The sequence below is a fragment of the Carassius gibelio genome, chromosome A16, assembly GCF_023724105.1.
Source record: "Carassius gibelio isolate Cgi1373 ecotype wild population from Czech Republic chromosome A16, carGib1.2-hapl.c, whole genome shotgun sequence".
NCBI lineage: Eukaryota > Metazoa > Chordata > Actinopteri > Cypriniformes > Cyprinidae > Carassius > Carassius gibelio.
In genome coordinates, this window is record NC_068386.1 from 18,646,757 (window position 1) to 18,757,096 (window position 110,340).

Consider the following 110,340-nt stretch of genomic DNA (forward strand, 5'->3'; position numbering starts at 1 on the left):
TGAATCAGTTTGCGTGTAAACACATCCCGTGAATGTGTGATTATGCGGTGATCACAGTGAGATCTCACCGTTGTCATAGTGTGATGCACACTCATTGTGAATTCAAAATGTTGAGCAGGTTGAGAGGAGGCAGTGCAAACATTGGTCACCTCACAGGGGGGACACTCTTTGTATCTTTGTGGATACTGCAGGAGTTATACTGGAGAAATAGTAAGCTTGTAAAAGAAACATACTATTATTTTAAACTTTACCGTCATGTTCCAGGTTTCTGAAGCAGTCCTGTACACTTGCATATATATATATATCTGTGAGTAAATGATAAGAGAAGTTCCCTTTCGAGGGAACTTCGAACTGCGTCCTCTAGGGGGGGCTTTGGGGAACACCTCGTCGTGACCCGTGTCTGAAGCATACAATGAAAAAACACCAACTTGTTGGCCGTCGACAGCCTCCGACGTCACTATCGGCGCGACTATAAATCAGCACCGGGAGAGCACGTCATTATCTTCTTCATCTTCAACTGACTGTTTTGTTTGAAGCGTGCATCTGAAAGAACCGGTGAGGGCGATCTTTCTCTGTTTATCATGGCGACAACTAGCAAGCGTTTAGACGATGTGTGCATCCGTGTCGGCGTTATTTGACACCCGATGACACACGCGATCTTTGCGTCATTTGTTTGGGTGAAGAGCACGCACGCGATGTCTTTGAGGAGGCAATCTGCGTGCACTATGAGCGTTTTTTCAATGGAAAAAGCTCCGCTCTCGTTCGTCTCTCTTCTAAAAAAAAAAAAAAAAAAAAAGGCAAGCCATCTGCTTCCCGCGGTTCAGGATCTGTCCACGCTGAGGCAGGAAAGAAAATGAGCTCGTGAGAATACATATGGATCTGTCTGAATGGTTTAAAGAGGGACTTTCCCTTTCGAGATCGTAAAAAAAAAAAAAAAGGGGCGGCGGACGAGAGAGAGCCTTGGGAGGATGATGTTATATCTTTAACACTTTCTCATACTGAGGTTAGTGCTCTGTTGGGTTTTTACCCAGGAAAAGCAGGAGATATTTGAGGATGGTGAAGAAGCTGAGGCTGAGCCTTCTCAATTCTCCTGCCCTGCGTATGTAGAGCTGTTGGAGGTTATCGAGCGAAAATTACCTTTTGACCATAACCCTCCAGCTCAGGTGAGCCTTTCATTTGTGCATGATCTCCATACAGAGATTAAAAAGAAATGAAAGATGCCGTTTTCTTTTTGCATCCATCGGTTTCGGCATTAAAGTAATCTGCCGACATCGAGGTGATGCGTGAAAGCGGCTAGGAGGGAATGCCCCTGTAGAAAGAGCTAAAAATTTTATAAATAATTTATAAATTTTTATATGTGAAAAATGTTTTCTTTCTGCAGGGGAAACCTCCTCTCTTATTCTCCCTCCTTGCCATCTAAGCCCCTTCAGAAAATCATCTCGCTTAAATGGCAAGGCATACGCAGTAGCAGGTCAGGCTGAGGCTTTATTACACACAATGCTGGTGCTTCAAGCATATCAGACTGATCTGCTAAGAGACCTGGATAGAGGCTGGGGCCTTTTTCCGATCTGGTAGCTGAGCTGCGCCACACCATGGATCTCTCTCCATGCTACCAAGCAGGCCGCCTCCGCCATGGGGCAGGACTATGGCGGCCATGGTGGCAGCGGAGAGACATCTGTGGATGAACAGACATCGGGAGGAAAGAAAATGCTTTCTGCCCGATGCTCAGGTTTCGCCTTCTGAACTTTTTGGTATTTCCGTTGAGGCGGCGATTTGAAAAGTTCAGGGAGACGAAGGCGCGCTCTGCTGCTTTCAGATCCTTCGTCCCACGAAGGTCCAGGTCTGAGCCCAAACAACATAGGGGTCCTGGCCTGTCTCGATCTGAGGATCAAAGATGGGCACAGAAGGCTAGTGTCGCAACTCACGCTCCTCCCCCACCTGCGGGCAGGGGTTAGAGGAATCGTGGGTCACGAGGAGGCAGCGTTCTCGTCCAAATCAGAATGATACCGAGGTATCTACTAAAAGAAAAGACAAACGCGTATATGCGTTAATCGACTTCGAAAGGTTAACTTCTGCTTTTATACTCCCCTTCCTAATTCCCCTGTAACCATCAGCTCTCCACCTGATCGAGGTTAGGTGGAAACCTCTCGCATAACAGTCTCCTATGCTGGACCTATAATATTTTTTTTATGGTTCTATGTCCATAGCAACCAACCTGAAACTGATGGTCCAGGTTAAAAGGAGGTACCCCTTGAGCGGGGCTCCGGCGTAGGAGGGTGAGTGAGTACATGTAACCCTCTCTGTATATACTTATGTGTATTTAATTGCTGGTGGTTACGTGTCTACTAATAAACTCTGTCTGAGTTTCCTTTGCAGTGCTCAGTTACAGTGTTTACTAAACATTCGTCAGCAGCAGCCATTCGGCTGAGATCACAGGTTTCTGAGGGAGCCTCCTTGATCATCAGGCCTGGCACAGCACTGCAGGGAATTTCATGGATGTCTGGCCAGGTCACCCCGAGGGGTCTCCTGGCCGCTTAGGGGTGCTGTCGTATCTACCGGGAAGTGGAGGTGGCAGTTACAGAAGTCTTCTTGTATATGCTGCCTCAGGTGATGCTCCCCTCACCCGAGGTTTGTAAAATTGAGCTTGCCTCTCCCGTGAGATTCAGCTCCTCTACGATGCTTAGGAACCTTTAAGTACACACGCTAAGCTTTGTGTACTTTCTCAAAACCACATGGTGGTCAGTGTGTATGTGAACACACTTTCTAAAAATCCACAAGTGGTAAGTTTGCATGCAAGACTCTGCAAACTTTCTGAAATCTTGTACGATGAGGGGTAACGCTTCGTTCCCTTTCTTGAGATGATTAGACCTTGGTTCCTTGGGCTCCATTCAGCCAGTGTGTATTTGTTTATACACCTCAAGCATCGCTTTTCTCAACATGAGGGGCTATTGATTCTCGTGGTAATTTAGCAGCGCTCCCCTTTTTCCAAAAAATGGGTCACCTATGAGTGCGCTACTCTGAGCTCGGAGTTCTCCTCTCGTACGAGACGGAGTTCTCTGTTTTTTTCCCAGAGCGCTCCAGTATTGTTTCCATACATCGAGTTGATGACTCTCAATCATACTGTTTTAAGATGCAACATTCCATCTATGAGCTGCTCTATCAGAGTGCCACGAGAGCCCCTCCTTAGAACAGTATTTGAAAATCCATGCTATGGTAAGTGTGCACGTGTAGTCTTTGCACATTTTCTGAAATCCACACTGTGGTAAGTTTGCACGCTAGTATTCTGCATTCTTTCTAAAATCCTATATGGTGAGGGCTTCGCGCGGTTGCTTCGTGCCCTTTCTTGAGTTGGTAAAAGCCCCGTTCATCTTGGGCGCCACTCCACCTATGTATCCTCGGATACCTATCTAAACAGGGTGTTGCTACTAGGGATCTGTTGAGACAGCTCTTTCAGCAAGCTTATGCGTAAGCTAGCGGTAGCCCCTGTGTGACAGGCAGGACTTGGTACAAATGCTAGGTTCTTAGCCGTATCCCTTTAAAGGAATCTTTCCTGATTCCAAGCCTTCAGCTCTACCCAGGGCCGAGGCCCTAACAATTAAGTTGGGTATGTAGCTTAGGCCTTTTTGGCCATAAGGGGTACTGTCACAGACAGCCGTCTAAACGTCCCAGGGGCAACTCCCATAGTAATGGTAGAGTTGGTACTTAGTGCTCGCCATGATTCTGGCCTGCATTCCCCTCAGCATGGCGGCGTGGGTATACTGTTCCCCAAAGCCCCCCCTAGAGGACGCAGTTCGAAGTTCCCTCGAAAGGGAACGGTCTCAGGTTACGTATGTAACCATAGTTCCCTGAGTAGGGAACGAGACACTGCGTCCTCTAGCTCTCTGCCATGCTTCGGACGCAAGCTTCAGACGAAGAAGATAATGACGTGCTCTCCCGGTGCTGATTTATAGTCGCGCCGATAGTGACGTCGGAGGCTGTCGACGGCCAACAAGTTGGTGTTTTTTCATTGTATGCTTCAGACACGGGTCACGACGAGGTGTTCCCCAAAGCCCCCCCTAGAGGACGCAGTGTCTCGTTCCCTACTCCGGGAACTATGGTTACATACGTAACCTGAGACCGTTTTTTAGTTTCAGGGTGGAGCTTCTTGTCAAAGTGCCAAATGTGATGCAGACACTTGAAACTTATTCCAGACAGAGAACCTGTGTTGAGTAAATTATGAGAGAGCACATACTGATACTTTATTATTTGTGATTAATTAGATTGATTCATTAATTAGATTAATTAATGGACAAAGATTACTAATTTATTAATTGACTGTCTTAATTGTTTTGCAACATTCATAATGCATTTAACATCAGATGTTATAATTGAAACCTTTTTTATTTTTTGGGGGAGATTTGTAAGATTTAACAAATAAAATAAAAAAGTCATGGCCACCAAAATATTAACTGAAGCCAGAAACATGCCTCATGAATTTTATAACTGAAGCGGAATTGTGTGCCATGATGTGTGAAAACAAACCTCATTGCTTCTCATACATCAAGGGCACACATTTGAGCTTCAGTTTTACATGAAACTGTTAATAAAAAGAGTTTGTAATCAGTTTAAATTATTCATCAATAAAGCACAAATCCTCCCAGATGATACTTGAGTACATTAATCAAGTAAAACGAGTCCGGTGCTTCACACCCCTGGTGCAGTTTGACCTCACATTGTGACAACAGTCTGAGTGTGCTGTGAGGTCACACCTTTAGCTCCCTGTGACCTCACATTCACACTGAGATCACTGTCAGATCAAACTGTTGACTGGGACTGTCCCTAAGATTTTATGTAGAGATTTTTCTTTTTTCTTAACAGTTGACTTTTATAGTAGTTGACGAGCCATTTCCTGCTGTCACATGCAACACAAGTACATTTTTCTTCACAGTTTGATTCTTCCGAGCAGTACTGTAAATATATATATATATACAGTATTGTTCAAAATAATAGCAGTACAATGTGACTAACCAGAATAATCAAGGTTTTTTGTATATTTTTTATTGCTACGTGGCAAACAAGTTACCAGTAGGTTCAGTAGATTGTCAGAAAACAAACAAGACCCAGCATTCATGATATGCACGCTCTTAAGGCTGTGCAATTGGGCAATTAGTTGAAAGGGGTGTGTTCAAAAAAATAGCAGTGTCTACCTTTGACTGTACAAACTCAAAACTATTTTGTACAAACATTTTTTTTTTTCTGGGATTTAGCAATCCTGTGAATCACTAAACTAATATTTAGTTGTATGACCACAGTTTTTTAAAACTGCTTGACATCTGTGTGGCATGGAGTCAACCAACTTGTGGCACCTCTCAGCTGTTATTCCACTCCATGATTCTTTAACAACATTCCACAATTCATTCACATTTCTTGGTTTTGCTTCAGAAACAGCATTTTTGATATCACCCCACAAGTTCTCAATTGGATTAAGGTCTGGAGATTGGGCTGGCCACTTCATAACATTAATTTTGTTGGTTTGGAACCAAGACTTTGTCCGTTTACTAGTGTGTTTTGGGTCATTGTCTTGTTGAAACAACCATTTCAAGGGCATGTCCTCTTCAGCATAGGGCAACATGACCTCTTCAAGTATTTTAACATATGCAAACTGATCCATGATCCCTGGTATGCCATAAATAGGCCCAACACCATAGTAGGAGAAACATGCCCATATCATGATGCTTGCACCTCCATGCTTCACTGTCTTCACTGTGTACTGTGGCTTGAATTCAGAGTTTGGGGGTCGTCTCACAAACTGCCTGTGGCCCTTGGACCCAAAAAGAACAATTTTACTCTCATCAGTCCACAAAATGTTCCTCCATTTCTCTTTAGGCCAGTTGATGTGTTCTTTGGCAAATTGTAACCTCTTCTGCACATGCCTTTTTTTTAACAGAGGGACTTTGCGGGGGATTCTTGAAAATAGATTAGCTTCACACAGACGTCTTCTAACTGTCACAGTACTTACAGGTAACTCCAGACTGTCTTTGATCATCCTGGAGGTGATCATTGGCTGAGCCTTTGCCATTCTGGTTATTCTTCTATCCATTTTGATGGTTGTCTTCCGTTTTCTTCCACGTCTCTCTGGTTTTGCTCTCCATTTTAAGGCATTGGAGATCATTTTAGCTGAACAGCCTATCATTTTTTGCACCTCTTTATAGGTTTTCCCCTCTCTAATCAACTTTTTAATCAAAGTACGCTGTTCTTCTGAACAATGTCTTGAACGACCCATTTTCCTCAGCTTTCAAATGCATGTTCAACAAGTATTGGCTTCATCCTTAAATAGGGGCCACCTGATTCACACCTGTTTCTTCACAAAATTGATGATCTCAGTGATTGAATGCCACACTGCTATTTTTTTGAACACACCCCTTTCAACTAATTCAACTAATTGCCCAATTGCACAGCCTTAAGAGCGTGCATATCATGAATGCTGGGTCTCATTTGTTTTCTGAGAATCTACTGAACCTACTGGTAACTTGTTTGCCACGTAGCAATAAAAAAATATACAAAAAACCTTGATTATTCTGGTTAGTCACATTGTACTGCTATTATTTTGAACAATACTGTATATATATATATATATATATATATATATATATATATATATACAGTATATATATATAGTATATGTGGGGCTAATCCTATAACCCAATTAAGAGAATTCAGTTAAATAAAAAATACATCTAGGGATCTGAAGATTAAAAGTTTGATATATGACTGTAGCAATAGCCAGTATGCCTGATCAACAAGATATACAGTCTTGTTCAAAATAATAGCAGTACAATGTGACTAACCAGAATAATCAAGGTTTTTCGTATATTTTTTTATTGCTACGTGGCAAACAAGTTACCAGTAGGTTCAGTAGATTCTCAGAAAACAAATGAGACCCAGCATTCATGATATGCACGCTCTTAAGGCTGTGCAATTGGGCAATTAGTTGAATTAGTTGAAAGGGGTGTGTTCAAAAAAATAGCAGTGTGGCATTCAATCACTGAGGTCATCAATTTTGTGAAGAAACAGGTTTGAATCAGGTGGCCCCTATTTAAGGATGAAGCCAACACTTGTTGAACATGCATTTGAAAGCTGAGGAAAATGGGTCGTTCAAGACATTGTTCAGAAGAACAGCGTACTTTGATTAAAAAGTTGATTAGAGAGGGGAAAACCTATAAAGAGGTGCAAAAAATGATAGGCTGTTCAGCTAAAATGATCTCCAATGCCTTAAAATGGAGAGCAAAACCAGAGAGACGTGGAAGAAAACGGAAGACAACCATCAAAATGGATAGAAGAATAACCAGAATGGCAAAGGCTCAGCCAATGATCACCTCCAGGATGATCAAAGACAGTCTGGAGTTACCTGTAAGTACTGTGACAGTTAGAAGACGTCTGTGTGAAGCTAATCTATTTTCAAGAATCCCCCGCAAAGTCCCTCTGTTAAAAAAAAGGCATGTGCAGAAGAGGTTACAATTTGCCAAAGAACACATCAACTGGCCTAAAGAGAAATGGAGGAACATTTTGTGGACTGATGAGAGTAAAATTGTTCTTTTTGGGTCCAAGGGCCACAGGCAGTTTGTGAGACGACCCCCAAACTCTGAATTCAAGCCACAGTAAACAGTGAAGACCGTGAAGCATGGAGGTGCAAGCATCATGATATGGGCATGTTTCTCCTACTATGGTGTTGGGCCTATTTATCGCATACCAGGGATCATGGATCAGTTTGCATATGTTAAAATACTTGAAGAGGTCATGTTGCCCTATGCTGAAGAGGACATGCCCTTGAAATGGTTGTTTCAACAAGACAATGACCCAAAACACACTAGTAAACGGGCAAAGTCTTGGTTCCAAACCAACAAAATTAATGTTATGGAGTGGCCAGCCCAATCTCCAGACCTTAATCCAATTGAGAACTTGTGGGGTGATATCAAAAATGCTGTTTCTGAAGCAAAACCAAGAAATGTGAATGAATTGTGGAATGTTGTTAAAGAATCATGAGAGGTGCCACAAGTTGGTTGACTCCATGCCACACAGATGTCAAGCAGTTTTAAAAAACTGTGGTCATACAACTAAATATTAGTTTAGTGATTCACAGGATTGCTAAATCCCAGAAAAAAAAAATGTTTGTACAAAATAGTTTTGAGTTTGTACAGTCAAAGGTAGACACTGCTATTTTTTTGAACACACCCCTTTCAACTAATTGCCCAATTGCACAGCCTTAAGAGCGTGCATATCATGAATGCTGGGTCTCGTTTGTTTTCTGACAATCTACTGAACCTACTGGTAACTTGTTTGCCACGTAGCAATAAAAAATATACTAAAAACCTTGATTATTCTGGTTAGTCACATTGTACTGCTATTATTTTGAACAAGACTGTATATTTTAAAAAGTGCTGATCTTGTTGCTAAATAAATTAAATTCAAATATGTTACGTTTGTGTATTTTTCAGCTGCATTCTCTTTGTGGAGAAGAAGATATGATCCCACTGCACAGTAGATATTTTCCTCCCACCAGAAAGAGTTATTTATTTGTTTGTTTGTGACAGACATTCATCGACTTTAATTCAGATTCTTGTGTCGTTCTTCAACCATGACTTTTACATAACCGGTTATTGACATTATCTCTTCTCTCCAGACTGCACCTCCCTGCCGTGAGCCACACCAGATACTCTGAGACCCTCTTTTACTTAGAAATAGATAAATAAATATGAAATATGGTACAGTAATATGTAGTTAATGGAAGAAAGTTTGGATTTGCCTCCTTACAAGGTTGTTTTAACAGCCCGATACAATGTATTTTAGATTAAACGATATGAAATTCAAATTCAATTATTTTCTTATGATACAACTTAAGTATAAAATTGAACTCTCTCAGTGACTTTGTAAACAACTTGCACATGCTCTCTCAAGAGATAAACCTTTGACTGACAACACGTGCAGCGAATGAAAAATTCGTCGTCTGGAAGCGAGCCAATGAACTGTGAGGGGGCGGGGCTAAGCAGAAACGTCGGCGTACTCTACGCTCTGCAGTAGAATGTCTTCAGTCACAAGCGACGAAGGAGACGGAGGTAAGCGAGAGATCTTCACAAGATTTATGTTGTTTACAATGTGTTAGTGCACTTCTGAATCAGATGTTCAGATAACTGTTATATTAAGAGGAAAAAAAGGATTACAATGGTTTATTCTATCGCTACCTTGCTGTATCATCATGGGACACAGGACCTCCAGTGTCTCATTCTGCCCAGTACACAGTGTATACTGCCTACTATTATTTAAAGAATATTGTGTGAAACAGTATACAATAAGTGACAAATGTTTCAGAGTAGTGTGCTAAAGTGTTGTCACATGACAAAACATTAATTCAGCACAGCTGCTAAGGTTGTTGCCTCACAAATAAATGATACAATAAATACTTTTTGCAAAGGCTTGTTAATTAAGTATTTATACTACTAAACAATGCTATATTGCCCAATTGAATTAATTTCATTATTAATAAAACTCTACATACTGGGCAATAATTGTGTAAATAGTACTTAGGTGGTATATATTTATATTTCAGTACTGTACTACATTATAAAACAGTATGCAATAACATATTGTGTTTAAATTATCATACTTAAAATATTATTAAATGAATGCAACCTTATTGGGACACAAACCTCCCTACGCCTATACTACTAACCACCTAATAACACTGTATTATTAATGTGACATTTTTTTTCTAATTAAAAAAATATATATTTCCTTTATTTTCATTGAAAATAAATGCCTTTTTGATCTGATATGTTATGGGAAAAGGTGTAGCCTAGAACAAGTTTGGTAAAGGGTGGTCTCGAACTCGGGTCAAGATCTTTCATCACATATGTTTTATCCGCTGCGCTACTGATATTCATAGACAGTAAAAGAAATGGACACAGCGACCCCATTGGAACTCAATTGAGACAAATGAAGCCCATTTTTAGCACTTCCGTTTCTGACGCGCAGACTCAAACGAAGCTTGACGACGTTAGCAACCTGTCTGACAGATGTAAATCTTCTAAGTGGCTGTGCGTGCAAACTGCCATCGTTAATCTTGCAGAGATGGCGAGCTTGAGCGGGGAGTTCTTTGGCTTGAGTGAGCAGGAGTAAGTATTATGATTAATTATTTTGTATAGTATTTTAAAATGTAACAGCAGTACGCCATATTAAGTTAATTGCCTGCGAGCTTCTCCTCCTGTCCATACGGTAATTTCTTTACTGTGCAACAGAGAGTCGAGTGGTTATGACGCAATCGTTAGCCTATTTTTACAAAAACGGTTTCTCCCGGGCAATAATGTAACATAGAAAGTAATGGAGCCCTTTATACATTGTCGTGTATCTTTAGAAATAAATAATGGACAAATGGAGTCTTTAAACGCCTCAGATGTAAAGTTATTCGCTGTCAAAGTGACGCCAAAATGAATGGGAGGTCAATGGGAATGCTAACGCAAGTGAAGTTCTGCTACAAGATGGCGGCACGCAGCCGACTTCAACTTCCGGTCGACTTTCTTGCCGCCTGCTGATATTACAGATGAATGGACATCTTTTGGAGTGCTGTTTCTCGCAGCCAGCCTAGTCTCTGCCAACAAATTATTTTTATATTATATTACTTCACTATTTTTATTATTCAGTATCTTTGAAATAAACTGTACTGTATAAAGCACTGTAGAGACAGAGGTGACGTCATTTGACCTGATCGGAATCGTGCTGTAGAGATTAAAGTACAATTTATGTCCTACTTACAATAATTGTTTTTCCGATACACAGCGATAGTTTGAAGTTTACAGTAACATGTTTGTATAAAAGTGTTTTATAATTACTATTCCTCATTTCAGTGTCTTCAAATGCATACATCAAATTTCAGCAAATGTAGAAGGTAATCCATGCATTCCATGCATACAATGTCAGGGTTGGCAAGGGAGGAACTCAAGTGCAGACAGGAATCGCGTTACACAGAGGATTTATTATATACAAAAAGGGGAAAAACAAAACCCACGAGTATGGAAGCATATGGGTAGCATTATTCAATTTGGGATGTAATATTGCAAAATGACAATGCAATATGTAAAATGGCAATGCATTTCTGTATTTACATTTACATTTTCCAATACATTTGTGCAACGTTTGGTGCAAAATTAAAATGAAAATTAAATTACATAATTTTCATTTGCCATTTACTACACCAGTTTTAATATGTAAAATGAATATTAATTTTAACACTTTATAAGTTGCAAAATGAAAATGAAAATGTATTACAGAAATGATTAGATATGTCTAACATGTTAAAGCAAAAACTGTGGCAAAATGATCATTTAAATGCTATTTTTCTTAATTGCATTAACACTCACAGTCAAGACACTTACGATTGCATTTTCATTCGGTGTCCCGCAATGAATGTAGCAAAACTCAATGTGCACATTGAAAATGCATTCCGAGCCGATCACGTGTCCCCGCCCTCGCGCCACGTCAATCACTGCGTGAACAAGGCGGGGCTTGCAGAAGGTCAGAGACTCAAATCTCAAGAAGAGGATTCAATCAAGTGAGACAACATGGACAAGACAGTTGGTCCGTGTATGTTTTGATCATTTCGGTTTATGGCTTCAATATTTCATTCGGACTTGTGGGCGGAGCTGAAACGCTGCTTTCATCTGATTGGTCGAATCGGATCGGTTTTCATCTGACAGCCTTCAGCTGAAATGTCTGAAACTACACTCACTGTTAATTAGCATAATATTTGAATCAGATGTAGCTGGGCACATAATTCGTGCTGCTGAGACCTGCAAATTATTTCTAGGTTGTAGTATTGTATGAATATTGTCCCACTGATAAAAACAGTGCAAATAGTTCTGTCCCTTTGGATAACAGTAAAGTGGAAATAAATATAGTTAAATTTATGAAATAAAATTAAATAGGATTTTTTGGGAAGGTAAGTCTGGCCAGTTATACAAGCAACACGAGTCGGACGAGTCTAAAGATATGAGCTGAATTGGGTGAAACATTTAAGTTCTAGTCTGTGTCAATTACTCTCATAATAAATAATAATAATAATGTTAACTGTATTTTTCGGTATAAGTTGCATCAGTCCAAAAATACGTCATGACGAGGAAAAAAACATATATAAGTCGCACTGGACTATATGTCACATTTATTCAAGACCAAGAGAAAACATTGCCGTCTACAGCCGCGAGAGGGCGCTCTGGGGTAGGCTACAGGAGCACTGAGCAGCATAGAGCTAATTTTACTATTTTTATTTAGAAATGTAACTATATTCATTTTTACAATTATTTATTAATGTCTCACACACACACACACACATACCTAGTGCCTTATGACTTAAAAGATGAGAGTGGTAAATGTTACAGACATGGAACTGTTCAGTCTATTATTGATTTTAATTTCCACTTCACTGTTATCCAAAGGGATAGAACTATTTGCACTGTTTTTATCAGTGGGACAATATTCATACAATACTACAACCTAGAAATAATTTGCAGGTCTCCGCAGCACGAATTATGTGCCCAGCTACATCTGATTCAAATATTATGCTAATTAACAGTGAGCGTAGTTTCAGACATTACAGTGCTTCACTCGCACTGACTCTTATTTTGCCTGAAAGAATGACAAGACCGAGCTGAAGGCTGTCAGATGAAAACCGATCCGATTCGACCAATCAGATGAAAGCAGCGTTTCAGCTCCGCCCACAAGTCCGAATGAAATATTGAAGCCATAAACCGAAATGATCAAAACATACACGGACCAACTGTCTTGTCCATGTTGTCTCACTTGATTGAATCCTCTTCTTGAGACTCTGACCTTCTGTAAGGCCCGCCTTGTTCACACAATGGTTGACGTGGCGCGAGGGCGGGGACACGTGATCGGCTCGGAATGCATTTTCAATGTGCACATTGAGTTTTGCTACATTCATTGCGGGACACCGAATGAAAATGCAATCGTAAGTGTCTTGACTGTGAGTGTTAATGCAATTAAGAAAAATAGCATTTAAATGATCATTTTGCCACAGTTTTTGCTTTAACATGTTAGACATATCTAATCATTTCTGTAATACATTTTCATTTTCATTTTGCAACTTATAAAGCGTTAAAATTAATATTCATTTTACATTTTAAAACTGGTGTAGTAAATGGCAAATGAAAATTATGTAATTTAATTTTCATTTTCATTTTGCACCAAATGTTGCACAAATGTATTGGAAAATGTAAATGTAAATACAGAAATGCATTGCCATTTTACATATTGCATTGTCATTTTGCATATTACATCCCAAATTGAATAATGCTACCCATATGCTTCCATACACGAGGGGGAAAACAACAGCTAGGGCGGAAACTAAACAACTTAACAGGACAGGATTGACATGATAACAAACTCTTAAACACTAACTACAAACAAACACTCACGGTTACACAAAGACTTCTCAAAGGGGGTTACAAGGATAAACTTCTCTCACAAGCTGACCAGTAGGAACACATATGAGGTACAATGAACCGACGAAAGACAGAGCACACTAGGAGATCTAAATAGGGGAACTAATTAAGACACGACAGGTGGCACAGATAGGACAATCACGACAAGACTAGGATAACAAGGGGGCGGGGCAAGGGAACGAGACAACACAAGCACATGGCACAAAGACAAGGCCATGTGCTTGTACACAAAACACGGGTCTGTCATGATCCTGCCTCTAGACTAGAGAAAAGTCAGGACATGATGGCAGAACCATGACAGAACCCCTCCCTTAAGGAGCGGCTTCCAGACGCTCCCTAAGGGAACATCAAACGCGGGACATGACTGACTGGGACAGAGACAAAAACCAACACCACATGACAAATAGTAATAACGGCAAACATGAAAACACAACTATAGGGTTAGGGTGGCATATAAAAAAAAAAACAAACAGGGAAGGGGAGGAGGCGGGACCACAAAGTTCATGGGGGACAGACCAGGGTGGGTGGGTGTTGCAGGAATCTTAGGACGACGGGACGAAGGCTGACGACGGGGGGTACGGGCCGGTCTGGGTGGTCTAGGGTGGGGAGTGGTCTCAGGACAACTGACAGAGGACTTGGCAGGAGAGGTCACAGGACACGGGGCAACATCTACAGGACGAGGGGCTACATCGACTGGACGAGGGGCTACATCGACTGGACGAGGGGCTACATCAGCTGGACACGGGGCGACAACAGCTGGACACGGGGCGACAACAGCTGGACACGGGGAGACAGCTGGACACTCGACAACATCAACGGGACACGGGGGAACTATATCAACGGGACACGGGGGGACAACAGGACACGAGGAGACATCTACGGGACACGGGGCAACATTCACGGGACACGGGGCAACATCACAGGGACACGGGACTACATCAACAGGACACATGACAACATCAGCTGGACACGGGGCAACGCTTACGGGACACGGGGCAACGCTAACGGGACACGGGGCAACAACAGGGGAGACTGAAACTGAATCAGGAACTGCGCTAACTACGGCGGGCTCAGGATTTCTGGGGACAGGGTCTGGGGACAGGACAGGACTGGTAGGGACTTGCAGGATCTGGACAAGACGAGACAAATAATCAGACAAGGCTTTAGCGGCAATAATAACCGGCATCTCCTTACGAGATGAGACAGACTGTATTAGAGTTTCTGCTGCAGAGTCGGCCGCGGCTCTCTCCTCCGCCCTCACGACTGCAGACTTGAAAACAGTTCTCTTATTCGCCGGTTCGGGTTCAAGGGTCACCGCTGCTGGCTCGGGCACGCCAGCGCTCACCGCTGCTGGCTCGGTCACGCTCACCGCTGCTGGCTCGGGCACGCTCTCCGCTGCTGGCTCGGGCACGCCAGCGCTCTCCGTACTGCAAATACAGTAATTATGTGTTATATTCGCGGTTGTAGCTAGAAGGGATTATTATTTTCTACCAATTAGATTGCGTTTTTATTAAAGTCTACACCTACCCCAACCCTAAACCTACCCTTACAGTAATGCAGATACATTAAATATCGTTGTTTAGCATGAGACAAAGGACGCAATATTGATGTGCGCGTGCGCAGTAAACCCGGGTAGGAAAATCTGACAGGGTAGGATAAAATGTCAGGACACCGGCCCAAAGCAATTGGCGCGCGTAAACTCGACAACAACAACAATAACGCCTGGTATGAGCGTAGTTTCAGACATTACAGTGCTTCACTCGCACTGACTCTTATTTTGCCTGAAAGAATGACAAGACCGAGCTGAAGGCTGTCAGATGAAAACCGATCCGATTCGACCAATCAGATGAAAGCAGCGTTTCAGCTCCGCCCACAAGTCCGAATGAAATATTGAAGCCATAAACCGAAATGATCAAAACATACACGGACCAACTGTCTTGTCCATGTTGTCTCACTTGATTGAATCCTCTTCTTGAGACTCTGACCTTCTGTAAGGCCCGCCTTGTTCACACAATGGTTGACGTGGCGCGAGGGCGGGGACACGTGATCGGCTCGGAATGCATTTTCAATGTGCACATTGAGTTTTGCTACATTCATTGCGGGACACCGAATGAAAATGCAATCGTAAGTGTCTTGACTGTGAGTGTTAATGCAATTAAGAAAAATAGCATTTAAATGATCATTTTGCCACAGTTTTTGCTTTAACATGTTAGACATATCTAATCATTTCTGTAATACATTTTCATTTTCATTTTGCAACTTATAAAGCGTTAAAATTAATATTCATTTTACATTTTAAAACTGGTGTAGTAAATGGCAAATGAAAATTATGTAATTTAATTTTCATTTTCATTTTGCACCAAATGTTGCACAAATGTATTGGAAAATGTAAATGTAAATACAGAAATGCATTGCCATTTTACATATTGCATTGTCATTTTGCATATTACATCCCAAATTGAATAATGCTACCCATATGCTTCCATACACGAGGGGGAAAACAACAGCTAGGGCGGAAACTAAACAACTTAACAGGACAGGATTGACATGATAACAAACTCTTAAACACTAACTACAAACAAACACTCACGGTTACACAAAGACTTCTCAAAGGGGGTTACAAGGATAAACTTCTCTCACAAGCTGACCAGTAGGAACACATATGAGGTACAATGAACCGACGAAAGACAGAGCACACTAGGAGATCTAAATAGGGGAACTAATTAAGACACGACAGGTGGCACAGATAGGACAATCACGACAAGACTAGGATAACAAGGGGGCGGGGCAAGGGAACGAGACAACACAAGCACATGGCACAAAGACAAGGCCATGTGCTTGTACACAAAACACGGGTCTGTCATGATCCTGCCTCTAGACTAGAGAAAAGTCAGGACATGATGGCAGAACCATGACAGAACCCCTCCCTTAAGGAGCGGCTTCCAGACGCTCCCTAAGGGAACATCAAACGCGGGACATGACTGACTGGGACAGAGACAAAAACCAACACCACATGACAAATAGTAATAACGGCAAACATGAAAACACAACTATAGGGTTAGGGTGGCATATAAAAAAAAAAACAAACAGGGAAGGGGAGGAGGCGGGACCACAAAGTTCATGGGGGACAGACCAGGGTGGGTGGGTGTTGCAGGAATCTTAGGACGACGGGACGAAGGCTGACGACGGGGGGTACGGGCCGGTCTGGGTGGTCTAGGGTGGGGAGTGGTCTCATGGCACAGATAGGACAATCACGACAAGACTAGGATAACAAGGGGGCGGGGCAAGGGAACGAGACAACACAAGCACATGGCACAAAGACAAGGCCATGTGCTTGTACACAAAACACGGGTCTGTCATGATCCTGCCTCTAGACTAGAGAAAAGTCAGGACATGATGGCAGAACCATGACAGAACCCCTCCCTTAAGGAGCGGCTTCCAGACGCTCCCTAAGGGAACATCAAACGCGGGACATGACTGACTGGGACAGAGACAAAAACCAACACCACATGACAAATAGTAATAACGGCAAACATGAAAACACAACTATAGGGTTAGGGTGGCATATAAAAAAAAAACAAACAGGGAAGGGGAGGAGGCGGGACCACAAAGTTCATGGGGGACAGACCAGGGTGGGTGGGTGTTGCAGGAATCTTAGGACGACGGGACGAAGGCTGACGACGGGGGGTACGGGCCGGTCTGGGTGGTCTAGGGTGGGGAGTGGTCTCAGGACAACTGACAGAGGACTTGGCAGGAGAGGTCACAGGACACGGGGCAACATCTACAGGACGAGGGGCTACATCGACTGGACGAGGGGCTACATCGACTGGACGAGGGGCTACATCAGCTGGACACGGGGCGACAACAGCTGGACACGGGGCGACAACAGCTGGACACGGGGAGACAGCTGGACACTCGACAACATCAACGGGACACGGGGGAACTATATCAACGGGACACGGGGGGACAACAGGACACGAGGAGACATCTACGGGACACGGGGCAACATTCACGGGACACGGGGCAACATCACAGGGACACGGGACTACATCAACAGGACACATGACAACATCAGCTGGACACGGGGCAACGCTTACGGGACACGGGGCAACGCTAACGGGACACGGGGCAACAACAGGGGAGACTGAAACTGAATCAGGAACTGCGCTAACTACGGCGGGCTCAGGATTTCTGGGGACAGGGTCTGGGGACAGGACAGGACTGGTAGGGACTTGCAGGATCTGGACAAGACGAGACAAATAATCAGACAAGGCTTTAGCGGCAATAATAACCGGCATCTCCTTACGAGATGAGACAGACTGTATTAGAGTTTCTGCTGCAGAGTCGGCCGCGGCTCTCTCCTCCGCCCTCACGACTGCAGACTTGAAAACAGTTCTCTTATTCGCCGGTTCGGGTTCAAGGGTCACCGCTGCTGGCTCGGGCACGCCAGCGCTCACCGCTGCTGGCTCGGTCACGCTCACCGCTGCTGGCTCGGGCACGCTCTCCGCTGCTGGCTCGGGCACGCCAGCGCTCTCCGTACTGCAAATACAGTAATTATGTGTTATATTCGCGGTTGTAGCTAGAAGGGATTATTATTTTCTACCAATTAGATTGCGTTTTTATTAAAGTCTACACCTACCCCAACCCTAAACCTACCCTTACAGTAATGCAGATACATTAAATATCGTTGTTTAGCATGAGACAAAGGACGCAATATTGATGTGCGCGTGCGCAGTAAACCCGGGTAGGAAAATCTGACAGGGTAGGATAAAATGTCAGGACACCGGCCCAAAGCAATTGGCGCGCGTAAACTCGACAACAACAACAATAACGCCTGGTATGAGTGTCACAAGACTTTAATTTGGATGGTATGGTATCATGAGCCACAATTAAAGCAATAGCACTGATGTTGACTAGATGTTGAGATGGAATTTTTTTTAAACAGGTTTTATTCCAAGATGGCAAGGAATAGTTTATGTAATATGCTGTTATAACATTATATTTTACAATATATTCCATGCTGTCTTAAAATGAATTTGTTACTCAATAATCTTAATTTATGCAGTTATTAATTAATCTTACTGCACAGATAATAATACCACATCTAAATGAAAATACACCATTACAAATTTAACTTCTGTATTCAAAATCTTCAGTTTGTAAGCATTAACTGTAATGTTACCAACATTTTTAAAAGTAAAAGCAAAACATATTTCTTAATATTAGCTACTACATGTGACATTTTACAGCTAAAATGTTGAAGTTTAGCCGTTTTAACTACTGTGATCATTAAAAATGTAGCAACCTGAATATCACTTGAATATCACTTCTTAACACCATCTCTAGCAAGTAACTCTCTTGTCTTGCATGTTCCATCCTTGGATCTGGATCTGCCTGTGGAACCAGCTCATCTTTCTGTCCCTCATCATCATCACTGATGGCATGTTGTTGTCTTGCTCACTTCTTCACTGCTGCTAATATTCAACTGCGAGGTGCTGCTGCTGGAAAATATTGCTATATATTTCAGTTAGTTTGGGAAATTTAACGGCTTCAGTATCTAAACTCTGCTTTTTTTCTCTCTCGCCTTCTCAGCCCCACCCTTTTCTTTCCGTTTTTTTTTTTTTTTTTTACCCCCGGCCGCGTTATGCATATTGTTTGTTTGTTTCTATGCTTATTCTATCTAACGTTAACGTAATTTCTTCCTACTCTTCCACTTCTTATTCTTACTTAGCGGCCACGACCAGTGCAGCTGGCCTACAACTTAAAGGTGTATTACTGCCACCTACAGTACTGGAGTGTAAAACAGATTAGCGATTGGGGGGGGGGGGGGGTGGACAGATGATGACTGCGTGCGTGGCTGGTGGAGTACAGGTGTCCTGACATTTTATCCTACCCTGTCAGATTTTCCTAACCGGGTTTACTACGCACGCGCACATCAATATCGCGTCCTTTGTCTCATGCTAAACAACGATATTTAATGTATCTGCATTACTGTAAGGGTAGGTTTAGGGTTGGGGTAGGTGTAGATTTTAATAAAAACGCAATTTAATTGGTAGAAACTAATATTTATTGTTGGTTTCCTGTAACTGTATCCCTTCTAGCTACAACCGTGAATATAACACATAATTACTGTATTTGTAGTACTGTAAGGGTATGATTAGGGTTGTGGTAGGTGTAGACATTAATAAATCATAACTTTACAGTAGAATTTTTCGTTGTACCCACTGTTTTAGTGGGAGGTAGGAAAATCTGACAGCGTAGGACAAATCGACAGAACACCGGCCGTTCTGTGATTCACCAGATCAAACAGATGGCCAGTCCGCCCCTGGTTGTTGTCTTCATCCCCGCAGCCGATGCAATCTGATGGGACTCGGGCAGAAACAACGTTCATGGTTGGCCTCAGTTGAACGAGCACAACTCGAAAGCCACAGAGCTTTTATTATGCCGCAGTCTACTGCTTCTGCTCCTTTCCGGTCGGGAGTATGTTGATAAAGCAGCGCTGTTTTATAATATACTAGAAACATTTGAAAGTTATTTCATAATGCTACTCTGTCCTGTCATCACCGGTCTATTGAAACACATAACGTATTAAAGCGTCTTTGGTGTTTCCATGTTTTCTACAAAACAAAACCGGAAATCGCGGGGTTATGACATCACTGGCAGGCTACACAAGGACATTATGGACATAGTCCGTGTCACTGATTAAAATTGCTTAATTCTCTGGATTTAAATATGCTTTGAAACATTTGGGATAATGTCGGGCACAAGTCAGCAAAATAATAACACTGTTCTAGTGTTTTTTGGATATTTTATTTAAAAAATCTTACATATTGTGCCTTTAATGTAAAATTTAGTTATTGTTAGATCATTAGACCCAGCATTAAATCCTTCAGTTCATTCAATTGTAACAGAGCTTAAATATATTTATTAAAGCCGTATGTTACACAGTAAAAAGTAGCAAATATATGTTTGTGTGCATAGGACCATTTCCGTTGCATTGTGCATTACTGAGCCACCGTATATATCTAAATATTTGTTTACACCTTATTTTAAGGTGTCCTTCCAGTGCAATAATACATTTAAGCACTGAGTAATATTAAATAGCACACACTATGGGTTAATTTTATGTAATTATGGATAATTTTCCTTTTATTACTGCAGTAAGTGCAATTAACATGAAACAAGTGTTAACAAATATTTATGTAAAATGGTATTCCAGGGTACTTCAGAAAAATCCCTTGGCATTATGATTCAATGACATTATGACACTTTATGGTAGTTTGTTTTTCCTAAGCCATACAACAGTGATCTGAGCTGGGTAACTGATAATATATAATCTGGATCACGTAATAAGATTCCAAAAATGAAGTATACTTATAATTAGATTGAATTATATTTTAAAATACTCATAATCAAATTACGATTACATTTTTGTTGATTATATATTATTTACACAATAGCAATAAATTATTCATTATTTATTAATTCTCGCTAATTCCTCTTCTTCATCTTTTAAAATGCGATTTTAAAATAAGTATTTTAATAATTATCACGTTCATCATTCTCTGATGTTGGTTAATGTTCACATGACATGCAGGTAAACAAAATATGATTTATTTTTAGTAAGCGTTTCATTTTGATTCATGCTCTTTTAAAATGACATTTTAATTGTACTTTTGTTATGATTAAATTAATCATTCGCGTTTCATTAAACTCTCAAACCCCGTAGCATTTCCTATATATATGATTTTATTTTCTTACTCTTTGAATTTTTATATCAATGTAATACAAGACTATGTAAATCAATGTGATAAAGTTAAGTCAAAACTAAAGTAAGCAAAAAGCATTACCTGATTATATTACCTAAAATGTGTAATGTCTGAATAACGTTACTAATGACAATTTTTGGAATCAGTAACAGACTATAATTTGAAAGTAATCTATCCAGCTCTGATAAAGATAGGAATACATTTCTTTCTAATGAAATTCACTTAAGACAGTTCTGTGCCTTTTCTTCCTGTCAGCATTAAAGATGTTTGCGAAAGCCACTAAGAACCTGGTCTCTGAGATCGACACTGAAGGTTCCCTGATTCCAGTGTCCCGTCTGAATGACTCCGACGGTCTGGCTCCTCTGGCCCTGGTCATCAAACGCAACGGCTACTGGTTTTGGCAAGGGTCCAAGTACCATCCATCAGACTTCGAACTAAACGATGTTCTTGTTGGAGATCCCATAGATCCAGGTACAGTGACTTTTCTGTCAGTCTGTACTGAAAAGCATATGGTCCATGAAAGCTTGAAATGATCAATAATCCATCACCTTTAAAGACATACTCCTGTGAAATATAAGGACACTTTAGCATAACTTTAAAAAGAGTATTAAGTATTAAATTGGAAGTAACAGACTTAAAAAGAACGTGCGTAAGTGTGAACAAAAAGTGTCACTTCCAGAAGTTATTTGTACTTAAATAGGAATATTAATGTGTATATTTATAAATATTAAATACAGTTAGCTGAACTTTAGAATGCTTTTATGACCCACTTAAGTAGGACTTAAGTAAATCTTTATTTTTGATTGCATATTTAGTTGTCTTTGAAATAGATTAACGGTAAACTAAAATATACTTAAATATAATTTCTATTGAGAATATGTCAAGTTTTTAAATATATTTGTTATTACACATTTATAATAATGAGGTTGCGGTTTTATTACAAAAGTACAATTCGTAAAATATCTCAACTTTAAATGTAATATTGAAAAAAAAAACACTAGAGTTGATAAAGAACATGCAATTTAATGTTAGTCAACACATAAAACAGCACTACAAAAGATATTAAAATCATGACTTAAAATCTACTTTAAAATAAAACTATAAAATAAAAATGTGATAGTATTACAAAGTGCACTTTAAAAGTGTAGTTAAAATTGCGGTAGGGAACTTTTGACGCTCTAGCGGTTGATAAACAGAACTGCTTGCGTCTTGAGGAAGAACATCGTAGCCGGAACTACTTCTCTCTGTTTATGTCTATGAAGAATCACAAAGGTACTGGGTTACTCCTCCGCGGTACCCCCGAAGCAATCTAAAATAGTCCGAATATAAACACTTATTATAGGTGCACCCTAGTGATTCAGGACAAGCTAAAAACACGGTTTGGAAAATGGATTCATGGTGTACTCGCTTATTATATAAATTTTTCTACATTTTGAACACAAATAAAGTTACGGACCGCAGCTCTGATTGGTTATTTTTTACCGGGAGCGGATGAATTTCTGCAAATGGCAATAGGACCACTGGGAGGAGCCAGAGGAGCTTGATTTTTTTCACAGATTATCTGTCTCATGTTCTACTGTCAGGACATAATGACAGGTTTAATAAATATGTAAAAAATTTATTTTTACAAAAGTTACCTACTGCAGCTTTAAGTGTGTTAAGAAACATGTTCTCTCGAAGTACAATTAAGTGTTGTTTTATTTCATAATATTATATTATCCACAGTTAAAAAAATACATATAAATAAACATACATACATACATACATATATACTTTTATGTTTTAATTACACTACAAGTGCACATTTCTTGTTCTCTAGGGACTGTAGTATCATGTTCTCTATGTTAAAAGTGTTCCCAAAATGCTTTGTGTGTGAAGCTCAGTGGTGTTTAACAAGGTGTTATGTGTTCAGAAAAGCTGAATATATGCATTATTTTTGTCAACAGTTGTGGTTGAAACAGACTTTTTGAACTATGATAGCGAAGTTGTGGATAACAAAAGTGGAAGTGCTTCTGCAGTACTTGGGGCGGGGACCGTTAATGTAGGAGGGAGCGGCTCCAGCACACTTAAGTCACCGTTTGGATACCTAAAGAAAGAGGAGGTGGATATCCAGAAGCTCTTACAGGATTCTAAATCTAGGTGAGGGTCTGACCACAAAGAGCTGCTGCCTTCACAAGCTTGGTCTGATAAGAGAATGTGGTTTAATCTCGCCTGTAGTGACAGATACGTACACTGGTGAATGAAAATAAGGAAGTGAAAGTACATGGTGTGTTGTTTGTGCTTAAAATTCTTGTTATATTTCTGTTTTTTGATGAAGTCCTCTTCATCGAAGTTCAAAAATAATGAACAAGTAGGAAAGAGTGTGGGTGCCCATTTCTGCAAAGAGATACAAAAAAGGTAATTGCGACTTTTTATCTCACAATTGACTTCTCTTCTCGCAGTTCCGAATGTTCATCGCAGAATTCTTACAAGTCTGAGAAATTCAGAATTACGAGATCTAAATTCAGAATTCTGTGAGTTTACATCTCACAATTCAGAATGTATATCCTGCAGTTCTGACTTCTTTTCTCTTAAGTGTAATATAACTAAAATAAAAAAAGCTAATTGCGACTTATTAGCTCAGACTTTTTCTCGGAATTGCAGGTTTTTCTCAGAATTGTGACTTCAAAACTTGCGAGAAAAAGTCTAAGATAAAACTTTTTTTTTTTTTTTGGCAGAAATGGGCTTCCATAATAGACTTGTGTATATATGTGGAAATAAAATTTAAAAAAAACACATTGAACAGAATTTGTAACAATGTAACAATGACTTACAAGTTTGCATTTCTATTGTTCTAAGAATTTTTTCTCTTTCGTTATCTATGTCCTCGTTTATCATCTATCTAAAACTCCTTCAGTGAATTTAATGGTCCTGCACTTTAAACGTTTTGCGATTTGACCCAAAAGCTAAAATTAATTGGCTTGTTTGTTTTTTTAAGTCAAAATGTCTAAATCATCCTGAAGACACCAACAGGAAAAAAAAACTGAAGATACATGGATCTCTTCAACCGTTTCTTTTTTTTTATTATTGGTCCAGGTGTATTGATGTAGATTAAACGTTATAGACTATAAAACCTTGAGACACCTGCCACATGTAGATGAATGGATTTTTACATTAACTTGAATCTGTGCTGTGGTTGCAGAGTTCTGGACCTGAAGCACTCTCTGATCCAGCAGACATGGGAGAAACAGGGCAAGGTGCTGACGCTAGTGAAGGAGCGAATCATCACCACTCAGCCCTGCACCATCTCTGAGGATCTCAAGAAAGATGGAACCTTCGCTGGGGTGTTTGGGTCCGATAAAACACTAAAGGTGGGGCTTTGGTGATCACACATTCTTCTTTTCCAATGACACAGTCTTGGGTGTATCATCATCAAGTAACCACATTCCAGAGGGACATGTCTGGTCCTGTCTTGTCTGGTCACCTCTCCTGCTAATTCAAACTGTCCTGTCCGTCTCTTGTTTCTCTGCAGGTGTCAGTCAATGATAAAGCAAAGCCTTTTGCACATATTGACACTAATGTGTCGATCATCATCCCCCCCAAAACCACCATTGCTTACAGCGTGATTGAACTAGAGGTTGCTCACACTGGACACTACGGTAAATCGGTTTTGCTAAATCTTACACTGGTGATTTTGTACCAATTACATTCCAGATCAGAGGTTCTCAACAGTTTTTGCTTGAGGAACCAGATTTACATCGAACAGCATGCAGAAACCCAACACAATACCAAAACGGTTTATCACACAGAAGTTTAGAAAAATGTCTTCAAACATTATAGGAATGGATTTTCTGGAGGGCCAAACAAGGTGTATGATTGTACTCTCATCCATTTTACCAGAACTTTGCCTGCTGCCAAATGTCAAGGGCGGTTTTCCAGTTGAAGGGCCAGTGAAGGTGAAGCAAGCAAGCACAGTTAGTGCAGCACCAGGGAAAACAACCAACAAACTACAGAAAGGTGACATCACAGTAGTTACTCTTAAACATTCTTTCATTGATAATTATTATTTATTTATTTTTTTACAATAAAATGCATTAGTCTTTGTCAGCATAATTATTCAAGCCACTGAAAAAAAGTTGATTTCCCGCAAAGTGCAAAAACGAATTAATCTGTGGCACATCGCAGCTAGCCCAACATGGCAACCCTGGCTCAGCCAATTTTTTATTATTTGTATATTGACCTAATGGAGTTTGAGATAGAACAGTTGGTTAATACTATAGAGTTCATTTTATTTTGATAAAAAAATTATTTATAAAAAAAAAAAAAATAAATGACTTTGTCTTTCTTTAGATCTGGAAGGCCTCCAGGGACAGTTTGCAGTTCTCTCTAAACTCCCACCCAGCACTCGCTCCTCATTATTCCAGCAGATCTCTCTGCTCCTGCAGGACAGCGCAGCCATCAGCGTGCTGAAGGACGCCGTGAGTGAGCCGGGGGGATCTTACATCAGATTGAAACTGTAGGAATGATTCTACAACAGTTTGACTTGTCCCTCTCTCAGCTAGAGGACCTGCGTGATGGGAAGCCGCCTGATCCCAGTGCATTGGAGAAGGTTCCTGCTCTGAAGGCCACGCTGGAGCTTGTACATAAGACTGATACAAAGCCCTCTGGAAAGAAGCTGGAACCCAGCGCTTTAACTGCCATCCATCTGCTCATCAGCTCATTAGATGGTGAGTTCAGTTCAAGTGAAGCATTTTGATAAAGGTCATAGATGGATTTGTATATTATTACTTGGTTATTTCTAAGCATTATTTTCAGTCACAAGGCCAAAGTCATTGTCATACACCTGCAGTCTAATTGACCCTTGTTCTCAAACAAGTATGTGTTCTTATAGAGATGAAGGTCTCTGCCCTGTTTGAGCTCAAATCCTGCTTCAGTTACACAACCCAGCAAGCTCTGCTTCATCTTGTAAGTATCTTCATATTAAGTAACAGTACTTAGTATTAATAACTTTTTTTTTTTCATCAAAACATTAATACCACATGTAATACATTTGGTCTGTTTAATAGGAGTATTCAGTCATGATGCCATTTTATAGACTTTCTTGCAGGGATAATTCAATATGAGGTCCCTCTGTGACTTCCTGTTTAGGGGTTTGATTTAGGAGTAAAAATGTGACCATGCTGGCAAAATGAGTCGGAATATACACACCGTCTAATATTGAGCTATAACCAAAAGAAGAGAAATGTGAGTTTTGGCTAAAATGAGTTCATTTAGCCCTCTTTTAGTCATCCGAATGCTTCAAGTAGTAAATTAAATATCTAAAACTATCTTGATTTGTACGTTTTCTGAGAGGAGTACCTTTTTCTCTTCTCACTTCTGGATGACTCTTGCTGCTTCTTACCACAAGTTGTATATCGTTGCGAAGCGCCACCTTAGCTAATCTTGAAGGACATTTCAACAAGACACACACAAGTTGTGTAGTGATAATGACAGTATACATTTTGTTGGTAAGCTTCATAAAAGTTAAGTTGCGTTAACCAAAGGCCTTAATTTACACATAAATCCAGAGCATCATTATAACAACAACTCAGAAAATTCCTACAGGATGTCATTCACCTGAGGAAGCTCTTCTGGCTTGTAGGACAACAAACTGAGCAGCTCTATACACGTAAGCAACAGAACTTCATTTCTTTGCCTATATAATTTCGTGTCCATTGTCCTGCAGGTGCAAAATATGACTTTAAATAAGAAGTCCTATCTGAAAGATCCTGCTCTGGCTGCATTAACCGATGAGAAAGTTTTCAAGAAGATAACATCCCTGTTTGCTTCCTGTAACGTGACACTGCTTAAGGAGAAGGATTCCCTTGTTACAAAAATCAGCAAACCGGAGGATCGCAGTCCCCTCATGCTGTGCATTGCAGTTCGAGGCTTGGCATCTCTAGCGCCCCCTGCCTGAGTGGAGTACAACAGCAAAGCCAAAATACCTGCTGTTAGTGGAGGACTAAAGCCTGTGGGTGGACAATCTACAAACAAAAAACTGGGACAAAATTTTTTATAAAACTAGATCCTTAAGTGGCCTTATTTTACGCATATTGTTAATTACGTATTTTACATAATAGTGAAAACAGTAATAATTTAGAAAATGTCTAAATAATTGTAATTAAAAAAAAATATATAGATATATATATAAGTACTTCTGTACTATCAAACCTAAAGTGGAATTATACTCTTGTGAAAATGCAAAATAAATTGTTTACATAATATTTTGTCCAGTTTTGTATTTTCCTGAACCCAGTTTCCTGCCATCTAAACTTCAAGGGTAACGATCATATGCACACCAGAAAATAAAAATAATCCAAAATTAAGATTAATTTATTAGACACATTTAATTTCAGAAAATACAACTCTCTGTATCGCAAAATATAGAATTTAAGTGAATATGCAAGCTGGATAAAAATCTGAGTTACAAAGCCTTGAAAAAGACATTGGAGCAAGTCACCAGAGACGGAGGCACATCACAACATACAGCTAGATGACAGGTTATGAATCTGTGAGGCCAGGCAGCTTGTGATCATGACATTATGATTCTGTGCCTGTGTAAAAGGCATTTAGCTAAAAACAGTGCTGATTCTGAATATTAGCACACAAGCAACACAACGACATAAGCTCATAATTCTGCAATGATCAAATTTAAATAATGATAATGGATGCACTTTATTTTATAGTACATACACTTAGTGTACTTGCATTAAGTACTGAGTAATATAAGGTAACTTTGACTTTGGATAAGATTAGGTTTAGGGGCAGTTCACACAGAACAAGCTCTTGCCTTTAAAAACTATAGGTGCCACACAAATACATCCAAATGCAGAAGTGCAGCGCTGATGAACGGAGGTTGATCTACCAAGGTTGAGCATTTTAAACTGGACCAAAACAAGACACTGAAAGGCAGTTAAGAGACAGATGCAACTCATTTAAAAGAATATAAAGAAATTTACTCGGTCCAAGTATAGGTCTCTGCAGGACAGTAATGGGTTACCAGTCTGGTGCGCAAGGCCAAAACAAGGGGTGTTTGGGGGGGGGGGGGGGGGAGATAGTAATTCACATCTGTTAAAGGTATAGTTTACCCAAAAGTTAACATTCATTTTCAGTCATTTACTCACCCTCAAGTTGTTCCAAACCTGAATTAATTTCTTTCTTCTGCTGAACTCAAAAGATGATATTTTGAAAAATGCAAGTCACCAAATTAGTCAATGGGGACCAACAACTGTTTGTTTACCCACATTCTTCACAATTTATTTTTATATTTAACAAAAGAAAGAAACTCGGTAACACTTTAGAATAAGGTTCCCTTAGTTAATGTTAGTTAACTACTTCCGTTAACATGAACTGAGCAAGAACAATCCTTCTACAGCATTTATAAGTCTTAGTTCATGTTAATTTCAACATTTACTAATGCATTATTTAAATCAAAAGTTGTGCTTGTTAACATTAGTTAATGCACTGTGAATTACCATGAACTAACAATGAATAACTGTATTTTCATTAACTAACATTAACGAAGATGAATAAATACAGTAATAAATGTATTATTCATTGTTTGTTCATGTTAATTAATACATTAACTAACATTAACTAATGGAACCTTATTCTAAAGTGTTACCAGAAACTCATACAGGTTCGGAACAACATGAGGGTGAGTAAATGACCATTTTTTTGGTGAACTACCCCTTTAAGCCTTTGCATCAAAACTGAAGTATGCTCTGGGCTTTTAGGTTAGGTTCAGGATTAGTATCAATTATTATAGTACATACAAAACAGGACTATAAAATAAAGTGCTACTGTGATATATGTGAAAGTCAAATTTGGTTTACTTCTAGCATTCCTTCAATTTAAATAAAATGAAATCAAATAGGATAACAGAATGACACTTAAGAAGATCTTATTGAGTCAGAAGCTGGATCAACTAAAGCTGCTTAAATCATTTGACATACTGTAGAGACTGATCTGGATGACGAGATGTGAGATGAATCCTGCACTGTAAACCTACGTTTGTTAACACTAAAATTACAGTAAGAGAACAGTCCCCTGCTTTAAATACTAGAATGCAGTTTAAAATTATTTGGAAAATAATTATTTTTAATGACAAGCCATTAAAAAATAAATCCTTTTTTTCCCCTCCTACTATTATGGAAGCCCGTTTCCGCCATTGAATAAAAAGATAAATCAAGGTTATTGTGACTTCTCACATCTCACAATTCAGACTTTTTCTCAATACTGACAATATTGCAATACTGACTTTATAACATTCAGTTGTGAGTAATGAAGTCATATCTAAAGATATGAAGTCGCAATTCAGAGTTTTCTTCTGCAAATTCATATCTCACATTTATGAGAAAAAAAAAAGAAGTCAGAATTTTGAGAGTAAAAAGTCACAATTACCTTGTTTTATTTATTTTTTTATTTAGTGGCGGAAATGGGCTTCCATTAAGTATTTATGTTTTAGTAAGTAGAAAATAAAAATGTTAAATAAATAAGTACACTTCCCTTATGTCTGTCGTGACTGGATGGCTAGTGTACATTTGCATAGTGACTGGTGGGTCCTTTCAGTGTGAACTTGTGTTCTGTGCCGCTGACCTATCATTGTGCCACCGATGATGATGATGAGGATGATGATGGGGCGTCTGGACCGCTGTATGTCTCAGTAAACCCAGCTGACAGGGACCCACTGTGGTTGTGTGGTCAGCTGCTCCACAGCTGCCTGCAGTTTCTCAAAGGCCTTGTCCAGATTGTCATTAACTATAGTCAGATCAAAGTAGTGATTGTATGCCCGCTTGATCCTGGCACTTTCGTCCACTGTTTTCTTTAGGTCCGTTTCCTTAAAAGACAAAAAGAAAGGTCATCACACTTAATAGTAGCTTCTAAAGCAGCATATCTCAGAGCCTAATGTTAACTCTCTAATGTTTGAAAAATTGAGAAACTTAATTTGATAGACAGAAATGAGGCTGACCGTCAGGAGCTTGGTTGTGATCCCAGCATCCACCACAGCTTTGTGCATGGCCCGTAGTGTCTCCAGCTCCGGGGCAGCGATGAAAACCACGAATGGCATGAACTCTGATGTCTTCAGTACCTTTAGAGCCTGCAGAGCACATTTATCAAATCAAGTTGTTTTGTTAGCGATGGGAGAAACTAAAGCTTTCTGAAGCTCTGAATCAACTAAACCAAAGGTTTCACTGTTCCGAAGCGCTCAATACATTATAACACTGATCCAAGATCATTTAAAAAACATTAGGTGATCATTAAGTTAATCTAGTTGCAAACCCTCTGAATTTTGAAATGTTTCACTGTAAAAATCATGTCTGGAATGCATTGATGACTACGGCATAGGGGTTTATTTGCGCATCTTCTCAGTTAACAACGGCTCTTTGTAGTAACAGCTGCTCTATGTGAAATCACGCACCTGAGGGAATTTACCGCTGATTAGAGAACCGGCTTTCACTGACGAGATGCGCATTAATTAATCGCACAATATTTTTTCCTCACCACTCGCTGGTGGTGTATACCACACTTCCCCATTAATTTAGTCTTCTTAAACCCCGCCCCTTTCTTACAATCAACTGCAAGCTCACATTCAGCTCTGGTTTTATCCGATCAACAAAACAATGGATGGAAACAAGTGCCTGTCCAAGATTTTTTCCTTTTCCAGTAATAGGTTTCAGTTGGATTTACATCACAATATGGAAGAAAAGATCTGGCGCTACTTCCATTATAATCTCAGGGATTCTTTAAGTTAATATGTTAGCTCAAAAGGGTTTCACTGACAAGTTTGGGAATCCCTGGAGTCATGATTATGTTAGTAACAGGTAGTTTAACAGATCCTCAACAACAATTAATACGTGAAGAACATGTTCTATTACAGATTTCAATATATAGTACTATTTCAAAACCTAACCTGCTTAAACTGCTTTTTTTTTTCTGTCATTCACAAAACCACGCACCTGTGGGTTGACGTCCAGTATGCAAGTACGTCCCGTGTGAATGACTTCATGGATGGAGTCGATTTTGGTTCCATACAGATTGCCGTCGTATTCTCCATGCTCAAGGTAGCGACTTGCCTTAATGTCTGTCTCCATCTGCTCCCGGGACGCAAAGCAGTACGACTGGCCGTCCTTTTCGTCATCGCGTGGACGCCGAGAAGTGACTGAGAAACCGACGAAATTCAGACTTTTTATTTGTAAAATGACAAATGCATTCATTAAAAATGTAATAATTATTAACTTTATAGACTCACAAGGTACAGTAGTTCCATATCGCAGCGGGTTCAACACAATCAGGCGGTTCTTGAGGCTTCGGCGGCCCACTCCTTGTGCACCAATCAGCACAAGAGTTTTTCTCTGGAATGGAGGCATCTTTGCTACTTCCTCATAGATCTGTAATTCATGGCGATCAAATTCTATTAGAAAGAGAGAAGTTTTGAAAGTTAATAAAAAAATAAATACTTGCACTACCATTTAAAAGTTTGGGGTCAGGATGTTTTTTTTTTTGTTTTTTTTAATGATAGATTTAAAAAAAATCTTTTTTTTTTTTTGAAAGAAGTCAATTATGTATGATGACCGAGAGAGTTCAACACATGCAAAAAAAAAAAAAAAAAGAATGACACCAAACTTTTGAAAGATTAAACATTAATAGCAAAGAACCCCTGTGAATCTAACCTGCATTTTTCGCTGTCAAGTACATCATTTTCTTTTTCTTCTTTTTTCCAGTTAATGTCCCGCAGAGGATTCCTAAAACAAACCCAGGGGTGGAACTTTATTGTTTACAGCATAAATGCAATAAGATGGAAATCTGATAGAACCTTAAAATAATTTAATCCGTAACTAGACTTTAAATAAATAAAAAAAAGAAACATTCCTTAAACCTCTGTACCTGATCCATCCAGGTCTCTCCTTACAAACGCCTTCCTCTTTTCCTCCAGAAACTGACTGGGGATCAAGCCAGTGCGGCCTCCGTTAACATTACATGCCTAAACAGCCACAACAGAAACTACATAGCTTCAACATATCAAACATTTCAGCAGTTAAAGACATCAGACCAAAACAAAGCTCTGACAAAAACTCTTCTGCTTCTCACTTGCCACCAGTTGGGGTCCTCCTTGTTCACTATGTGCAGAATGTCTCCTTTAGAGAAAGACAAACCCGCCTCTTTACAAGGGATCAGATTATCTGTGTCAGCAGTGTAGGTGAAATGTGGTTTCAGATACACCTAAAGGCAAAAGAAAGTACTGTTACTCACGTTTTTCAACATCCGATTCATTTTAAGCCGCTAATTATAGCCTAAAAATGTCATTATGTCACATGATGACAAATGATGATAAAGCATACATAAACCATCTAACAAAACCACTAAGACTAAAATGCTTACATTAAATTGATTAACATCTGCATTCAGTATTGCTAAGGGGCTATGTCCTATTTCACATTGACAATGTCTTGTCTATAGAAAACTGCAGCTTGGGAAATAAATGCATAGTAACAGACAGCCTATGTTAGTGTGTGTTGTGAATGGGCTTCATAGAGAAGGACAGCAGTGTGTTTTCATATGAAATATTTATGGATCCTGGTGGATCTTTATCAGGTGATGATTTCCCAACAGTAAACACACAGTGGTCAATCACTGCACATAACCAAGGCACAGAGTAAAGTTCAGGTCTAAAAAAGACAGAAATGTAGGTTTGGCACAAGGAATGGATCTCTGTAAACCCTCGCCCCCAGTGTTTGCTCTTTTGCAAGGTTATTAAAGAGTATTTATTCAAAGGAAAGTAGGTAGAGGACATACTTTCTTAGAAGCATGCTCTCGGGGAGTGGGAAATGGGAACAGGGTCGATGTGCAGCAGCACTGTTTGAGGACCTAAAAGTGCAACTATGTTGTATTGGTGTGGACCTGCGAAACCTGCTTAACTTGTGCAGTTTCCTTGTACCGTACATGTTCTACATTATAGTCCTATATGTCCTGGTTATGACTCGTTGTGGTACAAAACACTCAAATTAGAAAACATTGATTGAAACATTGAAAAAAAATATTTATTTCCTGGATTTCCAGAGTAGAAAGTAAGGGTGTGCATGCATTCAACTATTAATAGGAATACCATGCTCAGTTCAGCCCGATGGCATTCTGAGTCACCCAGAGGCCAGGTCTCTCCTTTTTCCTCCTCAAGGACTGTATGAACCCATACGCCATCAGGAGGTTAAACAGCACTAATAGCAGGACTATGAGACAAGAGTGTGTTCTACTCTCAGCGTCTGATTATTAGGAAAGATACTTTTGAAAAATATTTTATATAGTCATGTTCCATTATTTAGTGTCATGCAAGTAGCATTTAAGAGGAAATCAGATGCCCATTTTTCACAAGTTGGTAATGATACTTAGGGTCTTCATAAAATATCTGCAACTTACTTTGGGTAAAATTCCTCAGTTGTCTGTAAAACAAACAGCTCTGTTCACAGTGAACCATTTGGGTGCATGTCTCTTTAAATGTTAATGAGCTACTGCTCACCCCACCCCTCTCTTCATTTGTCTTTGACACAAGGTGTATATATCCGTATATGGCTCGGAGGTGGTCTTCTTTAAATAGCTGGCTATCTACATAGAAATCGGCTGCAAATTAAAACAGCTCGCTAAACTGGCTGCATGTAAACTTTTCAGCTTTTCTGAGCTGGCAGAAATGCCTACACGTAAATAAATGCAAAAAAGTGAAGATTTCATCTGATGTCCCCTTTAAAAGTTTCCTCTCTTTTACTGGACACATTTGATTGTGGAATAAATTAATCACGTCTGACTAAATAGATGACACTAGAGTATTTCCTCAGTGACACCGCTTACTGAAACCTGGTATCATACATCAAAAAGGACTGTAACAAATAAAAAGAGATTGAGTACATCTGACACTAAATCTGAAATTAAAAAACAAAATTTGGGGAGGTTAGATTGATTGATTTAATTGTTCACCTACAAAATAATTAAATGGATGTACATTTAATTTGTATTTATTTATTAAAAATAATCTAATAAAAATGACATCTAAATTCTGGCATTATCTTGGCGTGAATATTTTTGGTCTGTGAAATGTAATTTAATCTCAGTGGGTTTGCTGTGAATGGGTGGTGTGCTGACCTGTGCGGGTGGAGTCGTGTCCCTGTAGCTGGGCAGGATTTTGAGTGTGATGCTTCCGTTGCAGTCCTTTAGCATGTCCTGTAAAGCCAAGGGGTCTTTGCCCACCTCTCGGCCGTTCACCTCTTGGATGACATCACCTGCGTGCAGCATCCCCTGTCTGTCAATCATGCTGCCGTGCATGACACGCGCGATGACAAGGTCACCGTCCTCCACCCGGAACGTTACACCCTAAAAGAGACGACACCATGACCCTCAGAAGAAATCCCAGCACAAAGAGTCAGACATACTTTTTATTAACGGATGATATTTTACAACTTTTTCTTCTTTATAGGGCATATCAATATAATATTCAAATAATTAAATGTTATTTTCAGTGGCCTTTAATATATATGATAAAATCTCTTTACATAAAAAACTTAATATAACAAATAATACAATATCTCATTAAATAATTAACATTTAAATACAATTAAAATTATATTTGAAATTAATTTAATTAAACAATTAAATTTAATTAATGAATACTCTATTATATATTATTATTTGAATTATTTAAGGGATACTGTATTATATTATCTATTATATATTATGTATAAGCCACTGATATGTACATTATTTATTTATTGGATTATATAATTTAATTAAAAGTCACATAAAATAACATTATTTTTTAACTCATTTAATGCATTATATTATTAATTATATTAAAAGCCAGGGAAAATAACATTTATTTCTTTTCGTGACACTTTATATAAAATCATATATTAAAATAGCTCAATGTTATATTCAGTGCCTTTAAATATAATATAATGAAATATGCAATAAATGTCTTTTTTAACCAGCACCCTGGTGAATTTCTGACCTTGGCACACACACTGCAACTATAGATCTGCTCGAGTCTGGTTGGCCTTGTATATGGGGGTCTAATTTAACAATTAAGCCTAGATCTTGTTAATGCAGACTGACCCAATGACACTGCATGGATTTGAAACACAAGCTGCGAGTAGAGAGACTCTACCGAGCTAAAGATCTGTCCGACTGTGGGATCTAATCCTGTCAAACTGAGAACATCTGTCACTTACCAGAGGCTCTCCGTCCTTCTTCTGGATGCTGATCATGCGAACCGTGTCAGCCGGCATGAGGGACGAGCTGCTCATGCTGGTGGAGTTGGTGCTGGTGGGAGGAGCTTCATATGACTTCGAGGCCACCTTGTCGTGAGCTTCTAACAGGGACTGAAAATACCAAGATAATTAAATTCATGTTTAGAGAATAAACAACAAATTACCATATTAATCTTCCCTTTAAAAAAATAATTTGTCCAATTTCTCAAGTGTTTAGAGGCGATTCTGCTACTACGGAGACAGCAACCAGATTAATAAAGATTACACACACACACACACACAGGTTTAGTACCTGGAAGTGGGGTTCCTTCAGGATCTTACAGAGTTCTGCTGCACTTTCATCATGAGTGGTCAGACTGCTCATATCAGACAGGATCTCACTCACTAGCTCCACGTTATTACTCTGCACCGCCTCCAGCTTAACATCCTCCAGTCGCTCATGAGCCTGAGTGAGAGTGGGCGGAGACTAAATAACTGGAGTATCTTGCCAAGAAACGGATTAATGGATTACGTCTAGATTGATTACGTCTCGCGTTAAAAAATACACTGCCAGGTACACTTCAGATGGAAGAGAGTTCCAAATGTTAAGAAGAATCAGTTAATTGATTTAAACATTAAGAATAATAATTTAATCAAGTATCTCAGGGCTTGATATTTATTAAAACAAACAGACGTTTAACACATTATTATTATTATTAAACTTTCTCATTCTTGCTTTCTAAGATTTGTTATTTTTCCAAATATTATATTCTAATACATTTGATTGTTTTACCCTTTTGCCAATCAGACATTCAATCTTTAAATATAAAAATACATCATAATAAAACTGATAAAAACTGAAAAAAAAAAATTCCTGTGTATTTTTTGAGATCCACATATTCACTGTGTTATTTCCATTACACTGAAATTCTTTGCCTCAAATGTTTTTTTCCAATTTAGTATTCTTGTTCAGCAATCAGTCAGTGAAGTGTGTGTTTGAAACTTATAAATAAATAAAAATGTGAGAAGACGACTTGAGTATGGTTTCCAAACAAGCTGTAATGTATGTAAAAGTTTGCACTCAATGGTGTATTAGGTTACATACAATTCTATTCCGCTCTAAAATTTGCCTTAGGAAAAAATGTAAAAAATTTTTTACCTTTCCAGAATTAAAATTTATAATAATAAAAAAATAATAAATAAATAAAAGTAAAAAACAAATAATATAAATATAGAAAAAAAAAAAAAAAAAAAAAAAAAAAACATACATACATACATACATACATACATACATACATACATACATACATACATATATATACATATATATATATATACATATATACATATATACATACATATATACATACATATATACATACATATATATATATATATATATATAAAATGGACTGAAAAGCGTGTCAGCACAGGAATATTCAGGGGACACAGACTTCACAAACTGGATATTAATGAAGATCAAACTCTGTTAGTCATGCTTATAGTAAACTAACTCTTACTATAAAATCAACAGACAGAACAGTCACACGTACTACATGCGTCTCACACTAGCGCGTTAGCTCCTAATCAAACAAAGTGAAACTCAACCGGTATACCTCACAATCTGAACAATTTCACACAGTTATATTAAGAATAAGAAGAGGCCCTCTGTACATCACATTCTCATGACCTGTGACAAGACAAACAACCCTTGCACACATGTAAACGGGTTTATACTGATATCAGCTGGCAGATCGAGTTCTCTTATTAACTAATCATTTAAATGACTGTTTAAAATCTAACAAGTTTGAGTTTTGTGGCAGTTGATCATTTGATGTCTCCTAATAGATATCAAACTAAGTTAGTTAAGAAATGAAGTATTAGTTTATACCTTAGCGAGGGACTGAACTATGGGACTCTCCATAATGCCACGGAGGAAGATGAGGTCGATGTCTTTGGCTCCTGCTGAAGGCGGCAGCTCCTTGAGGTTGTCCAGCACCTGCTGCATGGCTGAGGGTCACACACACAATATTAACAGAAATAAAATAACCTAGACTGGAATTAAGCGGATTAAGATAAAGGAATTTATCAAATAAAGCATTCTGACTAAACCCAAACACCATCAGAAATTCACATGAACTGCATATCATCGGTCAACATGAATATATCTTTCAGAAATAGTTTCCACAGCTTCCTTCAGCTTGGCTGGTGTGGCAGGAAGTTGATTTGGGATCCTGTTTACAGTCAACACTACACCACCTCCTGCTTTCCAGTAACAGAGAATGACAAAAATACATGTGTATATTGCTGCATCAGAAAGCACTCAGACAATTATAAACAACTTGAGAGCTTCGAAAAGGGCATGTTCATCACGAAGTGGCGTAATTTGCATTGTGCAAACATTAACCATTTCCATGGTGAACAAACCCACACAGAGACCTCTCCCACAATAAGGCAACAAACTGCACGACACGGCAGAGAAATGGTGTCAGCGGATGCACGGAGCTGAGGGTCATACATGCAGGTCATTGAGCCTTTGAGACGAGTCATTTCATCAGAGCTTGAACCTCTCCATCTCCACACACTGAGCTGCATGGGTCCCTCTCTATAGAGGCAAGATGCATTAGACACCGGTAAAGTGTCCTTCAGCGGACTGAAGAGGTCTTCATTTCTGACCCATACTTGGAAGCAGCTGTTTTCAAAAAGGTCTAAAATCTGCAGACGTTAAGTGATCTTTATCAAATTCAAATAAAAGTCAACTGCAGTTACTATGTAGCAATTGCAACAATTGCAAAAGTTTTTTGCATTGCTATCCAGCTGCTAGATTGTTCTGGGTGGTTACTTACTGACCCAAGTGAAAATCCCAAATTTAGAACTTTTTATTCCTTAGCTTTTTATAATGAGGCTGAGTGGATTTATTTATTTATTTATACTTTGGCCTTTATTAGACCTTATATGATTGAGGCAAAGTAAAGCACTTTCATTTTAATTTACATTAAAAAAAAAAAAACTCTATTGATGTGCTGTATAAATCGGGGGGGTGGGGGGGGGTTATTTACCGTATTTTCCTGCCTATAAGTCGCACTTTTTTTCATAGTTTGGCTGGTCCTGCGACTTATAGTCAGGTGCGACTTATTTATCAAAATTAATTTGACATGAACCAAGAGAAATGAACCAACAGAAAACATTACCGTCTCCAGCCGCGAGAGGGCGCTCTATACTGTTCAGTGCTCCTGTAGTCTACACTGAAAACACAGAGCGCCCTCTCGCGACTGGAGACGGTAATGTTTTCTCTTGGTTCTTGGTTCTAAATAAATGCGACTTATAGTCCAGTGTGACTTATATGTGTTTTTTTTCCCACATCATGACGTATTTTTGGACTGGTGCGACTTGAGATCATGATTGTTTAACATGATCACTTAATGACTGTGGAAACATTGTCCATTTTTTAAGTTACAACAAAAACTTAAATAGTACATTTCCTTTAAATATAATACACTATTTCAATATATTTCAATACAATAAATAAATATTGTTTTCATTTCACTCTGCTCAGTATGACTCTGGTTTCTCCTTCAATGCAATTTGACCTTCTTTTTTGAAGCCGAAAGAAATAATTGTGAAGCCATGCCACTGTCCCATCTCAGTGGAAATCACAAATCTCACACACCCAAGTGATCTATGAGAATCTCATAAACCTGTGAGAGCAGAGCCAAACTCTGCAGGACACCAGCCCTAGAGGACCGAGTTTGGAGACCCCTGCTCGAAGGTGCTTACCTGTGCCAGACTTGGTATTGGCAACAGTCATTATTCCTATATCGCAGAGCAAGCTCACGGCTAAGACAAAATTAGTCTTCAAAAGCAATGAGAACCATGCACCTGAGGACAGGAAGAAGCAGGTCCACATCAGAATCTTTATTCACTCCGTTTCCATTTTCATTGAAAACACGATGAAAAAGTCACACGGTTATGATAAAAACAGAGTCATTTTTAACCATGCACTGTCAGCTAAGTGCATGAGATTCATCCATTTAAGTAGTCTTTGAAATCGTGTGTCACTGATAACTTTCAGAAGACCCTTACACTATGAATGAGGTGAATTCAAGAGAAAAGGACTTTACCCACAAACAAACCATCTTTACACACAACAGTGCATCTACATGATCAGAGACACACCATCAGAGATTTCTGTAAATTGCTGATTATAGCTTCAACATAAACACCTCAATCCTATGATATGTGCGTTTACACAGAGAAGCACGCACAAGAGGTTTTGTGCAGAAACAAGCAAAACTCTCAGCTGCACTTTAGCAATGGTAGCATCTTTGGATAATATAATAGCACCCGTTATCATTTAAGGAAATGTTTATTTCCATACACGTCAATCCAGCACAGAAAGGATAATATTCTGACAACAGAATATAACTCTGCACGCTATATTTAATGACTCACCTGTAAAAGTAATTTCAGTGCAGTTCACAGAACCTCTTCTCATCTGGAGCTCATGGAGACAGAAAAACCTGTGAGAGGACACATTTACAACATTATTAAAAACTGCAAAACCCCCCTTTCTGTGGGCCTACATGAAACATTGCACCAAAACTATATTAACTGAGATTGGCATCTGATTGAAATGAAAACGAATACTTTAATTTAGTTACCAATGGATTATTGTGGGGAAAATTAGCAGACAACTTAATGCAAGCAATAACAACAATATCTTTATTTAAAAAACAAAAGAGACGCTCACATAGAAATGACTGTGCAAAGTTCCTCTGAAAGTAATAAAACACTTCTGCATGATCACAGAGAATGGTGTGTCCATTTCACTTTTAACATGCGTTTAGGAAGAACACGTATTTTAGGGAAGTAAAATCAAACTGAGATACGCTACCGTTCAAAATTAAGGGGTCAGTGTATTAATAGAGCAAATTCAAATAATTCGGCAGGGGTGGATTTAATCGACAGTCAAAGTGACTCAAGAATGTTATTGTTACAAAAGATTTCCATTTCAAATAAATGCTGTAGGCTTTTCAACGGTTTTCAACATTGATGAATATTACTTGAGCACCAAATCATCGTATTTACATTTTTCTGATGGATCATGTGACACTGAAGACTGAAAAAAAATAGCTTTGCCATCACAGAAATAATTCACACAATAGTGATAATTGTTGTTTTTACTGTTATTTTAATCAAATGAAAGCAGTAAAATTATACATGCATTGTATTGACTTGAAATATTATATATATATATATATATATATATATATATATATATATATATATATATATATATATATATATATATATATATATATATATATATATATACACACACACACACACACACAAGTCTAATACAATGCATATCCATTTCAAGGCTCATGTCTGCTTAAGGAAGAAGAAAAACACTATGACTGTGGCAGCAGGTGAATACAACAGATTTAGAAGAAGCGTGGAATTTGATCTGATTCATAACGAGATCAAGACAGCAGCCTTCATCTCTCACTTCACAGGGGGTAATTATGTATGAAGCCACAAGAACAAAAAAAGACACCACAAAGTTGCATATTATGTTTCAATCACTCCATCTAACACCACTATTGATTGGGAAAAAGGCTAAAGTTTTTAGGAGTCTAATGTTGAAGCCCATCACTGTTGCACGACTCACAGTATACTGGTCAGTTAAAGCGAGCAGAGTAATGCTGCGGACTCGGTCTTGTGTGATTTGCTATGAGCCACTGTACATGATGTGCGGCCGCACAGTATGCTGCAGAGGAGTATGTTCACACTAATAGCTTGAGGCCAAAAGCCTGGGGAAAACATAACTAGGCCAAGGTGTTTCAAAGTGGAGCAGCATGTGAGAGAAGCTTACATTCAACACAAGATAAATATATAACATGAGATGTTTCTTCAAACTGTTACGTTTTAAACTAACTGCAAACAACACCACCATGCGTTAAACTTTTTTTCCTTAAAAATAAAATTACTGTAATATTCATAAATAAATATTACTGGGTGATTCACAATGAGTTACAAACACTGCATTACAGAGCTTATTTTATCATCTTATTGTTGTCTAAAATAATTTGCCACTAAATATTACATATAAAAATAAGGTGTATTTTTCAGAGCACTGTGCATTTAAAAGTTACAATTTATTACTGTATAACTTTAATAACAGTTTCACCGAAAGAAGAATTTTCTGATTACCAAAGCTGCTTTTGATGAAAATACAGTAATAACAGTAATACTGTGAAATATCATTGGTTTAAAACTAATTTTCTGTATTTAAATAAATTTTAAACTAATTTTCTTTTCTTTTTTTTTATGCTAAATTTTCAGCAGACATCTTTCCAGTTTTAAGTATCACATGATGCCTCAGAAATAATTCTAATATGCTGATTTGGTGCTTAAACATTTCTTCTTATCATCATTATTACAGCTTGTGCTGCTTAATATGTAGTGGAAACCAGGATACTTTAATACTTTATAACTTATTTTTATATTCTTTGGGAAAGTCTCCCGTCACTTGTTGTGATCAACTTAACACATCCTTGCTGAATACAATTATAAATGATCCCTAAAATAAAATAGCAACTAATGTCTCAGACCTCACCATTTTTTTATATAATCATCAATACTGCCTTTTGGTTTCTGATCTGCCTGACATGTGATGTTCAAAAACATAGCAAGATGGTTTCCTAGAAGGTGTCAAATAGATGTAATCATCATGAGTCAGACAACAAACAAATCCGAGCGGTGCATGATACAGTGATTTTCCCTTTTGATCTGCTACTACATAAACTATGGTAACTCAATAGGTTGAGAAACATCTTTGGCTGCTCGTACATGTTTGAGATTGAGATATATACGTAAATGGCCCCATTAAAATAGTCAGACGCACATGTAGATGATGTGCACTTGTATCCAGGTTTTCACGCTGGCAACACAAGCGCACGTGCGGCCCTTTCAACTTCACGGAAACGCCCGGCGCGCGAGATGCACGCACCACATTGCACGCGATGTGCTAATAGAGCTTTTACAAACCTATTCGTTACAAACCTATATGTGTTCGTTTTCGCAGTTCTTTCATTCATAGCTTGAACTGGCTGCAACAGTTATTTTTAATAGTAGTCGCGTTGCGCTAGCGATCAGCTGTTTATTATTAGACGGCTAACTGGATTTAGCTGGTTAGCGCTCCAATCAAAAGTGTCTCCAGTGTGACACAGTGTGTCCAGCCACGTGTAGAGCCCTGTTCACACAAACACCCGCATCTATAATGCCCGAAACAGTCACAGTCCTCGAGACTTACCTTACTGAAGCCCCTGGGTGGACCTGTGTCCCGGTGAGAAATTTAAAGCCCCATGAATATCCCAAGTAGACAGAACAAGACACTTATCCTCTCTACTGCTCTGTGTCAGTCAAAGCGTTCGGGTCCGCCCCTTTGGTTGACGCCCTTGTGGAATAACCAATCAGATACACGGTATGCGAAAGGACACGCCCACTGACCGTAGACTGTTCTGCGTGTGCGACTCGTTTGTGAAAAATGTGAGACGATTATTTTCTCCTCCACATTACTTCCGCATGGTGTTTATGACCACGCAACAGTGTTTTATATGAATGTTATGACATTAAGTAATTTAAATTTAATTTAAGATTTAGAATTCCCTTTATAAAGAATATATTAGGGAGCTAGGAGTTTGGACAATAACCGTTTAACAAAAATAAAACATAGCCATCATCGTCATGAAATATTATGTTTGCAATAACAGGAGCACACTAAGCTATTGTATGGTCATTATTATCAGTTATGGCACCGTAATAAGAGATAATTTTCAGGTACATCTTCAGTCCAGGTGGTGACTTCTATTTTAATTCTAATTCTATTTTTATTGTCCAGAAGAGGGCAGCATCAACACATTTAAAGCATTTATTTGCTATATAGCAAATAAATTATTTAAATATATTTATGTGTTGAGGATATATATATATATATATATATATATGATAAATATAATATATATTAAAAATATAATAATATGCACTGAACAAAATTATAAATATTCACTTTTGTTTTTGCCCCCATTTTTCATAAGCTGAGCACAAAGATCTAAGACTTTTTCTATGTACACAAAAAGTCATTTCTCTCAGATATTGTTCACAAATTTGGCTAAATCTGTGTTAGTGAGCACTTCTCCTTTGCTGAGATAATCCATCCACCTCATATCAAGATGCTGATTAGACAGCATGAATATTGCACATGTGTGCATTAGACTGGCCACAAAAGACCACTCTAAACTGTGCAGTTTTACTGTATTGGGGGGTCTGGAAATGTATGTCTGAAAAGTAGCTAAAACCTAAGAATATATTCATGAATAATAAATGTTTTCAGTCTTTTATGAGGTAAAAATGTGTCTGTGCTTAAATTAATGTACAACCACTAATTTTAAATTTCTTCAATGCATTTAATTGACAAACACTGTATAATTAATAATACAGAACATAATGTCCAAAGTGTATGAAAACAATATCAGAGCAAAGGTTTAAAGTTACAAACTGCCATTTCTCTGGTCACCGCTGGCATCCCTTGGTCATTACCAATTGGATATTTCCTTTAATCTGTGAAGACAAAATCATATAACATGAAAAAGAGGCAATTATATATATGAGAAATATTTTATAAACTTATTTATTTAATGGAAAACAATGAAGGCTTAGCACAAAAGATAACATCCAGTCTCCAGCTAAATAAAGTGTTGTAGTTTTAACCTGATCTTGTCAGGTTCAGTGTCTGCTTCATCATATGTTGACTCAGGAATGCTTTCTTGTGTCTCTCTCAACAGCTGACTCATGAACATGGGCTCAGGACTGCTTCTTTTCCCAAACCTGAGAGATGTTAGCACAATCAGAGCAACAAAAGCATCAGAGGAAATAAAAAGACTGCACAAAATTAACGTATTCCCAACATATTCCTTGAAATAAGAGAAAGTATTATTTTAATAATGAACACATGATTAGTGTAAAAAGAAAACGAAGACCTATTTATTTGTAAAGATAATTTCGAATTGTTTTCTAAATACTTTGGGACTAGCTGTTGTCCTGCTTGCTGTATTTCATTTATCAATTTACACAAAAAAATTTTCTCAATATTACCTTTGTCGTGTGATGAGCTTGATATAGTGTCGTAGTGCAGTATAGTATCTGGTCATGTCCTCTGCAGGGATGGCTGTGTCTGGTGTGTATGGATATGAATCTGTGACTGTCACCATCCACATCACAACAATGACCACGAACACCAGCTGATGAGAGGGCATCTAGAAAATAAATGAATGAATGAATAAATAAATGCTGCTAAAAATGTGAAGGCAGCCTAGTTTTGAACAATTACAATTACTTAGACCAGAGCTTGATGTTGTTTTTATAAGAATTAGGCTATTTATATTCATTAGATACAGATTTGTACAAAAATATTAGACAAAAAAAAAAAAGTATTAATTAAATATTTGTATTATTAATTACAACATTTGTACTTTTTAACATTTTTGCACCTTCATAAATATAAATATATAATTTATAATACATGTCAACTGGGTTACTCTTGATTTATAAACAATCTAAGCATGTGTTCGTTCACTGCCATTTTTAATGGTGTAGAATAAAATGTGACTAACTGGACTTGGCTGAAACCGTACAGCTAGCCCTTGCTAGTCTCTAGTTTTGAATAACTTGCATATTAAAACTGACGACCAACATAGGATTAAAACAAAACAGAAAGGTTGTTTTACTCACGTTGCTCTGATGACAGACTCTTTCTTGTGAGCAGCTCTCCTGGATCTCAGGTGTTCTGGTGGACAGAAGGCGATTGCTCGTCATTTATATAACACTCATCTGTAGAGGTGCAGTGCTTAAAACGACAAGAAGGCGTGTCTTCATTGTTACACAAGGTCTAAGAGACAACTTTACAAGGAAATAACTAATTCTCAAACGTCCTGAATGCAGCCAATAACTAGGCTATATTCAGACTTGTCGCATCATACTCACCTGATGCTGTAATCTCTGCAGAAGGTGTTAAAGTAAATGGTCACAAAAAAAATTAAAGCTCTGTCATCATTTACTCACCCTCATATTGTTCCAAACCTGTTATGCATTTCTTTCTTCTGAGGAACAGAACATGTTTTGAAGAATATATATAACCACAGGACATGTTTCATTTAATATAAATTTGAAACAACATGAGAGTTAATTAAAATTTTAATTTATTCCTTTAAGGGTCTAATTTTTTTTTTATTTAAAGCATTTTGGCAAAATGTGAAAATTGCAGGGGTCCGATAACTTGCTGACTTCACTGTATGTCACAATTCTATTTTAGGAAGAAAACTGTAAAAGCCTTTTATCATATGGTGCTATATTCTAGCAAATGACCTTGGGTCACACAGAAAAAGAACTGCAATGTCGAATGACTCTGTGGTCTGATTTCCAATAAATGAAAACCATACTTTGAACCTCTCAGCTTGATGAGCTTCTTCCTTAGTGGCTAAAATCATACCTTTCATCAATGCTGGGACTGCTGTGATTAAAAAAGAAAAAAAAAAGAAGAAGAAGAAAAAAAGAGAGGTGGCTAGTGCAGTATAAAAAAAAAAAAAAGGTAAAACCAGATGACCTATTCAAGGTCAATAATCACAGAGATTGCATCTGAAGAGTGAGGGCGCCCAAGATACTAAAGAAAAGGTGTTATTTTCTTGCTAATTTATTGATGACACCGAAAATGATTATACACTCCTATGATTTCTGTGAATATTCACTAGCATGCCAAACTGTTCGCCCTTTAAGCATTTTTCTCCACTCCATTTTTGAGTCACGTTTTGATAAAAAAAAAAAAAGTAAGCAATTTCAAAGTCAGGTCTTGTCAAGGACTCAGATTAAAGCTGACAGCCTTTCACGTCATGTAGATGTGGACTGGAGCAGGATAAAACATTGCAAATGGGAAAAACCAAGCATCTACAAACAGAAAATGCACCTCATCTTTTCTGACGTACATAATGTATTGACCAAGATTTTCACTTAATTATGCCTTTATAAACTTATTTTTATTTATTCCAGGAACATGAAACAAGGTTTGAGGAATGAACAAACACCTCTTTTTTTTCTTAGAAGAAAATGATAAATAAAAAGGGCAGAGAACGCAAACATGAACACAATTCACTTTTACACATCAACTGAGATGAAGTAGTCTTCCTTTAGGGCCTCAGGAGCAGACAGTCTTGTAGATGAAATCAGCAGCTTTGAGAGGAGCTTGTGCAATTTGGCATCCTGTCAGAGATAAATGTTTAAAACATTTGAGTAATAATTTTTAAATACTATTTATCCGCTCTTATATTCTACATACCAGACCCGAACCACAGAACTCTACATTTTGACGCTCACTCTCTAGAGATCCGCTGAAGTCTGGAACATGCAGCTGTGAATAAAACAAGACTCCTTTACTGACAGAATTTTTTTTGCAGTTTTTATTAATTACACATTTATATACTTCTACTATATTTTACAAACTAGAAATACGTATTCATTTTTGTTTTCATAAACTATAATTTTATTAAATATTAAAAAGACAACAGATAAGAACATAAATAATTAAGAGTTTATGCTCAACAAGGCTGCATTTATTTGATCCAAAACTATTAAAATAATTGTGAAATCTTATTATAATTTAAAATAAATGTTTTCTATTTGAATGAATTTTAAAATGTAATTTATTCCTGTGCTGGAAAAGCTGGATTTTTATTACTCCAGCTTTAATTACAAGTGAAGACATTTATAATGTTTCAAAATAGTTCCATTTCAAATATAGGCTGTTCTTTTGCCCTTTCTATTCAAGAATCTTGAAATAAATGTTTCACGGTATCCACAAAAATATTAAACAGCAAATCGACATATTACAATGATTTCTAAAGGGTCATGTGACACTGAAGACTGGAGAAATGGCTGCTAAATATTCAGCACAGGAAGAAAGTTATTTAAAAAATATGTTATACAAATGTTATAAAAAAAATGTTATAAAATACTTTTTTACTTTATTTTTGATTAAAAAAAAAATAAACTTCTTCAGAAAATGATTGTTCTAGACTTTTAAATGATCGTGTAAGCAAACAAGCAAATAAGTTCTACCCAGAGCATGAGGCCTCCAAAGGCATACATATCACTGGCTGGGGAAGGCAGCTGACCCTGCTTCAGTTCTGGAGCCACCAGACTGATGGAACCAGCCACCATCCCGCTGTCAGACACCCTCTGCTCCTATAAAAAACAAAATAATCAAAGTATTTAATGATCAAGACCAGGTCTGCTTCCATTTAGTTTATTTCCCCAAAATGTACATGAATCCAAACGTCACTGAATATGCTGGGGCTTTTTTTTTTTTACACTTACAGGTGTCTTTGTGAAATCATAATCTCCAACAATGCCTTTCTCTCGGCCGATGGCAAACACGTTGTTGGGATGAAGAGATGCATGAGTAAGAGATGCTGCATGAAGACCCTGCAGTCCCAAAGCTACGCCCTTCATCACCTTCCTAATTTCCTACATTGCAATAACAAAAAAACAAAAAAAAACAATTCCTTAAAAAAGGTTAGCAAATTGTTTCTACTGATGTAGAAACCACATGACAACTGCGGAAGTAGCTTGGCGACAAACTTCAACTAGAAAGAGACGCTGATTTCGCTTGGGTTTTACTCGACAGGTGAGTTGTTTTGATTCATATCTTTACAAAAAACGTATGCTTTTATAACGATCAACAAGATTAGTATTATGGGGCTTACACGCCCAACGGGGGCCATCGCGTCTCTAGACCTGCGTGAGGATGCGTCTGATCCATAGTCTGATCGCGTCTTTGCATTGATTTTGTATGTAATCTACTCGCACAAATCCTTGAACTCGCGTTAAATCCATGATTTATCTTTCCGTCTGATTGATGGCCGTCAGCGGTTAGGTAGAAGACAAACAATGGAACAAATCCCATCATTCCACGCTCCTTCTTAGCATTAATGGCATCAAACCACGCGATTGTTATTGTTTTGATAATGCGCCCTCTAGTGGCTGGTCCTACAACCTGTACCTTTAATCTGACAAACATTACCACTTGTCTACAGTGTTGACAAATGCATGTGGTTCGGATGCACTTACAGAAAAGGACAGTGGAGAGGATCTCTGAATGGCCCGGAGACTTCCATTAGAGTAGTGTGGTACCATGACGTATGCCAGTGGATCAGACTGGACAAAACAGAAGACACTTTACGCATGAGCTGAAACATGACGGAAATGTTAAGGTCCACTCTGCTTTATGAAGTCAGAATCTAGTATAGTAAAAGATGAAAGACAACTTTGCCGCAAAACAGCGCCAGGAGAGGAACGGTTGTGGCGGGACTCTGCTGCTGAGCTCTGTGATAGTGTGCGGCTTGTTCAAGCATCTTCGCCTCGGACTCTTCATCCACAGCATAGCACTGCAAACATCCCTCAACTCTTTTACAAACATTCAGCAATGGACAGCAACGATATCTAGATATTCAATATCTAACGGTATATCCTGGAAAACATGTATCACAGATTCCACACAATATTAAGCAGTTTTCAACATTAAAAATACAACTACTAATACTAATACTAATACTAATAATAATAATAATAATAATAAAAGCACTCCAAAAAAAAAAAAAAAAGTACTAAATTAACCTATACAATGCTTTCTGAAGAATCAAGTGACATTGAAGCCTGGAGTAATGGCTGCTGAGAATTCAGCTTTGCCTTCCAAGGAATACATTAAATTTTACCATACATTAAGATGTAGTTACATGCATTAAGAAATAGAGTTATTTTAGACAATATTAGAGCATAAAAAACATCCTACAAAAAACATTAAAAGATTTCACCAACCCTTAACATTTGAACGGTCATTTATATATTCAATTTCTTTCTTTGTGTGTGTGTGTTTGGTAACTTAATATATATTTTTAAATTTGGAATATAAAGTTTAATAATGAGTATGTGTGTTCCACACTTGGCTTGTAGTGTACATATATTCTCACTGTACTTTTACCAAAACAAGGCAAAGGAACATTTTTGGCTATAACCAACCTTCAGGACTATTTTCTGTCCCTGGAAATCTGTGCTTAGAAGAGGTCTCCTCCCACTCAGCTCTCTCATCGGGTCCGCGTCAAACATGTCTCTGTCCAAGCTCTTCATTAACAGTCCTGCAGACCTCTGGAAGCACACATTTGCAGAAAGAGATTAACTATCACTCTGTTCCAATGCTCACAGACCTTAAACATACATCTTCCATCCTCTGTAGTCAGAGAATATTCCCAAAAAGTTTACAGTACACTTAGGCTCATACTGTAAAATTCCAGTCATTTGTTACAGCACATAAAATCATGCTAAATGAATAAATACATTAATTTAAAACACTACACATTTCTTAAGGCTGTGGTATTGGTACTGACAAAACAAGAACTCACCATATAGCCATTGATATCTGCATCAGGATAGATCAACGGCAACTCAGGAAAGCCTCTTTTCATGAGGTCACACAGCATTATCTGTACATCAACACAAAAGGTAAAAAGTAATTTGACCTTCAACACAAAACTAATGCTCCATAATTTTTTTATTATATATTTTTATTTAACAATTCAGCATTTACATTTCTATCCCATTGGAAACCACTGTTCTAAGGTATAAACAGTATTATGTAGTTCTTTGGGTGGACTACAAATCTAATAAAACAAAAAAGTATGGCATCCTGCATGCATGAATAATGTATTGTATTGCCATTCTTTTAACCGTGTCTGCACTAGAACCTAAGCCCTGTATCTTAGAATATAAAAGATCTTTAAACGCATACATATTGCTTCTTTTCATGGCTGATTTCTTGAAAGAGAGCATTTCTGGTCTCAGCGATCTCCTCCTTCTTCTTAAGAATCTCTGGCAGGTCCAGTTCTTCTGCCTGCAGGAAACTCAAACTGATAAAGGCAACCAGCTCTCCCAAGTTAACCAATGAACAGACATGCATAAATAGTGCTGCATAAATAATCTAAATCAAACCAATAAATCTATATTTAGACCCCGGCTATCTGAGCTCCCAGCACTGTGTACATTTTGTGTTTTCAGAGCACATTAGTTGGAGATGTTCTCACCTCCTCCAGACAGCTGACCTCCACCAGTTTCCAGCGCAGCTGAGATCTCAGGCTCCTGATGCGCTTCTTCACCGCAAACAGCTCGTCTGCTTTAGGAGGGCCGATCTGGCACTGCTGTATTTCCTGCTTAAACTGCAGTTAAACATTATGACTGTTAAAGCTAACAAATAAAATTGATATTGAAAATTATCATGCACTGTATACATTAGTTTGAAAGCTTGGGGTAAGACTTTTTTTTTTTTCGGTATGCATGCATAAAATGGAAAAAAAAGTGACAGTACACCTATTTATGATGTTACAAAAGATTTCAAATAAAAACTTTCTAATGATCAAAATATAAGAGAAAAAGCATTACTTTTTCCATAAAAAATATTAAGCAGTATAACTGTTTTCAACATTAATAATAATAGAAAATATTAATTCAGTACCTATATCGACATATTCAAATAATTTCTGAAGGATCATGTGACAATAATAAGTTAAAACAAAATAAAACAAATTCAAAACAGTTATTTTAAATCATAATAGTATTCACAATACTTTTCATCAAATAAATAATTATATATATATATATATATATATATATATATATGTGTGTAAACTCTTATTGACCTGACCAAAACATTTGAACGGTAGGGTGTATATTTTTATGAATCTCGATAGAATCAGATTCTCAAAATTAATCCAAAGAAAGAATCTCTTACCTGTGTGTTGTGTTCGTACTTTTGCCTGATCGCATTTAACATACTTAGTTCTCTCTGGATGCCCTGCATGGCTTTATTGAAGGCACTAATCACCACTTTCCTCCCTTGATCATCTTGTTCCTATAACAGTGAGAAACATTTTCCATTCAGTAATTGTGAGCTTTGTTTTCAATATCAACATCTGATATTGCACAGAATAAAGTCCCTTGAGAAGACCTGGGTGTTTGTGCCCTTGCTCAAGAGAGAGAATGCACACTGAAATGCAGATATAGTGTAGTAGAAAAATGTGAAGATCAGGACAGAAACTCTTACAGAGGATTCAGTACTGAGTTCTTCACACAAGGCTTTGTCAGCATTCATCAGGATCTCTTCCACACCGTCAGCAACATCTTCTTCGGTCAATGATGTTTTCTCCATCAAATATGAAAACTGAAACAAAGGATTCATCTTATAAAACAGTAAATAAAGTTCCTTGATACTACAAACCATGTTTTATAAAGCTATAAAGGTAAACAATCACCTACCAGGTTTACATTAGCAAACGTACCTTGCTAAGCCTGGTTGCCCAGCTGCTAAGAGCAAGGAGAGCTTCATCTGTAGTTTTTCGCACATTTTTGATCTTCTGTTGTTTGTGCTCCTTCCACTCACAGAACTTCTCAAAAGAGCACTCTTCGGTCTGCTCCCCCAGCATAACGGAGCTAAACATTGCCGTCAATGAGGATGCAACCTCCTATATATGTGCAGAAGACACAAAGTACAGTAATGAAAAGCTGGCAATGTTCACATTTTATGCATTTTTTGTTTTGTTTCAATTTACGGCCTTTTCACACGTTTATTAAGTAGAAAACAAGCACCTCAAGAAATATATCGGATACTTTACAGAGGCCTAATCTGACTAAATTCAACCCTAAACTATCTCTGTGAGAAATTGGGAAAGTGGTGTAATTGTAACCAGTTTTTTTTTCTTTAAACTCAAATAAAATGTACAAATATTAGATAATGTAAACGTATCTTAAACTGAAATAAAATAGGTGAAAAAAAAAACTATTATAAATGACAAAATAGCATAAAATTACTAAAGCGAATTAAAAGGCTGAAAATATCAAATCAAACACTATAATATAATGCTAAATAAAATAATACTTGTTTGTCTATACTCATACCTTCAGCCTGTGCAAGCGTTCATTGATTGGCAGCTTGTCCACCTCCTGCAGGAAGTCATCTACAGCAGCTAAGAGCGCGCCTCGAGCCTCATTCCTAATGTTCACCAGTGACTCTACTTCCACCATCTGACAGAACACACACAAGCAGTCTGAGAAGCAATGCCACAGTCAACAGAAGAACAACTGTAATACAGTTGAGAGGCTCCTAACAAGAACAGTTCTCTCATACACTGGTTCATTCACATCCATTGATTGATCAGAAGAATGTACATTTTACTCACGGTCTGACAGCCTCTTAGATTCTCCAAGGTTTGATCATACGCGTTCCACGCAAGGTCCAGCCTCTCGGAGCTCAACGGCACTGAGATCCTGTAGTTCATGATGATGGTGATGGACTCTAATAGGTGATCTTCATCAGAGGAGCATGCACTACTCTCCCTGAGGTTCAAACCAATCATTTTAAGTCAGAAACATTGTCTAAATCAAGTCAGGAGTAGAGGCAAGTTTACATTAAGCCACTAAAACGGACAAAAAGAAGCATTTAAGAAGAGGAAAAATGATTTTGCCTTAGTTTCCTCAAAGAATCCACTTTCTTAGCCAGCTGGGATATTCTGTCTGCAATTGTTGTAGGATGATTATGTTCAGTCTCCTTTGTCTTCTCGTAACTCTCCTTCAGCATCTGCAAAGAACAACCCTTTATACACATATTGCATTGACAGATTGTAGCATTGTTCTGCATTCTGCAATGTGTGAGACTTCTGATGTGTTGTGCTCTATAGTATAACTAAATACATACTATTTGCACTACAAACAGTGCGTTTATAGTTACAATAATACGATAAGAAATTGCAATATCAAGCAGCATAAGCCGTTTTGTGCAGCAGAAAATAAATGGAAATGGATGACACTGGAAGCCAAGCACATACAAGATGGGTGCACGTTCATAAAATGAGGTGGATGCAACAAACTGAACAATAACGTGTGTGAAACAGCTCATGGGCACCTGGAGCTCTAATTTGGCCTCCTCTAGCTGCTGCCCCAGGAGAGATGCATACTGCTGGATGGCACTTCCTTCCTCTTTTAGCTTCTTGATCTGCATGTCCTTAGCATTTATCACCTCTCGCATCATCTGAGTACACATAAGAGCACAGCGGTCACAAATTGTCTCAGGCGGTAAATGGTAAATCATTTGAAACAATGAGAAAGAGCCACCTGTAGTTCAGACTCGGTTTCATTCGGCACCTGCTCAATGTCCTGAGAGCACACCTGCTGTGCATTTGCATCAGTTTTTGAGGACTGGATCTCAGTAAGAGGTTCCTGATCTACATTCAGTTTCTCCAAAGGTTGGAGAGCAACGCTGGTTTTCTGCTCCCTAAAGCATGTAGAAAAACATATAACTCAGAACATTTATGGAGAGATGTTCAGGATAATCATGTGGATGCTATACCCAACTGCTATGATTAAAGGGGGGGTGAAATGCTCGTTTTCACTCAATATCCTGTTAATCTTGTGTACCTATAGAGTAGTACTGCATCCTTCATAACTCCAAATAGTCTTTAGTTTTATTATATTCATAAGAGAAAGATAGTCTGTGCCGATTTTTCCCTGAAAAACACGACCGGCTGGAGGCGTGACGTGTGGGCGGAGCTAAAGAATCACGAGCGCCAGTAGGCTTTTGTGTTGAGAGCGTTTGGAAGCTGTGACATTACCGTGAGGGAAAAAACATCCAAAACAAACCATGGCTAACAGTCAGATTCAGCCGTTTATTTATGATCCAGAATCAGATCCCGAGGCTGAAACTGAACGAGAGCAGCAGCAGCAACGACTCGCTCCGAGCGGGTCTCGAACCCGGGTCTCCGATGGGAGGCGGACGCACTAACAAGAAGGCAGAGATATTTGAAGCAGTTTTACTCACCGCCTGCGGTTCCAACACACAATCGTGACCCTTTTTCGTTGGGACTGCATTATCCTTAAGAAATAAACGATGTGCAAATCCGTCGTCAAACTGGGCCTTGTTTGTAAAACAAGCATCTTCGAAATGCAGGGAACAAACAAAAACACTTGCACAACTCCGTTGATGCTCTTTAAAAATAAACTCCATCCACTGGTCCCTTAATGCGGTTTCTCTTTTGGTAATCTGTGCAGGGTTGTCTTGCCCTGGAAACCAAAAACGCACTCCTTTTGTGACATTTCGCGACGCTCTCGCTCTGATCAGTGAATGTCTGTTGTGCTCTCAGTGCTCTGCTATACAGGAGCGCGCGCTCTTCCGGCAGAAGTGCCTCAGGACCCATATAAGGAATTCCGCTCCATCTAACGTCACACAGAGCCATACTCAAAAAAAACTTTCCGAAACTTGTGACAAACCGGAAGGAGTATTTTTGGAACAGAAATACTCCTTCAAACGTACAACTTAATTTTTTAAACTTTGTCCGTGTTTAGAATCCAACTCTATAACAGTGTAAAAAAACTCAGTATGCATAAAATAGCATTTCACCCCCCCTTTCATCCTTAAAAGGACAGTCTACATTTAAAAATGAAAAGGATAGTTCCCCCAAACTTGAAAATTCTGGGTCTATGGGTTTGGAATGACATGAGGGTGAGTGATCAATTACAGCGTTGTCATTTTGGGGCAAACTATCCCTTCAAAATTATGTCATCATTTACTCACCCTCATGTTATTGAAAACCTGTGTGACATCCTTTCTTCTGTGGAAAACACATACACACAAAAATATATTCTAAAGAATGTTGGTAGCCAAATGGTTTCAGGTCCTATTGACTTCCATGGAATGTACAATAAATCCAACATTTTCAACATTCTTCAAAAGATCTTCTATTTTCTTCCAATAAAAATGAGTAAAAGATGATAGAATTTTCATATTTGGGTCGACTATCCCTATCAATGCTTCTAATATTGTCTGTGTGTCTCAAAACGTACTTAATCATTTGAGGCTTCTGATCTGAGAATATCGGACGCAGTTTGGGCATGCATCCCAATGAAGAGCCAAGTGTGTCCAACTCCCCCGGGGTGTTTCTGCTGGGCCACAGTCCTGGGCACTCCTGAAGGTTTACTGTGGGAAGGGAGTTCTCCCTGTTTCCTGGGAGACTGACTTTGGCGAACTTAAATTTCAATAGTTCCTCACCAATGTCAAGATTCCCCTGGAAGGCTTCCACCAGGATGGTTCCATCAAAGCAAACTGACTTTTTATGGACACGCAACTTTTTTCCATGAATCATATTGTGAAGGAAGGACTTCCCCTTGTGACAACACAGTTGTATAAGAGTCAAAGCAAAAGCAAGAACAAATCTCAGATGCATTTAAAATTACATACATAGGTAAACAGTCCAACCTTCAAAAACAGTTTTGTCAAATACCTGCAAAAAAAGTGGGGAATCCTGCTCGCTCGACACATGAAAGCCCCAGAACCTGTACTTTTTCGCAAGTCCTGTTGTCTGCAGTTCTTCTGGGAGTTCGACTAAATCAGACCGACTGACGATCTCTGTATTTCCATAGTCAATGTACAAAATACAGAACTGAGAAAAAAAAAAAAAAGAGACAAATCAAAATCTGATATTCGTGAGAACCACATCAGTATTTAAACAATAAAAAAACAGCCTCAAAGTAACTTTGTCTACTATAATAAAAAAAAATGACACATCAGGAAATGAAAACCACAGTCATGCATCATTCTACATACACTGTTTTATTCTTCTTCGGGCGGCTGCTATACTAAAATTACTCAAATAGTCCTATTCACTATTTTGAATACCACATGTTATCAGACGCTTTTGGTCTCTGAATAAATTGACATGGGTCACAGACACTAAACAGGGTTGCTGCATTTACATCCATTTCTATATAAAGTCTGGGGCCACTGTCATGTCCAGTAAAACAAATCATTTTGACCCACTTCTGATTTTAGCATGCAACAGTGGCACACGCTTTTTCAGCAGCTTAGGTTCTGGAAGTGTTTTCCCCCTTCCATTTAAAAAAAGCCAAACCATCTAGCTACGAGGTGAAGCACAACATTACAAACTTTGATTTGAATCAAACAAATAGACAAAGGTACAAGACTGTGAAGAAAATGATGGAGAAATATACAGTAAAATGGGATTTTTACTTCCAGAATCCGGAAGCTGCACAACTATTATGTCCCTTGTTGAGGCTGCTATCTGATTTCCCACCCTCACCTAACCGTACTAGGACATGAGGGAAGTACTAAATAATAAAACTGAGGTTTGGAATTTGGCACAATGGTGGACCCTTCTTGATTTTCTCATCTTTTTACACACCTTGTCTTCTGATTGCTGTTGCACAGTACACCTGTACCAGCACTTGTCCTCCGAATATCGTGCCCCATAGACCTACACAGAAAATGGAAAAGAGTCATCTAATCTTTTTGACTTTTCCTATTTGACCACGTATTACTCGCCTTGTGTGAACTCGGTCTTCCCATCAGTATAGGGGCAATGGGGCATTTTTCTGTCAGCATAACATTTATCTTCTCATTTATTTTGTCTGTCACATTCTGGTGAAACAAAAACAACCGAATTAAAAAAAAATTAAAAACTCTAAAAATATATGGTTCAAGTAATTTACATTTTCAATCCTTAAACTAATAATAGCAGCTAAATCAATGTAACGTTAATCAGACACCGAAGAGATATTGTCATGTCAAATTGACTTGGTAAACAGTAGCCTAAATATTTAGCTTACCTGAGCCCAAAACGTGATGGCATCAACAACATGAGTGACAACCACCAGTTCCACTGCATTAATAAAAAACAATAAGCAAAATTAATTAAACAAACATTAGCTCGCAGGTACGTCTTCGAAAACCACGAGAAAAGCGTCAACTTACTTTTTTCAGGCTGAATCACGGACTGCTCCATGAGATTTGCCTAAATCAACAACATGGCAGCCGATCGTTTTAGCTTTCCGCGAGGCTCTAATGATAGTAATGTTAGTTTTATTTTGAATATGATTTCGTCTTACCAATATTTAGAAACTTGCTACTGGAAATTTCCTTGCTAGTCCACAGATCGCTCAAAATCGCAGCCGGTTTGTTCTGTTAATGGCTTGCTTATAGCGAGAAATATAATGGGAAACTGTTCAGTTTTATGAATGAGGAAAGTTTATTCAGTTGCCTATCTCGGTTAATGTTAGTTTTTTGTCTCTCTAAGTGAATAAAGTAACCTACACGGGATATTTTGCTGATATTGCCAATGGCCGATATTTTAATTTTAACTACAAATGAAATGTATTTTAGCTAAATATAATCTAATAATTCAGACCTTTGATTAAAAAAATAAAGTAAAATTAAATAAAATCACATCTTCGTATTAGTGACGTCCGATTGCCAGCCGTTGCAAATGCAAACTCGACCTTATAACTCGGATCTTTTCAACGATTCACTTGAATCGATCTGAGCGAATCGATGACGAATCAATTTTGAGCAAGTTCACAATCAACAGCTGAGAACCAGGGGTGTAACGATTCACTCGTTTTCTCGATGCATCGATTAGAAATCCTGACGATGCATATGCATAAATCTTGAAACATGCCCTGCAATTTAATGTTCAAATCCATCCTAAATATGTGAGATTAGAATAAGTGTGTCCCAAAGCATAGTATGTTGAAAAGAGTACACTAAAAGTCCCCAGATGGTCCTCTATTTCAGATTTCTGGAAGATTTTTGAAGTGTGGATCAGTGCACACTCTAAAGGCAAAAATTGCCCACAATCCATTGCTAACGAGGTGAATCACAACATTACAAACTTTGATTTAAATCAAACAAAGGTACAAGACTGTGAATGAAAATGATGGAGAAATATACAGTAAAATGGGATTTTTACTTCCAGAATCCGGAAGCTGCACAACTATTACGTCCCTTGTTGAGGCTGCTATCTGATTTCCCACCCTCACCTAACTGTACTGGGGCATGAGGGAAGTAATAAATAATAAAACTGAGGTTTGGAATTTGGCACAATGGTGGACCCTTCTTGATTTTCTCATCTTTTTACACACCTTGTCTTCTGATTGCTGTTGCACAGTACACCTGTACCAGCACTTGTCCTCTGAATATCATGCCCCATAGACCTACACAGAAAATGGAAAAGAGTCATCTAATCTTTTTGACTTTTCCTATTTGACCACATATTAACGTTACTCGCCTTGTGTGTACTCGGTCTTCCCATCAGTATAGGGGCACTGGGTCATTTTTCTGTCAGAGGTTTAAGCTACTCATAATCAGCATTTAACCTGGTAAAAAAATATATTTATTTATTGTTAAATGCAAAAATTGCCCACAATCCATTGCGCTTTGGCGAAGGACATGTTAGAAAAATGGCAAATGTGCCAGAGAGGTATACAAAAAGGCGTTTGAGCTACTCATAATCAGCATTTAACCTGGTAAAAAAAAGTATTTATTTATTGTTATCCGTGTGATAGAGAATGGGAATCACACCGCATTGGATTCTGCTATTGTTTTAGGTCACACTCTGGGGCCTGTTCTTCGTACATCGCTAGCTGGATTTGATCGTAGTGCAGTTATAAAAACAATATTAAAAAAAACTTTTTCATTATTTGTCAGTGAAACTCAGTTTTTACAAGCTGAACTGTATGGGTTCATATATTCAGAGAAAAATGCTGCATGTTGATTCAGAACATATAATGTGAATATAATTATTTGCATCTCATATTAGCATCTCCATCTCATTTGCTTGGTGACTGTTAAAACAACATTTCCCACAAACCTTAGCGCAAAGCAGGAACATGAGGTGTATGTGTACAGTACATTCGAAGATGAGAACAGTGCTCCTGAAACGTTGGTCACCATTGAAGAAGAAATAGAAATTAATACATTTAGCAGACGCTTTTATCCAAAGGCAATCAATTTTTACCTATCATGTGTTCATGTAGAAGAACATTGTTTGGTCATATTCAAAATTGCAAAATGCATTGGCCATACTGCTTTACATTTTTCACCATCCAAAATGAATTAGCATGAGCCTGGGAACTGTAGTCTGTGTGGATGATCAGAAACAGTAGAGCATGCACCATTACATTTTCCTGCTTATGATAATGAAAGAGCATTTCTTTTGGAAGAAATAGGGATAGAGAATGTTACACTTAAAACTCTTTTGAATAATGGCTTGAATCATTATACAATTTTATATGACATACTTTTTAAAAAAGTAGTTTTGTTTAACAGGATTTAGAGGTTTTAGTTTTTTTGTTGCCCTTCCTATCCCTTCATTTGTTTCCAGACTCCGGCCCAGCAGGTGGCGGGAATGCACCAATCGATTGTTTGCCGACCGCCATAAAAAGAAGTAGAAGAAGAAGTTTGCGCCAATGTTGTTTCAAAGCTCGTCATGGCTGAGTCCAGTGCTTTGACGTGCGAAGAAAAGCAAGATGAAAACGTGCCTGTTTACGAGTTTGTGGATGTAAACTCTAAGGAGTTTCATATCGGCGCTTTTCGAGATTTGTGGCTGGATGTGTTGTCTCCGGAGGTGTATTCATACGCGGACACAGCTCCTGAGATAGAGGACGTGGAGTTCATCGAAGAGATGGGGATCGAGCCAAAGACCCTGGAGGAACTCAAAACCATCTGCAGGTATTACAGAGACATTAGTTTGGTTTTTGATTCATGTATTACTTATTTTATGACACATATTGCCTTTTCAGTGTTGATTCTCTGAGAAGTCCACACGAAGACACAGACAATGTACCATCAGATCTTCATTTATCCACTTTAAAGTAAGTCAAAGTCTCTCCTCCCAGCACTGAATACGATTAAAATATCTAATGACATGGATACAAATATCCTGCTTTTTCAGATTACGCAAGAGAAGACAAGACTATAAAGAAACTCTCACCCGAGACACTGCTGACAGACATGAAGTCTACGCCAATGAAATGGTTTGTTTATTTAAAAGTAATCCAAACACATCATCTAAATATGAAATTTACACTCTCAATCTTTTTTTTTTTATGCAGGAGATGATGTCTGTGGGTAAGAAGCCTGATAATCACAGTGACCTGATTCCTGAGGGAGAAATCATATTGACCTTTAATATTATGTATCCCGTTCTGTTTCAGCGGGTATGTCCTGCATGCAGTTTCATAAAGCAGTAGCCTCTGTAAGTTTTTCCACTGACTGAATGTTTGTTTTAATTGTGCCAGTTTAAGTTCGTGAGGGCGTATCAGACCCTGCATGTGTTGGGCTCTCAAAAGCTGAGCGATCTGAGAGATGCCATCTGCTGCGTCAGTGACCTGCAGGTGTTTGGAGAGTTCAGCAACACTCCCGATATGGTACCACAGTTCATCAGCAAGGTCAGAGACAAACACATACACAGGATGGCGTGAAAACACTCCATATAAATTGCATTCGAGCAGGGCTAAACTGACGTCGACATAGAATTCAAACATACTGCTGAAAAGTGTATTTGTTTTTTTTCTTAGGATCATTACAAGTCTGCTTTCTTCTTCTTCAATGGAACGTTCTTCAATGACACACGGTTCCCCGAATGCCAAGACATCAGCAAGTAAGACTTTAATATGTAGTTTAATACTAAATAAAATGCTAATGTTTAAAGGGGACATTGGATGCCTGTTTTCAACAAGTTGGTATGATTCTTTAGGGTCTTCATGAAATGTCTGCAACATACTTTGTGCAATTCCTCAGTGGTCGTGTATGGGATTCTTTTCCCGCCAAATGTATTGCAGTCACAGATCGAAAAATAATGCACATAAATAAAATATTTAAAAAAACGTGTAAAATAATAACGCACAAAACCGAAAAACAAATGCAATTTTTTAAAATAACAAACAGTGCAGTCATGGATTACACAAATCTGAAACATGTATTCAATATTTTCCAAATCCCAAACAAAATCAGGTTTCCTGCTCATATATTATTTTTTTGTGTGCTTGTGGTCTTTTCCCCTTTTCCACTTTCTGCGCTTGCGTTTCTAAAAGTTGCAGTTTGAATTTCATGTAAATCAGGGCAGGCTTCAGCGTCACCATTGGCCCAAAGTTCTAGTTTTTTGTGAAAAAATAAACAATGCAAAAATTGAAATCCAATTGTACTTTATGAAATTAAACTTCTATTTTCAATAAATGTATGCTGTAATAAACATGTAAACACTGCAAAATGCACTGCAAGGCTGAGGGATAGTTAGGGCCCATGAAATTATTTAGATGTTTTTCTAAATTAGTTTTATTTTTTCCACAAAAAAAAAAAAAATCAATTTTAATTTCTCTACTTTTTAATAGTTAAATCTAATGTCATTAATTAAAAAGCATGTCTAATTAATTTAAATCATGAAACTTGTACATTTTAACATCAATTTTTTAAAAGTTGAACAAAAATTACATCTAGGGCCCTAATTCTCACTATGTTATATATATTTTTGTCACCGAATTCTGTATTTTAGCATGTCTAATTATTTTAACGCATAGAACAATTAATAAAAAAAATTCATAAAAGTAACCTTATGAATTTTTTCCCTCAGAAATTCTGTTGTGTATTTACAAATTATTTGGTTATCAAATGAAGGCATAAAACATTAATTTAATTTATCTTTTAATGATAAAAAAATTAAGCAAACTTTACTATTAAAATGAAGACATGAAAGAAATGTGTGATTTTATTCCTTAAATAATCTTTGTTTAGTAGTAGTAGTAGTAGTAGTAGGCTATGAACATTTTACTGAAATAGTAATATTTCAGTAGAAACGGATTGCCGCAAATACCTTTACAGTTCTGTGTATGTGATGTGACTCTAGTTTTACTCAAATCAAACGGTCGAATGCTCATGAGATGACTTAGAGCAGTTCTGGAGATGTTCATCATGTGTTCACGTCCTCATTTAGACAGACGGCAGATGCTGAAATCACGAATTAAACTGAATTCTGTTTTTATGACTGGATAAAGTCATTTTCCCACTTATTATGTGTCCCTTGCCTGAGGTGAACATAGGATCTTGCATACCACTACTGGTGAAAAGGCCAGTGTAATGCAAATATATCTGAAATGTCTGGGCCATGATATTGTTGTGTTCTCGCGAGATCTCATGCCACCCCTACCTTCAAGTAATCCACTGCGTCTTCAGCTGCTCAGATATTGGGAGTAAATAGTGACTGCTGTTCATTCTTACATCCAATAACAAAACACCTGAACGTTTTACAGCTCACTCAGCGCGTGTTTACGCTGAATTGTCAGTGTCCGCCGTGGGAGGGGCCTGTGCAAACAGACTTGTTCAGAGAAAGTGCTTATGATTTGTGGGGATTTAAAAACAATTACTTAGTTGTATCATTCTATGGTTTGGTTGTGTACACACTGACAACACATTTAAGTTCAAACACTGTGGGGAAAAAAAGTGAATTTTGCATCTGATGTTAAAAAATGTTTTTTTAAAAAAAAGAAAACTTTTAAAATTTGGTAAATTCATCAAAAGGCGATTGTATGCCTTTTAGAATAATTCTAGGGTGTTATTGCCCAGTAAACAATGTTTTTGCTATCTTTTTTTGACAAAAAAAAAGTTAATTGAAGAGTTTGTTTTCAGAATTTTCAGACTGTGTATTTGCTAATATATCTAATTTGTTTATTTGCTTTAGGACAACACGGGAGTGGACCAGAACCAGAGACTTCCCAGAATTCAAGACTGCAAAGATGGAGGACACGTCTTTCTATGACCTGAAGATGAAAGTCGGGTTTCCATATTTATACACTCACCAGGGTGATTGTGAGCATGTTATTATCCTCACTGATGTCAGGTCAGCCCTTCCTCAGTTCATGCTCATTTTCCTAGACTTCATACACATTTCTTTTTAAAGCTTCTAGAAATGTTTCTAAAAGTGTACTTACAAAAAAATTGCAGGTTGGTGTTCCACAGTAATAAAAATGATGTTTGATTTGTTTCTGTCTTATATGGTGTTAGACTTGTCCATCAGGATGACTGTTTGGACATGAAGCTCTACCCACTCATCACTCATAAGCATCGAGTCGTGACTCGGAAGTGTTCTGTGTGTCATCTCTATATCAGCAGGTAAACCGTAAGCTTATAGAACGGTTCAGAACTGTCAATTTTTTGGTCAATAGGTTTTCAAAAAATCCTAAATTACTGTTTTCTTTTGAAATTTTTGTTTGGGTTTTTACAACAGCAGTTTTCAGTTTATTACTTATATTCCGTGGTTAACATTTTTTTTAAGAGACTTTCATGTTTTAATGCAAATTTCTAAACTTTTTTTTTTTTTTTCTGCTTTTTAAATAGTTTCTAGAAATTGGACAACTACCAGAAAGATGTGCGTTTGTGTGCTTGATAAATCTGTTGTAGTACTTATGTAACTTTTTTTTTAAAGCGCACAATGGTTTCAGAATTTAGTTTTAATATTAGTTTACAGATGAAAATTTTTCATCAAGATTTATCAATATCAGACCTTATTTTACTCTCTAACTTTAAAAACTGCTATTATAAAAACCCATTAGAAAGTTTGGAATTATTTTCTGGGTTTAAAATTATAAAAAAAACCAAGCAGTTCACTAATTTAGTACTATTGAAGAAATATTTTGAATATTGAAAGGAATTTGTTTTATCTTTGCATGGCAGATGGATAACAACCAGTGATGCTTTTGCCCCTACGGACCCCTGCCTGTTTTGTGACCAGTGCTTTCGGATGTTTCATTATGATGATAAAGGGAGAAAACTAGGAGATTTCCTGGCCTATGCCTACGTTGATCCAGGCACATTTAATTGATCTTAAGCTTTAGATGCACCACTATGATATAGTTTCTAAATGGTAAATAGTTTTGTTCATGGTTAAGAGTGTCAACAATTATGGTGTTGAAAGCTGTGTATCCAGGAATTAAATTATAAATTGGATGCTTAACCAAATTCTCATCACTAAAGTGAGTAAGATGTGTTGAGTTTAATTTTGCTGTAGCTCCGCTATTATTTAAGGGCCAATGAATGTACTTTTATTAGGGCACAAGCCCCTAGAAAGCCACTTGAATTTTTTTCAAGGTTTTCACACAGTTTGCAATCTGCAGCTGTCAGAGCTGGGTAGGGATTCACATGGAGGGGTCTGTCCATGGCACAGTTTTATAGAGCCATTTTCAAAGGACTCTGTAGCACACTCTGTTTTACCTACAGTCACCAAAATTCATACACCTATAGATCTCCACCCTGAACATCTTTCTTGTTGACAGACCCAACAGGTTCTTGGCTATTCAGGGTTTAGTGAAAACTGCATGCTGTGGAATTTAAGATACTCCTCCTAGCGTTTTCAGCACAATGTGTAGGTTAATCTAGAATTGTTTTGGAAAGTGAATTATGCATAGGAAAAACCTTAAAAGATATTGTTCTCAACTTGGATTTAAGCTATGCAAATAGATCTATGCAGTCACTATTTACTCCCGGCCAATCAAAACGCTGGAACTGAAAGGTACTTGAAAATACCTCCTCCTCAGGAAAGATTAAAAGGTTCTCTTCAACACAAAGAAGTGTGCTAAGATGTTGTGGATCTACTGTGTGCTAAGAAAAATGTGATAAGCCAAGATGTGCTAAGCTGCAAGGAAATTTGAGGAGTTTTATAACTGCCACAGCCCACAGCAACTATTGGTCCTCCATTTGTGAGATCCAAACTAGTAGGATATTCTCCCACAGCTTTAGAATTGTCTCGTAATCAGCGATCCTTTTCCTGCATGCTGGTTGTCTGGATCTTCTATACAGACTTCAGAACCTTCACCTTCAAGTCTCCTCTGTTTGTGTGTTTGCAGACCAAGGACATTTTCCATGCTCAGGACTTTATTGTTCACTAGTGCTTTGTGTTTAAGACTGAAATAGAGCGGACTCATTTCTTCCCACTTTAGCATTGTCCAGATCAACAAGTGGATGAAGTTGCAACCCAGACGCATTTAGTTGTCAATCAAGAATAAGGTTTACCTTATTATTCCCAGGGAACTACATTTTCCATAAGATAACGTCCATAGCAACATCCAACTCTGTCACTTGCACCTACCAATCTTTTGCACTTTATCCATTCTTTGTACCCATTTAGTAGTTGTTAGTTACTCTTGTCTTTTCTTTTGTTAATAAAAAACCCTTTTATTACAATTGTGTCTTCCTTGTGTTGATAATTTAGTAAGAAGATCTACAAGTTAACAATCTCTAAAATCCTTCGGATTGATCCGACTACAACTTCTTTTAATTTATGCAGTTCTTATTTATTCAACAATCTTACATGATTGTTCTTTACTGTCAAGGTAAAATTCCTTGCTGGTACCACATAAACTAGTGTAACCAAAACTAAATCTTAAAGGGGTAATTTAATGCTGCTAAAAAACATTCTTTTCCACATAATGTACATTATTGTTTCTTCTCTATGCCCTGCCTTCTGAAACTTGTCGATTTGTACAAAGCTCATGGATCTGAAAAGCGAGGTGTGCTCTGATTGGCCAGCTATCCAGTGCATTGTGGTTGGCCAAATACCTCAAGCATATGACGGAAATGTTATGCCCCTTAACATATTTTGATCCCCTGTCTGGTCAGAGAAAAGAGAAATAATTAAAACCCATTATAAATGTGATATAAACATGATTCATAGTTGTGTCCTCTTTTGGAAGCTTCACACACCTGGAGTGAGCGAGTGTATTGAATCGATTCGCTGTCTACCCAAAGATACACAGCCCCACTGAGAACTGAATTAGCCATGGGACACATACATGTGTCAGGCCTGTTTGATACAACTTTAATGCCATATAGCAATATGCACATGAATGGCTTCGAAAGAATGGATTTGCTGGATTGCGGATCATCAAGACTTATTGAGTCAATTCAATAATCCAATTGAAGTATTGCAAGAAAAATAATTGCACATAAAAAGAAAGAAAAATATCAAAATATATATGAAACAGGAAAAGCAATGATTTTGCAACACATATTTTACATGGCCAAAAAGTAGCTAGTATGGATAGTTATTTACTTGCAACACTGCTTTTATTTTGAGTCTTAATTTAATTGCTATTGAGCAGAATACTGTTCCTGAAGGCTCACTCTTAATTCTCTTTTGAGAGCATTCATAACTATGTATGTGTGTACTCCCAGATTTATCATCTTTCATTGTAGACGTCATGAAGCAGGAATTGTGATTTTCAGGTGCTGTCATTTACATCAGACCACAAGGAGGTGCAAGACCTCTACAAAAGCTCAATCATGTACTGTAATTCAACCGATCATTGTTATTTTTTGTGTCCATAAGTGAAGTATGACTGAGAATTGAGAATTTTTGTCAAAGCAAAGTTTTGAAATAATATAAAGTGTGCAGTAATGGTATAAAATTAAATACTTTTTCGCTGTGCCTGATCACACGTTAGCAAATATTGTATGTTCTTTTAACCAGGCGACCTTATTTGTACGGAACAAATTATGTTATTGATTTCTGTACAGTTTTAACCAACATTAATTGACATGCTGATAAATTTCATTTATGTAGTAAAACCCAATGTATTAAATGAGAAAAATTCCAAATAGAAGCATTTTTACTAGTGCTCTCAGACTTTATCTGAGGTGCGGAGCCAGGCAGAAGAACAGAGCGATTAGCTGAGAACGAGTGAGGGATGGCATTTTAACAGTTTCGATGGTAAGAACCAGAGTGTGAACAGCAGCTCTGATGTTCATTTATATAACCTCCGGCCTCCAAAGTATGCAAGCCTGGGTTTCGCCTGATCTTGGCGGCTGACATCGATGTGTGAAGACAGGGATTGAGGCATCAGCCCCATGGTCTACAAAGAGACACTTGTATCGCTGGCCTCTTCTGTTTGCTGTGTTGCAGTGTAAGACAGATTTTCAGTCACATCTGCAAGATTTGCAACGTGCTGACATAACATTCTGCTGTATGTGTATGACCATAAGTTACGCCATTAAAACTGACGATCAGCACCCTTGAGCAAGTCAATATGTTTTTTTTTTCTTGCTTCAAGAGTCTTTGTAAGCTCAAATAAACATTAGAAAAACTGATTTCATTTAGTTTTTATTATACACAAGAACTTGACCAGTGGCCCCAAAAGTATTTGGACCAATACAATTTCATGGCACTATGTAACTATTTTACTCTATTGTTGAATTGGTCACTAAGTCATTTGATTTTGCTCTGTCTCTTTCTTTTTTTTTTTAAGTTAAGTTCAGTTTAGTTAAGTTCAAGGGTGCACCTTGTTTTCTTACTAACCATGTACGAATTCAAATGCAATTATCACCTCAGAAAATACATACTATATGTTTTCTCATTAGACTGAGAAAGTCATATCTAAAGTGTATGACACATCAATCAAGATGATCAAAGTGCTCAGAGTTCATACAGGTGTCCTAGGATTACCACAGGTGCACTATGTGTATGAACATTAATAAGTTCCACTAAGGTTTGACAATGGAAGCCAGGAAATACTGTATAAGGTACAGTAAGTGTTGCAGTACAAGACAACAGTTCTGTTTGGTTGTATTGTGTTATGCCAAGCCCCATTGCGTTTATTGAATAAATTGCTTGTCACTGGCCATTTTGGTCACATCCTGCAGGAGTATTTGAAATTTTACTATTATTTTCATAAATTAACACCTCACAAACTTTTCAGATTTATTGGCTGACAGCTCTCCTGTCCCCATGTTGAGAGAAATCTGTTCTAAGTTCTAAAATAAATATGAATATGCATTAATTCATCTCACTCACTCACAAAAAAAAAAAAAAACTGATTTAGTATTCCTTTAAAATAATAATAATGCAACTCGGAATATGATGCAAACCTGCAATAATTAAATGTTAAACAACACAAATATCTTTTATGTATTTAATTCTATAATCCAATGTCTTTGCTTCTGAAACTTCGATGATCCAGTTTAACCATAGTAATAAGCAAAAATGACTGTAGACAAACATTTTTGTGTCTTTATCGCTAAAGTGTGTTAAAATGTGTTCTTCTGCATTCTACTGTACAGATGTTAATTTACTTTCCCTTCAGCCTGAGGTGTATTCATTTCACTTTTGGTGTGAAAAGGCTTTTATATTTGCCAAAAATATAGCTTTTTTATTTTAAAAACAAACAAGCAAGCCCTGTCCAGATTTAAAAAGTAGCACAAAAGTAACGTAACGCATTACTTTCCATAAAAAGTAAGTAACGTAATTAGTTACTTTTTTATGTCGTAACGCAATATTGTAATGCATTACTTTGAAAAGTAACTTTCCCCAACACTGCTTGTAAATACATCAAGCACAAACTCACGCGTTTAATAACATGTTCTACAACTTTTTTGTCAACTTTAATTATAAAAGAGACTCAGGATCAATTACAAACATACATTTTATACAGGTACATTCATGGGTTCACTGATCTCAGCTGAAGGAAGCCTTGTCTGCTGAAATCACAAGACTTGGTCAGCTCAATGCACTGATTTGAAACATTCAGAAAGTTTAGGAGCTTCTTAACTACGGTTTTGAGTTACTTCATATCACTATTTTGGCTTATTTTCTCAACAGTCGGCTTGATATTTTAATTGCAATGACAAGCATATATGTTGGGGTAGTTGCATATTCTTTGCTAGGCTCATAAAGAGGGGGTAAGAAAGGGGCGATGGGATGAGAAAGAGAGAAAAACACAGATGTGAATTTTGAATTTGGGTGTATGTCTATGTTTGTCTCAGAGAAAGGGAGCCTCTTATTCTCTCTCAGCAGGCGCTTGGCCTTAACTTCGGCCTAGTCTCGTCTGCACAGCAGGAGACTTTCCTGAGCTGACTGCCCAAGGGAGGGGCACCTGCCCCTGGTACAAACACTGCAGAAACACTGCAGCACACACAGAGGAAGAGGAAGGGAGTGTGAGGATGGAAAGACACTCAGGATTCCAGGAACATGTGTTGGATTTATGAAGCACACAGGTAACACAAAATGATGCAGTGAAATGAACAAAACCATTTCCCCCCATAAGTACCTCTGAAGTCTATCTTCAGCAGCTTTCTGCTGCCTTCTTCAAAATGAAAAGTTTCTCTCCGACACAGTTGCAGTGGTTATTGTTGGAAACCTCATCTACTAGCTCTTCGTGACTACCAATATAAACTGACAGCTTATGGATTTGCTGCCATTCCTCATCGCAATATTTTCCACTGTTTGGGTTTGCGGGATAGTAGCATATGTTTAAAGTTTATCACATGCTCAGTCATTCGGACCCTCTTGAGAGAGAACAACAGAGAGAGGGTCCGAGTTCAGGACCACAGACTGACTCCCCCAGCTGAACTTGAAAACTGTCATTAAACTATGTGGCTTAGAACGTTCCCCAAAAGACTTCTTCATGTTAAACACTATTAAACGTATCTCAGGAGTGCTGTCTATATTATAGAACAATTAAGGATGAGCATTAGGAGCGTACGTAAATTTAAAGGACTGATTCTTCTTGTGAATTAACATTTTTGATCACTTACTCACCTTTACTTAAGTCATTATGACTCCATATTATTTCCTTTCTTTGTTAAACGCAAATGTTATGTTTGGCAAAATGTTCAAGCCTCTCTTTTTCCTTACAGCTAGAGATTGATTTATACAGCCAAGCTCCAACAAGCAATACGATTATAAAAAGAGTTGTCCATATAACTAATGCGCTATATTCCAAACTATACAATAATTTGTGATGTAAAATGGACCCAAATTTAAGCCATTATCAACTGCTAATCTTCCCATTAAGTGAACACTGACATAGGCATATGGCTTCAATAGACTTTAAATATTGACTTAGTCATATGGACTATTTTTATAGCACTTTTTTGGAATTTGACTGTATATATCACATTTTACTTGTTTGGAAGACATACTGCTTAAAATGCACAATACATGAATGCAACAACATGGGAGTGAGTAAATATTAAACCATCCTTTAATATAAAATAGCTTTACTTGTTTTTCACAGGTCCAGTGTGGATGAGTGGGAAAAACTGAAGCTTGTATTGTCACGCTAGAGGACATCATTTTATGACTTACAACGGTCACACTTTGAGATAGCAACATGCACATACTACTCCTTCAACATGCTCTGATGTTCCTCAGGTAAATGGAAACACATGCCTAACGTAAATGAAAAGAGTAAGGAGGTGCACACATCAGGTCCTCATGGGGTCCCATGTTAGATGGCGTTCTTCCAAACTACATTATTGGATTTATTAGACTCAATGAAAAGATCATCAGTGTTGTGTTATATAATGCAGTGATCATGAGCCAAAATGTAAGAATTGAGTTCAAAGGCAGATTAGGTGTTTGAGTATTAATAGTTTATGTATCCAGATTATCTAAATCAAGGTGTATCACATACAGTATGTGCATTATTGATTAAATGTTCTTCATTATGTCTCATGTAAAAAAAAAAAAAAATACTTTCCATAACTTCCAAGTCCCAAATAGATCCCCAAGGAGCTCAGGACACCCCCATGACACATGCAAACACAGAGAGAGACGTTTACAGTCTTTTCTGCTCTCTGTCAAACAATATTTGTTCATTTGTTCAGCAGGCAACCACAAATACAGTGCTGCCATTCAACAATACACATGAATTTTACATGCTGCAAACACAAGGTTCCTTCTAGGTATTCTGTACTTATCTATGATGATGTCAATGAGTCAAAAACAGCATTACAAAAAAAATAATAACCTAGCATTAAAGTCAAAGCACACACACTTTGTGGGTCACTTTCAGAAAGTGCAAAAAGCTGATACAGACTCCAATGAAAACACAGTCATATCCAAGCACTGCAGTGCAATACACACACACCCCATGCAATACACACAAAAAACTGAAAGCTAGCAAAAGCAAAGTTCATGCCAATGCAGACACAAAAATAATTGTTTTTTCTGAATGAAAACTAATTTTCATTTTAATTCCTTTGCAGTCTCAATTCCAACCCCCAGACCCCCCCCCCCCCCCACCGTTCTTTTCTGTAATTTTCTCTTCATTTCTTATTAATTTATCTCACATTGTCCATTTCTGTTCCCTTCAATTCCCTCTTTCTTCACTGAAAAACTCGCTCATCTGCTTTAGTAATAAGGACAGTACTGCTTTACACTGTTGCGTTTCTGCAATAATCGCTTAGGCAGTGGGCTCTTCAGGTCAGAAAGTCTTCTAAAGCTTCCCAGATGACTCACTTACATCATAAACCATTCTGCTGGTGTACTTATATAGAATAATTGTTATGAATAAAATGTTATGATAAGCACCAGATTTCATATAAAGATTATTTCAGGAAAGCTCTCTTGTGCAAAGCAATGCATTATTTAACAGTAAAACAAAACAAATACAGATAGGCTGACAAATGTATATATATATATATATATATATATATATATATATATATATATATATATATATATATATATATATATAAGGATTAAAGGATCCAGGTTTGGTGCAGTTTTTTGAATACAGTATGATTTAACATTTGATTATATATATACATATATATATATATATATATATATATATATATATATATATATATATATATATATATATATATATATATATATATCCACAGAAATATTTATCTAGTTGACATTGTCCATTAACATGCACAACCTGGGGGAAGGAAGTAGTTTTAGTAGTAGTAATTCAATTAATTTATAACAAAAAAAAAAAAATCATATAGAAATAAAATAAGGACAAATTATTCATAAAAGGTGCCAATAAAACACAAAGTCAAGACTTTAACATTTAAAAAAATGTTTTAGTTGCATATAATGAATGGAGAACATATTGTCCTTGAAAATGAAAGATTGTGTGTCTTGGCTTCATGACAGAAGTGATTTATTTTCCTCAAAAGAGCAAACTCTGACACGTCCTTTAGCTTTGAGCCAAATCTATACTTTGTAATTTCTCCTTTGCACTTAGACTAATAAACCAATTTGGGAGTTAAATGCTTCTCACCTGTTGTTAGACTATCCTTGGGGGATTCATCCTGACAAAGCTTGTTTGTCCCTTTCAAGTTGCCCCATAAAACAGATATTTCACATCTTTTAGTCCCCTAATATTCAGCTGCAGTTCAACCAGAATGTTTGGGTCTCCATTACAAAGGTGATGAATCCTATATTTCAAAAGCACTTTCATAAATATTCATCACTTAGTATTTCATTTAGGATTGCAGGACCTTAATACACAATGCTTATCAGATTATCTAGAATTATATATGTAGTCCATGGAGAAGAAATACACACCACCAATGCCTTGGCTTACAGAGTATTACTATTTGCACAGCACATGTAAAAATCTATAATTGTTAAGCCCCGTAGCACCAAATTAGTAATCTGTTTAATAAAGATAACTATGCACAGTCTTATTGGTCATGGGCAGTACTGACTGGTGGGCAGCTGTTACTGTTATCGTTGTTCAGAGCTGCCCTTGTGGCAAAGTGATGCAGCTGCACTTATCTTCTTCTTACTGGTCCGCCTGCGCCTTCCTGTCAGCAGTGTGTAGAAGAAAGGATTCACACATGAGTTTCCATAAGTCAACCCTGTGAGGATGCGATTAATGGTCACCTGCGTGCCCACCGGCACCACGCGCAGAACCTCAGGTCGGTACAGTGGTAGAAGCTGCCAGATCCAGAATGGAAGGAAACAAGCCCAGAATGTCAGCACGATCCACAGTATGAGGAGCAGGACTTTGGGGCGAGGTGCACGGGGCGGGTAGGTGTTGCCCCCTCCGGCCCAAGCAGGTTGCGTTTGAGATACCCAGTAGAGTCTCCCTAAAGCTGCGTACAAAGCTCCGATGGCCAGTCCTGGGCCAAGGATGCTTGTGCAGAAGAGTACACTGAGGTAGGCTTTTGAGCTCTGTTCATCCCAGGCGGGAACGCACAACTTGCTTTCCTGGTTCTCTCCATCTTCTAGGTGCAAAGTGATCATCATGGGCAAACTGAGAGCCACGGCAAAACCCCAGGCCAAAGCGACTCTCAGGAGTCCAGAGGAAGGTGTGGACGAGGCTGCCAGTGGATCAGCCACAGCTCGATATCGATCCAGACTCATCGCAGTGAGGGTGAAGATGCTCGCGTGCATGGTGAGCAAGTCCAGGCTGAGGAGGAGCCGGCAGCCTAGTTCACCGAAGGCCCAGTCAGATGCCAGGCTGTCATACACAATGAAGGGGGCGGTAGAGAGGTACACCAGGTCCGCCAAAGCCAGACTCAGAACCTGCAGGTGAAGAGAGGAAGAGGAGGAGGACGAGGTGGGAGAGGAGGAGGGAGAGAAAGAAGGGGAAGAGGTGCCGAGGCAGGAGTAACAACAGGTAGGAACGCTACGCCGCCTTTTTGACATCCTACGACGGCGAATTAGAAGCCCTAGGGTGTACAGGTTGCCCAGAATGCCCAGCAGAGAAAGGAGGGATAGAAAAAAGCAGAAGAGAGCTGTGGAGGCTACACTTGGGGATGGGGAGAGAGAGGGAGAGGACGAGGGAAGGGAGAGGTTATTGAGAAAGGGAAAGGTGTATGAAGGTGAAGGGGAAGAGGAAAGGGAAGTAGAGCCAGAGGTGTCCATTTCTCGTGGATAGCAAGAGTCCCAAGATGTAGAGAGAACTTCAGCGTGTTTTAGAGCAACTACTGCGCCCAGGTTATCAGGAAATCCAGATTAGAAGGGAAGAGTTGTGAGTGGACCGCTATAACGGAGAGGTAAGAGAGAGAAACAAAAAAAGAGAAAAAGAAATTGTGATTTTAGAAACTTTTGTTAACATCTTCGTATTTATTTATTTATGTATTTCAGTATTTTTTTAATAAAGGTATCTTTGCCTAAACTATGTACTCATTTGCTGAATGGGTTTTAGAGGATGCAGGGAACATTTCAGGTCATATAATATTTCAGTAAGTAGGCTACAAAAGTTTTGTCAGAGTGCGCTAAGGCGCGTTCGCGTGAAGAGGTAACCACAGCAACAGTATGCTGCTCAAACGCTGTTCTGTATCTTAATGAAAATAATATCACTTTAAGAAATCAGCAATATAATAAGGCTACATTTAGTTTAAAATGTACAGCGACAGAGCTGAAACATTAAAAGGCGACTCTCTTAGAAATAATAGCCTACTATTGTTCCAGGTACATGTAGCCTATTTATAAAAAAAAAAAAAAAAAAAGAGTCGGAATAAAGGTTAATTCAACTAGGCTATTGGCTATCAGCAGAGATGGGGACTCGAGTTTGAGACTCGGACTCGAGTGCGACTTAAGTCGCACAAACAGTGACTTCAGACTCGACTTGAGACTCGTCCTCGAAAGACTTCAGACTCGACTCGGACTCGAGCTCCGGGACTCGTGAACAATGTTAATTTTTAGTAAACGTAAGATGAGCTCGCTGTTAGAGTTGTGACGTTCGCGAACGAACCGATTCTTTTGAACGGCTCATAAACATGAACGATGGGAGCCGAGTCACGGCTGGAGGGGAGCCGTTCTTTCTGTCGCTCTTTTTTCCTATGCGTGTTTCAGAGCGCGTGTTTCACACAGATGCACACAAATGAGCTCCTCCGCGAGACAGAACAGTTATAGGGGGAGGGGCGCACCCAGCGCAGGCCAACCCTTTATAGCGTGATGATATTAGTTATTAGTTGTGCACGCATCCTTCACGTGAGTACTCCAGTGGAAAAAAACCTGAGTGCCTCTGTCATTGGGTAGGAGCGGAGCCATGACGTTTTCCACAGATATTCATTGCAGCCCACTTTGTTATTGTTCATTGACTTGAAGGGGCTGATGTCCTATTTGCAAAGTTTACAGTAGAAATAGTATGTAGACATTTCCATTTTATTTATTCTAATTTTATCTACTTTAAATATTTTTGGTTCTCTATCAAAATGTTCTTGTGTGATAACAATGTTCTTATGTGGAAGTGTTTGTAGTAAAAGCTGTTTTGCACAGAAATTCATTGCAGCCGGCTTTGTTTTTGATGTTAATTTGTGAGTAGGTATTGTATGAATAACATAAGTCAGCGTAGCTTTGTTCATTCTTAAGCCAGACAAGAGGTGTGCAGCTATACAGCCAGGACAGACAGAAGGCCATTACTGAATCCATAAATGCAAAATACAGATATTAACTTAAAAGTAAAGCATTCTTGGTGTTTTTGTCATGTTGCAATAGCCTGTTTACACTGATTATATACCAAAATCAAAGTTGATATTGTATGCTAATAGATAGAGTTGTCATAATAACATATTACATTCTTTGAATTCCTTATATATAGCTATGCAGTGTTCTAAGCAGCTTGGATGGGTAGCTGTACGTGATGCAACATTTATTATAACCAGAGACTTAATATAATAAAGAGACTTGAGACTTGACTTGGACTCTAGCTCAGAGACTTGAGACTTGACTTGGACTCTAGCTCAGAGACTTGAGACTTGACTTGGACTCTAGCTCAGAGACTTGTGAGCATCTCTGGCTATCAGGACCTTTAACTTAATGATAATAATAATAATAGTCGATTATAATTAACATATAATTATTGGAAAACTATTATTAAAGCTATTGGTCTTGTCAAAAAGGTTGGTGCGGCACGAGCTGGATTAATGGCAGCAGCAGCGCGATGTAACCTGCGCTAAAATTTTCGAACCTATAAAATTCTTGCCTAACCTATACTGAAAAAAATAAATAAATAATAAAACAATGAGAAACCAATGACTGTGGCCTTTAATTGTCATGCCGTCTACAGTCCTAAAGCGGTAAGGCTTCTCTCTGAATCATATTTTTCATCATATGACGAGTGTGAAGATCAAAGGCCAGTCGGGCGGCGCGTGGACACTTACGGGAAAGAATGAGGCGGCACACGGTGACCCTGAGAGAGAGACAGGGTTACACTGCTGTTAGAAATGACGCACTGGCACAGCAGCACCCTTTTACTTTAAATAACACCTTTCTTAATACTGACACAGTGAGTGACAGATTTGCTAGAGTTAGACTCATTTATTTATTGATTCAATACAAATAAGTTAGACTAATCAGGCAATAAGGCGAATTAAAAAGCAAAACAATGATCTAACAATTGTTTATACAACTCTTTTTTTCCCAATTTTAGGAACTGAGTATGTTAACCTTGCCAACGAGCCAAGCATAGTCATTTTAGTTGATGTAATTTATTGTTTTCATAATATAAAAATGTCTAACATGGCATGTCTGTACCGTATTATGCAGCCTATGGGAATGATGCAGCACTATAGTGTGCTATAACACTATCAATTAGTAAAAATGAGCTGCAAGGGTGAAAACACTGTCATTCATGAGGTGACAGCAGAATGGTGTGCCTACTGTATAAAACATTTCAACGTGGGACAATTATTTTGATAAGAAAGTGTAATTTCATGTAAATAAATGTTAAATGACAAAGCAGAGACGCGTATAGCATAATCTCTATCATTAAGTCATCTTGTTTCATTTTATAAAGCCTACTTTATCCAAACTCTTAAAAAGAGTTGGATAAAGATGGTGAGTTTTTTTTTTTTTTTACTTTTTTTATTTTTTTTTTAAATTTCCATGTACAAAATAGGACAGATTGTAGGCCACTTGACACAAACGCACTTTTATGTTAGCATGTGTTATGTATTTCTCTATTCTATTTGTTCCCATGTTTTATGTACGCACAGTTCTTTATTTAATCTGTTCATTTACTGTTGTGAATTAAGTGAAAGTATAGCCTACTTGACATCATATGAATTCGTTGAAGATTTCAAAATTAATAGCAGACAAATATGGTGATATCAAATAAAAAAAAAAAACACTTCCCGGTCTTCCTTTGTATTCATTAATTTACGCATATTTAATAGAAAGCTTAATGGTTGTCTCACGTGAGAACGACATAAACAAAACAGCTGAGGTTGTATTTGTTATTCTGAAACAACTTTGATACAACATTATACGATTTAACACATGATCTGTGTTTTTTTCATTATTTGTATGATTATTCTACGAAATGCATTTGACATACATGCTACAGTAGCCTACATTCAATGTTTTATTAAATGTTTATAATCCGAAAATCGTCTTACCCTTAACTGAGTATTCAGAGATGGCATGTTCCATATGTCGATGATATCCACACTCAAAACCGCAGACTGTGACAAAATCAGAATATCCTAATTATGTCTTTACAAGGAATGAATCAAGAAGCCCAGCGAGATGTTGATGTTCCTCTGAGGACAGTCTTAGAGAAACTTTAGGATGGTGTAGAATATCTCTCAGTCACAGCCAGCCCACTCCTCTCCTCTCACTCTTATGGTTGTCTGAAGCAAATGAAGGGAGGGATGAAGAGAAGCTGTGCTGAAAGACTGGAGAAAGAAAGGGTGTCTTTAATAAAGACCCACACTGTTGAATGGCCTTGGAATGGAAACAATTGATCTTCATTGGCAGAGGACTGAATGTGATTTGATGTTTAGTCTCTAACCCTGACTGATATTTGTTGTTCTCTCTTGTGATTAGACCTTTCATCCCTGCCGAAAGCAATACAGTCAGTATACCAAAGAATAAACACTTGTAAAAGTCAGAGAACAATATTTATGTCCACCATCCATCAAAGTTATTTGGTTTTGGGAGCATCCAGGGAACATTTCAGGTCATATTTATTAGAGAACTGTAAGAATTACAACAACAAACATGAAAAGGTACATAAAAATGATTTCGGTTATACAGGTACTCAGAGGACAAATGAACATATCATTAAAGCCGTTATTTGAGGCTGAACTGAATCATACGTGAAAAATGTTGGATGAAATTTGGTTAAGCGTCACAATCCAAACCGCAGATGAGGCAGTGAAAACCATTTAATCATTTGAAATATGGTATCGCTCCCTAACGACCATACAGGAATACATAACCATTAATGGACAGAAAAGGTTTCAGTGGAAAGACATTTTCACCTCCTTAGTCATGTAAAAGTTTAAATGATGCATGGTATGGACATCCTGCCTGCATTTTGGATCAGACTAAAGTATGCTGACATTTAGAGTCACAGGAATGGATACTTAAAGGGAAAGTACACCGAAAACGATCATTTACACACCATCATGTCATTCCAAACCTGTATGGCTTACTTTCGTCAATGGAACACAAAAAGAGATGTTGTGAAAAATGTTCGTTTTTAGTCCATACAATGAAAGTCAGTGGGCCTCAATGTTTTTTCTCTACATTGACAAAAACTTTTTTTTTTTTTACAAAAATTCTGTCAGACATGAGTGTATATTCCATCATGGGGAGGATAATTTACATAAACCTTCCAGAATTATTACAAATGTTCAAAAAATTTGTGTACATTTTCTGAAATTGTCTGGAAATTTAATGAAATATGAATCACAATCTCACCAATCAATCAAGTTTGGAAGCATATGTAGTTTGCCCAGAACAATCGATACACTTCTTTGAACAAGGAGGAACACCACAACCCTAAAGCAGCAGCTGTATAAATACATTTATATGTGTACCGTACATTTATCTGTAGACATGTGTTACATGTAAACTGAAACTTCACAGTTGCTTGTCATGGATGAGCAATAGGAAGAGCAATTGTAAGAATTTGTGATGGTGGTGTGAGCCGAAGACAATAGAGTGTGTAAAAAACGAATGGTGAACTTTCAGTTGGCATGTAAAGCATTTCTACAAAAATAAATGTACTGTATAAATACAAATATGCATTTTCATTTTCTGCACTACTGTATTGACTTTTCCAATACATTTTTCCCTACTGTTGAAATATCTGAAGCTTTTGAAGTTTTGAGTTATTTTGCAGACATCACAGCACTTCAGTTCAAGCATCGTGTGAACCAATCATCTCTTCCTCTTTACTAGTCAAATCACAAAATAAACATGAATGAACATCACAAGGTATCTTGTTTCACTTGTGGAAAGACGTCAACACACTGTCCAGAATTAATCTACTCTCATGTTTGGTTTGTTTGTCAAACTAAATGGCAGATTCTGCGTCATGATTGGTCAGATTGCCTGTCAGTCAAACTCCTGCCAAGCGGTCAGTTGCACTTTCAGTTTAGAGAATGTTAAGACTGGAAAACTCTAATACGAACCTTTAAGGTACCCTTGGTACAAAAGTGTACCCTTTGAAAAGATACCGTAACAATGATAGCTTTTGTACCTTTTTTCTGAGAATGTACGGAAAAGCAATTCTGTAGAATATCTTCTTTATTCAACAGAAGACTGAAAATCATGCAGGTTCAGAATGACATGAGGGTGAATAAATGATGACAGAATATTCATTTTTTGTTTATAAATACTCATAAGACTCATAAGATGAAGGCAGATCAGTGTAAAGGAACAACCAAGCGTGAATGACTGTCCAGTGGCAAAGAAAGAGTAAAAGAGTAAGAGTACGAGACAGAAAGAAAGCAAAAGTTATAACCCAGTCTCCTCATAAGGTACTGACACCAAATTCAGCGTTGCACCGCGTGCCAACACATATCTGCATGAGGCCAACACACACATATCTGCACATCTACCGCACTCCCGCCAACACACACACTGCAGACACACTTCAACCTAACACCACCTCCCCACACCCGATATGCCCAACACTCAAACACATCTAATCAATGAAGTAAGGAGAGTATGTGTGAAGTTGACCGCAAGAGACCAGCAGCCAACTGGATCATCAAAGCCTGCTTAATGAATCAGTCTCCTGGTTCAGTATTATTCAATGCACTTATTTTGTGACCTCAGTAAAATAAGTCAAACTGAAGGCATCTGAGTCACTGAAATATTCACAAAGCTTAAATGTGTCAGATCAGTTTTCTTTACAGAAAAGTTCAGTGCAAAATGGATATTGTGAAATTAAATTAATTGGGTACTTCTAATGTCAAGTTCTATGAAATATATGAAACCACATTTTAATTGTTAAGTAATATGAAAATATGGTGGGTAATGGGTATTATTTTATTGCACTGCCTGTGATGTTGATCATTTCTAGTTAATTGATTTAATTTTCTTGGATTTTATTTTTCACTCTTGCTTGTGATGTTGAGCATTTAAAGTTGATATGGATTTTATTTAATTTATTTTATTGAATATTTTCTTTTACGACAACTTTTTAATGTTATTTTATTTATTTATTTCCCCCCATGGATTGACTAATTGATTGATTTATGTATCGAGAGGTGAGAACAAGAAGGCCATAAGTGACACTTCACCGACTTTACAGGAAGGTTAAAACAAAAATTTATTTGACTTTGTTTACTGATTTCAATAGTTTATAAAAAACTTTGCACATGCATTATACTTATTGAACACTATTTAAAAATTTATTTTAAAAAAAAATCTAAATTTCTTTTTAATAATAATGATTAAAAAAGTCACATGTACCTTTTTGGCACCAATGTTTTATTCCATTTCGTGTATAAAACATGGGCACATCTGATGACAATACGAACAAAGCATTACATTAATTAGTTTAAAACAATTGACTTTTTTATTGTGATAAAATAAAACATCACATAAAAAGTCCTTATGCTGAACTATATTTGATTGTGTTTAAAGTGGACCATTGCAAGTATACTTTAGGTACACTTTAAATATCTTGCATTTTAATATTGTTCAAGCCTTTAGTTTGTATGACAGACGTTTAGTTTAAAGGGGTAGTGACAAAATTAATATCCTGTTGTCATTTAGTCATTGTCATGCTATTCCAAACACGAACACAATAGAAGACATTGAATTTTATTAAAAAAAGAAATTAATCCAAACAAAGAAAGTCATGTTGGTCCAGTGTTGTTTTGGACCCCAGTGACTTTGATTTTGTGAAAAACAAAAAAATATTTTTCTAAATATATTTTGTAGCAGCCAAGGTCACTATGAACTTAGTTTTTATGTTGCTTTTTAATTGTTCTATACCGGTTTGGAACAACATGACAGGATTTTCATTTGATGTTCTTATTATGCCTGTTGAGGCATTGGCTGATGATCTTTTCTCAGGCCACTGCTGTGTTGCTCTAAATGGGTTATAACACTTGTGTGAAGTCTGTTTTAGAGAGGTGATCTGGGCTTAGCGTGTCCCAGGCATGTGCTGTATATTTGAGAACACAAGATGGACAGAGACAGGCACCAGGGCCAAGACGAGAAGAAGGGCAACATACCTCTCCCTGCGGGGAGTGTGGAATTTCAACAAATACCTGGCACAGGCCTGCCAAAATAGGCAAAGAAGAGAGAGATTAATAGAAAGAGAGACAGGAGCCACACAGACAAAAACCAACACAGAGAAACAGAATGCTTGTCTGATGTCTCAGTAAAGGATAGAGTGAGATTAAAAAAAGACAACAGAACAAACTGGCCTGATGTGACAAAAAAAGATAGCATTTAATGGCATTTTGAACAATATATACAAGTTTTAATATACAAGTTACTGCAGTATTGTAAAAAAAATTATGCTTGAATCAATTAGCTTATTTTTCAATAATATTATGCACATTATGAAATATCTAAGTTCATTAGTCTCATTAAACTCAAACATCTCTCTAAAAATCAAATTGCAGGAGATACAAAAACAGCTTCTTAATAATATAGATAGATAGATAGATAGATAGATAGATAGATAGATAGATAGATAGATAGATAGATAGATAGATAGATACAGTAGATAGATATATATTCTTAAGTCTTGCTGATCTCTGGCATGAGGCTTCTATGTAGATGAACACATCAGACTTCATGGTGTGTGGTCGTCTTGATGCCTAAATCCTGCCCTTCCCAGGGTGTCTCCCTTCACTTCAAAGGGGTCAAATTTGCCAGACACTTGTCCAGTCTCACCGAGACCTCAGGTTCAACCAATGTGTGTGTGTGTGTGTGTGTGTGTGTGTTTTAGCAATGTGCCACTGCACAGGGGTTTCTAAAAAAATGATCTGATTACGGTACCTTGCCATTAATATTCAAAGACCATTTAAATGGCTTTAAACTGCCCTTGAGCTTTGCTTACATTATGTTAATTAAATCCCCAAAGTCTTCGTCAGCCCATTGACAGATAGCCCATTTGTTTGACTTCTCCTTACAGCATATTTAATTAAATGGGTGGACATGTTTACACGTAACAAATGGTTTGTTTCCCTGCTGAATGATTAGTGGAGTTCAAGATGAAATATTGATCCTCCATCTTGGGTGTTGATGTTTATATTCACGTCACTTTCAGTAGTCCTCTGTAATACAGACAGAGGACTGACATTCCTCCTCTGCATTGAAAAACTCTAGATTTTTTCACAAGCAACACCAAGAGTACCACAATCAGTGGTTTTGAATGAATAGGTTTGGTGAATTATTCAATGACTCATAATAAAGAGAATTACTTGGTTTGTTCCTGAATGAGTGCTTTTAAAAATATCGACTGATTAAATAAATCGTTGACTGCATACAAATATATATATATATATATATATATATGTATACTTCCCTCCTTTATAATAGACATCTGACTCAAAAGCCAGGATATAAAAGTGAATAAGTAAACTAAACTTATTAAGTTACTGAAAGAATAAATGAATGGTTTGACTGAATGATTCAGTGACTCACTCATAAAGTCACTTGACACCATCTACTGGCCTTTAATGTAACCTGCAGAAATGCTCACTAAAAATCTCAATCGCTAATACATGGATGGACAGCCTTTTTAATTCCTCGATTTACAGTAATCTTTAATTTCACTTAAACTAAGAAGTGTGCATTTGTTTTATGAGACTGACCTGACTAATTTGACCTATACTGTACATGTATTTTAAAAAGAGAATCCACGTTTTTAATGGGCCAGCCTGATGATGACAGAAATTTTCCATCCTTTAAAGGCATGGTTGATGAGCACTTTTTTTCTAAGCTTGATTGTGTTTATGATGTGCAGTGTAACGTGTTCATGCTTGGTTTCTCATCAAAAGAGTCTGTTGAGATCCTGGTTCTATGAAGCCGGTCCCTCAGAAATAAGCTATGGGCTCTGATAGGTTAACATGCTCAGTGTGTTTGTGATTCGCTAAACGTCTAGTGCACATTGTCCAGAAATGTTATTATGGGTAGTTGCATGTTCACGGGGGCAGTTGTGTGTTGTTTGGGTCATTTCACACTGTAAGAACAAAAAGCTAACTCTGACTTTCAGTTCAGCATTAAATGGATCTGGCAACCCACGGTACAGTGAGTGGACCAGGCTCCAGTAGAGATTGGCTTCTGTTCAGCTGGATGTTTATTTTAGTCCAGGACCACACTGAAGGTAACACAGGTTCACAGATTAGATTGTTTAATCCCAGGTTCCATGAAAATGAGCCAGTCATGCTTTCTGACAACTGTCATGTGGTTGATACTGTTCAACACATTTTACAATACATCACTAAATTGGGGTTTTCTGAATACTGAAATGTTTTAATACCAGTTTTATTAACTGGGTTATTTTTCAATTGTATAATAATTCTGACTTTTTTTCTGATATTTATGACATAATAGCCAAAAGCAATTTGTGCGCCCTTATTCCTTGAAGGCACAGAGTTCAGACATTATGTGAGTGAACGGAAACTTAGTTCCATATTCATTCAGGTGTAATAAGTGACATAATGGTGTATTGTTCTCACATCACTTTATAGAATTCAGTAATTCAACGGAACAACAAATAGTGACATATGGAAATATGCTAAAAACAAAGAGTGGTAAGAAAGGGAATCTGTATTTCTCAAAAACAAGTAGCTACAAAAATGTCCTAAAGTTTATAAGGCTGTACAAAAAAATGATAGTACATGGGTATATTGTAAATGGGACGTTAGAACAGCGAATGAACGGCTTTAAAGCCACTTGCATCTTGTAAAACTTAAAACAGATCCATTTTATTGTAAAACCACACATTATTTTACATTAATAGAGGCACATTCATTCCTCCCTAGTATAAGACAGTCATAGTATAACCATGTCCAGGTGATTTTCATTTTTTTTTTTTTGTTTTACACTTATATAACATAGACTAAAAAATCAGTTTTGCAATGTGTGTGAATGACTAGAACTCTGATCTGTGAATGTTGTCGAAGATTCCTGCAGCCACGGATGACCCCTGAGGATGAGTTCCTGCCGTCGGACAATGCAGACCTAAACGTCGGCTTTGACACAGGAACAGATCACATCTTTTTAGTGTCACCTGTGACAATTGTGCATGAAATTAATGGGGACAGCCCCTGCTTCTTTGAAGCGGACAAACGTACACTAGGGGGAGACAAAGAGATGGAGGTGGTGGTGATTCTGGAGGGCATGGTGGAGGCCACTGCCATGAACTCCCAATTCTTTTTTGAAAGGAAGAACTGCTACCAGGTGAGACACAGAGAATAAAGAAATGGAGGGTGGAGAGTTGAAAGGAATAGAGGGATTATTGAATGAAAAATGAAGGTTGTGAAGTACCATATGAGACTCATTACTGTGTTTGTAAAGCAGCATTGTATTGATATTCATCAAATATTCTGGTTAGTGTTTGTTTTAAACCCTGACACTAAATATTAGACTTATGGAATTAATTAATCCCTATTTTACTTCCTGTCCAATTGTCATTTTGTTCTTAAGTTTTATACTTATAAAATAAAATGTGTGTATATATATATATATATATATATATATATATATATATATATATATATATATATATATATATATATATATATATATATATATATATATATATATATACACCTTAATTCATAATATTGATCATTCCCAAATAAAAATGAACAATAATCTTTTTCTGACTTACAAGGTTTTTTCTCTAGAAATGCAAATCTAGTTCTGCTCTGTACTTGTGATGTGTCCTCGTACTCGTACTTCAACAGGATTTATGAGGTCTCGGACACGCCGACCTGCAGCGCCAAAGAGTTAGCTGAGAAAAAGTACATCCAGGACTCCCGTTCCTCCTTCTGTTACGAGAATGAGGTGTCTCTGCAGCTCTCCTCTGTCCCTCCCTGCCCTGACCAGTTCTCTCCATCCCCCCATTCTTCTTTCATTCGGCCCACACCACCACCTCGACAAGACTCCTGCAGTGAGCACCCACACAAACATTGAGCCATGCGGCAGGGATGAAAGGGCAAGAGCAGCGGTCAAAGAAAGAAAGGGAGATAGATAGAGAAAGAAAGGGAAAGGATCATGATGGAGGGAGGAGTTGGAACTGGGGGTAGTGAGAGTGAGAGAGAGAGAGAACTAGCAAATGGACAAAGGCTGGAAAGACAGACTTGAACAGGGGACTAAGGCAAGAAGGAGCATAAAGGGACAGTGAAGGACTGATTAATGACAATAGGTCATGCTTAAGATGGGCTGAGAAAAGACAGAATGCACAAAAGATGGAGAATAGAAAAGGGAAAGGGGCCTCTCAACGTCTGGGAGAAGAGAACGAAAGAGCAATATAGTGGGGTGAATTCACTAAACGGTTGCGCCAGTGTAGTTTTTTTTTATTTGCTTACTCCCCGTAATCCTACTTAACCAGATGCTATCAAAGTATCTTTCAAGGCAAGTCAATTCAGACAGGCATCTTGGAAACAGCTATTTTCAGTCATAGAAGAATAGCTCCTATCAAACTGGGCAAATTGGACTGAAATCTTACACTTAAATAACATGTTTCAAATTAGCAACATGTTCTTACTAGAATGATATCATGAACAATGCTAACCAGTTTTGGGGTTTTAGGACTCATTCCGCTGGCACTCCATACACTTTCAAAGTTTCACAAGAACCACTTCACGGCTGTTGTCGAGCACCAAGAATTTTTGTAAAGACCAAAGCATGACTTTGCTGATTATCTTGGACGTTTCAACATTCTCCTATTCACTATTCATTCTGATCAAATCTTAACTGGAATGAAATGTCCTCACATTGAAATGTACTCACTGACGCTTCATTCATTTTAAGTGATTTCCCCCCTAAAAATTCAGAGCTTTGTAGAGAAAGAGCTTTCAGATGGGGTCAGAAAGCAGGAAGGTAAAGTTTGAGTCAGAGAGAGTGCAGGAGGGTGAAGACACGGGATATTCAGGTCAGTCACACTGAATGAGGTTAATAGAGTTGGGTCCGAGTCCACCTTTGTCGAGTACGAGTCAAGACCAAGTCCACAAACATCGAGTCCAAGTCCGAGTCCGAGTCCAAAAGGGGCCGAGTTGGACTCAAGTCCGAGTCCTTAAAGGCCGAGTCCGAGTCGAGTCCGCCCGAGTCCAGAAAGTAATTAAATTAAAAAAGATTATAAATTGGTATTGTAATTTTTTACATTCTATTAATATTTTAACCTTTCAACCCATTAAACCAATGGCAATATGAAAATGTAATAAAAAATACCACTGTTACATGTAGTCATTGTCATTGAACATTTTTATTTTATGTCAACAGAACTAGTTTCCTATCAAAAAAGGTTTCAAAGGTTTTATTGTATTACAAGTGCATGAAAATACAAATGAACCTATTTTATTATTGTATCACACTATATTGGCCTCCAGTTAAAGATGACATTTCAGTTATTTAATGCCTCTCCCCCACATTTGACAGAGGTAAAGTGCAGCCAATGAGGAGATCCTTAATGATGACATTATGAATTTCTTGTTGTCTTGGAGAACTTGCATCATAAAGTTGCATTGCTTGTTTGGTCAGTTCAGGTCTTGCAAATCCTGCAATGCTGAGCTGTGCAGCATCTGTTGGTTGCTGCTGCTTGTCTTTGGTACTCGGTTGCATTGGTTTTCGGATCACCAGTACACTGAACCGAAAACCGTTTCTTTCGGAGGCGTCCGATTTGAGAACCGATGAACTGATGATACTGCGCATGCGTGTAATTTTTCAAGTATTTTGTTAAACATCGGAAAGTGTGATAAAACTATATATATATATATATATATATATATATATATATATATATATATATATATATATATATATATATATATATGTATATATATATATATATATATGTATATATATATATATATATATATATATATATATATATGTATATATATATATATATATATATATATATATATATATATATATACGTTTTTTTTAAGATGGGGCTACATGTTTCTAATCTGTATATTGTAGATTATGTATGGGCCAAAGGGGTTTTCAGGGAAGTTGGACAATAATTAAGACTCTAGACTCCATGTTTAATATGAATAAGGGATGATTTATTAAATATCTGTACTGTATTTATAGTTAATGATGACAGATTCACAAACTGAGTTTGTAGTAAACAGAACATGAACACGAGTAGAGTAGCTGATGATACTGCGCAGCATGTGCCAGTGTCCTGACATTTTATCCTACCCTGTCAAATTTTCCTACCCCGGTTTTGAGCGATTCTCGTTCTCGAGTCAAGAACCGGTTGTATCAGTTTTCAGATCATCAGTAAACTGAACCGAAAACCGTTTCTTTCGGACGCGTCCGATTCGAGAACCGAGGAGCTGATGATACTGCGCATTCGTGATTCAGCATGAAGCCGAATGACTCACAGCGCGTCTGAACCGAACTGATTTTGTGCTAATGTAATGAGTGCGGGTAAACCGAGGGCTTGAATGAAGGGCAATCTGACGAAACGTAAGTTCATTTAATAACAAATACATCGCAATGGATTATGTATCCGGTGAATTGTTTTTTTTTTCAACCGGTTTATTGAATCAAACCGTCCGAAAGAACCGGTTCGCGGAAAAGAATCGAGCTTCCCATCACTAATCCACACTGATATCCAGTGAGTGGTGCGTGTGTTTCGTCTGCAAGCAGGAGACTTCTGCATGCCGGTGTGGTGCAGTAAAATGACAGAAGGGGAGACATTCATTAATTTATAATTTCAATTTTATGCTGGTTTTATTGTTACACATGACGTGGACTCGACTGTACTCGGAATATTTTCCGAGTCCAAAATGTTCAAGTCCGTGTCAAGTCCGAGTACAAATTCTTCCGAGTGCGTGACAAGTCCGAGTTCATTCAAAATTGGACTCGAGTCCGGACTCGAGTCCGAGTCCAAATTCGAGTACCCCAACTCTAGAGGTTAAAGACTCAGGAACCAAAAACAGATCGAACTGCGACCGAAAATAAAGAGTGAAGGGGGAATATAGAGGGATTGATAGAGAAGGTCACAGTGACATGAGAAGAGCTGTAACACCGACCCAGTGCGCTGATTGAACCTGGCGATCTGTCACAATCAACACGAGCTGCAGTGGCTCCAGCACGTGCACCTGATCAAGACACAACAGTGGCCTCTAGGGGCCGCAACCAGTATGAGCGATTTTACAGTTAAATGATTGCAAGGAAATACCTGTTACACATTACCTCTTATGATAATATAATACACAAGTGGAAAAAAGGAAAAAGGTCCTCTCAAAAGCTGTGAGAACTTTTGTGTCTTGTATTAAATTTCGGAGTGCCTGCTAGAGTCACTGCAAAATAGGAAACTACTTCATGTTTCTCTTATGTACTGTATTTTTTATTTTTTATTTATTCAAGTTTGTGCATTTTTGTATCACGATACACACAGACAAATATGTGAAGCATTTTAAGAGTTATTTGTAATAATGTAACATACCATATTTTCCACAGTTGCACAGACTAAAATTAATTAGCTAATTGTATGTATGGATATAGGGTATATATATATTTCACATCTATCATCAGCCACTGTTTGGATTGTTGACTTTCATGTTTTGTTTCTTTCCTAACTGTAGTAACTGGTAAATTTAGTAACTATATGGAAAATGACTTATTACAGTCTGTAGTATTGTTATGTCATGACTGGAGCTTCTGTTGTTTTTCTGTCTCATTCATTCTTAAATAAACACACACACATTCTGACCTAAAGCATGCTGCTGGGCAGGTTTTATTCTTTAGTGTTTTTGTAATTAGTTTTTCCGAGTCTGCTTTTCTGAGGTTTTAGGGAGTAATAGAGAAATCCAGGATTTATTATGGTGATGCTACAGGCACAGAAGGAACAGACATTTTCCACACTTTCTGTGCCTTTTTTTAATATATATATTTTAGACAAATCTGTTTAATTCTATATTTGAATGTGGTAAAATGTGTGAAATGGAGCTGAAAGTTTTCAGTAATTTTTTGTTCAAATGTATTAGCACATTAAAATGTTTAACAATAATTGAAAATAGAAAAAACAGACAATGAAACGTCTCTTTGCATAAGTGGCATTTTATTATTATTTACTTATTTATTTTATTTTTGCAACAGTTAATTTTTTTTAAAGGGATGATGCCATTATGCATACTGCTTTATATGTAAAGGGCCAGTTGGATGGAAAAAGGCTGGAAACCGCATTTTTCACAAACCTTTTAAATGCATTTTATAAACCGCAAAAAATTGAAGAAAACTTGGCTACTGTTCTTTTAGCTGCATACATAATCATATTTTTCTAAATGTGTAATAAACTAAAATGCAAAGGGAAGGAGTTGTGAACAAGTCCCTTACACTCAGCAAGGCTGCTTTTATTTGATTAAAAATACAGTATAAACATTGTGAAATATTAAAATTTAAAATAACTGTTCTCTATTTTAATATTTAAAAATACTATTTATTGAGATGCAAATCCAGAAATCATTCTAAAATGCTGATTTAGTTTCATCTCTTATTATTATCAGTTGTGATGCTCAATATTTTTGTGGAAACTGTGATACATTCTTTTTCAGGATTCTTGGATGAATAATAAGAGTTCAAAAGAACAAACAAACAAACAAATATATTTTGCATCATTGTAAATGTATTTACTGTTACTTTTTGTCAATTAAATGCATCTTTGCTGAATACACTAAATACCTAACATTCATATCACAGACAGTTTTTTAGAAGTGGATTTATGGCCAAATTAAGCCAGACAAATGCATATTCATAGGCAGATGATAAAACTGTCTCTGTCTCTCCAGGTGTGCAGATAGCACTGGTGTGGACTAAAATATACACACAACTGACTGAACCCTGTCACAGGTTCAACTTAGGGCTATGTAGTTGTCATATTAGGAGAATTTTGTTGCCCTCTATCTGAAGACAATTGTGGCTTTAATTTATCCACTTATTTACTATTGTCACCTGTTTTTAATTTTCCTGTTTCTCTGCATGTAAGCTTTCTTGTTTGTCATTAGTCTTCTTGACCACAAAATTCTATTAACAGTCTTATGTGCATACTGTTGCTAGTGTGTGTGTGTGTGTGTGTGTGTGTGTGTGTGTTTGTGTGTGTGTGTGTGTGTGCTCTTGTTTTTGTGACATATCAGGACACAACTCTGTATAATGACATGGGTACGACACAGGTATTACAAAGAGAGGGTGACTTATGAGGACATAACCCATGTCCCCATTTTACAAAACGCTTATAAATCATACAGAACGAGTTTTTTTGAGAAAGTAAAAATGCACAAAGTTTCCTCTGAGGGTTAGGTGTAGGGTTAGTGTAGGGCCATAGAATATACAGTTTGTACAGTATAAAAACCATTACGCCTAAGGGATGTCCCCACTTTTCACAAAAACAAACGTGTGTGTCTGTGTGTGCATATGCTTTTATAACTCCATAATTCAGTAATGCCTGGCATCCAGTGGCTCATGCTTAATTTTTATTTATTTTCTAAATGCTGTCAAATTATTGGTCGATCAGTGTCAAGGCATCTTGCTGTTCCTTTGATACCATTCATATTACTTTGTACAGACAGAATGCGCTTCACGGACATGTGAAAAATAAAAAAATACATGCTTTTTTTGACTCGTCTCTTACATTTTTATTTATTTTATATGTGTTTTTTTTTTATGAAATGATATAAAATATTTTTTATAATAATAGTATAATCATCATCAGCATCATGAATGTTTGATGGTCATATTTGTCACATGTGTTTATGTATAACTATTATGTATTAAATAATACTAATAACAATACAAATATGCTAAAAGGTATGTTTTTTATGTTTTAATTAATTTTATTAATTTATACATTGTACAAATGATGTATCTGCTCTCAGTTTTAAGCAGCTATTATCACCTAAATGTCGTTCTCCATTTCTGACTTCTGACTAATGGTTTGAGGCGGCTCTCCAGACCTCGGTCTAAAGATTTCTCGGCATTAATGCGGAAACTGGGGCGTCCAGCTTCAGGGATCTTTCTCGCGTCAGACAGACACTGCGCTGCTGTCAACAAAGAGCGCACAAATCTCTGCCCCACGGCGCAACAGTCCAGCAGCGGCACCTGCTGCGTTTCCGCCACTGGCCTCCAGCCACGTCAATCAACTCTGTTCAACTCCCATCATTGGTCAGTCAGTCCTGTTGAGCTGTTTGTCGCGCGCCGAGCGAGAAGCTGCCAGTACAAAGGCGTGACCGCTCTGTCCCATTCACAAGGCGGGTTTAAAGGGATAGTAAGGGCTTTAATTAGCGTCTATTTTCTGGAAGGCGGGATTAAGCTTGTAAATCCTGAACGCTATTGGTCAGCAGTGAGGAAGCGTCGGTGTTCTGGTGAAGTCCTCCGCTTGCCCTCACTTCGCTTCTCTGTCTGTATTATTCTCAGTGTGAATGAGTTTGCGGCTTCTAGGGAGCGCTGTAATGTGAAAAGCCGCATTTGCACTGTATTAGTACTCTCACACTGGAAAGAAAAGCACGAGAGCGCGTTTCTTTTCTCTTCACATCTCTAGACATATCCTGAGCGTGGAGTAACTCATTTAAGGTAAGACACGCGCGTTGTCTTGTGTTGTGCCCGTGTCTCCTTATTCTGTGCCGTGCGCGTGATCAGGTTTCCGTGGGTTATGGGGCCTCGAAATAAAGCCGAGAATGACACCGGAGAGGCAAGGTCCCCCCCCCCCCCCCAAGAAATCTAGAAAAGACCTCGGAATTAAAATGCATTAGAAAAAACAGTAACATCGCGGGCACACGAACACGCATTTGCTGTATAAAACGTTTTATAAATTATGCATTAGTCCTTTCAAATAGCACGCTCTTTGAGAATCCAGTAAATAGGTGTTGTAAATAATTCAAACACATAACCTACAGAGACGACAATAATGTTTCATCTTCACAGGCAGATACAGTAATCATCGTTAAAGGGTGTTTCCCTGAGCCATCTTAAGAAAGTATGAACCGTTCATGCCGTTCTTCCATGCTGCATTAGCCATCAGGTGCTCTGTTTATTTGTCACATATAGCTTAATGCCCGAGGTGTGTTTTTTTTTCTCTTTGTGGTCTATCGTAGGTCTTCTATAATGGGAATAGACCAGCTTTGCTAGACATACAGAACAGACACGGACCCAGGCCGGCTACCGGCGCGATGTCTCAAAACCTAGTGCACTTACTACCTAGACAGCATTTTAAGGCAGCTAGGCGCGTTCTAGCTGAGCCAGACTGGAACGCGCATAGAATACTCCAAAAATGCCGTATTGTAATCATGTTACCGTGGGAACGCTCGTTTACTAGCGATGTTGTAATATTATAATAATGAAGGGAGTGTTTGTAGCTCTTTTTTTGCCGCATCAGATGCCGAGAAATCGTCAGGGAGAATTAGAAACCCATGCTGATTCTTTCATTTGGTCTCATCTGTTTATATATTCTTATATCACCAGTTAGATATGAAAGATCAGCGTTAAACCCTAATTTGTGTATGACTGAGAGAGAGGACAGTCATGCTTCTGTCACAGCCAAATTTATATATGAACTGCAGATAGCAGTCACTGCTCTAAAATTCATCCTGACTTCATTCTCTGTTCAGGCAGAGGAGTCTTGATTTCATTTTCCTTTATTTAATTTATCTTCTACTTTGCATTTATTTTGTTAAAATTACTGTCACGTTATCCTTATTAGTTTTTACTAAAATATATATGGATTCTTTCATTAATATTCCATGCTAAATAGACTATCATTCAAATAAAATACACTTGACATTAAAAATGATGAGAGAAAGACTAAAACAGTCAGAATGAAAGAGATACTCCCTCATTCCTCTCATATTTGTCATGCAGAAGCACACACAGACTCAGACAGGTTCATCTCTTGATAGGAAGACATTTAATTAAGTGATCTCACCGTCTCTGTGAGAGCGATGGTGTAAGATGGGTCAGGTGTAGAGAGTGTAGGGAACACATGCTTCACACAGATATTTACAGAGCGAGTGCAATTATTTGATAGTCAAACATCAAGAAATCCATACAGTAGATCAAAAACCTGGCTGGATATTGAAGAGCATGTGTCCGTTATGGTACTGCATCTTACATTATGCAGTGTCATTTATTAAAGGATATCTGGAAGTGTCATCAAAGTGCCCGAATTGACAGAATGGTTCAACTGTCATGTGGCGATGGTTGCCAAAACACACCCAAGTGATTGACATGCATAGACTAAACCAGACAGCGCTTACTTTTTTTTTTGGGAAAAGAGCTCTGAAGCCCTCTGGGGAATTGTAAGGTCTTGGAAAAAAGCAGATGACAAAAAACTAAACAAAAAGACAACAAGTAATTTCATAATTTCGGTCTTGAAACAGCGATGTCTACAGGCTCACAGCCTTCTTCAGTGCCTGCATGTCACAACCCAGTGCTTTATTATGTAGGCTAATTGATTTGAATATGGATTTGTATAACAGTACTCTTTTAATCAGGGATACTGAAGATCAGAACCTTTTTCTCTCTTGTGCACTCTAACAAAGTGGAAAAGAGGTCTCTTGCCCCAATAGACCTTAGTCAGAGTACAGCTTTATTTAATTTTTGACTGGATAGAGGGACAGTGTGATCAATGGATTTAACAGCGTAACACTTGTTAAGCTGGCTTGGCTTGACTGACATGTGGGAATAGTTCACCCAAAGATAAAATTCGCCCTCATGTTTTATCAAACCCGCATCACTTCTTTCTCCCGTGTAAACACAAAAGGACACGTTTTGCAGAATGTCCATGCTGCTCTTTTCCATATAGTAAAAGTGAATTGGGATGTGAAAAGGAGTGCCTTTAAAATGAGTGATTATGACTTTTGTGCTGCACACTTTACATTACATTATATTTTTTAAATCACTCCTCATTTTCATGATGTTTATGCATATTTTAATGCATATCTCTCCTTTGGTACAAAACAGACTGATTTTCTATTACACAGGTGTACAATTACATAATGTATCTTAGGATTACTTTTAATGCCTTATTGAAGTAATTATTATTGCACCATTGTTGTCATTTATGCATTTAAAGTCATTTTAAAGGCTATTGGGTAACACGTTATTGTACAGTGTCCTTGTCACCCATGTTACATGTGTTTACTATAGTAATAACAATAAATTATGTATAATTACAAGTAACTAACCATAAACAAAAACTAATCCTAGCCCTTTAGTAAATAGGTAAATTACTATTACTCAATACTTAATTGTATAATTACACAAGGGCACCTTAAATGAATTGTAACTGGTTATTACTTGGTAACAATACTTGATTAAATGTCCAAATAATTTGCAGATTATTCGTTTACCAAAATAATCAATATGGAGTAGGCTTTGCACACCGTATTTTAATGTTGGCAAAAAATGGATGAGATTTGAAAGCTAGATTCAATTTTGGTCTGTTTCTCACACAAAAGTATGGTATGGATTCAGACTTGGGATATAGTGCGCACAAATCGTGTAGACCATTAAACATGTTTGTTTTTTCTTGTAATTTGTGGAGATTGACATCTACCGTCCCCATTAAAAATGGGTGAACTATTATTTTTAGTGTTCATCTAGCTTTAAGATGCAGTCCCTCACCATGCACTGGGGTATGCAGTGATGTAGAGTTGACTGTTTGATAGTCTGTCCCATGGATTGGAATAAATGTACTGAATGGCCTGTTTTTTCCTGTAAGGTTACACTGTGTAGACCTCATTTCCACTCTTTGCTTTTTGGCCTGGTTGTCACTTCACCAATCCATCAAATTCAGAACATGCACGTTGTCCCTCTATCCATCTCAGACACACATGAATTTAACCACACACACACACACACACACACACACACACACACACACACACACACACACACACACACACACACACGCACACACACACACACACACACACAAAGAGGAACAGCCCTGCATCAAACACACAGATAGGAAGAAAATAACTTAAAGCTCAAATGTGTCATTTTTCTGTGCTAAAATACTTTTTCCTGTCCCAGTTTAACATGCAGAGATAATTATAAGTAAACCATCTACAGGTTGAGTTGCAAAATAATCTGAACACTGTGGTGCTATTAAAGATTGCTCTGATTTAACCAAAAAGTCAAGGTTTAGCTGATTAGCATGTTTCTGTAGATGTAGTAGAACATCTGGCTGCAAAAAGAATCTTTTTCCATAAACAGCTATTCAAAAGGCATATTGTGTTATGCCTTTTATCTAGCAAATATTATATAAATGGGGAAATTAGTTATTAGTTAGTCTTAACAGTGCCCATTTCTTTTTGGAGAGTTCTAAAAAAGCTTGAAATGAACTGAGTTTGGGTCTAGGTTTTTTATTTTTATTTTTTAAGAAACAAGCAAATTTTTATTTTACTTAGCAAGTACACATTACATTGATCAAAAGTGTCATCAGAAGGGATAAATAAAATGTTAAATATATTAAAAAGTAAAACAGTTATCTTAAGTTAAACATATATTTAACATATATACATATTAAAAATATTACAGTTTTTACTGTATTTTAGATCATATAAATGCATTCTTAGTGAGCATAAGAGACTTGTACCTCCTCATGTGATTGACTCAAAAAAATGGCTGAATTTAGAACACACGAGAAAAGATGGCAGATATTAAATCACATGTTTTTCACATGGGTCAGCCGATAGCTCACCTCAGGTATCTCTGCGCATCCCAAACAGCCTGAATAAAACAATATTAGTTCAACAAATGGACAAACCTACTTTTGTTCTGACGAGAAGAAGAAGAAGTGCGAAATGTTTGGTAAACTAGTTAAATGTTCTTTGGTAATGCTGTGGTGCAGAATCCTAATGATAAATCTAATAAACCTGGTATTTTATATTACAAATATTGTTGGCTTTTTTTTTCATGTTTTGTAAGTCACTTTGGATCAAAAGCGTATACTAAGTGCATAAATGTCAATGTAAATGGACATATTCAGAAAGAAGACCCAAAATACACAAATGTATATGTGGGTGTGTATTTTAGCGATCAGATTTGTGCAGCCTTTGCATAGTCACATGCATATTTTCTGATCTGCATATGTTACTGACACTCTCAATCAGGCTGTCCTTCAGTTTAACTGCAATATTAAATGTCACAATACTGTAGTCCACTTTCTATATGTCTCTCTAGCACTCTTTGTCTGTTGGTTTGTCTCTCACCGTCCCTCTCTGTTCTTTGTGATTGATGGACTTGTTGATTGCCTCAGTGGCATCATAATGATGATGGTTATAATTCTATTAAGGGTAATGATTGGTTTTCTGCTGTGCTGGGCTCCTTCCATAAACAGTTACAGCTCTCTCTCTTTCTTTCTCCTACACAGTTCTACAACCATGTCCAGGCCAGCGGGGGGCAATGTCAATGATGTCACCCGCTTCCTGTCCACGGGGGCGGGGCCTGGGTCACCAACCTCAGGGTTCTCCGCCTCCAGCCAAGCTGATTGGGCGGCTAAGAGACTTGTATGGGTGCCTTCAGAGAAGCATGGATTTGAGGTAATAACTGATATAACGTTGTTCACCTTTGCTGATATTTTAGAGAATACTATGGTCACATAAATCATGCGCACATATATGATATCACACTATTTAACTCAAAGGTAGTAAATAAAATGTATATTTTTTTGACCTAATATTTACAAAATAAGAAATAAACACTTTGAAAATTGTTAATAATTTGAACTTGATGCAGAAAAAAAAATATGGATTTATACGTTAGATAGAAACTTCTTGATTCTGTAATCCTATTATAGCATAATCCTATTATCTAAAAATTTTTACTAAAAAGGAGGTAGACACTGTAACCAGCAGTGCACTCTGTAATCTGATTAAATAAGTCTGTTTGCACTGGGAATCATATTTTGTCTAATAAAGACCAAGTAACACATACAAAACTAAGTGAATATGACATGTATAATAATCAGGAATAATAATCAATTATTAGGCAGAAAGGTTAGAAAAAGAAAGTTAACACAACAAATATTTCATATATTGCTTAAAGTTATATACAACATTTTTATGCAAAATAATTACATTTCTGTCATCATCCATGACAACAAAGTAAATAGGAATTATTTTCCTTCGAGTAAACTGTGACAAGAATTTATAGAAGATTAAAAAAGAACGAGAAATTCACTATTAAAGTACAATAAAAGTGGTCCATATGACTCATAAGCTATACATTCCATAGGCTTTGTAAATCATACGATTGGTTTTTGTGCGAAGAAAACCCAAATTTAGATTAATGACTGAAAATCTTCCCCTCCACCACTTTCAAATCTCATTTGCTCTTCCGTATGTTTAAACTTGCCACCTGAAGATTCGGCGTGCTAGGTTTGGGTCTTGTGTGTTTTGTGACCACAGACTGATTTAAATATTCTTCCAAATTTCACTGAATAAATAAAGGCATATCATTCGGATTTAAAACATAATAATGGTGAGCAAATGCTCACAAAATGAACCCGATCTATTAGTTGGTCAGGTTCTTGAAGAGCAGATTATAGCCCATTGGAGGACGCTCTAATCTGCTGCTCACCTTTCGACCTTGTTTATGTTGTTCTCCGTCTAGTCAAAGTTTTTGATCTGAAAAGCTAGTTCAGTGCAGCCCACCCCCCAAACACGTATTTAAGTCAGGGCTTTAGTGCTTTGATATGACACTATGAATAGCACAAAACACTTGTTGAGTCAGTGGTTGCTAAACGTCACCGCATTCAAAATGAGGCCTCGTCATAAAGTGTCCCATGTTGAGAGTGTGTCTGACTGCCAGAGAGAACAGACAGGGAGATCTCAGCACTTCCTGTCTGAACACTCTCTCTCTGTGTCTTAGTATATCTATTTTTGTTTCTCAACCCCTGACACACTCGCCCTCAGACTGTCTGTCTCCATCAAACATGAATTCATTCTCTGTTTCCTACAAAGCCACTATTCCTGTGTGAGAAAGTCAGTGGTCTGTAGAAGAATATTAAGCATTATCATCAATCTCTCAAACACAGAAACTGTGTGTTTAACTCACAATGTTGTTTGAATAAACCAACTAATGTCGCACTGTGCTTTGGTAATATTTCTGACATTATGATATGATTGAATCTAAAATATATTTAAAAAACTTTGTATAAAACCAAAATATAAAAAACTTATTGTGATTTGTATAGCTTTATGTTGTGTGTGTATTTGTTAGAACATATCTATATCTATATCTATATATGTATTTTTATATATGTATATTTATATATGTATAAACACACACACACATACACGTATATAAAAATTAAGCATGTAATTTATATAAATAAAACTAATATAAAAACTATATGTTAAACATATATGTTTGTTTTTGCATCCATGTAACATTTCTCCAAAAACAATATATATATGTATATATATATATATATATATATATATATATATATATATATATATATATATATATATATATATATATATATATATATATGTATATGTATATATATATATATATATATATATATATATATATATATATATATATATACATTGAAATAATATTTATAAGTAAACATCATAGTAGTATTAGTTGTACTTTGTTATTTTATGCTAAATTGAGTAAAAAAAAAAAAAAAATATATATATATATATATATATATATATATATATATATATATATATATATATATATATATATATTTATTTATTTATTTATTTATTTATTTTTTGCATTTCAGTAATGAGTCATAAATGTTCTTACTTGTCATTTGTTATTTATATGGAGTGAAATTATGATCATATTTCGGACAATTGACAGTGGTCATGACTTTAATAAAAGACAGTGACGCATCAGCTGCAAATTTGGAGTTGCTACCACATGTTCCATGAAAGACATTTTACAAAGAGCACATTCATATAGTCTCTTATCATCCCTAATTTTGCTGCTTGTGTTTCCTTTGGTCAGTCTGCAAGTGTGCGCGAGGAGCGGGGTGACGAGGTGGAGGTGGAGCTTGCAGACAGTGGGAGGAAGCTGACGCTCTCGAGGGAGGAGCTCCAGCGGATGAACCCGCCCCGATTCAGTAAAGTTGAAGACATGGCTGATCTTACGTGCCTCAATGAGGCCTCTGTCTTACACAATCTACGAGAGAGATACTATTCAGGACTCATATACGTGAGTGATTCCCTTTAGTCCGAATGGTTCCCCACGTGTCATTTTAACGATCAGTCAGTCCTGACACATGCCTGTAACCGTGCCCTGCTGTCACATGAGTGTGTGTGGTTTTCTCTGAGTAAGCGAGAAAGATAGTGTTACACACACAGATACACACGGATGTGTTTGTTCATCACAGACTCACAGTTCAAATTTCCGCTCAGGTTTCATGCTGAACACAGCCAAGAAAGTACAAACACACATGCACAGATGCATTCATACACACACAAGATCAAGGGCCCTTTTTCATAGCGCATCTGTCAAACGAGTCACTTGAGCCCAGTTTGTACCCGACTTGGTTCAGTAATCAAATTTGAATGAGCGCATAAGATCATGGTGATGTCAACATTTTACATTTCAGTGTTTGGGAAAGTATGTAGAATATTCAGAACAGGCATCATATTTCTGATCATCATGTACAATAGCAAACATGCCTCTTTTGACTATTGGCATAAAGTCTGGTCTACTTATTCACCGCTTATTCTGACTAAACAACCACCAATCAATATGAGACTGTCTGACCGACATGTACAGTATAGTGACTGACCTGTTTGCTTTGCTTTTATGCGCCATTTATGAGTAACTGAATCTGACATGGGTTACTAGATTTAAATCTTTCTATTTTTATACGATTTTGAAATTTGTACTTAAAAAAGTAATGCTTAGTGTGTGTATAAAGTCAAAAATTCCATTCCAAGTTTATGTGCAAGGATGAGTAAGAACAGTTTGACATTTTGATTTTGTTAAATGTTAATACATGATTAAATAATTAAATAAAATGTTAAATATTGGTTTATTTATTTATATAATATGTAATAAATAAATAAATATGGTTTAATATTTTCTTTAATGACAAAGATTCTATAGACTTAAATTAGATGGTATTTTCATTCGAGTAAATTTACTAAAATTTGTAATAGTAAATGCATTATTTTTCTTCTACAGTAAGACAACTCCAAAAACTGTGAATATAAGTTACAACTAAGCGCCTCAAACCAAAGCACTAGGGCTTAATCAAAATAAAATTGAAATCACAATATGGCGTTGTATGATTATTAAAATTGATTTATTTAAGTAAATATATTTGCCAACAAAGGAGAAGCTTTAACTCTTTGGTTTTCCACCAAAATAAAAGCGCAATCAAAGCTCAGTATAAAGAAATTAAGACTCAGATATTATTTTTGTAATTTTATAGTTGTACTGTAAAATTAATTATTATTTTTTTTCCAAAACAATATTTTTATCTTATTTTACACGGTGTTCTTTTCATTTTACATCTGAAGTTAGTATTATTTACTTTGTTTAATATTTTTATTTTATAATAGTTACATTGTTTTATAAAACTTAGCTCAAGTTGTGCATTCCTACAAACAAGCACTGCGAACCCAAAGCTCTTTAAAAACCTGAGCACTGTGACTTCTGAATCTGGGTAAAGGCAGCCAATCAGATCTGAGCTTCTGATTTTTGCAAGTAACTGCTAGTTTTGTGTGCAGTGTCTATCAGGCAGTCAGTGAACAGATTGTGGGCAGTCTGTGGCTGCTCTGTCTATGCAGCTCTGCCAAGAATAGTTTCTACATTTACAACATCTTTATTTCAATCTGTCTGAATTCTGGTGTTTGTGTTTGATGTCTGACAGACATACTCCGGCCTGTTTTGTGTGGCGATCAACCCCTATAAGAACCTGCCCATCTATACAGAATCCATCATAGAGATGTATCGTGGGAAGAAACGGCATGAGATGCCTCCACATATCTACGCCATATCAGAGGCGGCCTACAGGAGCATGCTTCAAGGTACCATGGCAACCAACTAACCTGCTGTAGGCTGCTTCAGTTTATATGAATGTTTTTAAACACCTCTGCGTCAAAATATTTAGAAAAAAGGAGCCAGTTTCACTTTTCTGCATTTTGCACATACTTATTAACAGTGTGAAACCACAAGCATGACTGAGACACTGAGATTGGGCATTTTCCCCCTGTATCCTGCTCTTCAGGGTGTGTCTGTGGTTAATAAACTGGCCCGACCGGTGTGTGTGTTTTCAAGGAAAAAGAGCCATGCAGATTATGTCATGAGTCTCAACTCTTTTCTAATAAATGACATAATGTTAAATTAGTTTTTTAACTGTGTCAGATAATTGTACTTTATTTTGTCTGTTTTAAAGGCTTTGAGATGGAAAACATGCAGTGTTCCGCACAAATATGCAGAAAATACAACTGGAAGTCTAATTTATAAAAAAAATATTTATTCCTTTAATTTATTCATTAATGGATTAACTAGTCTTGAAGATACAGGTTTGATGACTATGATGTCTAACTGGTGCGCTGCAGGTCTGTTCTGATTTGGTTGCGAACAGCAGATAAAAAACGCTAAATGCAAATTGTTGAAGTGCTGCAAAATATGTAGGCTTATGAACTTCTAAAAGGAAGGAGAAAACATCTTGGTAACGTATTGTAACACTTGTTTCCTGAAGGTGGGAATGGAGACGTCACTTCGGTGATTGACGAATTGTGAATCTCGCCAGAGAGACCAATCCACTTTGAGTGTAAACTAAATGAGCCAATGTGGCATGCGATTATTGCATCCAGCTGCCACTGATCACAGCGTTAGTATAAGTTGACAGAAGCTTCAGCGCATCATCAGGTTTTCTCTGAGGAGCCGAGCCGCTCAGCGGTGGTACAGCAGCCGCGGTGACAGGACAGTATGGTATGTGATGTGACGTGTCTGTTCCCTCCTTCAGGGAGCGAGGGTTACAATACGTAACTGAGACATTCCCTTTCAGTCGGTCACTCTCAACGTCATGTTGGTGACCGATGAATTTGGAAACCCTACCAAAGCACCATGGATGCTGCCCTTCCAGTGTACTGTGCAAGAAGGCCAGTCACTGTCGTCGTAGCACTAACCACTCACTGAGATTGGATAATATTCAGAAAATGAACCCATTCCACTTGGAACAAGAATGTTGCGGAAGCCCCATCCTTCATGCATCCAGTTGGCCATCCTCTGCTTAGACGGCATTCCCCTTCTCCTTGAAAGACAAAGAGCTGGTCTGAGGTCCAGAAGATTTGCGTCCTGTTTACGTAGCATCTCAATGCTCGGAAAGGACAAAGCAAAGTTAGGGCTGGGTCTGCCCCCTCCGGAAGTCAGTGCTTGCAGGCCTGATCCCTAAAGGGAGTAGTGGGAACCTTGGGCACTTAGCCAGGCCGGTGCCTCAGGATTACCTGGGCTGGACAAAACTCTAGGCCCGAATCAACCGAAAAGCATGCAGGTCCCCTACCCTCTTGATGGAGGCCAGTGCAACCAGGAGCATATTCTTCATTGAAAGAAACTTCAGCTCAACTGATTGCAAAGGCTCAAATGGGATGCACTGTAGTGCTTTGAGCACCAGAGACCGGTCCCAAGAGGAAGGCAGAGGAAGCTTCAACCTTCTTGCCCCACTAAGGAACCTGATGACCAGGTGGTGTTTCCCCACCGTTCTTCCATCCATAGGGTTGTGGTTAGCAGAAATAGCAGCGAATTAGACTTGTAAGGGTGGAGGGAGACAGTCTTTGCTCCAACCCTTGCTGCGAGAATGAGAGCACGGATCTGATCTGACATTTTTGAGGGTCCTCTCGATGAGAGGAACACCACTCAATGAACAACTTTTACTTCAAGGCATAAGTGTATCACATAGATGGTGCTAATGCCAAAGTGATGGTGACCACTACCTCTAGAGGTTTCCTGAGGTCTGGACGTGGGTACCACAGGGTGCCCCGTCTCTGAGTCAGTAGATCCTTTCTCAGAGGAATCTGCCAAGAAGGGGCTGTCACAGTGAGTATCCGTTCTGGGAACCAGGTTCGAGTGGCCCAGCAGGGTGCCACAAGCAGGAGCTGCTCCTCATCCTCCATGACTTTGCACAGTGTCTGTTCAAGAAGGCTCACCCACCTCGGGACTTGGCCATGGAGCCAGTGCTGAAGGGGTCTGATATAAAGCAGCCCTAGTGGTGTAACTGCCATTGCAGCTGCCATATGCCTCAGGATCCTTTGAATTTGTTCCAGTGAGACCGCTGTTCTGCCTTTGAATGAAATGAAGCAGTTCAGTACTGACCGCGCATGTTGCTCTGTGAGGGATGCTGTCTGTTTGACAGAAATCAAACTCCATACCGAGGAAAGAGATCCTCTGCGCCAGGGTGAGTTTGCTCTTTTCCCAGTTGACCTGAACGCCCAACAGGCTGAGGTGCCCGAACACTAAATTACCCCTCTCAGCAGCCTGGGAAAGCATTGCCATTATCTCCTGATCCATCTCAGGCCTTGCTACCATCCTCTCCAGAGAGTTTAGACCCGCCATCCAATGCAGTGATAAACATACGATCATTGTACTATCTTTGTGGAGGTCCCAGTGTGTTCCTTAGGGAGCTAGGCTGGCTGCAAAGTGCAAGAGGAGTGGCAGTCCCTGGGAAGTTGGTTCCTCAGAGGGGTTGCCACCACTGTGATCCTCAGACTGCCCGAGCTACTGCCAGAAGTAGTTCTCCCCTAACTTCTGCCAGGAAGAGATCTAGATTGTGGCAGAGCCAGTGGAAATCCACCCCTTTTGATGTAGTGGAGCCTGGTCGGCCACTCCAAGATGGTCATCTACCTGAAATGGGAACAAGCCTCATCCACAAACGCCACTTCAGCGTGCTTAATGCACAGGCATGAGAGGAAGTGATCGTGACCATCACCCAGTGCCAGATAATGACCGCATCCAAAAACGCATGGGTGAAATGCCATCTTAAAAAGACTGGTCTTTAAAAAGACATTCACCCATGAATGCATTTTTTAGGATTGCTCTTTTAGTTGTGCTGAAGCACACAGGGGAGATAGCCGCCACAACTCTACAGGGGGTAGTGCAGCCTGTAGTTTGCACCCACTCAACGAAGGTCAACCAACCCGCTGTCGCGCTGAAACAACCACACAGAGAAACTCCTTTGAGAGCGCTGACTCGTTCGACACACAAAAAGGCTTGGCAGGAGCAGAACGAAAACACTGCTTGGCTCCGAAGCATACAGCTGATTATGCACTACACTGTCTACTAGGGATGCACCGAATCCAGGATTCGGATTCGGCCGAATACTGGGCTTTTTGACGGGGTTTGGTTTCTGGGTTTTTTTTCACCGAACCGAACCCTAGGCTTGCGCTACGCTGGTCGATGTCACGCGGCCGTTGATTGCGTGAAGGTGTTAATATGAGGAGGAAAACGCCCCAACAGTTTGCTCTAAACTAAACTGTTCAGGAATCTTGAGCGGCTGGGACGATTTATACTGTAGCAATACAGAGCTAGCCAGTCACATTGGGTGCTGACGTGGAGATAAGCGTTTTTTTCGGTGAGCTTTTGATTCCTCTTAGAGAGGATCCTCTTCAGTGGTGGAAGACATCAGCGATTTCCACTGCTGGCAAAAATGGCCTACTATTTATGTTTATTGAGTTAATTTCAGTTTCATTTCAGTTAAGTCACCAAACATATTCTGATTTTTAAAATTTTTTTGAAAGGTTTTGGTTGTTTACTTGGGTAAGCATAAGCTTGGTAATTGTCAAAAAAAAAAAGTTTTTCTCACTTGTCATCCTGGCATAATGTTGCCTATTCTTTTTTTTTTTTTTTTTACAGTTAAAATAAAATAAAATGAAAAATACATTGCTGTGGATGTTGTTTACTTCATTAATGTGTTTTACTGTGTTAATGGAATAGGCGAGTAGGATTGGGTATTCGGTTTTGGATTCGGACAAATCTTAAACAGTGGATTCGGTATTCGGCCGAACCCCAAAAATCTGGATTCGGTGCATCCCTACTGTCTACTTATGCTATGATCAGCAGCAGTTGGGTGCAATAATTGAATGCCAATGTGCATTGGCTCATTTAGTTTACACTCAAAGCGGAGTGGTCTCTCTAGCAAGATTCCCAATTTGTCGGTCAACAACGTGTCTGAAAGGGAACACTGACATCTTTTGTTGTTGATGCCTGAGGCCTGGTGTTTTGCTGCAGATTCACCAGCCACTTGGGTCTAATTCTAATACAATTTAGAAACTTTTATTTTAGTATTATTTAGATACTATATATAATAAATACTGTTTATTAATATGTTTGAATTCGCTTTTATTTTTGTATTTTAATTTTAAGTTTTAGTCATTTTGTTATGTGCTTTAGTCAATTTTGTTAATTTTTTATATTTCTGTTTTGCTTTATTTATTTTTATTTTAGTTTTAGCAGCTTAAGTACTTGTTTATTTCAGTAATGCATGTTATGTGTTATTCTGAATTATATTAAAACACTGAGAGCAATCACTTTAATTGTTCACTGGTCATGCTAATGTCTCTGTTCATGTGCATTGTGTCCTTCGTACAGACAGAGAAGATCAGGCCATCCTGTGCACGTGAGTTATATTTGAGTTCAACTACATATTTGTGGAACATATTTTCAGAAAATATTCTTCAGCTCTTTCAAGCCATCACAAAAAAAATGGAAAACAATGAACATTTAAGTTAAAGAGATGCAATTCTGAGCTGTAGCTTTTTGACTTATTTCTTTTAGTAGACCCAGCAGTAGCCTAAAGGCCACAAGAAGACAAAGTTACCAAAAGGACTTGCCCTGTTTATTCCCTCAGTCCTCTTGTAATGTAAATTAACATACTTCATTCAGACAGACAATCTTTTTTTTTCCACAGATCATTATTTTCTTTCCCTTTATAATGTGTTGCTAAATTTGTTCCAGCATATGTTTAGTATCTTGTTAAAACAATGACTCCAGCTAAGTCATCTGCTGTATTTGTTTGAATAACTCTGAAAATAGTCTAAACCTATTTTACAGCAGAATGTGGTTTATTTGTTCTGTTTGTGTGTGTGTGTTCAGAGGGGAATCTGGTGCAGGAAAGACAGAGAACACAAAAAAAGTGATTCAGTATCTGGCACATGTGGCATCCTCACACAAGTCTGGCACTCTGGGACGTCCCAAAGACAGCGCCCTTCAGGTGAGGACTGAGGATTGCTGCAAGTTTTTATTTGTTGCTGCTGCCTAGTTCTCCAGTAACTCAAAGCTTCTGTTACAGAAGTTCATCAATAAGGATAAATTATGCATAATGCAATAATACAGTAATAATGTTCTGCAGATCCACTTGCCTTGCCAATATGTTCACCAATAAGAATTCTAAAATAAAATAATAAAATAATAAAAATTAATCTGCCAAAACATATTAATTAAATGTTACGTTTTATATATATTATTAACATTCTGGCTGATAACCAATGCTGATGATAATTTGTTATGCTGTTGCTGATAGCCAATAAATAATAATTAAAATAAAATAAAAATTATACTATTTTGTGGAAATCTCTCTCTCTCTCTCTCTCTCTCTCTCTATATATATATATATATATAAACTAAAATAGCATCAATTGTTTATAAAGTCAGCTGGAACTTTCACACTTGCCATGGCCTATCCTTATTGTTAACTCTTAAATTATAAAGCTATAGGTGTTGGTGTATCTGTGGACTATATGCATCTTTTCTCTAACATTTTTAATTTCGCTGTTCTTGGTTGCTCTTCTGTGCCCGTCTCCTCTCTTTCCTGGGTCCTTCTGTTTCGTTCTGCTCTTCTTTCCTCTTTCTCTTTGTCCTCTGCTCTGCACTGAAGACGGATGGTACACGCTCTCTGGGTCGCGGCAACAGGGTGAGTGGGTTTTTTTCTCGTCTTGACTGACAAACCTGGCCAACAGGAAGGATTTCATACTTCAGTGGTTCTAATTCATGTCCTGTCACTTTAACCTCATAATGTGTGATATCATATGTCTAATTAATCTGTGTGGATTTATTTATTTTGTCTTGCTTTGTTTTTTAACCATGTTTTTATGCTTTTGCTCATCAATATGTTCTGTTTTTTTGTCCCTGTTTGTCCTGTTCACTTGTTCAACCACCCCATCTCTCTCTTTTTTTTTTGTGGACTCTAACAGACTGTGCAGTATGTGAGTATGGTTGTGCTCTAATGCTTCCACTATGGGCATTTAGGGGGCGCTGTATGCATATTAAAGCTTTGCCATGGTATTTTTCTTGACCTATATAGACCACAGTGGTCTATATGCGGCGTAAGAGCGAAACCTCAGAGCCCAAACAGAGGTTATCTGGCCTGTACATGGATTTTTTTTTTCTTCATCTTAAGGCTTTTGCTGAACTGCAATTTTATGAGTTTGCACTTTCAACACTGTGTGTGTGGTTCTGACCTTAAATTGAGGACAAATTTAACAGAAAATGTTTCCAGATGTTACCTATTTCAAATTTTTATTATTTCCTTTTTTAATGTACACAATTGTTTTTGTTTGGTTTAGACCATTGTTTTTTTTTTGTTTTTTTAGTTTGACCTAATTTACATAGGTTATATTTATTAAAATATAAAGTACATTTATTTGATTTTTTTTTAATTAAATGTATGCAATTTTCTTCTGACTTTCTATCACTTTTCTATAAAAAAACAAAAAAAAAAAAATCGTGTTTTCCATTTTTTTCTAATTACACTGTTAAATAAAAAAATTAATTAGCTAGATTTTTCTTTATTTTCTGTATACCTAAATAAAAAATGATTATTGTACTTTATTTTAAAATATTATATATACAATTATTATTATTATTATTATTATTATTTTGTATTATTTTTCATTTAAAAAAAAAATTGTTTATTTAAAATGAATAGATGTCTGTGGTAAGTCTCCATTTAGTGAAGTAAACACGTATGTGTGTTTGTGCGAGAGAGTGTGAGAGATGTTTGGCTGCAGTCATATGTTGCTGATGCTGATGCTGCTGCTGGTGCTGCAGGGTCTCTGAATGCAGAGGTTTTCTGTGGGATTTTTGCTGGAATGGGAGTAAAATGTGCTCTGACATGCTGTTCTTCCTGTCCTGTCCTGTGTCTAGGGGGAACTAGAGAGACAGTTACTGCAGGCAAACCCAATTCTTGAGGCCTTTGGCAATGCCAAAACTGTCAAAAATGACAACTCTTCTAGATTTGTAAGCTCTGTAACAGCACATCTAACCATCATCACTTGAATCTTGATGTTTTGATCTAGTCTGACATGCTTTTCAATCTGTTTTAGGGCAAATTCATCAGGATCAATTTTGATGTTGCTGGATATATTGTTGGTGCTAATATTGAGACCTGTATCCTTCATAAATTCACTAACATCACCTTAGAAAAAATGCTTAGAAAAGTAACGTTAGTTGTGAGAAAAGTTATAGCATCCTTGTTTGCAGATACTACTTTATATTTTGTTATGCAGTGGCATTCATAAATTTGGGCTTCTTTATAAACCTAATTCAATAAATGAGTAAAGCCTATAATGTACAGCATATAAACAAGGTGAATATCAGTGCATTTTTCTTTAACCTGCACGTGAATCAGATCTGCTGGAGAAGTCTCGAGCCATTCGTCAGGCTAAAGACGAGCGGACCTTTCATATCTTCTACCAGCTCCTCTCTGGAGCTTCTGAGGCCATGAGAAGTCAGTAGACCACACACAACACATCGTCAAAAATATAAACGTTTCTATTCTCTTCAATGGAAACGTCATTATTTATCCATTGTCTCTCTGTAGAGGAGCTTCTGCTGGGCAGTGCGGATCAGTATCGCTTCCTCTGCGGGGGCTCACTTCCTGTTCCGGGTCAGAGTGATTCAGAAAACTTCACTCAGACAATGGACTCAGTGACTATCATGGGCTTCACACAGGAAGAATCCACATGTAAAAGAGGACGGCCTCAAATAGATCTAGAAGGATGCACATGACCACTGGAGAAATGTTTGATTTTCCATCTTCCTATCCACCCTGCTCTCTCTCTCTCTCTCTCTCTCTCTCTCTCTTCAGCTATGTTAAAGGTGATCTCTGCAGTGCTGCAGTTTGGGAACATCACGTTTCACAAAGAGAAGAACACAGATCAGGCCTCAATGCCGGACGACACAGCAGCGCAGAAACTCTGCCACCTGCTGGGCATCAGTGTCCTGGAGTTCAGCCGAGCCATTCTCACTCCCCGCATCAAAGTGGGCCGCGAGTACGTCCAGAAGGCTCAGACCAAGCAGCAGGTGTGTGTTTGTGTGGCTTCATGAAGTGCTTTGAACATCATGGTACATTAAGACCACCGACCGTAATATACTTTTGCTTCAGCATCGCATTTGTTTCATTGCTGTGGGCGTGTTCAGGCTGATTTCGCAGTGGAGGCTCTGGCGAAGGCCACATATGAGCGTCTGTTCCGCTGGCTGGTGCACCGGATCAACAGAGCGCTGGACCGCAGACAGCGGCAGGGGGCCTCGTTCATCGGGATCCTGGACATCGCTGGATTTGAGATCTTCCAGGTGGCCGATATGCGAGGGTCTTAATGATCGTTTATCATTGTGCTGGTAAATATTAATCCCTCCCTCTCGTTCTCTCTCACAACAGCTGAACTCATTCGAGCAGTTATGCATCAACTACACTAATGAGAAACTACAGCAGCTGTTCAATCACACCATGTTTGTG

General features: G+C 37.8%; 7 protein-coding genes across 17 annotated transcripts in view; 3 read left to right on the plus strand and 4 right to left on the minus strand.

The window, feature by feature from the left end:
• The first annotated feature begins 8,269 nt into the window (after positions 1 to 8,269).
• LOC128030827 (gasdermin-E-like) lies at positions 8,270 to 27,498 on the plus strand. Of its 4 annotated transcripts, none has more exons than XM_052618855.1 (11): positions 9,070 to 9,092; positions 10,878 to 10,918; positions 21,512 to 21,727; positions 23,203 to 23,395; positions 24,438 to 24,606; positions 24,768 to 24,894; positions 25,136 to 25,252; positions 25,586 to 25,713; positions 25,794 to 25,962; positions 26,127 to 26,200; positions 26,961 to 27,498. In XM_052618855.1, the coding sequence occupies exons 3-11, from the start codon at positions 21,520 to 21,522 to the stop codon at positions 27,189 to 27,191; spliced, it is 1,416 nt and encodes a 471-aa protein (XP_052474815.1). In that variant the 5' UTR covers positions 9,070 to 9,092; positions 10,878 to 10,918; positions 21,512 to 21,519; the 3' UTR covers positions 27,192 to 27,498. The 4 variants fall into 4 exon arrangements, with proteins under 4 accessions (XP_052474814.1, XP_052474813.1, XP_052474815.1 ...); XM_052618856.1 differs by lacking the exon at positions 9,070 to 9,092 and adding an exon at positions 18,894 to 18,927 and having other exon boundaries at positions 10,900 to 10,918; XM_052618854.1 differs by lacking the exon at positions 10,878 to 10,918 and having other exon boundaries at positions 8,270 to 9,092.
• Positions 27,499 to 27,591: 93 nt separating this feature from the next.
• Positions 27,592 to 42,975, minus strand: LOC128030826 (protein PALS2). 3 transcript variants are annotated; one of them, XM_052618850.1, is made up of 14 exons: positions 42,824 to 42,975; positions 39,958 to 40,025; positions 39,283 to 39,384; positions 37,397 to 37,515; positions 35,819 to 35,971; positions 35,488 to 35,637; positions 34,406 to 34,633; positions 32,366 to 32,497; positions 32,162 to 32,258; positions 31,948 to 32,019; positions 31,527 to 31,688; positions 31,234 to 31,436; positions 30,246 to 30,374; positions 27,592 to 30,113 (listed from the first exon to the last, which is right to left on the minus strand). In XM_052618850.1, exons 2-14 carry the CDS (start codon positions 39,998 to 40,000, stop codon positions 29,937 to 29,939), a joined length of 1,767 nt encoding a protein of 588 aa, XP_052474810.1. In that variant the 5' UTR covers positions 40,001 to 40,025; positions 42,824 to 42,975; the 3' UTR covers positions 27,592 to 29,936. The 3 variants fall into 3 exon arrangements, with proteins under 3 accessions (XP_052474810.1, XP_052474811.1, XP_052474812.1); XM_052618851.1 differs by lacking the exon at positions 39,283 to 39,384; XM_052618852.1 differs by lacking the exons at positions 39,283 to 39,384; positions 39,958 to 40,025; positions 42,824 to 42,975 and adding an exon at positions 37,618 to 38,435.
• Positions 42,976 to 43,955: 980 nt separating this feature from the next.
• LOC128031094 (pro-neuropeptide Y-like) lies at positions 43,956 to 45,564 on the minus strand. The gene is made up of 4 exons (XM_052619329.1): positions 45,301 to 45,564; positions 44,665 to 44,825; positions 44,281 to 44,397; positions 43,956 to 44,130 (listed from the first exon to the last, which is right to left on the minus strand). The coding sequence occupies exons 1-4, from the start codon at positions 45,382 to 45,384 to the stop codon at positions 44,106 to 44,108; spliced, it is 387 nt and encodes a 128-aa protein (XP_052475289.1). The 5' UTR covers positions 45,385 to 45,564; the 3' UTR covers positions 43,956 to 44,105.
• Positions 45,565 to 46,576: 1,012 nt separating this feature from the next.
• On the minus strand, positions 46,577 to 58,676 carry stk31 (serine/threonine kinase 31). 5 transcript variants are annotated; one of them, XM_052619324.1, is made up of 26 exons: positions 57,761 to 57,962; positions 57,556 to 57,638; positions 57,422 to 57,461; positions 57,277 to 57,329; positions 56,993 to 57,088; positions 56,853 to 56,924; positions 55,935 to 56,093; positions 55,498 to 55,817; positions 53,773 to 53,932; positions 53,564 to 53,689; positions 53,132 to 53,239; positions 52,842 to 53,003; positions 52,561 to 52,686; positions 51,945 to 52,127; positions 51,710 to 51,826; positions 51,398 to 51,517; positions 50,694 to 50,825; positions 50,402 to 50,503; positions 50,016 to 50,096; positions 49,636 to 49,761; positions 48,885 to 49,004; positions 48,688 to 48,774; positions 47,935 to 48,084; positions 47,677 to 47,802; positions 46,898 to 46,969; positions 46,577 to 46,821 (listed from the first exon to the last, which is right to left on the minus strand). In XM_052619324.1, exons 3-26 carry the CDS (start codon positions 57,450 to 57,452, stop codon positions 46,717 to 46,719), a joined length of 2,934 nt encoding a protein of 977 aa, XP_052475284.1. In that variant the 5' UTR covers positions 57,453 to 57,461; positions 57,556 to 57,638; positions 57,761 to 57,962; the 3' UTR covers positions 46,577 to 46,716. The 5 variants fall into 5 exon arrangements, with proteins under 5 accessions (XP_052475284.1, XP_052475283.1, XP_052475286.1 ...); XM_052619323.1 differs by having other exon boundaries at positions 57,556 to 57,642; XM_052619326.1 differs by having other exon boundaries at positions 55,498 to 55,630; positions 55,703 to 55,817; positions 57,556 to 57,962.
• A 1,212-nt stretch (positions 58,677 to 59,888) lies between these two features.
• On the plus strand, positions 59,889 to 65,677 carry snapc3 (small nuclear RNA activating complex, polypeptide 3). The gene is made up of 9 exons (XM_052619328.1): positions 59,889 to 60,175; positions 60,247 to 60,318; positions 60,399 to 60,480; positions 60,559 to 60,663; positions 60,745 to 60,894; positions 61,024 to 61,106; positions 63,180 to 63,338; positions 63,503 to 63,610; positions 64,172 to 65,677. The coding sequence occupies exons 1-9, from the start codon at positions 59,934 to 59,936 to the stop codon at positions 64,317 to 64,319; spliced, it is 1,149 nt and encodes a 382-aa protein (XP_052475288.1). The 5' UTR covers positions 59,889 to 59,933; the 3' UTR covers positions 64,320 to 65,677.
• A 7,113-nt stretch (positions 65,678 to 72,790) lies between these two features.
• Positions 72,791 to 74,210, minus strand: LOC128031156 (urotensin-2 receptor-like). Its single transcript, XM_052619393.1, has one exon. It carries the CDS (start codon positions 74,100 to 74,102, stop codon positions 72,957 to 72,959), a length of 1,146 nt encoding a protein of 381 aa, XP_052475353.1. The 5' UTR covers positions 74,103 to 74,210; the 3' UTR covers positions 72,791 to 72,956.
• A 17,838-nt stretch (positions 74,211 to 92,048) lies between these two features.
• Positions 92,049 to 110,340, plus strand: part of LOC128031116 (myosin-10-like) — a 41,678-nt gene continuing 23,386 nt past the window's right edge. For both annotated transcript variants that reach the window (XM_052619351.1, XM_052619352.1), the window contains exons 1-14: positions 92,049 to 92,195; positions 96,997 to 97,165; positions 99,597 to 99,803; positions 101,479 to 101,635; positions 106,197 to 106,224; positions 106,701 to 106,818; positions 107,482 to 107,517; positions 108,750 to 108,842; positions 108,929 to 108,992; positions 109,234 to 109,332; positions 109,426 to 109,569; positions 109,693 to 109,907; positions 110,025 to 110,177; positions 110,263 to 110,340. The exon at positions 110,263 to 110,340 is cut by the window's right edge and continues 96 nt beyond it. In XM_052619351.1, coding sequence (XP_052475311.1) covers positions 97,007 to 97,165; positions 99,597 to 99,803; positions 101,479 to 101,635; positions 106,197 to 106,224; positions 106,701 to 106,818; positions 107,482 to 107,517; positions 108,750 to 108,842; positions 108,929 to 108,992; positions 109,234 to 109,332; positions 109,426 to 109,569; positions 109,693 to 109,907; positions 110,025 to 110,177; positions 110,263 to 110,340 — 1,551 coding nt within the window. In that variant the 5' untranslated portion in view covers positions 92,049 to 92,195; positions 96,997 to 97,006. The remainder of the gene's footprint in view (positions 92,196 to 96,996; positions 97,166 to 99,596; positions 99,804 to 101,478; positions 101,636 to 106,196; positions 106,225 to 106,700; positions 106,819 to 107,481; positions 107,518 to 108,749; positions 108,843 to 108,928; positions 108,993 to 109,233; positions 109,333 to 109,425; positions 109,570 to 109,692; positions 109,908 to 110,024; positions 110,178 to 110,262) is intronic.

Excerpts from the sequence above, each read along its gene's own strand:
- LOC128030827 (XM_052618853.1), top strand. The coding sequence starts at position 9,059 with ATGTCTTCAGTCACAAGCGACGAAGGAGACGGAG. Across the intron at positions 9,093-21,487 it reads AAGCGACGAAGGAGACGGAG|TTCTGTGCCTTTTCTTCCTG; the intron begins GTAAGCGAGAGA and ends CACTTAAGACAG. Across the intron at positions 25,253-25,585 it reads AACCAACAAACTACAGAAAG|ATCTGGAAGGCCTCCAGGGA; the intron begins GTGACATCACAG and ends GTCTTTCTTTAG.
- LOC128030826 (XM_052618850.1), bottom strand. The coding sequence starts at position 40,000 with ATGAGAAGAGGTTCTGTGAACTGCACTGAAATTACTTTTACAG. Across the intron at positions 31,689-31,947 it reads CTTGACAGCGAAAAATGCAG|AATTTGATCGCCATGAATTA; the intron begins GTTAGATTCACA and ends TCTTTCTAATAG. Across the intron at positions 31,437-31,526 it reads ATATGGAACTACTGTACCTT|TCACTTCTCGGCGTCCACGC; the intron begins GTGAGTCTATAA and ends TCGGTTTCTCAG.
- LOC128031094 (XM_052619329.1), bottom strand. The coding sequence starts at position 45,384 with ATGACGAGCAATCGCCTTCTGTCCACCAGAACACCTGAGATCCAGGAG. Across the intron at positions 44,826-45,300 it reads GAGTCTGTCATCAGAGCAAC|ATGCCCTCTCATCAGCTGGT; the intron begins GTGAGTAAAACA and ends TTTATTTTCTAG. Across the intron at positions 44,131-44,280 it reads ACTGAACCTGACAAGATCAG|ATTAAAGGAAATATCCAATT; the intron begins GTTAAAACTACA and ends TTGTCTTCACAG.
- stk31 (XM_052619324.1), bottom strand. The coding sequence starts at position 57,452 with ATGGAGCAGTCCGTGATTCAGCCTGAAAAAA. Across the intron at positions 57,089-57,276 it reads CCATCACGTTTTGGGCTCAG|AATGTGACAGACAAAATAAA; the intron begins GTAAGCTAAATA and ends TTGTTTCACCAG. Across the intron at positions 56,925-56,992 it reads GAAGACCGAGTTCACACAAG|GTCTATGGGGCACGATATTC; the intron begins GCGAGTAATACG and ends TTTTCTGTGTAG.
- snapc3 (XM_052619328.1), top strand. The coding sequence starts at position 59,934 with ATGGCTGAGTCCAGTGCTTTGACGTGCGAAGAAAAGCAAGATGAAAAC. Across the intron at positions 61,107-63,179 it reads GAATGCCAAGACATCAGCAA|GACAACACGGGAGTGGACCA; the intron begins GTAAGACTTTAA and ends TATTTGCTTTAG. Across the intron at positions 63,339-63,502 it reads ATTATCCTCACTGATGTCAG|ACTTGTCCATCAGGATGACT; the intron begins GTCAGCCCTTCC and ends ATATGGTGTTAG.
- LOC128031156 (XM_052619393.1), bottom strand. The coding sequence starts at position 74,102 with ATGGACACCTCTGGCTCTACTTCCCTTTCCTCTTCCCCTTCACCTTCA.